Source organism: Artemia sp. Qi Xiang Cuo, chromosome 16 (assembly GCF_049724085.1).
Source record: "Artemia sp. Qi Xiang Cuo chromosome 16, ASM4972408v1, whole genome shotgun sequence".
Classification (NCBI taxonomy): domain Eukaryota; kingdom Metazoa; phylum Arthropoda; class Branchiopoda; order Anostraca; family Artemiidae; genus Artemia; species Artemia sp. Qi Xiang Cuo.
In genome coordinates, this window is record NC_142809.1 from 9,046,699 (window position 1) to 9,190,877 (window position 144,179).

Below are 144,179 nucleotides of genomic sequence, written 5' to 3' on the forward strand. Positions count from 1 at the left end.
TTAAAAATAAATCAAATATAGTTCTAATATAATAAAAAAAAGAGCTACTGAAAAATACAAAATACTAGTTGCTGCAAAACAATATATTTTGTTTTGTGAGACAACACCAAAATTCTAACAACATCAATATAGTTCTTACAGAATAAAAAATACTTGGTGCAAAATACCAAATACTTGCTTCAAGACACTAAATTTTTAACAACACCCCAAATAATTCTTATAGCATACAAAAAATTCAAGCTTATTCCAAAAATAATTCTTACAACGCAGAAACAATTCTTTCAAAATACGAAAAGTTATAAGAAAGTCGAAAATAGTTCTTAAACAACAAAAAATATTCTTGAAAATAGAAAAAATCATTTACAGAAATCAAAAATGGTTCTAACAGAATTAAAAATACCTTCTGCAAAATATGAAATACTTGTTAAAAAGTACGAATATTCTAACAACACCGAAAGTAGCTCTTAGAGAATACAAAAAGTTCAAACAAAATCCAAAAATAGTTCTTAAAAAACAAAAATCATTCTTACGAAATACAAAAATTTTTTAGACAAACCCAAATTAGTACTAACAGAATAAAAAATAGTTGTTGCAAAATTCGAAATACTTGTTACAAAACAAAATAATTTCTAACAACATCAAAAATAGTTCTTACAGAATATAAAAAGTTCAAACGAAATCTAAATTGTTCTTACGAAACAGAAATAATTCTTACAAAATACAAAAAGTTTTATAACAATATCCAAAATAGTTTTTACAAAACAAAAATTATTCATAGTAAATACAAAAAATACTTTACACAAATCCACAATACTTTACTTACTTACTTAAAGCTCTTGCTCGGCAGCGTCGCCAGCGTAGAGGGAACCAGTCGTCAGCGCCGTCAGTCTTCTCCAGAGTGGTCGGTTCAGGGCGAGGGTTGTCGCTTCAGCCGGGTTGATGTTTCTGGAGGCGAGCCGATCACGGATGACGTCCACCGATCTGGTACCTGGTCTTCCCCTAGGACGCCTCCAGCCATTTGCAGCTGGGTCGAAATCGAAGATAAGCCGGGCAGGTGTTTGGGCAGACAGACGGAGCAGATGACCATACCAACGCAGCGAGCGAGACTCAAGCTGCTCGGACAGGGGTGGGAGTTTGAAGGACCTGAGGATTTCTGAATTTCATACCCTGTCGGGCCATCGGGAGCGTTCTATTTTTCGGAGGTGTTTCGTTTGGATGGCATCTACCTTCAGCGTCTGTGTCTGAGTCAGCGACCAAGTCTCAGCAGAATAGAGCATGATGCTGGCAACCGAAGCAGAGTATATTCGTGCTTTGGTGAGACGGCTGATCTAGGGTTTATGGAAGACTGTTTTTAGAAGGCGACCGAAGACAGAGTTTGCTTTTGCCGCTCTTGCTGATTTTTCGGCATCTAGGCTTCCGTTCGAGCAGACAATTGAACCAAGGTAGGTAAACTGCTTGACTACCTCTACAGTCTGGCCACAAATTTCCACAGATGACAGGGGGTTGGACGGCGTTTTCTCAACGGGCATTATCTTGGTCTTCGACCAATTTATTTTCAGACCAAATTTCTCAGTGGCAGAGGCCAGTGTTTCCAGTGTAGTTTTGAGGTCACTAATGTTTTCGCATATTAGCGCCACGTCGTCGGCAAAGTCGACGTCTGAAAGAACTCTTCCAGCAAATCCTATGCCAAACGGCTGCACCTTCTGTGTTTTATTCAGGATGTAGTCTATTACACAGTTAAAGAGCTCAGGTGCAGCGGCACATCCTTGCCGGACACCATTTTTAATTTTGAAATATCCAGAGGGCCGTCCATTTACAATCACCGCACTTTCAGTGTTATTTTACAGCTCTTTGAGGAGACGGACGATTTTCGTGGGTACGCCAGCAGACTGGAGGATTAACCATAGTGACTGCCTATCGACAGTGTCGAAGGCAGATCAAAAATCGACAAAGGCAATGTACGCCTTCCTCTTATATTCAAGAGTTTTCTCTACTAGCTGTCTAATCGTATGGATTTGCTCGGTGGTGGACCTGCCTGGCATGAAGCCAGCTTGCTGGGGGCGACGCAGGGCATGGAGGTAAAATCCACAATAGTTCTAACAGAATAAAAAATACTTGGTACAAAATACCAAATACTTGCTCCAAGACACTAAATTTCTAACAACGTCCCAGAACAGGGTGTCTCAAAAAAATGTACTCATACTTAGAATAACGAGAAATCCTTTATTTATTAACATACAGTGAAATGAAATAGCTTCGAATATAGAAGACAAATGTGATTAAGGAATTATGTTCGCAACTGTCCGAATTTAGGGCCAGTATTGTCCGGACAGCACGGATAAGGTGCACCAAGAGATTCGCAAACATCACTAAACAGGTCATTAGGAACATTGCAATATTGTCTTTCAATTTCCATTTTCAAAGCTTCATTTTTTCTTGGTTTGGTGCGATAAACTTCGTCTTTGAGATATCCTCACAGAAAGAAGTCCAAGGGCGTGAGGTCCACCATCTTGCTGAAAGTAAATTTCACCGTCATCACCAGACATCTCAGGAATTTGTGGACCAACAAACTCCCGAAGCAAGTTAAGGTAGCTCTCATCAGTAACCGCTCCATTAATAAAAAATGGCCCTATGATGCCCAGTGCAGATATCCCACACCACACTGTTGCTCCTGGCAAGTAGAAATGGTGTTTAAGTGTTACATGACGATTTACAGGACCCCAGTACGTGCAATTATGGCGATTAATGGTGCCATTTAATTTAAAGGTTGCCTCATAGCTCCAAACAATTTTGTGTGGAAACCCTGCACATTTCGCCAGGTACCATTCACAGAATTCAACTCGCCGGTCAGGATCGTCTTCGTTTAGGGCATAAATTGGTGTTGGAATTTAGCATTTCCAGTGCAGACGCTTGAACAGAGTCCTTAATCACATTAATGAATCACGTCTTAATGAACATGATTCCTAATCATATTTGTCTTCTATATTCGAAGCTATTCCATTTTGCTGTATATTCATAAACAAAGGATTTCTCGCTATTCTAAGTGTGAGTATATTTTTTTTAAACACCCTGTAGTTATTATAGCATACAAAAATTCAAACATATTCCAAAAATAATTCTAACAAATCAGAAACAATTCTTGCGAAATACAAAAAGTTATAAGAAAATCGAAAATAGTTCTTAAACAGCAAAAACTATTCTTCAAAATAGAAAAAATCCTTTACATAAATCCAAAATAGTTCTAATAGAATTAAGAATAGCTTCTGCAAAATATGAAATACTTGTCACAAAGCACTAAAATTCTAACAACACCGAAAGTAGTTCTTACAGAATACAAAAGGTTCTAACAAAATCCGAAAATAGTTCTTAAAAAACAAAAATTATTCTTACGAAATACAACAATATTTTAGACAAATCCAAAATAGTAATAACAGAATAAGAAATAGTTGTTGCAAAATTCGAAATGCTTGTTACAAAACAAAAAGATTTCTAACAACATCAAAAATAGTTCTTACAGAATATAAAAAGTTCAAACAAAATCTAAATTGTTCTTACGAAACCGAAATAATTCTTAAAAAATTAAAAAATTTCTAAGAAATCCAAAATATTTCTTACAAAACAATAAATTATTCTTAAAAAATACAAAAATACTTACCACAAATCCAAAATAGTTCTAACAGAGTAAAAAATACTTGTCGATTAAAATATTCAAATCAAGAAAATATAAAATTAAAGATGAAAAGATATTGAAATAGATCAAATATTTTGCTAAAACAAAGGAATGATGTTAAAACTTAACTGTCATCTAAAATGCAAAGAGGGGGTTGCCCTCTTTTTAGAAGGTAATCTCTGTATGTTTTAAAAGTTTTAATTTTACAGTGGGAAATATATAAAACCATTTCAAAATGACCCCCCAACTATAATAAACTAGGTACTGTCAATGACCAGCCATAGATTGCTACAAGGACAGCTGCATAATAAATTCTGGAACTGATGTAAATTGGAACTGGTTTGGTGGAATCGGAACGGTGGTATCAGGGAGCAGAAGTGGCGCAACCGAAACTAAGAGGACCAGAATCACTGAAACTGGGATTGGGACTGGAGCCTGGGTTGGTGCCAGCAGATTCAGAACTGGAATCACTTTAAGTGGAGCCAAAAGCGGGGGAGTGGATTCGGGTATTATTTTATTACAAAAAATATTTTAAAATACCGTGGGGAGTGTAACATGATTGGTTGTAAAAAACACTAAGCAATGGACTTAACAGCAAATAACATGGGAATTCCTATACATGCAAGCAAATAACAAGGGAATTCCTATACACGCAAGCAAATAACTTGGGAATTCCTATACATGTAAGCAAATAACAAGGGAATTCCTATATACGCAAGCAAATAACATGGGAATTCCTATACACGCAAGCAAATAACATAGGAATTCCTATACATGCAAGCAAATAACATAGGAATTCCTATACATGCAAATAAATAACATGGGAATTCCTATTCATGCAAGCAAATAACAAGGGAATTCCTATGCATGCAGGCAAATAACATGGGAATTCCTATACACGCAAGCAAATAACATGGGAATTCCTATACATGCAAGCAAATAACATGGGAATTCCTATACATGCAAGTAAATAACATGGGAATTCCTATACATGCAAGCAAATAACAAGGGAATACCTATACCTGCAAGCAAATAACCTGGGAATTCCTATACACGCAAGCAAATAACATAACCATTTCTTTTATTCAAATCCCAACCACAAATCAAGTTATCGTATATTGAACAACCTCTGATTGACTCATAAAAAATGCCCACGTCAAACGATACATTCATTGTGCAATTCTTATCAAAAACAAAAAAGCTTTATACCCCTTTTTTCCAATGAGAGTTAGCTTTAGCAACGACACGCTCCTAACAAACTATTCTTGACTAAAGCCAATTGTCCAAAAAATCAATCACACTAGGACCGGTATTGCATACTCGTTCCTCTTTGAAAGATGTATTGACCTCTAGATTAGAATTACCTACCAGAAAAACCGGAAGGTCATTGTAATAGGCAAATGACCCTGGTAACCCAATTACTTGAAAACTTACACACATATCTATGCCTCAGGTGTAAGTTTGAATGTAAGTTTTTAAACTTTATACGACTTACTACTATCATAACGATAAAATTGTTACCTGTAAGAAAAATTTGGTGTTCTTGACAGAAAACAGATAACTTGTTATCACTGACGAAAAATTGTTACTTCTATGTGAAATTTGTTAAGTTAGGTTAGATAACGTTTAAGTTAGGATCATCTAACTTAGGTTAACATGAGCTTTTATGTTAACCTAAGTTAGATGAACCTAACTTAAATTTAGAGAAAATTGTTAATTCTATGAATAATGTTATAGTGTTATATTACTTCGAAGAAAAAATTGTTGGTGTTAAGGGAAACTTGCTACTTCTGGCAGAACACTTGTTATCATAACGAAAAATTGTTACTTCTAAGAAAAATTTGGTATGTTTGACGGAGAACTTATTACTTGTAACAGATAACTTGTTATCACTGACGAATAATTATTACTTCCATGAAAAATTTGCTATCTTTGACGGTACCTTTCCCCCCTAAACCCCCCAAAAATATGAGTTTTAGAATTTTGGACATTATGACGGATTTTGTCGATGTCCTGACGTGTCGATGTTATGACTGTCGATGAAGTGACTTGTCTGTGTCCTGACGATAGTGGTCCTGACGTGTCGATGTCCTGACGCCTTCCCATTTTGCACACATATTTTTGACAACCAGCACACATATAGTGTGTCTTAATTTTGCTCACCATTCTTTAAACGTTTTCTGAAAGTGGTAACAAACAAAAGTAGTTGGAGTCACAAGTAGTTATAGACTCAGTCATGAGCAGTCGCATTTGCAAAATGGTCGTACTCATAGTTGCAAGTAGTTTAAACACCTTTTAATAATATGGATGCACGTAGTATATTTTGATTTAGTTCAAAATATCCCTCAATATGGTCTTTTCATTTAGTCCAAAATATCCCTCAATATTTCCTGAAATTTCACCTTATTACCCTTGGTCTTTTTGGACCAAATTTCGTCCATTTTCCCAATGATAAATCTTGTATGTAAGAAATGGACATCTTACATAATTTACATTCCTTGTCTTGAGGGCTATGGGGGCATGGTCTCCCCGCAGAAAAAATTGTAGACTTTCTGACTATTTTGAACAAAATGTTTTTAATTTTTTTTAGGTGGGCATCTAAAATAAAAAGAAGGGGCTGGTCACCCTCCAATCATTCATCCACATCACACTCACACCGCCCTGAAAGTTTCGGGTAAGGTTTATTTTAACAGACTAATCAGATAGATAAAAAAAAACATACCAAGGGCATCAGAGTTTCATCCTGAGTCCAAATATGACACTCATTTCTGACACAAATTATTTTCAAAACTATATCTAAGCCTCTTTAAGTTTCTTCAATTTTCATGTTTTTTCATAGAAACGTCATGGCGGCGATTCAATTTGAAAAATATTAAGTTTTGCTTAAAGCTGTGATTTGAATTGAAATATACTAAATATTGTTGAGGGGTTTCCCAATAACCAATACTGTACATAAACAATGGGCAAAGTTCATAACTTTTAGCCCTTCCCCCGGGGACTCTGGGGGATTAAGTCTTCCTCGAAGACATAGTTATCAAATTTTTCGACTATGCTGAACAAAATGGCTATCTCAATATTTTGATCGGCTGACTTTGGGAAAAATGAACGTGGGAGGGGGCCTAGTTGTCCTCAAATTTTATTGGTTACTTAAAACAGGCACTATAACTGTTTAATTTCTGTTCAAATGAGTGCTGTCGCGATATTCTAGGACCACTGACAATCACCCCTGGAAAAATAAATAATAAAATAAATGCGTATCCGTGATCTTTTTTCTGGCAAAAAAAATACAAAATTCCACATTTTTGCAGATAGGACCTTGAAATCTGTACAGTAAGGTTGTCTTATTTGTTGCATCTGATGGTGTTTTCATTAAGATTCTATGACTAAGTTTGATGGGTAAGATTAAACGTGATGAAACTTATATATTTGAAATCAGCATAAAAAACCGATTCTGTCGATGTTCTATGGGTACCAAATTTCAGTTATTTAGAGTTTTGATTACTAATGAGCCGGGTTGCTCCTTACCTACAGTTTGTTACCACGAAATGTTTGAAACTGAATGCTCATAGTGCCAGTTTGTGCCACACACGCCGCGTGTGGTGTGCCTGCAGCGTTGCAACACTTCAGCGGCAGCACTGTGATTGGGTGATTTTGGGGGATTGTGGGAACCAAACTTTTTTTGCGCCGGCGGCATTGCCACACTTCGGTGGCAGTCAACCGGGCCTTTTATTGGCGGCGTTCAGTCGATTTGCCAGCGTGGCGCCAGGGTCTAATCCAAATATATACCATTAAATAAATTAGGTCACTTTAAAGTGACCTAATTTCAGAATTTAAACCTATTTTCATAACTTAACCTAGTTTTGGGTGAAGCTGTACAAAATAGGTGGAAATGGTGGAAAATATGTGAAATGCAGCAAGAGCTATGTCATCCCAAAGACCGAAAAGAGAAAATGTTGCAGCTATTCAGTATCCGATAGAAAAGGGAGTTTCTTGCATCAGGTCAGGATAAAGCCTCAGCAAATTCTGATATTTATAGATCACTTTCTGTCGGATCATTGGGACCATCAAATGGTTATTGAGGAACTCCAGATAAGTAAAAAAAGAAGCATTGACTGGAGTTCTTTTTGCTCAGAAGTTCTGATGGCCTGGAAAGGAAACCAGGAACCTATAGAGGGCAGGGTGTTGAAGTTGAAATCGATGAAACTTTAACGGCAAGAAGAAAGTACAACAGGGGAAGGATTTAACGGCAAGTTTGGGTGTTTGGTGGAATAGAGAGAGAGAGAGCAAAAGAAAAATTATTGTACCCCTGACTGAGGGCCAAAAAGGCCTCCAACGAAACAAGGAAACTTTAATTCCTATTATTAAAAAATGTATTAACCCTGGAAGCGCTATTTACAGTGATAAATGTGGAGCTTATAGTACATTGTCCAGCCATGGATATACTCATTACCAAATCAATCATTCAGCCAATTTTGTTGATCCACATGACTGTTCCATTCATACTCAAAATACACAAAGTCTGTGGAGACACTTAAAAAAGCACTCTAAAAGACCAGGGATGCAAACAGCATACACAGAGCAGTATGTGTTGCGCTTCTTATTTCTGCAAAACTTCGAAAGAAAAGACCGACTTCATAATTTTTTTATTGAAGCTGCTAAGCTGTATCCCCCTGGAATCAATAGGGCCCATAGAGCACCAGACAGTGACACTCCTAGTGCATCAGAAAGGGATGATGAAGAGTTAGATATGAGTAATTAGTTTGTTTACATTAAGTGATATTTATCTGATATTTATAAAACTGTATATGTAGCTGCCATAAAGTGTTTGTTTGGATGAAAGAAGTTTTGCTGTTTTTAAAGAAGCTTAAAAGCAATTTTGAAAATAATTTGCAACAGAAATGAATGTCATGTTTAGATTCAGGATGAAATTCTGAAGCTAGTGGTGAATTTTTCCCCAAAAAATCAATAATTCAAACTATTTAGCATTTCTCAAATCAAATCAACGCTCAACAAGATTTAGTGTTTTTCATATCAAATCACCGCTCAACAAGATTTAGTATATTTCAATTCATATACAAGCTTTCAGCAAAATTTATTGTGTTTCAAATTGAATCGCCACCATGACGTTTCTGTGAATATTAAATAAAAAAACAAGTTTTTTAAACTGAAAGTAAGGAGCGACATTAAAACTTAAAACGAACAGAAATTATTCTGTATATGACAGAGACTGTCCCCTCCTCAACGCCTCGCTCTTTACGATAAAGTTTTTTATTTTTTAAAAAAATAAAGTTGTGAGACAGAGTCAAACTTTAGCGCAAAGAGCGAGGCGTTGAGGAGGGGACAGTCTCTTTCATATACAGAATAATTTCTGTTCGTTTTAAGTTTTAATGTCGCTCCTTACTTTCAGTTTAAAAAACTTGTTTTTTTTATTTAATTTTTGAACGTTTTTGAATAAATGCAGGTTTGGATCTTGGCTCACCGTACATGGATAATTAAAAACAAAATTTTCATATTAATTTACTTTTATTTAGTTAAATGGCTTTCTCGAAACTTGTTTAATTTTATTTACGAACGTTTTTATTAGTAATAAATATACGTAACTTACGAATTAACTTACGTAACGAACTTCGATATTCATATATTTTTAATACGTTTATTAGGGGGTTTGCCCCCTAGTCAATACCTTGCTCTTTAAGTGAAAGTTCAAATTTTGTTCCAATTCTTTAGAAATGACCGCTTAATCACAAAAGCCGTTAATTAGAATAAATAGCTCTTATGAAAGTACTAAAAAATCTTTGGCTTAAAGAGCGAGGCATTGACTACGGGGTGAACCCAATTATATATGTAATATTTTCTGTTCGTTTAAAGTTTCGATATTGCTGCTGTTGCAGTTGAAATACTTGTTTTTTTATATTAAATTTATGATCTTTTTTAAATAATGCTGGGAAGTCCGGCGTCCCCTTCTTAGCAATGTCCCTTCCCCCATGAAAACTTACTTCATGGAAAGATCCTCCCACATAACCCCTGACCCACCCCCCCCCACCTCCACTACCAGGAAAAATCTCCCCTGAAAATGTCTGTATATTTCCAAATAACGAATACGATATGTTAACATTTAAAAAAGTTCATAACTTTCAGTCCTCCCCCCAGGAAATTGAAAGGATTAAATCATCCTAAAAGACATACTTATAACATTTTTGAACATGTTGAATAGTATGGCTATCTCAAAATTTTGACCAGGTGACTTTGGGAAAAAAATGAACGTGGGAGGGGGCCTAGTTGCCCTCCATTTTTTGGTCACTTAAAAAGGGCGCTAGAACTTTCAATTTCCATTCCAATGAGCCCTCCCACGATATTCTAGAACAACTGGTTCGATACGATCACCCCTGGGAAAAAAAAACAACAAATAAACACGCACCCGTGATCTTTCTTCTGGCAAAAAATGCGAAATTCCACATTTTTGTAGATGGGAGCTTGAAACCTCGTAGGGTTTTCTGATACGCGGAATATGATTGTGTGATTTTCATTAAGGTTCTATAACTTTTAGGGGGTCTTTCCCCCTTAGTTCGAAAATCAGCCAATTTTTCTCATGCATGTAACTTTTGATGGGTAGGATTAAACTTGATGAAACTTGTATATTAGAAATCATCAATAAAATGTGATTCTTTTGATGTATCTATTTGTATCAAAATGCCGTTTTTTAGAGTTTCGGTTACCATTGAGCCGGGTCGCTGCTTACTTACAGTTCGTTACCACGAACTGTTTGAAAGCAGGAAAATTGAAGAAACTTAAAGAGGCTCAGAAGTAATTTTGAAAATAATTTGCGACAGAAATGAGTGTTATATTTGGACTCAGGATGAACAATGCTAGTGGTATGTTTTTTTATCTATCTGATTAATCTGTTATTATAAGCCTTACCCAAAGTTTCAACTTAATGTTCCCGGTAGTTGTTCATATATTGTTTCACCTTACCCAAAGGTTTTACGGGGACCCAGGATCTGACTTCTTTCAAAAAAAAAATATGTAAGTAATGGAAAACCTTAAAAACTTACAGCCCATGCCCCACGGGCTCTGGGGGAGGGGGGAATGTTTTATCTTGGAGACACAGCTATTAGACATTTTGACTACTTTAAACAAATTGTTCTTTTTTTCCGAATTTATATCCCTATTAGCGGTAAGGCTGTACCTAAAACGGAGAGGGGGTTTAACCACCATCTGATCAACCTTCAGCATCACCTGGAAGGTTTAATTAATGAACTCAGTTTTTCCTTGCATTTTGCTTATAAGCCCGTTTGACAAACAGCATGCGTATATTTTGTTGATTTTATTTGACATCCCTCAAAATATTTCCTTAAAGCTTCATCTTAATACCAAAGGCTATATTGGAGATATCAAATATGACCCCTTTTCTCACTGAAAACCTTAGATGTAAATAGTGGAGAAATTGCTGAACTTACAGCCCTTGCCCCAGGGGGCTATGTCAAAATAAGAATCAAACAATTGATAAGAAACTGAAGTCTTATGGATCTCTAATACAGGCTACGCCATTTCAAATATATAATACCTTATCAAAGATAAAATATTTTTATCAAATCCGTATCTAGGGTCGGGGGTTTGACCCCCCCCCTTCCAGAAATTTGTATTGCACTCGTAATAATGTAAAAAAAAAAACATATAGGCAATATTTGATTTTTTTTTTAAGTTTTTTTAGTCCCACCCCTGAACCGAAGTTCTGGATACTCTTGATTATCAGCAGCAGGATTTTGGACCTTTCATGACAGTAGATGCCGCTTGAATCTTCTTAATTATTATATATTTAAACTAATAGTTTTTCAATACCAGTGATCGAACGCAGATGCAGAACTTTGTTTTGAGGGAAGGGAGAGGGATGTTGAATTGTCTAAAGCGAGTAAGTTAAATAGAAAAGGCTGAAAATTTAGCAAAACCTTTAGATTTTAGCAGAGCGCTGGCCTGAAGTTTTTGTCTTGGCGTTTAAAATGTACCTGCCTAAGTAAAAAATAATTCAAACTTACCAACCTTATAAAGCAGTTGTCCAACCTTAAGTGTTCAACCTTATAAAGCAGGTTATACAGAATAATCAAACTAATACAGTAACAACTGGCAAATCACTTTAGGTAAGTTAATTAGAAGTTGGAATATGCTGAATCAGATTAACCTATTTATATTTTGGATTATCTAATTCATCATGACATTTTGCTTTGTTAATTTGATGGCAAAATTGATTGAAATAAATTAGGGAAGTTAAAGAGTAACCTACTTTTGCAAATAGTGTATCAGAACAAATCGATTCAAAGTATGAAATCGGCCAAGAATACACAAAAAAATTTGCTTGCAACATTGAAAGAATTTTAAAGGCATTTTCTTGCATTTTATAATCTATATAAAACGAGATATTGCCCTCCGCTTGTCTCAGATACGAGGTCATTCTGGATCAAACCTTAATTTTTGCTTATATTAGCCATGGTTGTACATAGTTCCAACCCTTAATGGTGAGCATTAGAATGTCGCCTGGAGGTTGGTCCGACGGACAAATTTTCCAGAAAAGCTATCTCTCCCATTTTATGCGCATTAATTAAAAAAAATTCTAAGAAACAGACTTTTCAAAGAAAAGTAAAGAACTTCATTTAACCAAAAATGAGGAGAAATAAAGTTAAATAATCTACCAAGCGGAAAATTACCACATATCTCCATCAATAAATGAATGAAACCCAAAACGAACAGAAATTACAATAAATACCCGAGTCAAAATCGTCAGATTAGGTAAGTGAAGAGGTTTTTTAACTTATACCCAATAGAGGCATAACATACACCCAAAAACAGAAAACTAATTTATTAAAAAAAAGTTATGACTCAAAACTTTTTGTTCCCTTTACTTGCTTAAAATTTCATGCATAAGAGTGTGACAGTGTTTTGTTCTTTTTAATGACAAAAATTTAGAGACTAAATAACTTTTACTACAAAATTTGTTATAAAAATAACAAGTCAACATTCAGGAATTTTGGGCTTCCCTTTAGTAATATTTACTTAAGGAATAATGTGAATTACTAAAAAAAATTGTTTCGTTGGGTGATTCAGCTGTACGTGCATCTAGAAGAAATTCTCGTTTACCATCCTCTTATGGATATTATCCTTCAAAGGGTACTTTGAACGTTTTGGTGCCAAAATACATCTTATAACGTTTCTAAACTTCTCCATACATGAAAATCTTCAATTTTTCCACAAAAGTGTGACAACGCCATTGCAATACTGATGTATATAAAAACGAATTCACCCACATTATTTTTTTTCCTTCAAAATTAAGGCTCTTAACGAATTTTCTCAAACTTCTTACCTATCTAGATCGTTTTCTTAGCCCATAATTTCAGAGGATACAAATTTTCCCCAAACAAATATGGAGCCGTTTCAAGAAAAAACAAATGCATGCATACATAAGTACAAAATTATTCCTCATTTATAAAGATAGTATTTATAACTTAGTCAAAGTTACCCCCCCCCCCCGCCAATTAAAAAATTAGGAAAAATAGGGACTATCGTGCACTTTATATGCAAAAATTAACGAAATTGTGTTGAGTCAACATCCATTGCACTCCATTCTAGGGATTTTCCCCCTATAATGGGGATTTTTGAAGTCAACCATAACAGATGTACCAAAGACGCAAAATAATTATTTTAAATCCGTTTTTTCTATCTATTAAACCGCAAACAGCAAAACTAGAAACATGAGACAGAGTGAATTCCAATTGTTGAATGAAACATGAGATTGAGTCAAACAGTAAATTGTTTTAACGGATACGCTTTTCAACAGCTTAGTTATAACGCTTCAACAAAGCTGTTGGACCGTCCTGACTTGCAGCACACACCATATGAAATACAAACAAAACTGCCATTTCTGTATGAAAACAAAGCAAAGGCAACAGAGAAAATCAGAAACTGAATAGAATTGGACATATTGACCAAATACAAACTAATTATGAGCACTAGCAACAGTGCACCCTGAACCTGCAGAACTGGTAAATTCAAAATAAGGTTTAAGTTTAATTTACTAAATTTGTCTTTGGATTGCAATGAGAATAAAGAGTAAATGGAAACTAAAAACAAATTTACATTAAAAATAAAAGTAGAAATGTAAATAAAAGCAGTTTTTTACAATTGCGAACTTTTTGCATTCAACGCAAATTAAAGCAAAACTAAACAAAACAGATAAGTAAAACTAATGCTTTTATTAGGTTTATTTAATTATGTTTAGGATTTTGCTGTGTAAGTTATATGATAGTGTTTCCATTTTTCTTTTATTCTCTGAAATAAGCTTGAGTATCCTGTCTTTATTTTTGCAACTAATTGGACCAGCAAGAAACAATAGCGATTTTTATAAATAATTATAATCAAGCAATACACAAAAAAATATCTGAGAAAAAAGAGACAGAGTAAATTTATGTGGGAAACTATTTCCTCACCCAGAAATAATAATATCTGGGAAAACTATTTGTCTCTTATTAAAAATACACTTTTGATTTTGGAAGCTTAAAACATTCCCTAGATGATAAATCAAGAAGTACCAATAATTCTCTGTTGACGTATATATTAGAGCTATTGACTTTTGTCTGATTCAACATGATTCTATTGATTTAAAAGACAACAGCCGTGTTATTCACCTACTTTGATCGACAGAGAAACACAAATAACAGTTTCTTTTAGTTTCGCAAGGAAAATAACCAGTATGTATCATAAGGCAATTTAACTTAATTTAGCTATTAATATAGTTTAATTCACTTACATGATGCTGGATCCCTTTCAACGAATACTTCAACGAATTTCAACGAATATTGAATTTCAACGAATACTAAAATTCTGACAAAGACCACACAGTCTTTCCATCATACAAAAGAATAGAAGGTAGCGAGGAAATTGTTATAACTTCATATAATATTTGTGATTGGCTAGGATGTATTTATGTTTTGTAAAAATTATTTTTTTTTCTTTGTAAGATGTATTTTTTTGTAGAAAGTATTTTGTATTTTGTAAGAACAATATCTGATTTCTTAGGATGTATTTTATTTTGTAAGAATTTTTTTTGTAAGAATTATTTTGTATTTTTTAAGAACAGTTTTTGATTGTTTAGAATGCATAATAGGTCTCTGAATAGTCTATGCAAAATCAGATTTATTGAAACCAACTTTACTAAGACCTTACCAATATTTTCCAAAAACCAACAAAGTAATGCAAGAAAATTTTTTGTTGAAATAACAACATGTATAATCTTAAAATAAAATCTTACATACTCTACTATACATTATTCATATCATTAAACAACTTTGGATATTTTGAAATGAATCTGTTCCATAAGATAATTCATACTGTTTTCTCTTGATAGTTTTACTTTTTAGTATTGTAACAAGAATTACAAGAATTGCTTTTTTGTTTTGTAATAAGTATCTTGTATTTTGTAACAACAGTTTGTGATTGTTTAGGATGTATTTTCGTTTTGTAAGAATTATTTTTGTTTTGTAAGAAGTATTTTGTATTTTGCGAGAAGAATTTGCGATCTCTTAGAATGTATTTCTGTTTTGAAAGAATTACTTTTCTTTTGTTTTGTAAGAAGTATTTTTTTTAAAAGTATAAAGTATTTTGTAAGAATAGATTGTAATTATTTAGGATATATTTTCATTTTGTAAGAATTACTTTGGTTTCTTAAAAAGTATTTTGTAATAAGAATTTTTCATTTCTTAGGATGTATTTTTGTTTTGTAAGAATTACTTTCTCTTTTTAAGAAGTTTTTTTTTTGTAAGAAGTATTTTGTACTTTGTAAGAACAATGTTTTTTTAGGATGTATTTTGGTTTTGCAAGAAATATTTTTTGTTTTGTAAAAGTATTTAAATTTTTTATGAAGAATTTGTGATTTCTTATGATGTACATTTATTTTGTAAGAATTATTTGTTTGCTTTGTAAGAAGTATTTTTTGCGTTGTAAGAAGTATTTTGTATTGTGTAAGAACAATCTCGGATTCTTTAGGATATTTTTAGCTTTGTAAGAACTATTTTTTGTTTTGTAACGTGTATTTTGTATTTTGTAAGAATAGTTCCGAATTGTATAGGATGTATTTTCGTTTTATAAGAATTATATTTGCGTCTTATTTGGTATTCTGTATTTTGCAATAAGAATTTGTAATTTTGTAGAATGTATTTTTGTTTCGTTAGAATCATTTATTTTTTAAGACTTATTTTTTGCTTTTTAAGAAGTATTTTTGTATTTTTTAAAAACAATCTCTAATATTTTAGGGTTTATTTTTGTTTTGTAAGAACTATTTTTTTTTGTAGGAAGTATTTTGTATTTTGCAACTATTATTTTATATTTTGTAAGAAGTATTTTTTGTTTTGTAACAAGTATATTGTAAGTTACAAGAATTATGTCCGATTGTTTAAGATGTATTTTCGTTTTATATGAATTATTTTTGTTTTGTAAGAAGAATTTTGTATTTTGTAAGAAGAATTTGTGATTTCTTAGGATGTATTTTTGTTTTTTTAAGAATTATTAAGTTTTGTCTTGTTAGAGGTATTTTTTGTTTTTTAACATGTATTTTGTATTTTCTAAGAACAGTTTGTAAAGGTTTAGGATGTATTTTAGTTTTGTATTAATTATGTTTTTTCGTAATAAGTATTTTATATTTTCTAATAAGAATTTGTGATTTCTTAGGACGTAATTTTTATTTTAAGAATCATTTTTGCTTTGTAGGAAGTATTTTTTGAAAGAAGTATTTGGTACTTTGTAAGGACAATCTCTGATTTCTTAGGATGTAGTTTTGTTTGGTAACATTTTTTTTTCGTATCAAGTATTTTGCATTTTGTAAGAAGATTTTGCCATGGGCTCGGATGTATTTATGTTTTGTAAAAACTATTTTTTGCTTTGTAAAAAGTATTTTTTGTAGAAAGTATTTTGTATTTTGTGAGAACAATATCTGATTTCTTAGGATGTACTTTTGTTTTGTAAGAATAGTTTTCTTATAAAAACTATTTTTTACTTTGTAAAAATTATTTTTGTAGAAAGTATTTTGTATTTTGTGAGAACAATATCTGATTTCTTAGGATGTACTGTTGATTTCTAAGAATAGTTTTTTTTTCTTTTGTAAGAAGTATTTTGTATATTTTAAGAACAGTGATTTGTTAGGATGCATAATAGGTTTCTGAAGAGTCTATGCAAAATCATATTTATTGAAACCAACTTTACTAAGACCTTACCAATATTTTCCAAAAACCAACAAAGTAATGCATAAAATATTTTTATTGAAATATCAACATGTAAAATCTTAAAATAAAAATATCTTCCATACATTACTACACATTATTAATATCATTAAACAACTTTGGATATTTTAAAATGAATCTGTTCCATAAAATAATCATCCTTTTCTCTCTTGATAGTGTAGGTATTCTCTTCTCTTAATTCGTAGCCAGTAGAATAGTCGTTAATCCATTTTGAGTCATTCACAATTTTTACTGTCGTGTCAGCTACAGGTTCGATATGCGTTTTATCTTTGGTATTATTGGGTTCATTGACTATATTTGTTGGCATACAATTAATGGTAGTAATAATGTTCACATGTGTCTTGTTCTCCATCAATTCATCTTTATACCCCGTTGTTATATTGTGTGCCAATGCCCTTTTATTTCTGCTTTTGATTTAACTGTCTATTACCACGTTATTGTTACACAGGTAACAGTTCTGGCACGTAGACAAGACGTGGCTTATGATATAAGCGCAGCAGTAAGCCTCTATTTTCCCCTTTGCTTTCATTTGAATACTAATACCAAAACAACGGTAGTAGTATCTATCAACAGGTAACTTGTTGCAAGAACCATGAGTAAGAATTTGACCTTCAATGTTAACTTAGTTTTATGTTTGCATTCTCTTTGAGCATTATCATCTCTGGATATCTCACCCTTGAATATCCAAAATCAGTTTATAGCCCAAGTTCTGAGAATTTTTATTATATTATTTTAATATTTTTCGTTGTTTTCCCTGGGTTTAATAAATCCAAGACTTACAAAATTCAAACATGAGGGCTGAATGGTACTGCGACGCTGTTTTAACACACGCCTAGGGGTAATCTTGACTAAGGATATGCTAGCACCTGTCGTTTTTCAACAATAATTTACCTTATTTCAATATTTGTATCGTACTTTTAATATTTTTTAGAGCTTAAAGGGCCAATATTTCGACAGTTTTAAGATATTATATTAAAGTTATTCGTTATTTCCCTTGGCTTTAACAGATCCAAGGCTTACAAAATTCAAACATGAGAGAGGAATGGCACAGTGACGCCGTTTTCTCGCACATCTGATGGCAATTTTGATTAAGCACTTGTGGATTTTCAACAATTATTCATGATATTTTAGGAGTTGGAATAAGCACATTAAAAATGTATGGAGCTAGAATCAAATTGATTATAAGTTATAAATCTAGTTAAAAGAACCTTTAAAACAGGACTCAGAAGTTTGAGTTTTACTGCCCCCCCTAGAAATCGCTTGCAGAGGGCAAGGATGATATTAGATGCTAATTTTTTGGCATTGTTGAGGTATTTTTGAGAACCCTTAACGAAAATACAGCGTTTCTTTCAGTGCAAGTTAGATTTTCACCCTTCCCTCACCCTCCATGTTTTGGACCATTAGCACATTTTCAACCGTTTCACTCCGAAATTAAGCTAGTGAATCTAAATTAAACAGTATGTTTTTGAACAGCGAGAAGTCGCCATTTCTTTGCTAGAGCATGATATTCCAACCAATCTACGCTACAGTACCCCACTAATATTGCTCTGTGGCACTCTCTGACATCACATCATCATTCCTAAGACATTTTTCAGACATTTCTTGTTATAATGTATGCTTCAACCCATTCATTCTTGTTTTTCGCAACCAAAGCCATTCATGATGCTCTAAAAAAGACATCACACCACCATGGTATTACGCGGCCGGCCCAAACCGGGAAATTTTGACTATGGATATACAAGAATTTAAGGATTTAAGCAATTATCTTCAATATTTTAACATTTACTTCATATATTTAATATTTTCTAGTGCTTATGGTTCCAAGGTTTGAGAATTTTAAGATAGTATTTACCATATTTTATTATTTTTTACGTGTTTTTCACTATTTTCCTGGGGTTTAACATATCCAGGGCATGAAAACATTCAGCTTCGAAAGACACGCATGACTTAGGGTACTTTTATACTATTGTGTAGTGGTTTTTCGTATCAGAGTTATCTTCGTTGATGTTTCAAAGTGCATTTGAAAGCTTTCTCGTTTGAATCATATGACTCAGGATGTATTTATAGTGTTGTGTCTACACCCCGGCGCCGCACCGATGAGGGAAGACCGGCACCGGCGGGACCAAAAACAGCGCATCCGGTAAGATGTCGGTGGCGTGCCGCCGGTGTAATCAATGTTGACCGCAAACATTAATGTTTTCATCAGTTTTCTCAAATCACAGTTTAAATTTACAACAGATTTGAGCCTATTCATGAGTTCAAAAATTGTCGCTGGCTGGAAACTGGTCTTCTTCGTTATTCATCAAGAGAAGTAGAAATCTGATAGAAACGAAATGGTTGTGGCGTTTCAGAACCCTTGTATAATACGAGTAGTTGAAGTATCTATTAGCTATGTATTCTTAACATAAATAATTATCAAAATTATTAGTTTTTTTCATCGAGCATTACTGCATACAAAACATCAAATACCGTATATCAAAAATCGTCAGTTATCTGGGTAAAAACTTTGAATATAACTTTGAACTTAGAAGCTAAATTTTTCATAATACCCTTTGCCTATATCTGTTTTGTCACCTTTAAAACAGTTAAAATGGGCGACTTTGATATTGATTTTTTTTTTGCTCTTTCGGATTCCTAAAAAGCCTTTTTGTGTTAAAAACTGGTTTTTAATAACAATTCTTTAAAAAATGCATTTTAAAGTTTTTCTGGCTTCTTTATAGAATATATGTCATATAGGCTAAGGCTGAACTGCTGCTTTTTTATTGCTTTTAGCTGCTCTTTTGGATATTGTTCATTTTTTCTTTTGAGGATTCATTTCAAATTTTAAACTGATTAATACCTAAAATCAGTCAAATTATAAACTGCATCTAAAATGAGTAAATTTATCAAATTGAAAAATACATGATGAACACTTCACATGAGAACACTTCAATTACAATGAAACAAAAAACACTTAGTAGTTTATTCGGTATGAAGAAAAATGAAGTGCCAGCTATTTTCTTAGGTAAAAAATGAAAAGCTCATCCGTTTTAAATGTAATTAAATGAAATAATATGCAGACTGAAGTAGTTCCAGGAAGATGTTGATATTTTCTTCCTAGTTCGTCACTTTTAATCCAAGCAAAATGTTAGGACACTTAGTATCAGTTATTGAGTTTAAGCTTTGATTTCCAAATGCTCACAAAAATTACCAAATTTAAGAAAGTCGGCACAATAAGTCAGCTGTGGTCAAAATACTCAAAGACTCCTTCTTGATCCTCACCCAGGCTCAAACCTTCTGCTATGGTCATTTCCATGGAAATCTCTAAATAGTTTCTTTTTAAATAGCTTTCAAGCATAGTTAGGGGTATTTAGCCTTTTTTGCTTTTCTTCAAATCTTTGAAAAAAGTTTTAATATTCCAAATTTTACATTTCTTATAATTGTCCCTATTTTTGGCCATCATTTGTGGGGTGATTAAATTTTTTAAACCACCGTAGATTCTTAAGAGCGTTGCAAGATCTAGTACCCTGAGGTCATAAGACTGTCAAAGACTCCTCCTTGAACCTCCCAAATTGAAAGATTTATTACGACCTGGCCTTTTAATGTAACTTGGACACTGGACCAAGAGCGCCATTGTAACTCGAGCGCAACGTTAGGTGTGGATGTCGATATTGCTTTCGTTATACCAATTCGTTTTAGTATGAATCTGCCTGGTACTTATGAATGAATGTTTTCAAAGTAAACCCTTTTCATCAATAATAAAAAATGGATTTGACGCATGTGTCCCTTTCCCTTTGGACGATAAAACCATGCAAGTGCTGTATCAAGTATAACTCACCAAAATCTTGTTAATTTTTGTCAACTTTTCAACTTTTTGGCATCCCTGCTTTCAATAAAAAAATCAAGGTACTATCACTTAAATATAATAACTCCCTATGCCCCCCTCTGGATACCATCTTGATAGGATACCGTCTCTGCTTTAAATAAAAAAAATTAACTTATTGGCACCCCTGCTTTAAAAAAAAATCGAGGTATTGTCGTTTAAATATGATAGCTAACTACCCCCCCCACCCCTCTAGATACCACTTTGATAGGATGCCGTCTCTGCTTTAAATTTAAGAAAAAATAACTTTTTGGGGATCCCTGATTTCAATAAAACAAATTTCGAGATATTATTATTTAAATGTAATACCTCCCTACCCTCCCCTCCTCTGGATACCACCTTGATAGGATAACGTCTCAACTTTAATTAGAAAAATAATTTACTTAATAGTTAAATAGGTCACTATATGGTTCAAACAAACACGCAAAATAACGTTAAACAGCTTAGTGTTCCTTGAAAAAAATGAGGGTATGAGTAAAGCGGTACAAACACAACAACAAAAATGTCGAAATTATTCAGATATACCTCAATATTGGAAAACTGAGTCATAGATTCGCCGTGGCATTCAATAAGATCCAAAGAATCTAATTAAAGGGGAGCACACACAAAAGCCGAATTAGGCTAGTAGCCCATGAGAAATCGCAAAATACCCAAGACAATGAACAAGTCCTAATGGGGGGGGCTTGGGTCTATCAAAATATTTCAATGGTTTCCCAGGGAATTTTATATTATTTTCTTCTGTCTCCACTTTAAATAAATAAAAAATATCTTTTTGGCATCCCTGCTTTCAATAAAGAAATAAGGCATTATCATTTTAAAATGATAGCCCCCTATCCCCTCCCTATAGGCAATAATTTAAAATTTATTTATGAATCTTATTTTTGGGGTAACTTCCGGTTCAATATTTAATTCACTGACCTTATAAATAGCTTAGTCTATAGCTAAATTTTGTCTCAATAGAAGTTTTTTTTTGGGGGTGGGGGTAAAATTTTTTCAGACAGAAAATTGTTTTTTCTTTAATCTATCAGGCGTTCAACAATTGAGTATTAAACATTAAGAAAATCTTATCTAGAACCAGCAAAAAACAAAAAATCTGCAAACGTACAATTCAGCTGTGGAAGCAATCGGTCGGCTGTCAATTTCAAAATTCAACTGAAGGCTGAAGCTGTATAGTAGTGAATGTGTTCTATAATTCTATTCAACTTGAAAATATGATTATTGACTATGAATGATGTAAGAAATAGCGATTGGGAAACTGCATTCGAAATGATTTAAACTCATTTCATAAAGACGATACTTTTTTGTCAACATATGAAGAACTGTGTATATTGCAATATTTGCAATTGCATATTCCATCTGTCTGGTTTTTATGCAAAGTAGCAAAAGAGACGAAACTTAATGAACAAGAAAGTAGTGAAGAATTATGGTAGGCAAAGTAATATTTGGCAGGGAAAGTCACTGGTGATAAATCGCTAGGTTTGGCACCGTAATTGCGTGATTTTCGGTGATTCGGGGAACTTATTTTTTTTGGGGTGTCACAAAAATCCCATGTTAATCTGCTATGGACCTATTTAAAGACAAAGGGTGTCGTGAGGTCAGAGGACTTTCGTGAAAATCCTATGGAAAAAAATGAAGTGCATGTCGTAGAAAAAGGGAATGTTGCATAAATCCCATGTTAATCTTATATAGGCATTGCAGAAAGCCGTGATCAGATACTTGTTATTTCACAATTTCGAAAAAAAACTGTGTAAATTTTGATGACAGGGTGGGGCTTGGTTGAGTTTAATAGTTCCATTAGCCTTTTATCCGGCTCTGTTTACTTGTTCAAGTGAAGCCGTTTGTCAAATAAAATTGTAAAGAAGAGATTATAGGCCATTTGCTTTCGTTGTTGCATTTTGATGGGGACAAGGGTCCACGATGGACAAGGATCCTTACACGCTTACTGTGAAATTATAATCTTTTCCATATTCTTGCTTTTCTTATATCTCCATGCTAATTGTCTTTTTTTAATTTGTATACGCCCATGTGTTTTTGAGACGTTGTATTTTCAACAAAATACTTTCATTAGTACGTGTATGCATTGATTCATTCGTTTCCGAGCTTGTCCTGTGTAGAATAGGTATCTAATAAATAAATTTCATTTAATTTCATTCTGTTTGTATGCTACTTTCTTTTCGTAGTAAATTAATTAAGAAAAGGTGTAATAGTCTTCTTATTTACTTAGCAGGATTATACTGAGGAGCGCAAAAACACATATACGGGAAAGTGAAAAAAACGTGAAAACAAAACACACTTTAATGTTTTCATTTTTTGACTTTAATAAATAAAGAAGTAATAAGACTGTAAGGAATAAATATCACAATATGTATATCAAATTGACAACAAACGATTATTGTTTTTTTAGTAAAGTGCAAATTATGTTCTGGTCTTGAAAAGGCTTGGGTCAAATTTTTCAGGAGGGAATTTTTTTTAATTAGAATGATATTTTAAAAAATACAAAAAAGGGATGATACAGATGTCACTCATGATTTTTCTATTAAAAAAATAATGTTTGTAGTGACTTTTTTTTACTTTTTTATTTAACTAAAAATTTTCTAATTTTTTCCATGTCTTAAAATCATTAAGCATACATATAACAAAAAATTACTTGTGCTATTTTTAAAAATAGTCTTAATACGTCTTTGACAGAAAACTTGTAGCTATTAGAAATATTTTTAATATTCAGAAAAACCCTGTTACCTCCAAGGGAAATTTGAAAATATTAAGCAAAAATTGTTAGTACGTATTAAAGAAAAAGTGGTTACTTCGAAGAGAAAATTTGTTAGTGTCAAGAGAAACTTGCTACTTCTAACAGAGAACTTGGTAGCATTAACAGAAATATTATTACTTCTAAGAGAAGTTTGTTATCTTTGACGGAAAACTTACTGCTATTAGAAAAAAATTATTACTATTAAAAAAAAGCTGTTACCTCCATGATAAATTTGATCGTATTAAGTAAAAATGTGTTAGTATTAAGGAAACAATTTGTTACTTCGAAGAAAAAATTTGTTTATGTTAAAAAAAAGCTGCTACTTCTAATAGAAAACTTGGTATCATTAACAAAAAATTGTAACTTCTAAGAGAAATTTGTTATCTTTAGCGGAAAACCTTCTCCTATTAAAAAAATTTTGTTACTATCAAGGAAAAAAATTGTTCATTCGAAGAGGAAATTTGTTCAAGAATGACTGGTAGGGAGAGGTGTTTTTTAAAAAAAACTAATGATTATATACGATCTACAAACATATAAAAATTAGTAAATGCTCTCTTTCTTAGATTTGATATTGTTCGGCACCATCCCCGAAAGGTCCAGGTTCAAAATATTCCGCGGACTGAATTCAATAGCTCAATAAAGGAGAGTAGGGAGGGATGATACAATTTGATATCATTTTATTGGTCGTTTTATTAGCCAAAACTGTATAAGGAACAGTCCCTATACACTAAGCATATAACAAAAATGTATATCACAAACTTCTTGTTTATTAAAGTCCTCGTCGAAAATCCTTTTATTAAACATGTTGCTAGATAAAGCTCACTTTATCTGATTAAAATAACATGGACGGTCTTTCTCTTATATCAGAATAATTGGTTTACGTAATACTATGGGCCCGCTTGTATTCGTGGCGATGTTATAGAAGAATTTTCTTTATAAACCGGAAGTTGCGATAACATCCTATGTGTGCGCTTGGAATGACAGGATATGGGCCCCATTAAAGTAATGGCATTGTTTAAGAAAGAATATATCGTTTCAAGAGAAATTGTAGGTCTCATAGTGGAATTACAGCTCCAATAGCATATTGGGATATGTATGTATTTGGATCCAAAGAGCCTATAGGACGGGTTAGTAGCTCCAAAAGTTCATCGGGGTATGTGTGTATTGAGTCCCAAAGGGCCTATACTACTCTCGTTATGAGTTTGACTAAGTTATATTTTGTAATTTATGTTTGTTTTGAGTTTCATTTATTTATTAAGAATGATTTGTGAAAGTTTTACGCTTGAAAGATGTGAAAAACAAAATTGTAGAATTTGACGACAATTTTGTTCGTAAAAACTTAAACAATAAGAATTTTCTGGTACCCAAAACCAACTCTCCTTTCAAAGGAAAGCTAAACCCTCTTAAACTTTTTGGTGCCATATATTTTTAGCCTAATTTTGATAATTATTCGCCTACATTTTGTGTGTGTGTTTTTTTTTTTGTTTTTTTTTACTTGGCTCTCGTTACTGCCAAAAATTACAGAAGTTCATATGGAAGTATTTTTGAAACAAGACAAATCAACGAATATATCCGCTAACACAAAAATACCAATTATAGTAAGATAAATATATTTGAGTAGGTTCTACGAAAATTTAACACTAACGTTTACATTTTGCTGATATTAGACAATAGCAAAAATCGGCAATATTGAGGATTTTGTCTCTGACACTTTTAATTAATTCCTCCTTAAAAATTAGCACTTGAGAGCTAGTAGGTGTAGCATTTCTCATCCAGTGACAGAAACACTTGCTCTTCCAGCAAGTTAGTCCAGTGTGCCAGTTAAGCCAGTTGGGAGCCAGAAGCGATCTAAATTTTGGATTTTCTTGTCTATGTTTGTCACTTTCAACATTTACTGACGAAGGTCTTGCGTCACAACGGTCTTTGGCCTCAACAATTTCTTCTACCACTTGTGATATACTTTCTGAGCTCTGGAATGGAATAACAAATCATTTATAAACCTTAAGAAGATTACTTGTTTTAAAACTGTACAATTCATATAGCATTTGTTTTGAATATCGCCAGAAGTATTAAGAAAACTTTTTTTTTTTTTTTTTTTTTTTTTTTTTAGGAAATGACTTTTTAAGCAAAGGCCTAAAAAGGTGACAAAAAAGTATTTCAGTAAATAACTACTGTATTTCTGAACCAAAACCATGCATTTACGAGTATTCCATGAAAGCAACAGGACATCAAATTCGACCAACTACTCGAACTAGTGAGCATTTGAAACAGTTGAAACTTTCCCTCTTTGAGAAGTATTTTAAGATTTCCTCAGTCATCGAGCACTGAAAATCATTCACATAGCAGTCTTCACATAGCAGGTCCTACTATCTCTGTTGCTAGCCTACGGAGAAACACAACCCAAAGATTTCAAAGCTTTGGAATTTTTCCAAAATTCCATAAAAAGAAAAATTAAATTCAAAACAAGAGTTATTAATCTTTGGTATCCTAATACCCAGTTTTAGGACATAAGTATTACTTTATGAAGGTATAAGACTTCATTTTTTCTTCTTCAACAATTAAGTTGGTATAACTATATAACTAAGAGGTCTTCTACTTCTGTTTTGAAATTAGCCAAAAAAAAAATTAATCAAATTTTGCTGTTGAACTGAGCATGAATAAGATGCTTTTCTAGAATAGAATTGATCTTTTTTTATATAACAGTTTTGTTTTAAATGTGTTTCTTTGTTTTCACTTACTAAGGGGGCCAAAAGGGCAGTACTGAAGAAGGGGAATTGTATTGTCACAGTTCGGTGCTTAGCCCCTATCGGTCTTCCTATTGTGCGTTCGCCTCATGATCAAAAATGGAAAATATAGAATCAATGTAAAAATCGTGCTGATTCACGTTGATACACCATATCAATCTGCCCCCCTCACCTGGCTTATCAACTTTTCCCATGCTATTATGTATCGTTTAATCCAAATAAACAAATAAACTATATGAAGTAATATGAAATTTTTCTTTTTCAACAAAAATGGATTTGTGTTTTTTCTAAGTTTTTAAAATACTTATGATGTGTAAATTCCTCTTTTTCCCTTTCCATAGCACACCTCAACAAGACTAAAAAACAAATTTGTAATAATACTCTCAAATTTGGAAAACCTTCATTTTCACCGGGGAGAAGGGGAGGAAACGCCTAGAACCGTGTATGCAGTTGCAAAAGGGTGCATTAGCAATACCTTGTGAACCGCTGTATCATGTTGTAACTTTCAGGTATCTTGATAGGGAGGACGTTGAACTACTCAAAAGGCACTATGTACATACTGCTAATACTACTTCTACTGCTACAAAAACTACCCCCTTTTTGTGGCCCCTTCCTATATTTAACAGGTAAAAGTTCAGATTGGCTACACCCTCCCAATTATTAACATGCCAGTTCAAGATGTTACTATTTTACTGTCTGGCTTCAATTTCTACATAATAGCATTGATAAATGTTTTCCATTTCAAATTTCCAATGTCCTGGAAATATGTGTAGGTCAAATTAAACTAATTTGCTGTGCTAGTCTTGCTGTTTCGTGTCAAAAGTCCCGAGTATATACTAGTTAGCGCAGAAGTATCGGTAATTTTGGAAGATTACTTCTTTCTAAACTTAACACAAAAAAAAAGAGTAATTGCCGACTACTCTCTTCCAACAAAGCACTCATTCCAATTATAATAATTGCTATCGTGATGATTGTGTACTGGCCTACAGCCCTCTTCTAAAGTCTGAATATAGCTCTAGGCAGGCAAGTAGACATATTTTATTTCCCAGATGGGCTAGGCATCGAAGTCCCTCCATGTGCACGTCCCTAACCCCGGACAATACACAAAGGTTTACAAATATAAAATCTAAACATGCAGAAGTTCAGTCTAAATGTATTTGATAACCCTCTTAATTTATCCTAAAACACTTACTGCAATACAGTTTTCCATTTTGACTTCTTTTTCTGGTTAAAAGCTCTTCAGATATGTTGCATGTTGCGTACCACTACCAAATCTTAATTGAATCAATGCCAATCATAGTTTTTCCACTTGTCTAGTTCTAGAATCCTCAGTTTTAATTACTCAAAAGTAACCCAAGGGACTTATGTTTCATCACAAAGTCACATAATGTCATTAGCATTTTGATGCTCCACAAATTTTCTATTCAAATGACCCAATAATTTCCTATTTCCGGGACACAGCTGGTCACGGGTTAGAAGCCTGCATGAGTTTTTTTTCCGTTCTATAAATAATTAAATGAAGAAAAATAATTTTTCTTCAACTGAAAGTAAGGAGCAACATTAAAACTTAAAACGAACAGAAATTATTACGTATACGAGGGAAATTGCTCATACTCAACACCCCGCTCTTTACGCTAAAGTTTTTTAGTAGAAAGAAAAGCTTCTTATTGTTCTAATTAAAAGAACAAAGTGTTTCAGGAGTCAGTCTTAAAGAATTGGGAAAAAATTCAAACTTTAGCGTAAAAAGTGTTTCGTTTCAAGTTCGTTTTAAGTTTTAATGTTGCTCCTTACTTTCTGTTGGAAAAACTTTTTTTTTTAATTTATGATTGTTTTTTAAATAATGCTAATAAATCAGGCTAAACCTCCGTGGAAAAATCCCTCCTCCTGACATGATTTATTTTCTAGACCATTGGTTCTCAAATTGTGGTACGTTACCCCTTGGGGGTGCACAAAAATTTTTAGGGGGTACACAGCCAGCCAACAAAAAAATAAACAACCCTTTAACTCTAGGACAGGTAATTTTATTTATATTTTAGCTATAGTGTACTTAGTAGGCTATTTGATAATTGAGAAGGGGTACCTAAAATGTTTTGTGGGTAAAAAGGCGTACAGTGTGTAAATATATTTAAGAACCAATGCGCTAGACAATTCAATCCTGGTGACAATTTATCCCGGACACTTGAACTTAACATCTCCACGTGTAAAATTGAATCGACAAGGAGAAAGCAAGACATAAGAAAAATCTCGTATAGAAATTCTGTGAAATTTTTACCAGTGTAAAATTTCCCCTGAAACTTCCCTCTCCACGACAAATTGTCCCCGTGGAAAATCCTCCCTGTAGAAAATTCTCTCCCCTCACACAAAAAAATGTATGCATACTTCTCAATAGCAAATACTTTTAATTTCCGTTCGAATGACCCCTCTCGATATTCTAAGACTACTGGGTTGATACAATCACCCCTGGAAAAAAAATAGCTAATAAACACGCATCCATGACCTTTCTTATGGCATAAAATACAAAATTCCACATTTTTACAGATAGGAGCTTTAAACCTCTGTAGTTGGGTTCTCTGATACGCTGAATTTGATGGCGTGATTTTCATGAAGATTCTAGAACTTTTTGGGGATTTTCCTTATTTTTCGAAAATCAGATACATTTCTTCAGGCTCGTAACCTTTGATGGGTAAGACTAAATTTAATGAAACTTACATATTTGGAATCAACATAAAAATCTAAATCTTTTGATATATCTATTGGTATCAAAATTCCAATTTTTAGAGTTTCGATTGCTATTGAGCCGGGTCGCTTCTAACTTACAGTTCGTTACCACAAAATGTTTGAGAAATGTTTCTCTCTACCTTTGTCTTTGAAAACAAAACAAATATCATTGGTATATTGCAGGAAAGACTAAAGGAAAATACTCTGTCTGAATCAAGTTCTGCAAAAACTGCTACTAAGCGTCGGTACTGTTTTCTTTTTTTTAATTAAGGGGTAAGAGCAAGCCGGAAAAACGGGGGGAGGCAGCAAGAAGAAGAAAAGGTTAACAGCCAAGAGGGAGGAATAATTGGTTGTTTCTGTTCTTATGGGGACAAAAAAGAAACAACTATGCTAAATACATAAATTTAGTTTTTGTTATTTAGCTATCTATTTGGGAAAAAATATGGTTTTCAAAATGATTAATTACAATACTAAACAAACCCTTTCGTGAAATAAGAATAGATGAATCATCCCACAAATATATTCAGGAATAAAATAATAAACAATTTTCCAGTGAATACAATAATTGGCAGCCTTTCAGCAGGAGCTCCAAAGGCTCCTTTCAGCAGCCTTTCAAAAGACTATTTCAGCAGCCTGAAAGGCTCCTTTCAGCAGCCTTTCAAAAGACTATTTCAGCAGCCTGAAAGGCTCCTTTCAGCAGCCTTTCAAAAGACTATTCGATCCCTAGATTTTAAAAAAAATGGCTTTCTTTATAACAGTTTGATTAGAAATAACTTTATTATAGTTCCATTGAAAAAAAAACATCAAAATTCCAATCCCCCTAGATTTTGAAAAAATATATTTTACCCTCAATCCTCCTCTACATTTTCGTGAGTTGGATTCCCTACATTTCAAAACTCAAGAGAAAAGAGAAATTGTTTGAAACATTTTTGTCACTGAATTTGTAATTTCATACTTACTGGACAATTCTCATCGATCTCGACAACTAAATAAATACTAATTATAGGTGAAAAGTGGCCCAGACATTCTTGGGGTGGGAGGAGTATTTGTTGAAATGTGCTTGAATACTTAGCCCAAACATCCATGTATACCACAATCTGTGGATTCCAGAAACTGGTTTGCTCTGTGTCCATGTCAGCCCAGGGGGGGGGGGGTAGGGGGAATTCTTCCGTAAAAGAAAATATTGCACAAACAAGAAAAACGAATAAAAAGCCAGATACTACGGAATGCAACCTGGTTCTATTTTAAAAATACCAAACCCCCTCAAGTTAGTAATATCCTCTTCCCCCCTCCCTTAATTTTTAGTAATGATGCTTGAGATGGCGATTGAGGTCCAGATAAAGGGCTTAAGTATATTAGGAGTATTACTCCTTGTTCTTTACGCAAAAATCTTAAAGTGCTTCAAGAGTCCTTCTTATTAAAATTCAACAGCCCTTGTGCGTGAGATGTCTTTCATAAAGAAGTGCGATGAAAAGGCAAGTTTAAGCGTTAAGAGTAAGGTTTGGGGAATGACAAGCCTCCTCTCATATGAAACAATTTCAGATTAATACTGAAAAATCTCTTACTTGAAGCTGAAAAAAACAAGTCTTTTCTGTTCAATTTCTGACTGTTTTTGTCAAATCATGCCATGAAATTTCCTCCCCTTCCTCCACAGAAAGTTCCCCCAAAAAAATTCCGCATACTTTCAAATAAAATAAACTTAGTACATTTTATATATTTGTGATTAGCATTACAGTAAAGCATCCATCTCTAAAAAAAGAAACGAAAAATTTAAGAAATGGGGCCAAGGGACAATAAATATAGAAAGGGCTACTAATAGAATAATTCATTAAAAAAAAAAAAAAAAAACTGATTGCGTAGCTCGAAAAGTAGCAGATTCATGTATTTGGATTTTTCAGGAGTTCAGTTTTTATTTGTGGCCAATGCAATTTTCCCTATGCTAGAAAAGAATAAGAGATTGCCTCGTTACGTAAATAACCGATAAGTAAGGAGCGACGCAGTTCAAAAGAAACTGAAACTCTAAAAACCTGAGTTTTGTCATCAGTAGATATATCAAAAGGATTTGATTATTACGCTTATTTCAAATATATAATATTCATTAGGTTTAGCGTTACTCATCAAAGGGTACGAGCCTGAGAAAATTAGCCATATTTTTGGAAAAAATCTTAATGATTTTTCTTTAAAGAACTTTCTTGAAAATCAAACAGTTTGTGGTAACAAACTTTAAGTAAGGAGCGACTCGGCTCAATAGTAACCAAAAATCAAAAAGCAGGAATTTTGATACCAATAGATATATCAATAGAATTAGAATTTTATGCTGATTTAAATATATAGGTTTTATTAAGTTTAGTTTTACCTATCAAAAGTTACGCGCCTAAGAAAATTTGCCTTATTTTAGAAAAAAGGGGGAAAACCCCGAAAAAGTCATAGAACTTTACACCATCGGATTCAGCGTATCAGAAAACCCCACTGCGGAAGTTTCAAGCTCCTATCTGCAAAAATGTGGAATTTTGTATTTTTTGTCAGAAGAAAGATCACGGATGTGCTCTTTCTTCCTTGATCTGATTTTTTTTTTCCGGGGGTGATTTTATCGATCCAGTAGTCCTAGAATATCGTAAGAGGGCTCATTTGAACGGAAATTGAAAGTTCTAGTGCCCTTTTTAAGTGACCAAAAAAATTGGAAGGCAACTTGGCGCCCTCCCACGCTCATTTTTTCCCAAAGTCACCCAATCAAAATTTTGCAATAGCCATTTTGTTCAGCATAGTAAAAAATCTAATATATATGTCTTTGAGGATGTCTTAATCCCCCAGAGTTCCCAGGGGAAGGGCTGGAAGTTATGAACTTTGCCCATCGTTTACATATGGTATTGGTTAATGGGAAGTATAAAGACGTTTCAGGAGGGATTTTTTCTGATGGGGGGGGGGGGTTGGAGGAGGGGGTTACGGGGGAGGATCCTTTCATGGAGGATTTATCCTTGGGAGAAGGGACATTTCTGTGAAGGTGGCGCCGGATTTCCCAGCATTATTTAAAAAACGATCAAAAATTAAACAAAAAAACTAGTTTTTTCAACTGAAAGTAAGGAGTAACATTAAAACTTAAAACAAACAGAAATTATTACGTATATGAGGGGGTTCGCCCCCTAGTCAATACCTCGCCCTTTTCACTATTAAATAAAAAAACAATTTTTTTTAACTGAAATTAAGGAGTGACATTAAAACTTAAAAAGAATATGACTTATTCTTTATATTAAAGGGACTAGACCCTACTTAAATCCTCACTATTAATGATAAATTTTTTCATTGTTTAAAAAAACAGATTTTTTGGAATTTAAAACTTTAACTTAAAGAGTAAGTCGTTGAGGAGGGAACAATCCCTTTCATATAAGGAATAATTTCTGTTCGTTTTAAGTTTTAATGTCGTTCATTACTTTCAGTTAAAAAAACTTGTTTTTTTTATTTAATTTCTGAACATTTTTTTTGAATCAATGCAGGTTTGGATTTTGGCTCACCGTACATGAATAATTAAAAAGAAATTTGCATATTAATTTTACTTTTATTTGCTTAAATGGCTTTCTCGAAAGTTGTTTAATTTTATTTACGAACGTTTCTATAAGTACGTTACTACATAACGTTACTTACATAACGTTACTTACATACGTTATTTACATACGTTACTTACATAACGAACTTCTATATTCATAGATTTTTAATACGTATATTAGGGGGGTCGCTCCCTAGTCAATACCTTGCTCTTTAAGCTAAAGTTCGAATTTTGTTCCAGTTCTTTAAAAATGACCTCTTAATCACAAAGGCCGTTAATTAGAATAAATAGCTCTTATGAAATTATTAAAAAATCTTTAGCTTAAAGAGCGAGGTATTGACTAGGGATTGAACCCAATCATATACGTAATATTTTCTGTTCGTTTTAAGTTTTGATGTTGCTCCTTACTTTTAGTTGAAAAACTTGTTTTTTTTATTTAATTTCTGTTTTTTTTCTTTAATAATGATGGGAAATCCGGCGCCCTCTTCATAGCAATTTCCCTTTCCAAATGAAAACTTCCTTCATGGAAAGCTCCTCATCTATAACCCCCGACCCATCCACCCCCCACCTACCATAAAAAATCCCCCCTGAAAACGTCTGTATACTTCCCAATAACCAATACTATATGTTAACATTGGGTAAAGTTCATAACTTTCAGCCCTCCTCCCGGGGACTTCGAGGGATTGAGTAATCCTAAAAGACATAGTTATCATATTTTTGACCATGCTGAACAAAATGGCTATCTCAAAATTTTGATCGAGTGACTTGAGGAAAAAAATGAGCGTGGGAAGGGACCTAGTTGCCCTCCATTTTTTTGGTCACTTAAAAAGGGCACTTGAACCTTTAATTTCCGTTCCAATGAGCCCTCGCACGATATTATAGGACCACTGGGTCGATACGATCACCCCTGGGAAAAAAAAACAAATAAACACGCATCCATGATCTTTCTTCTGGCAAAAAAATGCAAAATTCCACATTTTTGTAGAAAGGAACTTCAAACCTCTACAGTAGGGGTCACTAATAAGCTGAATATGATAGTGTGACTTTCATTGATGTTCTATAACTCGTAGAGGGTCTTTTACCCTATTTTTTTTTAAAATCAGCCAAATTTTCTCAGGCGCGTAACTCTTGATAGGTAAGACCAAACTTGATGGAACTTATATATTTGAAATCAGGATTAAAATCTGATTCTTTTGATGTATCTATTGGTATCAAAATTTCATTTTTTTAGAGTTTCGGTTACTATTGAGCCGGGTTGCTCCTTACTTACAGTTAGTTACCACGAAATGTTTGAAAGTTTTTTTTAGTAGTTTTAAAAAAAGCTATCTATTCTAATTAACCTTTGTGATTCAGGGGTTTGCGATTCGAACTTTAGCGTAAAGAGTAAGGTATCGACTAGGGGGCAAACTCCCTAATATACGTATACAACATACGAATACGAACATACAACATACAACATACGAATATACGTAAAAACATACGAATATAGAAGTTCGTTACGTAGGTCAATTTGTAGGTTACGTCAGAACAAAATTTCGAGAAAGCCATTTAGCCATAAAAGCAAAATTAATATGCAAATTTCGTTTTAATTATTCATGTACGGTGAGCCAAAATCATAGCTGCATTAATTCAAAAACTTGCATAAATTAAATGAAAAAAAAACAAGCTTTTAACTGAAAGTAAGGAGCGACATTAATACTTATAGCGAACAGAAATAATTCCGCAGATGAATGGGGCTGTCCCCTCCTCAATATCTCGATCTTTACGCTAAAGTTTAAATCCGTCAGACAACTTAATTTTTTAAAAGAATAAAAAACTTTAGCGTAAAGAGCGAGGTATTGAGGAGGGGACAGCACCTTTCATATACGGAATAATTTCTGTTCGTTTTAAGTTTTAATGTCGCTCCTTACTTTCCGTTAAAAAAAAACTCGTTTTTTTTTATTTAATCACACAATAAGATTCAACTTATAAGGGAACCATCTCCTTGAAGAGGAGGAACCACGCATGGAACCATCCCATGGCAACCATGGGATGGGAACCATGGGATTACAAACATGTAATGGGAACCATCCCATTACAGAGTTTGCAATCTTCTATTTGTATTAATGTGGAATTTTGTATTTTTTGCAAGAAGGATGGTCACTTATGTGTGTTTTTTTGTTTGTTTTTCCCATGGGCTATTGTACTGAGCCAATCGTCTTAGAATATTGTGAGAGGGCTAATTCGAACGGAAATTAAAAGTTCTAGTGTCCTTTTTAAGTAATCAAAAAGATTTAAGGGCAAATAGTTCTCCTCCAACAACATCGAGAAAGCCATTTTGTTCAGTATAGTTAAAATGTAAAATAGCTATGTCTTTAAAGATGAAGTGGCTCTCCAGAACCACAGGGGAAAGGGACACAAGTTACAAAATTTTCCCATAATTTAAATACAGTGGTTGTTATAGGGAAGTACATCGACATTTTTCATGTTATGGGGGATTTTTTGAGGATGTATTTTCTATGGAGAAAATTTCCTATTGGGATAAAAGTTTCCGGGGGAAATTTTACGCGGCGGGAATTTGCCAGAATTCGTATGCGATTTTTTTCATATTTATGTTACTTTCTTGTTCGTGACCCCATTTTACATTTGGAGCTTTGGGGGAATTTTCTTAGCAATTTGCTGTTGAGTTGGAATTCTCTAGGGGATTTTTGCATGGGGATTAGGGGTTTCCCATGTGGAGAAATTCTCTAAGGGAGAATTATCACTAGGAGAAATTCTCCACACAGAATCGTGTTTTTATGTTCCATGAAAAGGGAAGATTCCAGGGGATGAACTTTTCAGAGGAATTTTACTGTTGGGGAGTTTGCCAGAACATCATACGAAATTTCTTTATATGTCTTGCTTTCTCTTTACCAATTCAATTTTACTCGTGGACATGTTAAGGATAATTGTCCGGGGTAATCTTCACCAGGCTTGAATTGTCCAGAGGATATTTGCGTAGATGTGGGATTATTCCGTGGACGACGACTCTACCAGAATTTGACATATCATGGTATCTTTAGTGATACTAAGTTTGGTTTCCGCAAAAGCCACTCAACTACACATGCGGCGCTACACTTATGTGATTTTGTGAATCAGTGTCTTGATAGTGGAAAAATACCTCTCAGTGTTCTTATAGATTTTAAAAAAGCATTTGATACGATTGATTTTAGTATTTTATTAAATAGATTAAAGCTTTTAGGGGTTAAAGGAGCTTGTTTGAATTGGTTTAATTCGTTTTTAAAGGGAAGGTCAATAAAGGTTGTAATTGATAGTGTAACCTCTAGTCCATATATTTTGAATTGTGGTTTCCGCAGGGTTCTGTGCTGGGTCCGCTTTTATTTTTAGTTAATGGTGTTACTATGAGATTTTACCTTCGTGATTCTTGTCTTACTTCTTCAGCAGATGACACTGCTATTTCTTGGATGAGTTAACTAATAATGTAAATATAGTATTAACTTATTTAAGTGTGTTTACTTCCTTAAGTATGTTGTCGGTTAATGTAAAAAAGACAAGTTTTATGGTTTTTAGTCGAATTGGTAAGCCCATTGATCTCGGTGGGCGAATATTATTTTCGGGTAATTTTCTAGAACAGGTTTAAGGAATGAGGTATCTAGGTTTTTATCTAGACTGCAATATGTCTTGGAAACGTCACAGTGATCTTGTGGCATCAAAAGTTGCAAGAGGTCTTGGAATTATACGTCGACTGAAGCACTTCGTGCCTGGTTGGGGGGGGATGTTGCTTCTTTATCATGCGATTATTAGCCCCTATATATCGTACGGCTGTATGTACTGGGTTAACACTTTTTTTGGTAATTTTAGGCGTGTACAGGTAATACAGAATAAGGCAGTCCGTTTGATAGGGGGTAAGTTAAAGAAACTGATAATACAGTTGCTTGTTTTAGGAAATTAAAGATGATAGATGTGGGACAGGTTAGTGACTACCAGGCTGCAGTTTTTACTTACCAGTGTTTTCATGAAATGTGTCCATCGGTGTTTTTAGATATTTTTTCGACAAAATTGTGATTTGCATGATTATTACACAAGGAATGCGAATAATCTGGTAACAGAGTATAGGAGTGGAAGTCGTACTGGATTTCAACGCCTCGCTCTTTACGCTAAAGTTTTTTATTGTTTTAAAAAATAAAGTTGTGAGACAGAGTCAAACTTTAGCGTAAAGAGCGAGGCGTTGAGGAGGGGACAGCCCCTTTCATATACGGAATAATTTTTGTTCGTTTTAAGTTTTAATGTCGCTCCTTACTTTCAGTTTAAAAAAGTTGTTTTTTTTTATTTAATTTCTGATCGTTTTTTAGTTAATGCAGCTTTTATTTGCATAAAAATTTTACTTTTCTTTTGCTAAATGGATGTCTTTACAAATTAACTTACGTAACTAACTTCTATGTTCGTAGCGTATATTTTTCTTCTGGCAAAAAATACAAAGTTGCAGATTTTTGCAGATATGAGCTTCAAACCTATGTAATAGGGTTTTCTGATACGCTGAATCTGACGGTGTGATTTTCATTAAAATTCTTTCACTTGTAGGGGATTTCCCCCCCTCTTTAAAAAATCGAGTAAATTTTCTCAGGCTCGTAGCCTTTGATGAGTAATACTAAACTTAATAAAATTTATATATTTAGAATCAGCATTATAAACACATTCTTTTGATACATTTATTGACATCGAAATTTCGTTTTTAAAAGTTTTGATTACTATTGAGCCGTATCGCTTGTTTTTTTATTGTTATTTTTATTACGTATATGTTATTACTTATATGAAGGGGTTCTCCCCTTAGTCAATACCACGCTCTTTACGTTAAAAGAAAAAAAAATTTTGATTCACAAAGCCCTGAATCACAAAGGTCATTAATTAAAATAGATAGCTCTTTTGAAAGCACTAAAAAATACTGTAGCGTAAAGAGCGAGGTATTGACTTGGGGGAGAACCCCCTCACATACGTTATAATTCCTGTTCGTTTTAAGTTCTAATAGTCCTTTTTACATTTCAGTTGAAAAAACTTTTTTTTATTTAATTTCTGCTCGTTTTTTAAATAATGATTGGAAATCCGGCTCCCCCTTCATCGAAATATCCCTTACCCCACAGAAACATCCTCTACGGAAAGATTCTCTAGAGCAGCCCCCTCCTCTAGCCCACCCTCCAGAAAAAATCCTTCCTGAAAATGTTTGTATACTTCCCAATAACCAATAAATAATGCTGGCAAGTCCGGCGCCCCCTTCATGGCAATTTCCCTTCCCCCATGAAAGCTTCCTTCATGAACAGATCCTCTAACATAACCACCGACCCACCCTTCCCTCCCACTACCAGAAAAAAAAGCTCATAAAAACTTCTGTATACTTCCCAATAACCAATACTATATGTTAACATTGGGTAAAGTTAATAACTTTTAGCCCTCCCTCTGGGATCTTCGGGGGATTAAGTCACCCTAAAAGACATATTTATCATATTTTTGACCATGCCGAACAAAATGGCAATCTCAAAATTTTTATTGAGGGAGTTTTGGAAAAAAATGAGCGCAAGTGGGGGGTTACGTGCCCTTTATTTTTTGGTCACCTTATAAGAGAAACATAACTTATAATTTGAATTCCATTGATCCCTCTTACAATATATTAGGACCACTGGTTTGAGAAAATAATCCCTGGGAAAAGAAAAACAAACAAACAAACAAACAAATAAACACGCATCTGGGATCTTTCTCACGGCAAAAAATGGAAAATTCTACATTTTTGTCGATAGGAGCTTCAAACCTCTACAGTAGGGTTTTCTGATACGCTGACTATGATGGTGTGATTATCATTAAGGTTCTATAATTTTTAGGGGGCTTTTCCCCTTTTTTTGAAAATCAGCCAAATTTTCTCAGTCGTGTAACTTTTGATGGGTAGCATTAAACTTGATGAAAGTTATATATTTGAAATCAGCATTGAAATCTGATTCTTTTGATATATCTATTGGTATCAAAAACCCGTTTTGTAGAGTTTCGGTTACCATTGAGCCGGGTCGCTCCTTACTTACAGTTCGTTACCACGAACTGTTTGATAAATCTAATCTGCAAAGAGTGAAGAAGACTTAAAACATTAGAAAAAAAACATAAAAACTCAAAATTTTCAAAATTCTAGGCAATCTTGTAAAATGCCGATCATCATTTTCAAAGTTTATCAGTGTTTGAAATGCTGAAGAGGGTTCGGCAGTTAAGAAGACCTCTTAGATCAGACGAAATTTTTATACAGCTTTTTACTGACAAATAATTTAATATGAATAATATTTAATTTGAAACCTTTATGTTGGATATATAAGTAGAAGGCTATCTTATACTCCGATCACTCACCCCTGCTGCCACCTATAACTTTTTTTACATAATTTATGTCAGTGAGAATGAAAAAACAGGAATTTTGTCACATTTATGTCTGTTTTCATGGATGGTTATGTTTGTTGGGCGATTTATTTGATGTTTTCATGGATGTTTTATGGTTTTTGTCAGTGAGAATTTGAAAAACAGGAATTTGTCACATTTATGGATGTTTTTATGGTTTTTGTCAGTGAGAATTTGAAAAAACAGGAACTTTCTCATATTTTTGTCTGTTTTTATGGATTTTGTAGTGAGAATTTGAAAAAACAAATTTTCTCACATTTATGGATGGATGGATGGATTTTTGTCAGTGAGAATTTGAAAAACAGGAATTTTGTCACTTTTATGGATTATTGAGTCATTAACCAAATCGTTTCCGGGCAAAGTTAATGACATTTCCTTCTTGTTGTTGTTCGAGGCAAAGTTAATGCCACTTCCTTCCTGTTGTTGTTCGAGGCAGATGTTATGAGTTTCCGGGAAACAGTATTTGTTGTTGTTGTTCGAGCCAAATGTTATGAGTTTCCGGGAAACAGCTAGATCGCATGTTTCCTTCTCAGCCAATCAGAGGGCTTTGTTTACATATTAGCGGCGGAGGGAATATAAGGAAAGGATTTTTGCTATAGTTTTATTAGTCTGTGAATAGAATTCACTAAGTTTTTAGTTAGCAGTGTAATAACATGAGTGAACAAGTTGAGTTAGAAATATCCTTTTATTGCAACTGTTCTATTTGTAAAGGAAATTTTCATGATTTTGAACATTCTCATGAACCTACTGAATGTTCAGGCTGCATAGAGGCAGAGACAGATGAGAAGAATCTGGAGGAAAGGAGAAGAAAAATTATATGTGACATGGAGAGAAATTTATACCGATTGCAAGTAAGCTCAGATAAAAGAAGGATTGATATGATAGAAAAGGAAGATCAAAAGAAGAGACTGGTAAAAGAGGGCTTTCTCTATAGTGTAAAAGACAGCAGTGAAAACCCAAAGAAAAATGTATTTAGTGCAAGATATAACTCGGATTATTATGATGATTATGCTCTAAGAGAAGAGAAAAAGTGGGCCTTTAAGAGACAACATAAGAGGTCATTCTACGAAAAGGATTTTAAACAACGGAAACCATGGTGGAAGAGTTCTCATATATGATTTACCGTTAAATCTAATTATTAAAATGTATAATGAGTTTTATATTGTAATCATACAATAAATGTGTTTGTACTATTTTAATTTTCATATACTAGATATATATAGAGTGCAGATACCAGCAGAGACTTCTGTACATGAATAGTTCAGTTTGATTAAATCACCCCATAGAGTATTATCAGTCCACAACCAAGTTTTCTATCAAAGATAACAAAAAATAATTCATTCTTTCTAATCTTTATTCTATTGAAATATCGATATTTATAACAGTTTTTAAATACATAATTTCAGGTTCAATTATTTCTACGACACTATCACGATCTTCCAGCATTGCTATACTACAATGAGGGGATGGTATAGATCCAGCATTCGGTTTAAGTAATTGAACCCCATCTTCATCATTCATTGATGTATCAATCAATGGAGTGAATCTGTATTTAAATAAATTGCCACGTACTCCTTTTGAAGGCAAAGTAGGAGCCCACCGCTCGTCATCCTCTATGCAAACACGACTTGAAGGACCCCGCCGTACCAGATCTTCTGACTTATACGACAGACCATCTTCCGTATAATGTACTTCTAGCACATCATCACTACCTTCGAAGGTTGTAGTATTACAAAGAAGGACCTCCTCATCAAGTGAGAGATCCCAACCATGCCATACATCCTAAAAGATTGATAACGCTATGATCAAAAACTAGAGTTTCCTGCGGAAAACCTATATTAGTTCAGATTTTACGGGGATAGTTTATTTTCGAACCAATATATCTACCAAAGGTTCAATACCTGAGTTAAACTAAGAGGTTTCAACTTCAGGAAAAAATTACATTTTGACAACATTTGACAATTTACTAAATTTAAAGTTTTGTTTAGTTTCAAAAATGTTTTCTGTCACTCATCATCTTTTAATCATTCACAAACAATACTAAAGAAAAACTTTCCACGGTTTATTGATTTTAAATTATTAAGAAGGATATTATTTCTTTGAAATATGCATTTTACTTTTCAAATTTTCATGCTTTTGATAAGTATCTTGTCCTTTTGGTGTAAATTGCAGCTGAAGGCTTATCGCAAAATCACAGTTTCAAGTTTTTTCATATACTACAATTAAAGGAAGCTAGAAAATGTGAAAAATTCTTTTTACCCGAATATTCTTCAGAGCCCAACCTAACTGCGATCTGAAAACAATAATATAACTTATAGTTCAACAAATTTTTTTTAATATCTCTTTTCTGACATCATTTGGAACTTGCAAATTATTATAAGTAGTAACTAATTATTTAATTTTTAATGAACTTATAATTAATTGAACCAACAATCCAAATTTTTTGATACCACAACAATAAATGGCAAACGAAAAAGAATATAAAAAACTACAACATTTTAAAAAGTACAGAGTTTGGCTCATGAAATTGAATAGAACAACGGACTATGACAAATAGCTTCAGAATCAAAATCTAACCGAGTCAAATAAAGGTCCATCCGCTATTTTTGGTTATCCATCCCCCTCCCACCAAACAAGCAGTGCAGTTAAAACCTACTTAGAATCTATACTTAGACCGTGAAACTAGAAGAAACTAAATTTTCTGTAAAGTTATGTCTAGCGATAGACTTATTAGAGTGACAGAAACTTTTTTTCCACAACCCACAAGAGGATATTTTTCAAGTAAAAAGTAAAGAGCTGCTACACTAAATCAGAGATGAACAGAAATAATGTCGAATAATTTGTCAAACGTAAACCTATATCCAATGATATATTTAATAGAGTGACAAAAACTTTTTCCACAAGAGGTTATTTTTCAATTAAAAGTAAAGAGCTGCTACACTAAATCAAAGATCAACAGAAATAATGTCGAATAATTGTTCAAACGTAAACTTATGCCTAATGATATATTTAATAGAGTAGTAAGTCTAGCTTTGACAAGTGTGTTAGAACATCTAGAAAGAAGGTATCATATCTAAAAATTAGTATTTTTTTATTACTATAGAAAATAAAATTATACCTAATAAAAAAAAAAAAAAAAAAACTCGATAGGCAAGCGTCCAGCGGGCTTGAACCCTTACACAAATTTGAAGAATTTCCACATCCTGTTGTACAACATATTTTGCTGCTTCCACGCAATTAATCTCTTCAATTTTGTAAAGTTTGACTCCTGATAAAATATGATGTGTGCCCTTGCGGGCAAATATATCCCTTAACAAAAAAATACGCATGTATCTACACAAAGAGACAGTTTTACTTTTATGGATATGATTCAATACTCACTACAAATCAAATGGGCTCTTAGTCTCCTTTCAAATGAATAGGAGTTCAGCTTCTGAGCGATAAAAAAATTATTTGATATAATTGGTAAGTGCTCGTATTGCCTAGGCAATTACTTGAGGTTATACAGCGGGTAGCTAAACCCAGTATTCCTCAAGAGCACCTGATCACCATAAGAGATCATACCCTGTTTTGTCTCACGGCTGGGGGATCAGATTGAAACTTTCAGGAAAGTTTTGTTTTGGACGGGATTAAGGGGACTTAGGGTGAGGGGATGTTTTGCGTTTTGGGGGGGGGGGGCTAAAAAATTTCTTCAGTTAGTACTAAAGAGGTTGCGGGAAGGTTTATTCTTTTTTTTTCATGTCGGTTGACAGATAGACTATCTGGCATTAAAAATAAGGGGGTAGAAAGAGCTCTGTCTTATAATGTGCAATCGTTTATTATAACTGGTAAATATTACTAATAAGGATCCTTTCATTTTGGAGACAACGCGAAGAAGACGAATAGTCTTACAACCCAAGCCTTGTAAGCTCGTGGCAACCAACCGATACAGATTGTCTTTTCGACAGTATTTTGTGTCTCATTTTAATAAATAAGTGACAAAGAAGAGTGATTATTTAAATTATATTGTCTCTTAATTTAACTGTTAATTTAATTCTTGTTATTTGGTATAATAAATTCATATCGTATCGCACCCTATCGAATAGCACAAATTACGCTCAAGCAGACATTGTTGTATTTTTCTTATTCATCTTCGGATTGAAGTGATAGTCGATTGCAGGTTCTTCGCAACTATTGAATAAGAAGTAGATAAAGCCGAGGTATTTTTTAATCATCTTAAATCTACTAGTAAGAAGGTTAATAAGGATACATACACAGAGACATTAATGGGGGGGGGGATTTTGAAAATACTTATTGACTGCATTCTGCTTGAAAAATAACTTTTTGGTATTTTCATCGAAAAAATTCTAAATTGCCCATTGTCCCCCTAAGTTTTAAGAAATATATCTGACCCTCCCCTCTAACTTTTCCTGAATTGATACCACTGCTTATACGTAAATCAAAACAAGACGAAATCTGATCTGGAAGCTTCAAGCTATGGAATCCATAAGACAATTATTAAACCAAGTAAGACAGGGCTTTAAAGATTTTAAACAGTAAGTCTTTAAAAAGCTGAATGATCATTGAGAACAACACTATTAATAAGAAAAGATGCAGAAAATGTAGTGTAAGATAAGCGCTGATAATTTCAAACACCCAGCGTAGGAAAGGAGTTTAAAGAAATATAGGAACGTCATGGGAGTCAGTAAATAGTGAAACCTTTATCATATTAGGGCAAAGGACAAGCGTGTGCAGTTGTGTTGCCCTTTGCAGCTTGGTGTTTCCCTTTGGAGCTGTAAGTAGTTGTATTTATAAAGGTCTACAAAAGAAGTAGGCCTATGTTCAATCTCTCCTTTGAGAAATATAGAACTGCTTTGACACTCCTGGTCATTGGTGAACAGTTCTAGATAATCAGTTTATATACTGAAATCAGTCGAAGTTTCGTAGCATAGGTCCATAGCCTCTGACGTAAGTCTTTATGATCATTGGTGAAATTATGATAACAGCTAATGTGGTCTATTTGTCTGTGTTGCACAAAGAAATTACACAACTCAATTAAAAACATGCATTCGTTTAGGTTCCTATTTGTATTTTTTTTACTAAGGAAGCTTCAACTAATTTATTATTTCCTAGAACTCTAATGAGGAGGTCATATAAAGCACAAGGGTTACAAGTATATTAAAAGTTAATGAGTGTTTGCTAATGAAGAATTCACTGTCGCTGGGGCTCAAATTTACAAGGATTCTGTGATATCGTTCTTTTTCCTTTTAATTTAGCAATATATTTGTTAATTTAAGTTATGAACACAGTGCTGAGGGGAACACAAGGCCCCTACCCCCCAGACTCCCATTTTGCCTGTCTATGTGAGAACTTTTTATTCAAACTATCCAATAGATTTTTTATTCCCTTCCCCGAAAAGAAACATTTTGCATATGTGTCTCATCTTTTTTTTTATACTGGGTTCAGTCTTTAGGTTTACTTTAACCTGTAGCACGCATATTAATGGTACAATTCAGTAGCTTTACAAACATTGTCAATCAATACAGAAAGATCGTTAACTATTAAAAGTTCATAACTGCAAAAATGTTAAATAACTTAAATGATTATGGATGACCGAGCTACGATAGTTCTTAACCTTTGCATAATTATAATTAAAAAGGAAGCATATAAAAAAGCATTAAGCCCTTAAAATACTTTTCTGTAAGAAGCAAATGAACGGAAAGCATAGAGACATCACTTACAGCGTGCAAATTGGTCGTTCCCCATTGATCAAGAGGTCTCTTCCTAATTGGAGCATGACGGTCAGCATACCTTTCCCATGACCCATGTAAATCATAGGTCACGTACTAGCTACCACAGCCCCAGAAGGGCTGAATTCAAATTTTAGAGACAAAAAGCCCAAACAAAAATCAAATAAAATAGAAATTTAAAAACTCCCTTCCCCCCCCCCCCCAAACTCAAATTTCTGGGGGGGGGGGACATATTTTCATTGTATAATCCCCCCCCCCTAAAGTTGAAGTCTAGTCTAAACTAGCATAACCACAAAATTACACAATATTGCATAGAAATACCAAAACCATAGGTTAGGCTATGTCAGGTTAGGTTAGAAGTTAGCTTTCTCCACGTTTAAGTTAGGTTAGATTAGGTTAGCGTTTCATGTGCGCTCATGTTAAGCTAACCTAATCTAACCTAACTTAAACGTGGTGAAACCTAACGTCTAACCTAACCTGACATAGCCTAACCTATGGTTTTGGTATTTCTATGCAATATTGTGTAATTTTGTAGTTATGCTAGTTTAGACTAGACTTCAACTTTAGGGGTGGGGGATTTAAAGAGCAAGGGTTGACGTGATGGGCAGCCCTACTCCTAAAGACTTTTCTTTCTAGTCTTGCATATCATGGTTAAAAACCATAGTTTTCACGCCCCTCTTCTGTGAATTGGTCACTATCCAGTTTAATTTCCAATGAATGAGCCCTTTCAACGTTTTTGCGATGACTCCTTCTATACGAAGTGCCCTGGTTATGATGAAAAAAACCAAAAACAACATATTGTACCCACATAGTTCTTTACTTAGGTAGCACTAGCGCTTCGGTAAGCAGGTTTTCCAACGAAAATAATTAAATATGATGAAGATATGTTCCTAGAAATTTTTTTTTTGGGGGGGGGGATTTAAAATCCTCTGGAAAATTTGAGTTTTGGGGGGGCCGGGGGGGGGGGGATTTCAAGAGCGAGGGTTGAGGTGAGGTGCAGCTCCACTCCTAAAGACCTTTCTTTCTAGTCTTGCATATCGTAGTTAAAAACCATAGTTTTCATGCCCCCTCCTGTGAATTGGGCATTATCCACTTTAATTTCCAATTAAATGAGCTGACTATATGATGTATGAAGTATTGTTTTGAACCTGTTCCCCGTGAGTGATAGATAGTGAGGTAATTATTGTTCAAATAGCGTGACCTAGTACGATTTTCGCAAATAGGTAACCGTTAAGCGAGTATATTTCGGGGTTTTGAAGTTTTTGAAAACAGTATAGTCTGAAATATAGAACAATATATACAAATAATGGATAGTTCTTCAAATGTAAGCCCTCTAACGTTTGATGTAAGTTCAAATAATATGACCTTTCGGTGTGTTTTCCAATCAAAAATATGTAAAATACAAAGAACTATGTTCCATTGATTATAAAGACATGGCTAAAAAGGAATTGTCAGTGAAAAACTCACAATTGAGCCATTCTATTGCGAAAACACACAAAAGTTAGAAAAATGCAAAATACGATGAAATTACGTTCCCATGGTTCTAATTCGTTTCCTTTAATTAGGGAGGTCAAGGCTTGGCAAAAAAAAAAGGAATTTTCAGTGAAAAACTCAAAAGTATATCTATTAATATTGATTTTCATTTTTTTTTCCAACAAAAATACTCAAAAAACGATGAAAATACGTTGACAGGGTTCTACTTCCTATCTTTCAATTAGTGTGGTCAAGGATTTCCTAAAAAAAAAAGGAATTGTATTTTAAAAAATCAAATAAATATCAATTAATGTAGCTTTTAATTGTTTTTTCTAAAGATAATAAGAAAAATAAGACGAAAATACGTTCCCATGGTTCTAATACATATCCTTTAATTATGGAAGGTCAAGGTTTAGCAAGAAAAAGGAATTTTCATTGAAAAACTCACAAATATAGCTCTTAATTTTGCTTTTCGGTGTTTTTTCCAAAGGAAAATATTCAAAATAAAATGAAAATATTTCCCCCCCCCCCAGAAATTTGAGTTTGGGGGGGGAAGGGAGATTTTAAATTGCTATTGTATTTGCTTTTTGTGTGTGCTTTTTGTCTAAAATGTGAATACAACCCTTCTGGGTCTGTAGTAGCTAGTACATGACCTATGATTTACATGGGTCATGGGACAGGTATGCTGACCGTCATGCTCCAATTAGGAAGAGACCTCTTGATCAATGGGGAACGACCAATTTGCATGCTGTAAGTGATGTCTCTATGCTTTCCGTTCATTTGCTTCTTACTGAAAAGTATTTTAAGGGCTTAATGCTTTTTTATATGCTTCCTTTTTAATTATAATTATGCAAAGGTTAAGAACTATCTTAGCTCGGCCATCCATAATCATTTAAGTTATTTAACATTTTTGCAGTTATGAACTTTTAATAGTTAACGATCTTTCTGTATTGATTGACAATGTTTGTAAAGCTACTGAATTGTACCATTAATATGTGTGCTACAGGTTAAAGTAAGCTTAAAGACTGGACCCAGTGTAAAAAAAGATTAGACCCATATGCAAAATGTTTATTTTCGGGGAAGGGAATAAAAAATCTATTGGATAGTTTGAATAAAAAGTACCCGAAAATTCAGGAAAAATGGGATTTTGGGGGGGGGTCTGGGCCTTGAGGTCCCCTCCTCTCTGTGTGCATCACTGATATTGACCATTATACTTTGAAATTCATAGGAACAAGGAAGATATCACTAAATCCTTGTGAATTTGAGCCCCAACGACAGCAAATTCTTCATTAGCAAACACTCATTACCTTTTAATATACTTGTAACCCTTTTGCTTTATATGGCCTCCTCATCAGAGTTCTCGGAAATAACAAATTAGTTGAAGCTTCCTTAGTAAAAAATATAAATAGGAACCTAAACGAATGCATGTTTTTAATTGTGTTGAGTAATTTCTTTGTGCAACACAGACAAATAGACCACATTAGCTGTTATCATAATTTCACCAATGATCATAATGACTTACGTCAGAGGCTATGGACCTATGCTACAAAACTTCGACTGATTTCAGTATATAAACTGATTATCTAGAACTGTTCACCAATGACCAGGAGTGTCAAAGCAGTTCTATATTTTTCAAAGGGGAGATTGGACATAGGCCTACTTCTTTTGTAGACCTTTATAAATACAACTACTTACAGCTCCAAAGGGAAAAATCCAGCTGCAAAGGGCAACACAGCTGCACACGCTTGTCCTTTGCCCTAATATGATAAAAGTTTCACTATTTACTGACTCCCATGACATTCCTATATTTCTCTAAACTCCTTTCCTACACTGGGTGTTTGAAATTATCAGCGCTTATCTTACACTACATTTTCTGCATCTTTTTTTATTAATAGTGTTGTTCTCAGTGATCATTCAGCTTTTTAAAGACTTACTGTTTAAAATCTTTAAAGCCCTGTCTTACTTGGTTTAATAATTGTCTTATGGATTCTATAGCTTGAAGCTTCCAGATCAGATTTCATCTTGTTTTGATTTACGTATAAGCAGTGGTAGCAATTCAGGAAAATTTAGAGTGGAGGGTCAGATATATTTCTTAAAACTTAGGGGGACAATTGACAATTTGAATTTTTTCGATGAAAATACCAAAAAGTTATTTTTCAAGCAGAATGCAGTCAATAAGTATTTTCAAAATCTCCTCCCCATTAATGTCTCTGTGTATATATCCTTATTAACCTTCTTACTAGTAGATTTAAGATGATTAGAAAATACCTCGGCTTTATCTACTTCTTATTCAATAGCTGCTAAGAACCTGTAATCGAGTATCGCTTCAATACGAAGAGGAATAAGAAAAATACAACAATTTCTGCTTAAGCGTTATTAGTGATATTCGATACGGTGCGATACGATACGAATTTATTATGCCAAATAACAGGAATTAAATTAACAGTTAAATTAAGAGACAATATAATTTAAATAATCACTCTTCTTTGTCACTTATTTACTAAAATGAGACACAAAATACTGTCGAAAAGACAATCTATATCGGTTGGTAGCCGCGGGCTTACAAGGCTTGGGTTGTAAGACTATTCGTCTTGTTCGCGTTATCTCCAAAATGAAAGGATCCTTACCAGTAATATTTACCAGTTATAATAAACGATTGCACCTTATAAGACAGAGCTCTTTCTACCCCCTTCTTTGTAATGACAGATAGTCTATCCGTCAACCGACATGAAAAAAAAAGAATAAACCTTAGCGCATCCTCTTTGGTAATAACTGAAGAAATTTTTTAGCCCCCCCCCCCCCCAAAGACAAAACACCCCCTCACCCTAAGTCCCCGTAATCCCGTCCAAACAAAACTTTCCTGACAGTTTCACTCTGATCCCCACTCTATGAGAAAACACATGGTATGATCTCTGATCGCGATCAGGTGCTCTTGAGGACTAATGGGTTTAGATACCCACTGTATAACATCAAGTAATTGCCTAGGCACTACGAGAACTTACCAATTTTACCAAATAATTTTTTTATCGCTCAGAAGCTGAACTCCTATTCATTTGAAAGGAGACTAAGAGCCCATTTGATTTGTAGTGAGTATTGAATCATATCCATAAAAGTAAAACTGTCTCTTTGTGTAGACACATGCGTATTTTTTTGTTAAGGGATATATTTGCCCGCAAGGGCACACATCATATTTTATCAGGAGCCAAACTTTACAAAATTGAAGAGATTAATTGCGTGGAAGCAGCAAAATATGTTGTACAAGAGGATGTGGAAATTCTTCAAATTTGTGTAAGGGTTCAAGCCCGCTGGACGCTTGCCTATCGAGTTTTTTTTTTTTATTAGGAATAATTTTATTTGCTATAGTAATAAAAAAATACTAATTTTTAGATATTATACCTTCTTTCTAGATGTTCTAACACACTTGTCAAAGCTAGACTTACTACTGTATTAAATATATCATCATGCATAAGTTTACGTTTGAACAATTATTCGACATTATTTCTGTTCATCTTTGATTTAGTGTAGCAGCTCTTTACTTTTAATTGAAAAATAACCTGTTGTGGAAAAAGTTTTTGTCACTCTATTAAATATATAATTGGATATAGGTTTACGTTTGACAAATTATTCGACATTATTTCTGTTCATCTTTGATTTAGTGTAGCAGCTCTTTACTTTTTACTTGAAAAATATCCTCTTGTGGGTTGTGGAAAAAAAGTTTCTGTCACTCTAATAAGTCTATCGCTAGACATAACTTTACAGAAAATTTAATTTCTTCTAGTTTCACGGTTAAAGTATAGATTCTAAGTAGGTTTTAACTGCACTGCTTGTTTGGTGGGGGGATGAATAACGAAAAATAGCGGATGGACCTTTATTTGACTCGGTTAGATTTTGATTCTGAAGCTATTTGTCATAGTCCGTTGTTCTATTCAATATCAGGAGTCAAACTCTGTACTTTTTAAAATTTTGTAGTTTTTTCTATTCTTTTTCGTTTGCCATTTATTCTTGTGGTATCAAAAAATTTGGATTGTTGGTTCAATTAATTATAAGTTCATTAAAAATTAAGTAATTCGTTACTATTTATAATAATTTGCAAGTTCCAAATGATGTCAGAAAAGAGATATTTAAAAAAAATTTGTTCAACTATAAGTTATATTATTGTTTTCAGATCGTAGTTAGGTTGGGCTCTGAAGAATATTCGGGTAAAAAGAATTTTTCACATTTTCTAGCTTCCTTCAATTTTAGTATATGAAAAAACTTGAAACTGTGATTTTGCGATAAGCCTTCAGCTTCAATTTACACCAAAAGGGCAAGATACATATCAAAAGCAAGAAAATAAGAAAAGTAAAATGCATATTTCAAAGAAATAATATCCTTCTTAATAATTTAAAATCGATAAACCGTGGAAAATGGTTTTTTTAGCATTGTTTGTGAATGATAAAAAGATGATGAATGAACTAAAACATTTTTGAAACTAAACAAAACTTTAAATTTAGTAAATTGTCAAATTTTGTCAAAATGCAATTTTTTACTGAGGTTGAAACCTCTTAGTTTAACTCAGGTATTGAACCCTTGGTAGATACATTGGTTCGAAAATAAACTATTCCCGCAAAATCTGAACTAATATAGGTTTTCCGCAGGAAACTCTAGCTTTTGATCATAGCGTTATCAATCTTTTAGGATGTATGGCATGGTTGGGATCTCTCACTTGATGAGGAGGTCCTTCTTTGTAGTATTACAACCTTCGAAGGTAGTGATGATCTGCTAGAAGTACATTACACGGAAGATGGTCTGTCGTATACGTCAGAAGATCTGGTACGGCGGGGTCCTTCAGGTCGTCTTTGCATAGAGGATGACGAGCGGTTGGCTCCTACTTTGCCTACAAAAGGAGTACGCGGCGATTTATTTGAATACTGGCCCACCCCATTGAATGATATATCAATAAATGATGAAGATGGTGTTCAATTACTTAATCCGGAGGTTGAATGTATACCACCCCCTCATTGTAATATAGCAATGCTGGAAGATAGTGATAGCGTCGTAGAAATAATTGAACCTAACATTATGTATTTAAAAACTGTTATAAATATCGATATTTCAATAGAATAAAGATTAGAAAGAATGAATTATTTTTTGTTATCTTTGATAGAAAACTTGGTTGTGGACTGATAATAATCTATGGGGTGATTTAATCAAACTGAACTATTCATGTACAGAAGTCTCTGCTGGTATTCTCACTCTATATATATCTAGTATATGAAAATTAAAATAGTACAAACAAATTTATTGTATGATTACAATATAAAACTCATTATACCTATTAATAATTAGATTTAACGGTAAATAATATATGAGAACTCTTCCATTAGGGTTTCTGTTGTTTAAAATCCTTTTCGTAGAATGACCTCTTATGTTGTCTCTTAAAGGCCCACTTTTTCTCTTCTCTTAGAGCATAATCATCATAATAATCCGAGTTATATCTTGCACTAAATACATTTTTCTTTGGGTTTTCACTGCTGTCTTTTACACTATAGAGAAAGCCCTCTTTTACTAGTCTTTTCTTTTGATCTTCCTTTTCTATCATATCAATCCTTCTTTTATCTGAGCTTACTTGCAATCAGTATAAATTTCTCTCCATGTCACATATAATTTTTCTTCTCGTTTCCTCCAGATTCTTCTCATCTGTCTCTGCCTCTTTGCAGTCTAAACATTCAGTAGGTTCATGAGAATGTTTAAAATCGTGAAAATGTCCTTTACAAACAGAACAGTTGCAATAAAAGGATATTTCTAACTCAACTTGTTCACTCATGTTATTACACTGCTAACTAAAAACTTAGTGAATTCTATTCACAGACTGATAAAACTATAGCAAAAATCCTTTCCTTATATTCGCTCTGCCGCTAATATGTAAACAAAGACCTCTGATTGGCTGAGAAGGAAACACGTGATCTAGCTGTTTCCCGGAAACTCATAACATTTGCCTTGAGCGACAACAACAAATACTGTTTCCCGGAAACTCATAACATCTGCCTCGAACAACAACAGGAAGGAAGTGTCATTAACTTTGCCTCAAACAACAACAAGAAGGAAATGTCATTAACTTTGCCCGGAAACGATTTGGTTAATGACTCAATAATCCATGAAAGTGACAAAATTCCTGTTTTTCAAATTCTCACTGACAAAATCCATCCATCCATCCATAAATGTGAGAAAATTTGTTTTTTCAAATTCTCACTGACAAAATCCATAAAAACAGACATAAATATGACAAAGTTCCTGTTTTTTCAAATTCTCACTGACAAAAAACATAAAAACATACAAAAATGTGACAAAGTTCCTGTTTTTCAAATTCTCACTGACAAAAACCATAAAACATCCATGAAAAACATCAAATAAATCGACCAACACACATAACCATCCATGAAAACAGACATAAATGTGACAAAATTCCTGTTTTTTTCATTCTCAATGACAACAAACAGACATAAATTATGTAAAAAAAGTTATAGGTGGCAGCAGGGGTGAGTGATCGGAGTATAAGATAGCCTTCTACTTATATAAGGCTAGCCTATTCGTTTTGCACGAATCAAATCGATATTTTTCATTTGAATAGTTTCCTGTTCTTAAATTCTAATTTTTTAATCATATCTTTTTTTTACTGCTGATTGACGTAATTAATAAGCACTTTATTTTATGCAACCTGTATACACAGCTTCTATTGTTGAATATTAACGTTTTTGGATAAATCTTCAAAATTCAAGAATTTTTTGGGATACAACCTGAAATGGAATTTCGTTGCTACAATCTGGGAGCCCAAATTGGTTTAAGATTTGTTTATCGGCCCCAGCAAGACGTAAATCCATGTAGTGAATCAAACATTTTACATAATATGTTCTAGGGTAGTAGTCGTGGGTTTTGGCCATTTAAAACCGAACCTTTCCATCAAATATCCTCCCCCCTAAAAAAATAACCCTTGGAAGAACCCGCTAAACCCCTAGAAGGTTTAGCTTTCCTTTTGAAGGATAGTAGCTTTGGTAAACAAACAATTTTTATAGTTTAAGTTTTTACGGACGAAACCTTGTTAATGTCTCCGAGTTTGCTTGTCTTATCTTCCATTTGTAAAACTACAACAAATCGCTATTGATAAATAAATGAAACCAGAAAAGAAAGAAATTACAATAGATAACCTAGTCAAACTCAAAATGAGCAAAAATTAAAAATAGTAAGCCTGACAACGGACAACCCCTATGTCTTCTACAACTGGGAATTTATTTGAATATATTTTTACTCATAAAACGAACAGAAATTATTATGTATATGAAAGGGGTTGCCCTATCTTTAAGACCTCACTCTTTATATTAAAGTTTTCTTTTAAGATTTTAAGACACATCTTATTATTCTATTTAAACGGACATTGTGTTTCAGGAATCGTTCTTAAGGAATAGGGACAAAGAGTCAAGTCTCTAGCGTAAAGAGCAATGTTTTTCGGAGGGGACAACTTCTTTCATAGACATAATGATATTTGTTTGGTTTAAGTTTTGATGTTGCTCCCTACTTTCAGTTGAAAAAACTTGTTTCTTTAAATTTTATTTCTGATCATTTTAAAATAATACCAGAAAATACACCTCTCTCTCTCCATGAAAAATTCTGGTACTTGTCTATTATACACCATTCACTCAAGTTTACGCTATGTAAAACTAGAGAACAAACCATTTTCTCTGTTAGTTTCTTCGTTACTTTAGAAACAATTTCAGGCTATAAATTTGCATATTAGGGGGAGGGTACTATCTTTTTATTTTGTTTGTCCCAAAGGTGATCATATCGACCCTAATAGTCCTAAAACATCGTAAGAGGGCTCATTCGAACGGAAATTAAAAGTTCCAGCTCCCTTTCTAAATGACCAAAAACATTGGAGGGCAACTAGGCCCCCTCCCAATCGTTTTATTCCAAAATTGTCCGATCAAAATTTTAAGAAAGCCATTTTATTCGTCATAGTTGAAAGACTCAATAACAATGCCTTTGGATACAACATGAACCCCCCACAGCCACAAGGCAAAGGTCTTTCAGTTATAAAATTTGCCCAATTGTTTATGCATATTATCAGGACCGTATCCAGGATGTTTGGTCGGGGGGGGGGGGTACTCGATTTTTTCCCGTGGGCTTTGTCTAACATCCTCGAACAACATTACGTTAGTTCGAGACCGTTAGTCCGCCCCTTGCGAACGAGGACGCGTCCACTAGGCATACTTTCGTATCTTTAAGGGTTTTTTTTTTTTTTTTTTTTTTTTTTTTTTTTTTTTAGAAACACAAAAAGGAGACAAGTATTTACATACAGTTAAATACTATAAGCTAAAAATATTTTTTTTTTGAGACAGCGAAAACAGAACGCAAAAAGAAGCCAAATGGTAGAAGTAGTCTATATATTTTTTTTTTTTTTTTTTTTTAGCTAAAAGTAAGGGTGAATATCTATAAAACGAAGTCCAGGCGACGATTTTTCTTCCCTGCAAAAATTTTGATGACCTTGTCTGGGCAGATGTAAATGTCCCTATGGACTGCAAGGAAGGCTAAGCCACTCAATTGTTCTTCTCCTGTTGAATTTCTCAGCCAGGTTTTGAGCCTTCTGAGCGTTGAGAAACTTCTTTCCGGAGTAGCAGTGCTAACAGGTAACGTCGCAAGAACAGCCAGAAGAAGAAAAACATTTGGAAAAAAGGTGGCGTCGGATGCCTGAAGCGAAGACACAGCACAAGTAGTATTGGTAAACAAACAATTTTTATAGTTTAAGTTTTTACGGACGAAACCTTGTTAATGTCTGATACCGGAACATTCTCCCACTTGATGCGCCATAGCTCAATTTCTTGCTTCAGACGGTCTGGCTTGGGAAGAATATCGCCATACAATTCAACCAATGACTCCAGGTTTAATGCCTTCAGATCAACAGAGACAATTTTGGCAGGAGAAAGGACGCTGAGATTTGACAGCAGTTTCTTGTGAAGCACAAATCGTTGTTCCAGCTCGGAAGTGAAGTGGTCCAGGAAAGGAATAAAAAGCTAGGTTCTATAGTGGTTGAGAAGGTCTGGATCGTCTGCATGCATACTCCGGCCACCTCTCGTCTTTGAACGAGTCATCTCCAGTCCTAAGTCGCTGGCAAAACGCTGAGCTTCGTCGAAAATAAGCGTGAAAGCAGTAGCAGCATTTCCTCGCATTTCCTTTGTTTTTGAAAGGACAGTTTCCATGTGCTTGCATGCAGCTGCCAAATCACAGTCAACTGACTGAAGAGTCTTGCACAGTGGAAGCGTAAGGCAGAAAAACTCTTTGACCACATGGAGACATACAACAAATTGCGACTGGTTTATCCTGTCCATTAACTGTGCCGCTTTTGCAGAAGTTTCTGCATTTCCATTCTCTTTAAGAGCTTCCAGGGATCGCAGGGTTGGTCAGTACAGCTCAAGAAAACGCACGACTGAATCGTGGCGCTCCACCCATCTTGTTTCGCAGAGTCGGGTTATAGCATGTTTCCTCGAATCCGGTAGTATTTCATTGATCTTCTCTTTTAAATTATGTGTCCTGAGTGGGTAAGTATGGTAAAAACTGCAGACTTGTGACAAGACTCCGAAGAAATGCTTAAACGCCAGAATATAGCATACAGAAGAGATGACCAAGTTGAGACTGTTCGCACTACAATGGACGTAAAGCGCGTTCGGATACTTTTCACGTATAACAGCCTGGACACCCCTAAGATGCCCACTCATCGCTGCTGCACAGTCATATCCCTGACCACCCATCTTGTTCAGATTAAGACCAAGGCTTTTGAGAAATCACAGGATTGATGAAGCCAGACCTTGCCCAGTCAAATCAGAAACTGGGTTAAAACTAAGGAAGTCCTCATGCAGGTTCCCTTTGAATGTGTAGCAGACGCAAACAGACAGGTGCTCCGTGTTCGAAAAGTCCACCGTTTCATCGGCAAGCACTGAAAAGCATGGACTTGCGTTTACTCTTTCCACAATAGACTGCTGAAGAAGCTCCCCGGATGCGGCGATAATACCATTCTGGATGATGGGAGAAAGATATGTGGCATTTCCGGCCGCAGAAAGAAGACGGTTCTTCAGAACATCGTCACCATGTCTCACCCTCAGCCGCAATAGTGCTCGGAAGTTACCATCATTGTGGGAAGGTTCTGGATCTGAGACCAAAATGGGGCCGGAATCGTTAGTACCACAAAGAGCAAGCTGTTGCCGCCCAAAAAATATCACCGTCTCAACAATTGGTCGCAACTTCTGGTGATTTTCTTGAACCTTCCTTGCCGCGTCTAGTTGGTGCGCTTTCCTTGCCTTGTCTAGTTGGTGCGCGATTTTGTCCTGCCTTTCTTCGAGACAGAAATAAACTTTTCAGCCGATACGATGCAGTTTCTATGAAACTCTGCTTGTTGGTGAGCTGTGAAGCACTGTATCGCATCCTTCCAGTTCCTGAATGGTGTGGTGACTAGATTGCCCAAGCGCTGGTGGCAGCCTTTGCCAGCTGTCTCAGACGAGAACAGAACGCAAAATCTGCAAAAAGCAGCGTCCTCAGACGGAGAGTAGGACAACCAGCTGAAACGAGCGAGCCATATTAACTGAAATTTCAGCTTCCGTTTGTTGGATACTTGAAAAATGTAAGAGATATCTGGAGTCCAAGGGCTCTTCAGCAAACGAAGTTTAGAGTTTGCATCGAGAGATGATTTTTTGACAAATGACCGATGTCATTTGCAAACAACGACAGAGACTGGGTTGGTGCAGGTTTGTTGGGTCGTGGTTGGTTCCAGGGTCTGTGATTCAGAAGCTTCAACGATGGCTCCAATTGAAAATCGGTCTTCTCTTATCCAAGTCCGACGAATATTTTGTTGTTTTTTTATGGGGAGGGGAATTTTCAGGGTGTGAACTTTTCAGGGTAAATTATACACTGGGAGAATTTGTCAGAATTGCTATACAAAATTGGTTTTATGTGTTTTGCTTTCTCTTTTCCTGTCCCAATTTTACACATGGAGTTGTTACGGTTAATCATCCGGGGTAAACCGTGATTGAATTGTCTAGAGAAAATTTTGTTGGGGAGGGGGATTTATCCGTGTTTTTAGGTCCAGATTTCCTGGCCTTATTGAAAAATGATCATAAATCAAATAAAAAAAAGAACAAGTTTTTTTGTGTTTTGGTATGGCCTGTAAACATGTTTTGAAAGAGACTGCCTTGTGAAAAAAATGCCATCTGACACTGAATCAGGAACGATAACTATTGTTTTGGTTAATCTTAAAAGTAAAATTTTATTGCGAAAAGAAATTTATGGTGATTTCGAAACAGAGACTGAAAAGAGTTAAAAAAAACTTCTTTTTTTTTATTTAATTCCTTGTATAGTTTCATACCCAATTGCTGGAATAAATGCCTCGTTTTTGGGCTTAAAAAACAAAGCAATAAAGTTAATACAATATAAAAGCTAAAGTAACAGAATATCAGAGAATTTTTCATTGTTTTTTTTTTTTTTTTTTGTTATTTGAAAAAAAATTTGAATTTTTTCAAAAAAATATAGTATTGTGTATGATGAATTTGTTGGGAGACTGGGTATATCCTTGAAAAAACAGCAAATAATGATGGATGCTATAAGGCTCGTAATTTAATTAACAACATATAAAACAGACCTCTAGTGAACCTGGAACGGAGAGTCGTAAAATATAAAAGTTATTTACACAGAAATGGAATTGATGAGGCCAGCAAGAAATTAAAAAAAGGATTATTTGCAAAGAGTCCAGAAGAAATAAAATATTAGAAAAAAAGCTGAAAAACTCAAAATTTTCAAAATTCTAGGCAACTATGTAAAATGTCAATCATCATTTTCAAAGTTTATCAGTGTTTGAAATCTAGCTAATTCATATTCTTTACTATTAATTAATTCTTTTTGCTTTAATTATAGGTCAAGTTAGCCCAGTGATCAAATAATTGGGATGTCTTATTTGCATGGTTTTTATAAAAGAATAGGTTTTTAAGTCAGTTTATTAGGAACAAAGTTGTCAGTCAAGTGCTATCTTTATTAAAGAATACTCAAAATATGTTCATTAGTTTAATCAAAGGACTTTTTGGCCTAGACATTGAGGAAGGCCAAACTAATATACCGAAAAACACTGTTGAAAACAATAGAGATGTCTACTATTAATTATGTAATGATATTATATCTTTAATTGTATAATTATATTATATCTTAATTATAACTTTTTTTTACTGCTGATTGACGTCATTTATAAGCACTTTATTTTATGCAACCTGTGTACAGAGCTTCTACTGTTTACTATTAACACTTTTGGACAAATCATCAAAATCCAAGAATTTTTGGTGAACAACCTGAAATGGAATCTCGTTGCTAAAATCTGGGAAAACCAAATTGGTTAAAGATTTGTTTATAGGCTCCAGCAAGACGTAGATCCACGTAGTGAATCAAATATTTTACATATTATGTTATAGGGTAGTCCCATTCCCGGCCAATGTTCCCAAATTGGAATTTGTTGCTGTTGCTGTTGAGATTGGTGTTAAATTAAATTTTTATAAAGGTCTTTCAGTTATAAAATTTGCCCAATTGTTTATGTATATTATCAGGACCGTATTCAGGATTTTTGTTCGGGGGGGGGGGGGTTACCCGATTTTTTGCCGTGGACTTTGTCTAACATCCTCGAGAAACATTAAGTTAGCTCGAGACCGTTAGTCCGCCCCTTGCGAACGAGGACGCGTCCACTAGGCATACTTTCGTATCTTTAAGGGTTTGTTTGTTTGTTTGTTTTTTTTTTTTTTTTTTTTTTTTTTTTTTTTTAGAAACGCAAAAACAAAACAAGTATTTACATACAGTTAAATACTAAAAGCTAATTTTTTTTTTTTTTTTGAGACAGCGAAAACAGAACGCAAAAAGAAGCCAAATAGTTGAAGTAGTCTATATATTTTTTATTTTATTTTTTTTTGCTAAAAGTAAGGGATAATATCTATCAGTAAGGCAAAGTAAAAGTAAGGGCGAAGTTTATCAATGTTTGAAATCTAGCTAATTCATATGCTTTACTATTAATTAATTCTTTTTGTTTGAATTATGGGCCAAGTTAGTGCAGTGACCTAATAATTGGGATGTCTTATTTGCATGATTGTTATCAGGAATGGGTTTATAAGTCAGTTTAGTAGGAACTAAGTAGTTAGTCACTATATAGTAAGCCAAGTGATAACTTTATTAAAGAATACTGAAAATATGTTCATTAGTTTAATCAAAGGACTTTTTGGCCTAGACATTGAGGAAGGCCAAACTAATATACCGAAAGACACTGTTGAAAACAATATAGATGCGTACCCATTAGTGCACAGTGAGAATATGACAGGAGAATCCTCTCGAAATATTTATATTAGTTTACTTATAGGACTTTTTAGCTTAAATATTAGGAGAGGTGAAAGTGAAACCGCTGTACTGAAAGATCCTAACGAAAACAAAAAACAAGCGGGCCCTTTAACGCATAGTGAGCAAAGTGGAAACGAGACAAAACAATATTTTTCAAATGTTCATATTAGCAAACCTATAAACATTTTATATAGGTCTTCTTATAGGCATTGGAAGGCCAGACAACTATGCGAGTGGCCCGTGTAACTTATTGTCAGCTCAGCAATTATGCTTAAGAGAGTTCGGTAGTTATGAAGAGATTTTAGATTAGACCAGACGAAGTTTACAACTGATTTTTATATTTTTATACAGCTTTTTACAGACAAATAGTTTTAATATGAATGGAATTTAATTTGATCTAATTTTTTAATCATATATTTTTTTACTGCTGATTGACGTCATTCATAAACACTTTATTTTATGCAACCTGTGTACAGAGCTTCTACTGTTGACTATTAACACTTTTGGACAAATCTTCAAAATTCTTTGGGGGGAACAACCTAAAATGGAATTTCGTTGCTGAAATCTGGGAAACCAAATTGGTTTAAGATTTGCTTTCAGGCTCCAGCAGGACGTAGATCCATGTAGTGAATGAAACATTTTAAAAAATATGTTCTAGGGTAGTAGTCCTGGATTCTAGTCATTTACCACAAACCCCCGCGGAAAATACCCCCCCCTCCTAAAAGAAAATATCCCCTTGGAGAAACCTTCCATGGCCCTCCTCCCAGAAAATTGAAAATTAGATTTGAGTCTTTATTAGAAAAAAAACAGAAAAAATCAATATTTTCAAAATTCTAGGCAATCTTGTCAAATGCCAATCATCATTTTCAAAGTTTATCAGTGTTTGAAATACTGAAGAAGGAAGAGGGTATTTTTTTACTGCTGATTGACGTAATTCATAAGCACTTTATTTTATGCAACCTGTATACAGAGCTTCTACTGTTGAATATTAACGTTTTTGAACAAATCTTCAAAATGCAAGAATTTTTTGGGAAACAACCTGAAATGGAATTTCGTTGCTACAATCTGGGAGCCCAAATTGGTTTAAGATTTGTTTATCGGCCCCAGCAAGACGTAAATCCATGTAGTGAATCGAAAATTTTACATAATATGTTCTAGGGTGGCAGTCGTGGGTTTTGGCCATTTAAAACCGAACCTTTGCATCAAATATCCTTCCCCCTAAAAAAAATAACCCTTGGAAGAACCCGCTAAACCCCTAGAAGGTTTAGCTTTCCTTTTAAAGGATAGTTGGCTTTGGGAAACAACCAATTTTTATAGTTTAAGTTTTTACGGACGAAACCTTGTTAATGTCTACGAGTTTGCTTGTCTTATCTTCCATTTGTAAAACTACAACAAATCACTATTAATAAATAAATGAAACCAGAAAAGAAAGAAATTACAATGGATAACCCAGTCAAACTCAAAATGAGCAAAAATTAAAAATAGTAAGCCTGACAACGGACAACCCCTGTGTCTTCTACAACTGGGAATTTATTTGAATACATTTCTACTCATAAAACGAACAGAAATTATTATGTATATGAAAGGAGTTGCCCTATCTTCAAGACCTCACTCTTTATATTAAAGTTTTCTTATAGGATTTTAAGACACATCTTATTATTCTATTTAAACGGACATTTTGTTTCAGGAATCGTTCTTAAGGAATATGGACAAAGAGTCAAGACTCTAGCGTAAAGAGCAATGTTTTTGGAGGGGAAAACTCCTTTCATAGACATATTGATATTTGTTTGGTTTAAGTTTTGATGTTGCTCCCTACTTTCAGTTGAAAAAACTTGTTTCTTTAAATTTTATTTCTGATCATTTTAAAATAATACCAGAAAATACATCTCTCTCTCTCCATGAAAAATTCTGGTACTTGTCTATTATACACCATTCACTCAAGTTTACGCTATGTAAAACTAGAGAACAAATCATTTTCTTTGTTAGGTTCTTCGTTACTTTAGAAACAATTTCAGGCCATAAATTTGCACATTAGGGGGAGGGTACTATCTTTTTATTTTGTTTGTCCCAAAGGTGATCATATCGACCCTAATAGTCCTAAAACATCGTAAGAGGGCTCATTCGAACGGAAATTAAAAGTTCCAGCTCCCTTTCTAAATGACCAAAAACATTGGAGGGCAACTAGGCCCCCTCCCAATCGTTTTATTCCAAAATTGTCCGATCAAAATTTTAAAATAGCCATTTTATTCGTCATAGTTGAAAGACTCAATAACAATGCCTTTGGATACAACATGAACCCCCCACAGCCACAAGGCAAAGGTCTTTCAGTTATAAAATTTGCCCAATTGTTTATGCATATTATCAGGACCGTATCCAGGATGTTTGGTCGGGTGGGGGGGAGGGGGCTACCCGATTTTTTCCCGTGGACTTTGTCTAACATCCTCGAGCAACATTACGTTAGTTCGAGACCGTTAGTCCGCCCCTTGCGAACGAGGACGCGTCCACTAGGCATACTTTCGTATCTTTAAGGTTTCTTTTTTTTTTTTTTTAGAAACACAAAAACGAGACAAGTATTTACATACAGTTAAATACTACAAGCTAATTTTTTTTGTTGAGAAAGCAAAAACAGAACGCAAAAAGAAGCCAAATGGTAGAAGTAGTCTATATATATTTTTTTTTTTTTTTTTTTTAGCTAAAAGTAAGGGTGAATATCTATAAAACGAATTCCAGGCGACGATTTTTCTTCCCTGCAAAAATTTTGATGACCTTGTCTGGGCAGATGTAATGTCCCTACGGACTGCAAGGAAGGCTTCCAACTCTTGCATTTCAACGAAATAAATTCAAAATGAACATTTAAAAAACTAATAACTTGAATTTGGACAAGTTAAACCACAACCAAACACTACTGAATTAGTCCAACTCTTGCATTTGAACGAAAGAAATTCAAAATGAACTTTTAAAAAACAATAAATTGGAACTTTGACTATTTAAAACATAACCAAACACTAGTGATATATTCAAAATCTTGCATTTCAACTAAATAAATTCAAATGAACTTTAAAAAATCAAGAAAATGTAACTGTGACAAGGTAAACCATAAGCAAACACTACTGAAATATTCCAACTCTTGCTTTTCAAAAAAAGAAATTCAAAATGATCTCTGAAAAATCAAAAAAATATAACTGTGACAAGGTAAACCACAACAAAACACTACTGAAATAGTCCAACTCTTGTATTTCAACGAAAGAAATTCAAAATGAACTTTTAAAAATCACGAATATGTAACTGTGACAAGGTATACCACGAGCAAACACTACTGAAATATTCCAACTCTTGCATTTCAACGAAAGAAATTCAAAATGAACTTTGAAAAATCAAGAAAATGTAACTGTGACAAGGTAAACCACAACCAAACACTTCAGAAATATTCCAACTCTTGCATTTCAATAAAAGAAATTCAAAATGAACTTTGAAAAATCAAGAAAATGTAACTGTGACAAGGTAAACCATAACCAGACACTACTGAAATATTCCAGCTCTTGCATTTCAACGAAATAAACTAAATTGAGATTTGAAAAATCAAGAGAATGCAACTGTGACAGGGTAGACCATAACCAAACGCTACTGAAATATTCCAACTTTTGCATTTCCATGAAAGAAATTCAAAAATGAAAATTGACATATAAAGAGAATTTAAATGTGACAAGGTAAACCACAAACAAACACTAATGAAATATTACAACTCTTTCATAACAACGAAAGAAATTCAAAATGAATTTTTAAAATTAAAGAAAATGTAACTTTTACAATTTAAACAACAACAATACACAAATGAAATATTACAAATCTTGAATTTAAACGAAAGAAGTTCAAAATTAACTTTGAAAAATAATGAAAATGTAAATGTGACAAGTTAAACCATAACCAAACGCTACTGAAATATTCCAACTCTTGCATTTCAATGAAAGAAATTCAAAATGAACTTTGAAAAATCAAGAAAATGTAACTGTGACAAGGTAAACCACAACCAAACACTGCTGAAATATTCCAACTCTTGCATTTCAACGAAAGAAATTCAAAATGAACTTTTAAAAATCATGAAAATGTAACTGTGACACGTTAAACCATAACAAATCGCTACTGAAATATTACTACTATTGCATTTAAACGAAAGAAATTCGAAATGAACTTTGAAAAATAAAGAAAATGTAACTGTGACAAGGTAAACCACAACCAAACACTTCTGAAATATTCCAACTCTTGCATTTCAACGAAAGAAATTCAATATGAACTTTGAAAAATCATGAAAATGTAACTGTGGCAAGGTAAACCACAACCAAACACTACTGAAATATTCCAACTCTTGCATTTCAACGAAAGAAATTCAAAATGAACTTTGAAAAATCAGGAAAATATAACTGTGACAAGGTAAACCACAAGCAAACACTACTGAAATATTCCAACTCTTGCTTTTCAAGGAAAGAAATTCAAAATGAACTTTGAAAAATCAAGAAAATGTAACTGTGACAAGGTAAACCACAACCAAACACTACTGAAATATTCCAACTCTTGCACTTCAACGATAGAAATTCAAAATGAACTTTGAAAAATCAAGAAAATGTAACTGTGACAAGGTAAACCACAACCAAACACTGCTGAAATATTCCAACTCTTGCATTTCAACGAAAGAAATTCAATACGAACTTTGAAAAATCATGAAAATGTAACTGTGGCAAGGTAAACCACAACCAAACACTACTGAAATATTCCAACTCTATCATTTCAAAGAATGAAATTCAAAATTAAATTTGAAAAATTAAGAAAATGCAACTGAGAAAAGGTAAACAATAACCAGACACTACTGAAATACTCCAACTCTTGCATTTCAACGAAAGAAATTCGCAATGAACATTGAAAAATAAAGAAAATGTAACTATGACAATGTAAACCACAAGCAAACACTACTGAAATATTCCAACTCTTGCTTTTCAAGGAAAGAAATTCAAAATGAACTTTGAAAAATCAAGAAAGTGTAACTGTGACAAGGTAAACCACAACCAAACACTACTGAAATATTCCAACTCTTGCATTTCAACGAAAGAAATTCAAAATAAACTTGTAAAAATCAATAATATTTAACTTTGACAATGTAAACAACAACCAAACACTACTTAAATATTCCAACTCTTGCATTTCAACGAAAGAAATTCAAAATGAACATTGAAAAATCAAGAAAATTTAACTGTGACAATGTATACCATAAACATACAATATTGTAATATTCCAACTCTTGCATTTCAACGAAAGAAATTCAAAATAAAATTAGAAAAAACGGGAAAATGTAACTGTGACAAGTTCATCCACACCAAAACGCTCCTGAAATATTTAAAAACATACATTTCAAGGAAAGAAATTGAAAATGAACTTTGAAAAATCAAGAAAATGTAACTGTGACAAGGTAAACCACAACCAAACACTACTGAAATATTCCAACTCTTGCATTTCAATGAAAGAAATTCAAAATAAAATTTGAAAAAATCAAGAAAATGTAACTTTGACAAGGTAAATCATAACCATACACTACTGAAATATTCCAACTCTTGCATTTCAACGAAAGAAATTCAAAATGAACATTGAAGAATCAAGAAAATGTAACTGTGACAAGGTAAGCCACAACCAAACACTATTGAAATATTCCAACTCTTGCATTTCAATGAAAGAAATTCAAAATGAACTTTGAAAAATCAAGAAAATGTAACTGTGACAAGGTAAACCACAACCAAACAATACTGAAATATTCCAACTCTTGCATTTCAGTGAAAGAAATTCAAAATAAACTTTGAAAAATCATGAAAATGTAACTGTGACAAGTTAAACCACAACCAAACACTACTGAAATATTCCAACTCTTGCATTTCAACGAAAGAAATTCAAAATGAACTTTGAAAAATCAGGAAAATGTAACTGTGACATGGTAAACCACAACCAAACACTACTGAAATATTCCAACTCTTGCATTTCAACGATAGAAATTCAAAATGAATTATGAAAAATCAAGAAAATGTAACTGTGACAAGGTAAACCACAACCAAACACTACTGAAATATTCCAACTCTTGCATTTCAACGAAAAAAATTCACAATGAACTTTGAAAAATCAAGAAAATGTAACTGTGACAAGGTAAACCACAACCAAACACTACTGAAATATTCCAACTCTTGCATTTCAACGAAAGAAATGCAAAATGAAGTTTGAAAAATCAATAATATGTAAATGTGACAAGGTAAACCCCAACCAAACACTTCTGAAATATTCAAACTCTTGCATTTCAACGGTATAAATTCAAATTTACTTTGAAAAATCAATAAAATGTAACTTTGAGAAGGTAAACAAAAAACAAACACCACTTAAATAGTCCAAATCTTGCATTTAAATGAAAGAAATTCAAAATGAACTTTGAAAAATCAAGAAAATGTAACTGTGACAAGGTAAACCACAACCAAACACTACTGAAATATTCCAACTCTTGCATTTCAACGAAAAAAATTCAACATGAACTTTGAAAAATCAAGAAAATGTAACTGTGACAAGGTAAACAACACCGACACACTACTGAAATATTCCAACTCTTGCATTTCAATGAAAGAAATTCAAAATGAACTTTGAAAAATCAGGAAAATGTAACTGTGACAAGGTAAACCACAACTAAACACTACTGAAATATTCCAACTCTTGCATTTCAACGAAAGAAATTCGAAATGAACTTTGAAAATCAAGAAAATGTAACTGTGACAAGGTAAACCACAACCAAACACTACTGAAATATTCCAACTGTTGCATTTCAACGAAAGAAATTCAAAATGAACTTTGAAAAATCAAGAAAATGTAACTGTGACAACGTAAACCACAACAAAACACTACTGAAATATTCCAACTCTTGCATTTCAATGAAAGAAATACAAAATAAACTATGAAAAATCATGAGAATGTAACTGAGACAAGGTAAACCAACAATAAAACACAACTGAAATATTCCAGCTCTTGCATTTCAACGAAAGAAATTCTAAATGAACTTTGAAAAATCAAGAAAATGTAACTGTGACACAGTAAACCACAACCAAACACTACTGAAATATTCCAACTCTTGCATTTCAACGAAGGGAATTCAAAATGAACTTTGAAAAATCCAGAAAATGTAACTGTGACAAGGTAAACCACAACCAAACACTACTGAAATATTCCAACTCTTGCATTTAAACGAAAGAAATTCAAAATGAACTTTGAAAAATCAAGAAAATGTAACTGTGATACGGTAAACCACAACCCACTACTGAAATATTCCAACTCTTGCATTTCAACAAAAGAAATTCAAAATGAACTTTGAAAAATCCAGAAAATGTAACTGTGACAAGGTAAACCACAACAACACACTATTGAAATATTCCAACTCTTGCATTTCAACAAAAGAAATTCAAAATGAACTTTGAAAAATCAAGAAAATGTAACTGTGACAAGGTAAACTACAACAACACACTACTGAAATATTCCAACTCTTGCATTTCAATGAAAGAAATTCAAAATGAACTTTGAAAAATCAAGAGAATGTAACTCTGACGAGGTAAACCAAACACTACTAAAATATGCCAACTCTTGCATTTCAATGAAAGAAATTCAAAATGAACTTAGAAAAATCAAGGAAATGTAACTGTGACAAGGTAAACTACAAGCAAACACTAATGAAATATTCCAAATCTTGCATTTCAACGAAATAAATTCAAAATGAACTTTGGAAAATCAATAAAATGTAACTGTGCCAAGTTAAACCACAACCAAACACTACTGAAACATTCCAACTCTTGCATTTCAACGAAGGAAATTCGAAATGAACTTTGAAAAATCAAGAAAATGTAACTGTAGCAAGGTAAATCACAACCAAACACTACTGAAATAATCCAACTCTTGCATTTCAAGGAAAGAAATTCAAAATGAACTTTGAAAAATTAAGAAAATGTAACTGTGACAAGGTAAACCACAACCAAACACTACTGAAACATTCCAACTCTTGCATTTCAATGAAGGAAATTCAAAATGAACTTTGAAAAATCAGACCTTTGGAGGGGGAGGGGCCGGGGGGAGGGGGTCGTTCTGTGTCTCAATGCACAAAAAAAGTATAAAAAAATGGGGGAGGGAAGGGGAGGGGAGGAGGGGGAGGAGGAAGAGGAGGGGAGAGGAGGAGGGGAGGTGAGGAGGAGGAGGGGAGGGGGAGGAGGGGAAGGGGCCCTTTGGGCCCAAGGGGGGGGGGGGTCTGGGGGAACCTTGAGGGCCGGTGGGCCCTTTGGGAGCCCAGAGAACCTTTGCGGACCGGTGGCCTCCTTCGGGGTTGGGGTAGGGGGATCGGAACCTTTGGGGTTGGGGTAGAGGACCTCACAACACTGTTCAAATGAAACTTGTGTATTATATCGACCACACTCAAAACCTCTTCCAAAACCTTTCCTAAAATCTTCTTTCAAAATGTCTCTATCTGTTTCGCCGAAATAGTTCCATAACCTGTCTAAAACAGTTTCGCCCAATTAATCCCTAAACGTAATTCAGCGTGTTCCTTTTGTTTTTGGCATCTCTGCGCTAATGCATTTCAAATTAAGAAGAAACCTGATTCCCGCGCTAAAACAATTCATCGTTAAGATGTTTCTTGGAAAATTGTTTCCATGGCGTTTGGTTATTAAGATCCTTTGAAGTTCGACCAAAAGAGTTGTTTCCGAGGCAAAGACATTAATGACTTGGATCTATTCCTGGAGAATCGTTTCTATGCGAAAATTTTTAAAGTCTGAAAGATGATGTCATTTGTTGATTGATCTGTCAAGAAAGGGGAATTAATTTGTTGTTTCTAAGGGGATTTTTTGATTCACGATAGGTGAATTGAGGTCGACAGCACAGGTGTTCCAAGGTCGATGTTGTTGTTGTTGTAAGTGCACGCTCTCAGCAAATGTCAAGGTCAATGTTGTTGTTGTTGACACACTTGGAAAAAGAGGTCATTGACCCCATTAACCACGTGTTCTCCCTAATGACTCTATGCCCATATATGGTGTACGTACGGGACCTTTAGGGTCACTTCTACTCCTTGGAATAATTCGCTACACCCCTAGAAGGTTTAGCTATCTTTTTAAAGGATAGGTAAACAAACAATTTTTATAGTTTAAGTTTTTACGGACGAAACCTTGTTAATGTCTACGAGTTTGCTTGTCTTATCTTCCATTTGTAAAACTACAACAAATCGCTATTGATAAATAAATGAAACCAGAAAAGAAAGAAATTACAATAGATAACCTAGTCAAACTCAAAATGAGCAAAAATTAAAAATAGTAAGCCTGACAACGGACAACCCCTATGTGTTCTACAACTGGGAATTTATTTGAATTTATTTCTACTCATAAAACGAACAGAAATTATTATGTATATGAAAGGAGCTGCCCTATCTTCAAGACCTCAGTCTTTATACTAAAGTTTTCTTATAGGATTTTAAGACACAGCTTATTATTCTATTTAAACGGACATTTTGTTTCAGGAATTGTTCTTAAAGAATATGGACAAAGAGTCAAGACTCTAGCGTAAAGAGCAATGTTTTTGGAGGGGGCAACTCCTTTCATAGACATAATAATATTTGTTTGGTTTATGTTTTGATGTTGCTCCCTACTTTCAGTTGAAAAAACTTGTTTCTTTAAATTTTATCTCTGATCATTTTAAAATAATACCAGAAAATACACCTCTCTCCATGAAAAATTCTGGTACTTGTCTATTATACACCATTCACTCAAGTTTACGCTATGTAAAACTAGAGAACAAACCATTTTCTCTGTTAGTTTCTTCGTTACTTTAGAAGCAAATTCTGGCTATATATTTGTACATTAGGGAGAGGGTGCTATCTTTTTGTTTTGTTTGTCCCAAAGGTGATCGTATCGATCCCAATAGTCCGAAAACATGGTGAGAGGGCTCATTCGCACGGAAATTAAAAGTTCCAGTTCCCTTTCTAAATGACCAAAAATATTGGAGGGCAACTAGGCTCCTCCTAGTTTTATTCCAAAATTATCCGACCAAAATTTTAAGATAGCCATTTTATTCGTCATAGTTGAAAGATTCAATAACTATGCCTTTGCATATTTAACATGAACCCCCCATAGCCACAAAGCAAAGGTCTTTCAGTTATAAAATTTGCCAAATTGTTTAGTTTTCAGTTATAAAATTTGCCCAATTGCAAGTGAGTCTTCTGCTGGGGGCTTGTATTTAGAATAATACAAAATTCTACATTAATTTAGATAGTAGCTTGAAACCCCTACAGTAGGATTCTCCGAGATGCTGAATTTAATGGTTAGGTTTTCAATTAGAGCATTTGCCTTTTTGGATGTGTTTTCCGGTATGTTTCACGATCAGAGACATTTTTTGGGGGGGCTCGCAGCTTTTGATGGGTAGCTTTAATGTTATTGAAAATTACATATTTGGAATAAACATACAAAACAAATTTATTATCGATTTCTCCTTTTACCTTTTCAGTTACAACTGGTCTGATTCGCTCCTTGCTTCATTTACCCCAAACTGTTTGAGAGTGATTTAATGAAAAACTATATTTGCAAAATTTACTAAAGGCTAAGTAAATCCTTACAAAGATATCAATCAGTTTCACAGACATTACCAATCAATCGAGCAGGGCTACAATTAACTACAAACCCCAGAAAAGACTCATATTACCTTTTTAGTTTGAAAGTTTAAAATATATAATGTACTTGGTACACTAATCCGGCTGTATAATTGTTCATTTCATTGTTCTAGTCGATCTGACCCTTAAATATGCATGACTTCACTCTTAGCTTGACATGATTGTTCATTGTTTCTGTACAATTTTACTTTTAAAACAAGATTATGTTCTTTTCCTTTTTGAGTATTATACCAAGTTCAAGGAAAACGAAACCAAATTCACTGCTGAATGGGTTAGATTTAACCCCCACTCTTACACTTTTCTTTCTTTTTTAGTTTATATTAGTTTCTTCGGACAACTAAATTTAAACTACAATCACTTGAAAATTGTTTCTGTAGAATACATATTTCGATTTGAGAAAAATAAATAAAGAAAAATAAAGGAAAAATAATAAATAAGAAAAATAAATAAAAATAAAGAAAACTGCTTCTGTAGAATACATATCTCGATTAGAGATAGAATAGTTCATTTCCAAAACTTCGAGTAGTACTCGTTTATACTCTTTAAGGGGCTATCGTTGTCCACGTGCAGTAAGCATACAACTCAACTTTGATAATAGATGGATTCAGAAATAAACAGGTTTTAAAAGGAATGACGTACATTTTATTGAGGCAGTGTTTTCATGTCTTTCTGTTAGGGGTCGTTACTTTGCGGATTTATTTCCGGGTTACCGATTCTGAATTTTTGCCAGAAAATATAAAGCATAAAGATTACTTAATCTAGTGGCAAGAATCTGTAACATTTTAGCAGGAATCTAATATTTAGCGAACTCTTACAGGTGACTAGTTGTCATGAAGAATTTGTGATTTGACTAGCAATAAGGGAGCAAGAATTGGTTGAAGTTTTTAAATGAATGTATTGAAGCGAATTTTCCTATGCAAAATGCCTTGTATCTTGGAAATAAAAAAGAGGAAAATAATAAGAATGAGTCACAGGTGATTTTAAATAGATTAGTAATTTTACGAAATGAGGTTATTTTAATTGACGAAAATTGTATACGCGGGCAGGAAACTTGAATTTGTTCGCTTATGAAAAACAGGCAAAGGATAGATTCAAGCTCACCTTATTGTTTTTACGTGGTTTGGTGAAAATGTCTTTGCCGCTTATTATCTGTCTTGAGGTAAGAGATCTCTGAAATTTAGGAGCTGGTTCTTAATTGTCTTCAAACTGTTCGAGAGACACATCCAAACTATTGTCTTTACCCTGAAAGTTACTCATGATAATCGCGCAAGCACAAAGTAAGGGAAGGAACCAAGGAAACTCGATTTAATTATGATTGCACAAAATTAACGGCCATTATTTAATGATTGAAACTCGTCCGTTGACGAATTGAAAAATGAATAGATTAAAAAATTGCGCCTGCTTTCAAATCAAAATGTTTTATGCAAATGTTTCACAACTAAGATATCAGTTGGATATGATACGGAAGGAAATTTTAAAATGAAATTGGCAGTTTTGCATGTTTTGCAGATATACCACACTCTTTGAAAACAACAGTCTACTAGTGATTGTCTAGGTATCAACTTAGGAACTTCCTAATATGATCTGATGATCCCCCAACGCCAAATCAAAGTAGGTACGCAGCCGTCATATGGTACACATATATGATGTTTTTTGGTATGTATCTGTAAAGAGCCAAGAGATTTCATTTATAATGAAATCACTGCTTGCCTTTTTGTGAAAATTAGGAAATAACTGACGATTAAGTAGTTATCCCTTTCCGAGGTGTTTCAAACAACCTTTGTAAAAGGGGATTGGTTTGAGATTAGTGGTTGGAAGAGAATTACGGACACTTACTAATTATATTTAGTAAAACAGGGAATTATCGTTTCACTGAAAATTAAGTAGACGTCTTAGTGCCAAGGACACAATTATATGGCAATAGTTATGTGGTCTTCAGACCTTTAAATGACTTATCCGTGAAATAATTTAGAGAAAAACACATTGTCTATTCTCTTTAGCTGAAGAATTGCTATCTTATCCAATTTCACTATACTGTATAGCCATCAAAAATTCTGTTTTGAAATCAATTCTGGATAAAATGAGAGTTCAGTCCCTTTATTGGCCAAAAGTAAATAATAAGACATAAACTCAAACCTATAGAAAAAAATTAATGAACTAAATATGAATTAAATGAGCAAGAATTGAATCAAAGATAACATGGCACAGGATAAATTTTAGAGATAGCTAAAGAAAGACTTTCAATTATTCCACTAAGGGCCGTCACGTATGGGGGCAGGGGGTATGGACGCCCCCCCCCCCAATGTTTTTTGTTAGTCGGTAATAAAAAAAATCGGTAAAATCGTGGTGTAATATTCGGTAAATTTTAACGCCGTTAAAATTCTTTGTTCATCAAGGAGGCACACTTGTGCCTCTATAAAGAGGCGACCCACCACAATGTTAAGCGATTTCCGGTCCTAGCGGTCGCAGAGAGACAGCGGTGATCGCATTTTGTAGCCCAAGCTCCAACTAAGAAACGTGCAAAATTTCACCCCCTCCGACTTTATCTTCATGGGTAAAAGTGGGCCGGAAGTTTCAACCCTCCGACCACAGCCCCCCTTAACGTTGTCCGATTGGGCTGAAATTTAGAGGTTGAGCTTTTATAGGGCCCGGGAGCTTATCCTCAAAATTTCAGCTCAATCCGATCACTCCTTCCCTGTTAAAAAAACAAAAAAAAAACAAATATCAAGTTTTGTGGGTATTTGCTTGCGTCAAAAATTCATCGCACAGAATAAAAGTAATGTAACGTTTCTTTGGTACATTGGTCACTACTCCTGACTGTCAGGTAGAAGACCCGGGTTCGATTCCCCGTCAGGGAAATTTTTGTACATATTGAATTTAAAGTTTCAAAAAGAAACTCAGTTTCTTTTTTAAATCCAATCTAATCAATCCTTCGGCTCAACAGGCGTCTCCAGAAGATCTCTTTAAAAAGGCAAAAGTGTGCCTCCTTAATCTTAAAGAGCAGGGGGTTTGGGGGGCGGCCGCCCCCCAACTTTAAATCCTGGCAGGATCAGCTAATAGTGAGTCGCTCAAAAATAAGTAAAAAAAATTAAAAAAAAGTGCAGTAATTTTTTGAAAAAAGCTACAGCTTATAAAGAGTTAAAGAGGCTGAGTCAAAAGTTCGAACCTTAGAACGTACAGGGATTTGGAGACACAGTTGGGGGCTTGCCGCCCCCCCAAACCCCCCGCTTTCGCAGCCTTTAAATAAAAAAAAATTTTAAACTGAAAGTAAGGAGTGACATTAAAACTTAAAACGAACAGAAATTATTCCGTATATGAAAGGGGCTGTACCCTCCTCAACGCCTCGCTCTTTACGCTAAAGTTTGACTTTCTTACAACTCTTTTTTTTGAAACAATAAAAAATTTAGCGTAAAGAGCGAGGCGTTTAGGAGGGCACAGCCCCTTTCATATACGGAATAATTTCTGTTCGTTTTAAGTTTTAATGTCGCACCTTACTTTCAGTTTAAAATTTTTTTTTATTTAATGGCTGCGAAGGCGGGGGGTTTGGGGGGGCGGCAAGCCCCCAACTGTACCTCCTAATCCCTGTACGTTCTAAGGTTCGAACTTTTGACTCAGCCTCTTTAACTCTTTAGAAAACGTAGTTTTTTTCAAATAATTTCAATAAAGACCTCGAAAATACTGGCATGTCATTTACGAAAATAAACTTGGTCGGTAAACGCAGCAGTTTTACCGACTCCTGTCGTGATTTTATAGATGGCGTCACAACTTTCCGTTTGGTTAAATAAAAAACATTAAAATAGTGAAATGATATGTACCGAAATATAAATCTCGGTTGGTAAATGCAGCGGTTTTACCGACTCGTGCATTGATTTTACGCATTGTATTCGAAACGGACATCATGCTAATTATTAACAAAAAAAGTCGGTAAAAATTACCTGCCAGTTGGTAAATATCATGCTCAACCACCCCCACCCCGCCACCCCCCAAACATTTTGGCTAGTAACGACACTGATTCCACTGTCTTTTATACTTTGCATCTGGATATACAATCAGAATTCAACTACGGGCTTTAGTTTCTATATATTAATCATTTAGAGATAGTTTTGTTAAATCAATTAAATTCAGATAGAAAAAAAGGTTTTTCTAAATTTGGGTATGGGCAAAGTGCCAGGAGATTGCCCTTTTGCTTTAAATGGTCCTATCTTTAACGATTTTAGTAAATTTTTGCGTGAAATTTACGGTTTACGATGACTTCTATAATTTAAGTAATTCATATCTGAGCTATATCATTATCTTTGAGCTGAAGCCCTCTACCGATTACTCAGACAGGACCTTAGTTAACTTTATTCGAATCGAAACCCCTGTCCCTGATATTTCTATTATTTTTCCTTGAAATTTTGAAATTTTTTTCTCATCTATCCCAGTGAAGTGAACGAGCAATTTATTGTCAAGAAGTTTCATGAGAACAGAAATGAGAAGTTTCATGAGAACAGGGGGTTCTGAGTAAAGTTATCTTTTGTCGCCCTTGGTAGGTAGTCCTTTATATCTAGACAAAAAATATGCTTGCTAGCTTCATAGACCAAAGGCAGGGTAGTAGCTAATTAGTCCTAGTCATAGGCAACGTAATAACACTACCTAAGTAAAGAACGATGTTGGCACAATACATTTTTTTTCTTCTAACGAATTTTGTATGGAAGTTGTTGTAGAAAATTCGAAAGAAGCTCATTTGATTCTAGTACCCTTTTTAATATTCAAAAGTGATTGGAGGGCAACCAGCCCTCCAACCAATACTGATAATTTCCTTAAATACATCGAATCAAAATTTTGAGATAGCCATTTTTTGCAGCGTAGTTGGAGGCTAAGAACTCCTCCATAGCTCTCAGGATAAAGGCTATACGCTATAATTGTTATCGACTATTAACATATGAGGTTTTTATGGAATGAATTGTTGTATAAATTTTGGAAGAGGCTCATTCGATAGGAAATCATAAGTTTCCAGTGCCCTTTTTGAGGGTTGAAATTCATTGGAGGGCAACTAGCTCCCCCACGTCCTCTTTTCCCTAAATACATTCAATAGAAGTTTTGAAACAGCCATTCATTTCAAAATAGTCCAAGGATAATACAACGAGGCTTCCGAGGTTGAAACAAACCTACATGGATTTTCTAAAAGCCCGGTTTATAAGCTTTCTATGGAAGGAAAGGTCGTATTAATTTTAGAGGAGGTTAGTTTTGTTGGGAACTAAAATTTTTATTTTTATTTTAAGAGTCAGAAGTGATGAAGGGCAAGTAGCCCCCCCCCCCGATACCCTCTTTTCCCCAAAAACAAATGATTAGAATTGTGAGATAGCCATTTTGTTCAAAACAGTCTGAAGAACATATAACACTGTGAAAACTTTCAGGTTTCCCAAAACCACCAGAGCCCTGTCGCAAGTGCTATAAATTATGTCCTGGAAGTATATAAGGTTTTTATGGAATGGGCGGTGGCATACACTTCAGATGGGCTTATTTGATTAGAAATTGGAAGTCATACTGCCCTTTTTAGGATTAAAAAGTAATTTGAGGTCATATTACCTTTCAAATTTTTTAAGAAGAAATAATGTTAATACAGATTTAACTCTTGTCTCTGTAATACAATAACAACAAAGAACTTGATAAAAAGCAAATATTAACGAAATAAGAAACTGAACCAAACTTAAAATTACTTGAAACATGACAGAAGGCACTAGTCCCATACCAGGCTCTTTTTTAAGGGGAGGGGGAAGGCTCTAAATACCTTTATGTCTTAGAAACCAAACTCTTTTCGTCTTCTATTCTAATCAGCTACATTTGTCTCGTTACTAAAATTCGTTTAATTTTCATGGAAAATTTTATTGTCAATAACACTCTCATTTCATAAGAATTAGATTTTGAATTCATTTCTGAAATATTCACCCCTTTAGGGTATGTGATTCAGAGTAATTTTCACGATTGAGTGGATCCTTAGGCAAATCTGTGCAGGGGATCTTCCAAATCTACCTATCTTGATGGTAGATCAAGGGTTGACCATGTACCTATCATCATATTCTATTGATATTTTGGCATAAAGCCAAAATAGATACTAAATCATCCGACTTCAACAAATACAACCTACTCAACTTCGGAATCGGTTTCTTCAGCCCTGGCGATTTTTGCATATTTGGCTTCCTCAATTATTTACAGTTTTTCTATTTCTATTTCCTTATGTAATATTTGCTCCTACAAACGGGACAAGAAGTCACCTTCATTTAAATGCAGGATAGAAAGATAATTATATTGTATTAAAAGGAAGAAATAATAGAAGTAAAGTACAACACGCTATAGGCTGAAAAGCCTAAACTTATCGAAGGAGTCTATGGTTACAAAACAAGCTCCACATAAGACTTGACAAGGGACACTATATCCAATGATAGAAGATAGACTTTGTCTTAAGGAGCACAGGAAAGGCAATTGGAGAACAAGAAGTCAAATGGGAAGGAAAATTTCCTGACATATATGTATGCTGATGATTTAAGCATCCTAGATGAAATTGAGAGGAAAATAATTGAATTGTTATAGATTTCGGGAGTTCAGGGTTCTAGAATAGGTTTTAAAATTAATGTTACGAAAGCTAATTCACTAAGGCTAGGACTAAATGAATCTGAAACAGGGACGTTAGGTAACGAAAAGATCCATCAAGGGGACAGCTTCACGTATCTTGGTAATATTAATAGTAAAGACAGTGGGAGCTGGGAAGATATTAAAAGTAGAATATCTAAGGCTCAGGGTGTTTTTTCACAGTTGAAAATTTTTTGTAAGAATAAAAAGATAAATCTGTGAATCAAGATTAGACTATTGGAAGCACAGTTTATAGAATTATCCAGTAAGTTTATCGCAGATCATTTCTGGTCTTCATTTTCGGTACGAACAAAAAGCTCCTCCCACTTATTTCTACATTAGCGGGTTAGTCTGTTTCCGTCAATCAATGAGAAATGGTTACAAAGTGCATTATTCGTAATAGCGGGTGTCCACTTGTTTCGTGTCCAAGAGAAATCTGACTTGTTTATCCGTGAAAAGATCTAATGCCACTTATGTTTATATCTGCAAAAACGTTCTCTGGAGCACTCGCACCTTGGTCCAGGTTTTTATAATGGGTGAGATAGGGTATGATCATACTGCTAATTCTATAAACTGTGATTGGAAGCTACAGTGATGACGGTGGTCAAATATGGGTCTGAAGCATAGGTACTCCGAAAAAATGGAGGAAGATCTGCTAGATGTTTTCCATAGAAATTGCCTTCAGATTGTTTTGGATACCTGGCTGACTGACCGTATTTCAAACATTAGGCTGTACGAAAAATATGGTTCAAACCCGATCTCTAGGGCTATGATGAGAGAAATATTGAGATAGCTAGGGCAGGCTCTGCGGTTGAAGGATGATAGATTGCCAAAGATTATCCTTTCCGGGGAACTGTTTTGGGCTAAACAGAAAGCAGGGCGTCTGCGGCTGGGGTGGAGGGATGTCATAAAGAAAGATTTAAGGGAAATGTGAGCTTCCAGGGAAGGCGGTAAAGAGGGAGGCTTTGAATATCCTAGATTGGGATGGAGGAGGAGAGTGCGTAGCTGTGTTAGCCTCAGGCAGTTTGGTGCTGTGGTGAGTTGTTAGTAGTAGTAGCAGAACTATTAGTAATAATAGCAGCATTAATAGTAGTATAGTCATTATTAAATGTGATACATAGTCTACAGTCTATATAGCCTAAATGGAGAAGCTAGAACGGATTGAACCTAGGTCATGTACATAAACATTTCAAGGAAACATTTTAAAGGATGCAGAAGACCCTGTAACATTCAAATCAAAAATTGAAATTAATTCTTAAAATTAATTTATTTTAAAAAGCAAAATTTTTCCTACGGAAGTAAAGAGCGAAGTTGATACTTAAAACGAACAAAAATTATTACTTTTTAAAACAGCATGGTTGTTTAAACAAGGCGATTTTGGCTTATAATCTGGCCAAATGAACTAAGCGCACATCAACAATGTTCTTGGAATAGCTTACTGTGTCAAGATGAAACTTCCGGGGAATAATGAAAGTGATGTTCAACCGACCAAAAGGCAATATGCACATGCTGCTACCGCTACTACTACCTACTACTAATACAACGCCAACACTACAACTACTTTTACTACCACGTAAAACTACTGTGATAATAGTACTTTAAGGCTAAGTCTATAAAGGTTAAATTTGAGAGAATATTAATGGTAAATTCGAACTAACAAAGAAGATTATATGCAGTTAGATTGTCAAAATAGCATATCTTAAGACTTGATTTGTGTATTAAGTTAGAACTCTCAAAGAATGCTTAAAGGGGAAGATACATTGACCAAAAGAGAATATGTTCACGCTCCTACCAATACTTCTACCATTGCAGCCCTTTCTAACTTTTCTTCAACTATTACTCTTGTTCCAACTACTACTTCTATTGCAACTACATGTAAGGTTCAGAGAGTTAAGGTGATTATTTCAAGAAGTATATGAACATACAGGTTATCAAAAGGGCATACCGACAACGTCATAGCAATGGCTAATTGTTTCTGAGTTGAGTAGTAATACAACTGCTATGACTGCTATTTCAGCTATACCTACGGGTACGAAGGTAAAACTTTCAGAGAATATTTTTGAAATTTTCTGTTATACGGATGACAACCTGCCATCCGTATACAGGTTGTCAAAAAAGCCTATCCGAAATATCTTAGGAATAGTTTCTTGTGTGAAATTAAAACTTACAAAGCTTGTTTTGGGGGATGTTGAACTAACCAAAAGACAATATTTGCATCATAATAATACTACTTGCACTCTTACAGCTAATAATAACGCTACTGTTATTATTACTGCTACTACTGCTACTGCTACTAAAGCTAAGACTACTACTATTAACTCTACACCTACTGCTGCTACTGCTACTATTATAACTACTAGGGCTACTACTACTGCTAATAAACCTAAGGATATTAAGGTGAAAATTTTGGGCAATATTGTAACTGTATTGAACCAAATCGAAACACACTATGTATGTTTCGATTAGTTGTCACATAGGTTGTCAAGAGGACGTATCAGCAATGCTTCAGGACGGGTTGATGGTACTAAGTGGAAAATTTCATCATGTGTTGAAGGGGATTTAAAAAAAAAACAAGGCTATTATGTGCATCAAGGAGGCACACTTGTGCCTCTTTAAAGAGGCGACCCACCACAATGCTAAGCGATTTCCGGTCCTAGCGGTCGCAGAGAGACGGCGGTGATCGCATTTTGTAGCCTAAGCTCAAACTAAGACACATGTAAAATCTAACCCCCTTCCGACTTTATCTTCATGGGGGAAAGTGGGCCGGAAGTTTCGACCGTCCCACGACAGCCCCCCGTTAACGTTGTCCGATGAGGCTGAAATTTAGAGGATAAGCTTTCCTAGGACCTGGGAGCTTATCCTCAAAATTTTTGCTCAATCCGATCACTTCTTCCCTGTTTTCCAAAAACCAAATATAGCCACTTAATGTTCATCAATTTTTTTTTGTTAGCCACGCCTACAGGCCACAGTTGGCAACGGATCCGGGTGAATGAGGACTCATTCGAAGCGGAGTTTAACCTGTTAGGAAGCTGGAGATTTTCAGACCTAAAAAATTATCCCCCTAATTTACGTTTACGAAAAACCTCGTTTTCCTATAAGAGCCCATGTTAATTTTTCCCACCACATTCCCCCCCTTTAACGTTGTCCAATCTGGCTGAAATTTAGAGGATAATTTTTCCTAAGGCCTGGGAGCTTGTCCGAAATTTCAGCTCAATCCGATCACTCCTTCCTTCCAAAGTTCTGTTTTCCAAAAAAAAACCCAACTTTTATTTATCCACGCCTACAGGCCACAGTTGGAAACGGATCCGGGTGAATGAGGACTCATTCGAGGCGAAATTCGACCTGCTAGGGCCCTTTGATATTTTCAGACCGAAAAAACTATCCCCCGAACTTACATTTACGAAAAACCTCGTTTTCCTATAAGAGCACATGTTAATTTTTGAAATTCCTAAAAGCATAGTATTTAATTATTAAATTAGATCAAAATAGTCCTCTTAATCTGACAAGACCGACTGCAAGCTTTCAAAAATTCCAGCTCTTTCCCAAAAGTTTTTTTTGTCGAAAAACGAAAATTTTACTTTGTAGTTGCTTGCGTCGAAAATAGATGTCATAGACTAAAAATAATTTAACAACAGTCTCTGATGGTCCAGTGGTTACTATTCCTGTCTTTCGTGTGTAAGACCTGAGTTCGATTCCCACCTAGAGTAAATTTTTATATATTGAATTTAAAGTAGTATCTCTTAAATTTTAAGATTTAAATCCAATCTATTAAATCCTTCGGCTCAACAGGCGTCTCCAGAAGAATATCACAGTCGGCCTTCATCTTACAGGTAAGCCTTCACTAATTTGATAACATGCCGTATACCCGCATGCTCGAAGAAAAGTTGAAAAAAGAAAATCTTACTGTGGATTTGATTTGAGTATTCAGGAATTAAAAGCCTTAACAAAAGAATCTCCAAAAGTGGGGGGTCTGGGGGGTGGCAGCCCCCCAACTTTAACTCCTGACAAGATCAGCTAGCAGTTAGTCAAGCAATAACAAGTAATAAACTGTACAAAAATGTTCAGAAATTATTTGAAAAAACTACATTTTCTAAAGAGTTAAAAAGGCTGAGTCACAAGTTCGAACCTTAAAACGTACAGGGATTAGATGGTACAGTTGGGGGGCTGCCGCCGCCCAAACCCCCCGCTTTTGCAGCCTCTTTTGTTAAGACTTTTATTTTGGGGTTCTGCCGCCCCCCTCAACCCCCGCTTTTTCCCTTGCAAAGAAATGTTTTGCAACTCGAACGAAGTCTGCTTGAATTTTTTACCGTAAGAACATCCTTTTGCATCTCTTTGATTAGCAGTACTGAGCCTGTTTGCTGGATTTTTTACAGGAGATTTTTCCCTAACCGATAACAAGCTATAATGTGATGAACTTGGTACGACCAACTGATTGCATGCTACAGGACTTAAAAAACCTTAACAAAAGAGGCTGCAAAAGCGGGGGGTTTGGGGGGCAATCCCTGTACGTTTTAAGGTTCAAACTTGTGACTCAGCCTCTTTAACTCTTTAGAAAACGTAGTTTTTTTTCAACTAATACTGCTAATAATGCTACTACTGCAACTACAGCTATTGCTGCTACTGGTATTAACGTGAAGCTTTCAAGGAATATTTAGGCGGATGTTGAACTAAATCAAAACGAACTATGATCATGTGACAAAGAAATTTCAAAATAACTGCTTACATTATTCAGTTAGACCTTTCAGGGCAAGTTTTGCCAAATTTTGACCTAGCCAGAAAAGCTAAAAACCCCTATGCCTTCCCAAGGCCAGAACATAATTGGCACTTTGCTGAAAAAAAAATACAAATGAACGTGCATTGTCAGTTTAATGTACATATACTGATATCTATTCCTTAAAATGTTAATAATATTTTATCTATTAAAATTATAAAAGTTAAAATATAAAAAAACAATCATTAAAGTGCAAATTATGTTCTGACTGAGTTATTTATTGTAATTTCTGTTCGTTTTGGGTTTCATTTATTTATCTATGCTGATTTGTGGTAGTTTTACGCTTGGTAGATTATTTAATTCTATTTCTGCTCATTTATGGTTTAATGGAGTTCTTTCTCTGAAATAAATAAAAAAACTAGTTTTTCAACTGAAAGTAAGGAGCAACATTAGAACTTAAACGAACAGAAATTATTACGTATATGAGAGGGTTCGCCCCTCGTCAATACCCTACTCTTTACGCTAAAGTTCGAACTTTGGTTTCAATTCTTCAAGAATGACACCTGAATCACAAAGGCCGTTTAATTAGAATAAATAGCTATTTTGAAAGTACTAAAACAACTTTAGTATAAAGAGCAAGATTTGAGTAGGGGGTGAGCCCCTCATATACATTTAAAAATTTCTTTTCGTTCTAAGTTTTAATGTTGCTCCTTTCTTTCAGTTGAAAAAACTTGTTATTTTTATTTAATTTTTGATCGTTTTTTAAATAATACTTTCATCAAAAAGTCCCTTCCCCATGAAAAATTCCTCCATGGACAGATCCTCCCATGTAACCCCTTCGTCCAACCTCTCCCACCAGAAACAATTCCCCCTGAAAACGTCTGTATACTTCCCCAAAAAAAGCACTTTATGTAAACAATTAGCAAAGTTCATAACTTGCAGCCCTTCCGGCGGGGACTGTGGGGGATTAAGCCATCCTCAAAGACATAGTTATTAGATTTTTTGACTATGCTGAACAAATACTTACCACAAAATTTTATTCGGGAGACTTTGAGAAAAAAAATTAGCGTGGGAAGAAGCCTAGTTGACCTCCAATTTTTTTATCATTTAAAAAGGGCACTAGAGCTTTTATTTTCCTTTCGAATGAGCCTTCTCGCAATATTCTAGGACCACTGGGTCGATACGATCACTCTCGGGGAAAAAAAAGACAACAAACAAACACGCATGTGTGATCTTTCCTCTGGTAAAAAAAAATAATACAAAATTCCACATTTTTGAAGATACAGCTTGAAATTTCTACAGTAGGGTTCTCTGATACACTAAATCTAATGGCGTGATTTTCATTAGGATTTTACGACTTTTAGGGGTTGTTTCCTTGTTTTTGAAAATGAGACAAGTTTTCTCAGGCTCGTAACTTTTGATGGGCAAGGCTAAAATTGATGAAGCTTATATATTTGACATCATTTTCTCAGGATCGTACCTTTTGATGGGTAACATTAAATTTGATGAATTTTGCATGTTTTGAATGAGCATAAAATCTGATTCTTTTGATTTATCTATGGCTATCAAAATTCCGTTTTTTAGAATTTCGATTACTAGTGAGCCGGGTTACTCCTTACGTACAGTTCGTTACCATGAACTGTTTGAAAACTTATTTTGTTGAATTTTTTTTTATTAATTATAACAAATAACCGAGTCTAACTCAAAACAAGTAGAAATTAATATGAGTAGGACTACCAACCCCCCTGCCTTCTCAAGGCCAGAGCACAAAATGCACGTTACTGAAAAAAAAATGAATTTGTATTGTCAATTTAATATACATATACTTATGCATATAGTTATTCCTTAAGGTCTTAATATTTTTGATTTATTAAAGCTAAAAAAGTAAAAATATTTGAAATCTATTTTTAATTTTTCAGTTAAGTTTAAAGCTATGTTCTTGCTGCCTTTAGAAGGCATTGGGGCTGTGAACCCTACTGGTGTTAATTTTTGCTTGTTTTGAGTTTGACTCGGTTATTTGTTGTTATTTCTGTACGTTTTCGGTTTCATTTATTTACTGGTAAATGAAACCGATATATTTTTCCGCGTCATATTTTTACGCTTGGTAGATTATTTAATTGTATTTCCGCTCATTTTTGATTTAATGGGGTTCTTTACTTTTTCTTTGAAAAACTTATTTTTAATTCTTACCGTACAACACCGGCAGCCTTTTTTATGGTCTTTTTTAAACATCAACAGCGGCAGCCTTTTTTATGGTCTTAAATAATCACTTATGGAGAAATTACATTTTGGGCCCTTAAAGTACTAAAGGGGCTAAAAATAGTCCATAGTAACTAAAAAAGGATTGCGTTTTGCAGTTGATTCAGAAATAATAATAATGATTTTCATTAGTTGAAATAGTGAAATGTTATTATGAAAACAAGTTTACTGAAATTTTGAAAAGAAATAGGAACCGCTCAAAAATAACCTCAGTTTTACCGACGGCGCTCTTGAGGGGTTGCAGGCTCTTTTTTTAAATTCCTGCAAATTTGTTTTCAAAATAACATTGTACTACTAAGACTAAGGGGAGTCATAATTACTATTCCTAAGTCACCTACAAATGGATATGTTTTTTCACTAAACATTTTTTTAAAGTGTGTTTTTAAGCTTTTGGTTATTATGGACTGCTTAACGTTTTCAAACTTAAAACCGTTCAAGTTAAAACTGTTTAACATTTTAACAGCTGAAAATATAATTTCCTTGAAGTGATTATTGACTTATGAAAGGGGCTTAAAAAATGACATTAATTTATGTATTCACTCTTAACATTTTTAGGTTCCCTAGAATGTTCGGTACCAAAACTAGGAACAAAATTAAGTTTACTAACATTCATCGTCACTGACGATTCTTGGTTTTGGTCAAGTTTCAGAGGTCAATTCTTATGACCTTTGAGGTAATTGCCGAAAGTCTGTTGATGGGAGAGGCAGTAGAAGATGGGGTGGTGAAGTGGTGGTGGTGTAGGATGGTGGCCTCTTTTGATTAATATTATGATGTGGATCAATCTAAAATGCGGTAAGCCAAATTAAACTATATAAGCCTCCACATATGAACGGGGCCACCCCTTTCCCCTAATCATATGCTCTTGACCCTTAAATATTGCAAGTGATTTGCTGAAATTTACTTAAAAAACATTTCCAACTGAAAATAAGGATTAACATTAAAACTCAAAACGAATAAAAATAATGTCGGTACTGTTGTATTAGCTGGGAAACCCGTGAGATATTGCATAGCAAACATGATAAAAGAAACTAGTCAAGCAGGTTTTTTCAACGTAGAATTCCTATCGCAAGCATTGCAAATAGTAGTTTCTCATTCCGTTTACAATATTTAAACTTTAGTTTTTTTGGGGTTTAGGGGGGGGGGGAAGTACCTAGCATAGGTTACGTATTTAATATAAGCTATGCTTTGCCTTCATCCTCCATATGTGCAAATACATAGCCGAAATTTGTTTCTAAACTATTATTTATTTATCCTATTTTCTTTTATTTCGTTAGCATTAACCAAACTTCACTTCTCGCGGTTTTCCCAGTTAATTGAACAGTACCATAATTTTCATATACAGAATAATTTCTTTTCATTTTTTTTTTTTTAATAATCTTATGATCGTTTTTTTTAATAGATTTATGATCGTTTTTTTATATAATACCGGTAAATCTGGCTCACCCTCCATAGAAAATTCCCTCCTGTCACGGGACACCCTCCTGCAGAAAGCTTCTCTAACTTAGAATAGACCTCCTCCCGGTAAAAATTCTTTTGGACTGCTCCATCCTTGCTGAAAGTCCCCCATCTGTAATTCTCTTAAATTCTCTTTACCATAGTTCCATTTAAAAAATGATAACGTTAATCCCATCGCTCCGGATATCCCGCCGGTACTTATCTCTTATACCCACCACACTCAAGAAGTAAAGTTAAGAAGTGTTCATTAGGTTAATGCTGATGAAATATACCTAAGTATGATAAAAGCTATTAGTAACAAAATTATGTAAACTACAAGAGAGAATTATGGAAATCAGGCCGCCCAGAACGCATTAAATTAAATAGTTTCTAACCTAACCAAAATACTAACTAAAATAGTTAATTAATATATATCTACAATGTGGTGCAAAACACTATCTCCTGCTAAGCTGCAAGAAACTACGAGAGAAGCCTGTTCTGTCAGACCAAAAATTTGAGTGTAGTGGATATAAAAGATAAGTTCCATCCCGCCTCCTGTAGTAGTATTTTTCCGGAAATACAAACATGCTATAAATTTTCCTCGAACTATTCCCCCAGAACATCTCAAAATGCAAAACTGAGTCGGCAAAGAGACAGTAAGACAAATAAAAAGAATGTCGCATCGGAATTTTGTCAAATCCCCTTTGTGTAAAATTTCCTCTCAAAAGTTCACCCCTGGAAATTGCCCTTCCCACAAAAACTTATCACCATAGAAACCAACCTCATGCACTGCCACCATAAGCTTTAACAACGCCTTTATACTTCCCAATAACAAAAACTATACGTGAACAATGGGCAAACCTTATAACATTAAGACCTATTCCCAGGGCTCTAGGGTTTTATGTTATCTCTGAAGATACAGCTTTGGAACCTTTCAACTATGTCAAACAAAATGGTTATCTCAAAATTTTTCTCGGACGACTTTGGGGAGAAAATGGGCGTGGGAGAGGGGCTAATTGTCCTTCAAATCTTTTGATCACTTAAAAAGACTAGAAGTTTTAATTCCCGTTAAAATGAGCCGTCTCATGATGTTCTAGGACCATTTATTCAATATGATTACCCTTAAAAAAAATAAAATAAGCTTGTAGTCTTTTATAAGTAAACTAAGCTTAATGAATCAGTATAATAATATTAATAATAATAATTATATATTAGGAATCAGTATAATAAATCGATTCTTTTGATACTTCTATGTATATCAAATGTCCGTTTTTTTAGAGTTTTGCTCACTATTGAGCCATCCCTCTCCTTATTTACAGTTCGTTACCACGAACTTTTGCTAAAATCGTCAATCCACCAATTATACGGTTGATTATAGTAAATACTTTAACAGCTGTTACCATTATATTTGGACAAAATATTAAATAGAGTAGCCCTGTTATGAAGCCTAACCCAAAAACCGATACAAATACAACTTACTTAATAACCGAGATGCTCCCCGCCTAATGTTTGCTTCATAAGAACAGGAATCAGACTATTACATTATAAGTCTGAACAAAAAGAAGAAGGAAAAGAAAGACTCGTTTAACCTGGTATTTAAAAAATAAATGCTTTTATTTCATGCTTTAATCTTCCTACCGACCTTTTTTGTGGAAAAAAGTCTGTCTTTTAGGTTTGTATTCCTGTTGCTATGTTAACTGACTAAATTTAAATTGGCAAGATTTCAAACTATGTATGTTTATATTTTCCAACCGTTGAAGCATGCGTTTGTGTATAAGCATAGAACTGGGGGTATTGGCAAGGAAAAATGTTAAGTACTTCACGATGTACAAAATGAATGTACTTAACACATTTTGACTGCAGTTCCACTACATTCTATCCCCAAGCCCCCTAACATGCAAATTTATAGCCCAAATTATACATTCCCCAAGGATTTTGCCACGAGTCACTCCTGTTAGCCCGTGTACCTGTAAACTAAATCAACGGTGACGAAATAAAAAAAAAACAGAAAAAAACATGAGAAATATGTCCCATTCCATTTGAGGCCGATCTGTTTTTCGTTTGGCCCTCAATACAAGGCCGAAAAGGAATATTTTCGGCAATCTGTCATCCTTCATCCGTAGAGCGTAGCCTACCAATCTCAACCTTTCTCTCATTCTAGCCCTAGAAAGTAGAATAGAACTATATATTTCTTAGATCTTCCTGTTTTAGATACGGTGAGTCGGGTATCCAAAACAATCCGTGTAATACCAATAACATCACTCCTATGCAGGGCCGTCACGTATGGGGGTGCCCCCCCAATGTTTTTGGTCATTCGGTAAAAAAAGAAGTCGGTAAAATCGTAGCGCTTCGAGCCACAATTTTTCCGAAACCACTAAAATTCTTTGTTCGGTTAAAAAAAAGACCACGAAAATACTGACATGTCATCTATAGAAAGTTTGAACTTGGTCGGTAAACGCAGCAGTTTAACAGACTCCTGTCGTGATTTTACAGATGGTACCAAGATTTTCCATTTGGTTAAATAAACAGCATTAAAATAGTGACATGACATGTAGCCTACTGAAATCTGAATCTCGGTTGGTAAATGCAGCGGTTTTACTGACTCGTGCAGTGATGTTGTGCATTGTATTCGAAACGGACATTATGAGACCAATTTTTGACAAAAACAATTTTTTTTTAATTGAAAAACAGTTTTTTTTAAATTTTGAGGTAACCATTTTGTTAAAAATAGTTCAAAGATCATATAGCAAAACTTTGGGGTCGACACAACCCCCCAGGGCCCGGGGGCAGGCGTTGTAAGTTATGCCCTGTGGGCAAATATGGTTCTTATAGAAGGGATGCTCGTATAAACTTCAGATAGGGCTCATTTGATTGGAAGTTAAAAGTTCTAGTTTATTTTTTCAGAGTCAAAATTCATCGAAGGGCAACTAGCCTTTCCCCTCTCTATGCCCTTTTTTCTCAAATAAATCCGATAAAATTTTCAGATAGCTATGTTGTTAAATATAGTTCAAAGATCGTATAACTAAAAGTCCGGTGTCGACACAATCCCCCAGGGCTCGGGAGCAGGCGTTGTAAGTTACACCCTGGGAGCATATAAGGTTTCTATGTAAGTATGCTCGTATAAACTTCAGAAAGGGCTCATTTGATTGGAAATTGAAAGTTTTAGTTCACTTTTTCAGAGTTAAAAGTGATTGGAGGGCAACTAGCCCTCCCCCTCACTACGCCTTTTTTCCTCAAATGCATTAGTTACAAATTTTGAAATAGACATTTTGTTAATTACAGTTCAAAGGTGAGATAACAAAAACTCTGGTGTCAACAAAACCACCCAGGCCTAGGGGCAGGGGTTGTAAGTTATGCCCTGGGGGCATATATGATGCTTATGGAAGGGTTCGTCGTACCAAACTTCAAAGTGGGCTCATTCGATTGGAAATTGACAGTTCAAGTGCACTTTTTAAGAGCCAAAGTGATTGGGGGGCACCTAGCCCCTTCCCACGTATTTCTTTTCTAAATACATCCGATAAAAATTTTGAGGTAGCCATTTTGTTAAAAACAGTTCAAAGATCATATAACAAAAACTTCGAGGTCGACACAACATCCCAGGGCCCAGGGACTGGTGTTGTACTTTATGCCCTGGGGGCAAATATGGTTCTTATAGAAGGGATGCTCGTATAAACTTCAGAGGGTTCATTTGATTGGAAAGTCAAAGTTCTAGTTCACTTTTTCATAATCAAAATTAATCGGAGGGTAACTAGTCCCCTCCCCCCCTCTACGCCCTTTTTCCCCAAATAAATCCGATAAAATTTTCAGATAGTAATTTTGTTAAAAAATGTTGTCCACCCCAGGGCCCGGGGCAGTTGTTGTAAGTTGTGCCCTGGGGGCAAATATGGTTCTTATGGAAGGGTTGCTTGTATAAACTTCTGAGAGGGCTCATTTGATTGGAAATTAACAGTTCTAGTTCATTTTTCCAGAGTCAAATGAGATCTGAGGGCAGATAGCCCCCCCCCCTCCCATGCCCTTTTTCCCCAAATACATCAGATAAAAATTTGAGGTAGCCATTTTGTTAAAAATAGTTCAAAGGTCAGTAACAAAAACTCCGCGGTCGACACAACGCCCCAGGGCCAGGGGACAGGCGGTGTAAGTTATACCCTGGAGGCATATAAGGTTCCTATGTACGTGATGCTCGTATAGACTTCAGAGAGGACTCATTTGATTGGAAATTGAAAGTTTTAGTTCACTTTTTCAGAATCAAAAGTGATTAGAGGGTAACTAGCCCTCCCCCCTCACCACGTCACTTTTCCTCAAATGCATCAGAAAAAATTTTTGAGATAAACATTTTGTTAATAACAGTTCAAAGGTGATATGACAAAAACTCTGTTGTCAACAAAACCCCCCAGGGCAGAGGGCAGGCGTTGTAAGTTAACCCCTGGGGGTATATATGGTTCTAATGGAAGGGGTCGTCGTAAAAACTTCAAAGGGGCTCATTCAATTGAAAACCGAGACTTCTAGTGCCCCTTTCAAGAGCCAAAAATAATCTTAGGGCAACTAGCCCCGCCCCCCGCCCTCTTTCCCCAAATTACATCCGATAAAAATTTTCAGGTATTTGTTCTGTTTAAAATAGTTCAAAGATTACATAACAAAAACTCCAGGGTCAACGCAACTCCCCAGAGCCCGGGGGTGGGCGTTGTAAGTTATCCTCTAGAGGCATATGTGGGTCTTATAGAAGGGATGCTCGTATAAACTTCAGAGAGGGCTTATTTGATTGGAAATTAAAAGTTCTAGTTCACTTTTTCAGAGTCAAAGGTAACTAGTCCTCTCCCCCCCCTCTACGCCCTTTTTCCCCAAATAAATCCGATAAAATTTTCAGATAGTAATTTTGTTAAAAAATGTTGTCCACCCCAGGGCCCGGGGCAGTTGTTGTAAGTTGTGCCCTGGGGGCAAATATGGTTCTTATGGAAGGGTTGCTTGTATAAACTTCTGAGAGGGCTCATTTGATTGGAAATTAACAGTTCTAGTTCATTTTTCCAGAGTCAAATGAGATCTGAGGGCAGATAGCCCCCCCCCCCTCCCATGCCCTTTTTCCCCAAATACATCAGATAAAAATTTGAGGTAGCCATTTTGTTAAAAATAGTTCAAAGGTCAGTAACAAAAACTCCGCGGTCGACACAACGCCCCAGGGCCAGGGGACAGGCGGTGTAAGTTATACCCTGGAGGCATATAAGGTTCCTATGTACGTGATGCTCGTATAGACTTCAGAGAGGACTCATTTGATTGGAAATTGAAAGTTTTAGTTCACTTTTTCAGAATCAAAAGTGATTAGAGGGTAACTAGCCCTCCCCCCTCACCACGTCACTTTTCCTCAAATGCATCAGAAAAAAATTTTGAGATAAACATTTTGTTAATAACAGTTCAAAGGTGATATGACAAAAACTCGGTTGTCAACAAAACCCCCCAGGGCAGAGGGCAGGCGTTGTAAGTTAACCCCTGGGGGTATATATGGTTCTAATGGAAGGGGTCGTCGTAAAAACTTCAAAGGGGCTCATTCAATTGAAAACCGAGACTTCTAGTGCCCCTTTCAAGAGCCAAAAATAATCTTAGGGCAACTAGCCCCGCCCCCCGCCCTCTTTCCCCAAATTACATCCGATAAAAATTTTCAGGTATTTGTTCTGTTTAAAATAGTTCAAAGATTACATAACAAAAACTCCAGGGTCAACGCAACTCCCCAGAGCCCGGGGGTGGGCGTTGTAAGTTATCCTCTAGAGGCATATGTGGGTCTTATAGAAGGGATGCTCGTATAAACTTCAGAGAGGGCTTATTTGATTGGAAATTAAAAGTTCTAGTTCACTTTTTCAGAGTCAAAGGAGATCGAAGGGCAACTTGCCCCCCCCCCCACTCGCTTTTTCCCCAAATGCATCAGATAAAAGTTTTGAGATAGCCATTTTGTTAAAAAATAGTTTAAAGGTCAGATAAAAAAATTCTGTGTCGGCAAAACCTCCCAGGGTCCGGAGGCAGGTGTTGTAACCTTTGCCCTGGAGGCATATACGGTTCTAATGAAAGGGATGTTCGTATAAACTTTAGAGAGGGCTCACTTGATCGGAAATTGAAAGTTCTAGTTCACTTTTTAAGATTCAAAAGAGATCGGAGGGCAGCTAGTCACCCCTCCACGCCTTTTTTCCTCAGATGCATCCGACAAAAATTTTGAGATAGCCATTTAGTTAAACATAGTTCAAAGGTCAGATAACAAATTCCCTGGTGTCAACACAGCCCCCACAGCCCGGGGGCAGGCGTTCGAAAGTTATTCACAGAGGGCATATATTCTTCTTATGGAAGGGATGCTCGTATAAACTTCAGACAGGGATCATTTGATTGGAAATTGAAAGTTGTATTTAACTTTTAAAGATTCAAAAGGGATCAGAGGGTAGATAGCCTCTCCCCTCTACACACCCTTTTCCCCCAAATGTATCAGATAAAAATTTGAGATAGCTGTTTTGCTAAAAATAGTTCAAGGGTCAGATAACAAAATTTTTTGTGTCGACAAAACCATCCAGGGCCCGGGGGAAGGCGTTTTAAGATATGTCCTGGGGGTAAATATGGTTCTTATGGAAAGGATGGTTGTATAAACTTCGGAGAGGGGTCATTTGTTTGGAAGGTTAACCTTCTAGTTCACATTTTAAGAGTCAAAAGAGATCGGAGGGCAACTAGCCCACCCCCTACACGTCTTTTTCCCCCAAACCCATCTGATAAAAATTTCCAGATGACCATTTTTTTAGGGTGGGGGGATAGCCCCCCTCCTTCAAACCCTTTTTTTCAAATTCATCAGATAAAACTTTTGAGATAGCCATTTTGTTAAAAATAGTTAAAAAGTTAGATAACAAAAACCCTGGTGTCAACTCAACCCCCCACCAGGACAGGGGCAGGCGTTGAAAGTTATGCCCTGGCGTACAAATTGTTTTTATGGAAGGGATGCTCGTATGTACTTCAGAGAGGGCTAATTTCTTTGGAAAGTGAAAGTTCTTGATCACTTTTTAAGACTCAAGAGATATCGGAGTGCAAATTGCCCTCCCCCCCCATGCCCTTTTTTTCAAATGTATCAGATTAAAATTTTCAGATATCTATTTTTTTTTTAATAGTTAATAGGTCAGATAACAAAAACTCTGGTGTCGACACAACCCTCCCCCAGGTCCCGGAAAGTTCTAGTTCACTTTTTAAGAGTCAAAAGAGATCCAAGGGCAACTAGCCCCCTCCCCCCACCATACCCTTTTTCCCCAAACCCATCCGACAAAAATTTTGAAATAGCCATTTTCTTAACAAAATTGTTCAACATCAGATAACAAAACTCCGGTGCCGACAAACCCCCCAGGGCCTGGGGAGAGGCGTTTTAAGTTATGCCCTATGGGCATATATGGTTCTTATGGAAGGGAGGTTTTTATAAACTTCAGAGAGGGCTCACTTGATTGGAAATTGAAAGTTTTAGTTCCCTTTCTGAGACTCAAAAGTGATCGGAGGGCAGTTAGCCTCCTGTCCCCAAGCTCTTTTTTCCCAAAATGAATCAGATAAATCTTTTGAGGTAGCCATTTTGTCAAAAAAAATTTCAAAGGTCAGGTAACGTAAAATCAGGTGTCGACAAAACCCCCGGGACCCGTTGGCAGGCGTTGTAAGTTATGCCCTGGGGACAAATATGGTTCTTATTGAAGGGATGCGCCTATAAAGTTCTTTGAGGGCTCATTTGATCAGACATTAAAAGTTCTAGTTCATTTTTTCAGAGTCAAAAGAGATCGGAGGGCAACTAGTCCCACCCCTCTCCACGCATTTCTTTCCCAATTCCATCCGATAAAAATTTTGAGATGACCATATTGCTAAAGATAGTTCGAATATCATTATATTAAAACTTCGGGTCGACATAACCCCCTATGACCTGGGGACAGGTGTTGTAAGTTGTGCCCTGGGGGCATATATGGCTCTTATAGAAACAATCAAATATTGCAATAAAAAACGAACAAAAATTAATTTAAAAAAAAAAAAAACTTTCCGAAAAAGAAGTTCTGCAAAGAAAAGTAAGGGTCATTTTAATCTTGAGATCAGCACAAACAAATACCTGTTAAGATTCAAACTCAAAACAACCAGAAATTACTATTAAAGAATAAATGAAACCCAAAACGAACAGAAATTAAATAAGCAATCATAGCAAAAAACCAGTAATATTATAAATCAATACATAAATCTTAAAGCGAGTAATGTTTAAGTTGAACATGCAAATCAAGCTTAAAACGAAAAAAAATATTTTGCTATTGAAGCATAATTGAAACCCAAAACGAACAGAAATTAAATAAACAATCTATGCACACAAACATACAATAGATACTAATATAAATGAATAAATAGATCTTAAAACGAGTGAAACTAAAATTGAATATGCAAATCAAGCGTGAAACGAACAAAAATCACTACAAATAAGAGTTTGGATATCCCCTCCTTCTCTCACTGTAAAAGTATAAAACCTACTGCGTCATTGGCGCTTAACTGAAAACGAAGTATATTACAAATATTTTGTTTTGCGCTTAATATTGAAAATAAACATTAAAATTGCAGTAAAATTTTGAACTTATGAGCTTTCACTAATTAATATCATTATACATCAAATATTCAGTTTAATTTATTAGTTCTTTCTAAAATTGTTCAACACGAATATAGTTTCACTACCAATAAGAGTTTGGATACTGCCGCTTCCTTAACTGTGAAAACCTAAAGCCTACTGCGTCATTGGCGCTTCACTGAAAACGAATTATATTCCAAATATTTTCTGTTCCAATTCTTAGAGCATTAAAAATGAAAATAAAATTACAGTGAAATAACTTCTTGAACTAATGGATCTTGCAACATTTAATATGATTATATAGTAAATATTCAGTTTGAATTTGTTTATAGACTGTTCAAGACACATATAGTTCAGTAAAGCGCCAATGACGCAGCAGGTCTTAGGCTATTGTAGTGAGAGAAGGAGGCGATACCCAAACTCTTGTTTGTAGTGATTTTTGTTCGTTTCAAGCTTAATTTTCACATTCACTTTTATTTTAGCTAGTTTCAAGAACCTTGCATTTATTTATATTATTTCTTGCTTCATTTTTGTTTGCATAGATTGTTTAGTTATTTTTTTCTTGTTTTTGGGTTTCAATTGTGCTTAAATATTATAATTATTTTCGTTTTAAGATTGTATTTAATATTTAATTTAATCATTACTCGCTTTAAGATTTATGCATTCATTTATATTATTACTTGTTGTATGTTTTTTTGCTATGGTTGTGTATTTAATTTCTGTTCGTTTTGAGTTTCATTTATTCTTTAATAGTAATTTCTGATCGTTTTGAGTTTGAATTTTAACAGTTATTGGTGTCTGCTGATTTTAAATTTAAAATGACCTTTACTTTTCTTTGAACAACCTCTTTTTGGGAAAGTTTTTTTAATCAATATAATAGAATAATCAATAAGGTCAACTATTATACAATAATGTGAATAATATATTATCTTATGTGTTATTTTATGAACAAATATAGTGTTACTTGTAACTAGATTATCATAGCTGCAAAATTGCGTTTACACCCCCCCCCCCGTCTGGCAATTACCACCCCCAAGAAACGCCCCCTTCTCGTAAAATACCCCCGTGGAAAATACCCCCGCGGAAAACATCCCACCGGAAAATACCCCCCGGAAAATACCCTCCGTGGAAAGTATCCCCGCCCCCCACAGAAAATACCCCCCCTGAAAATACCGTGAAAAATAAGGCCTTCCAAATTTGAGTATTTTGTTTGAGTTTTTTTTTTTTTTTTTGTAGGGGGACGCTGTGTAAAATTCGAAAACACACTGGTTTTTTCGTTAGTATCTTCGTTACTTTAGAAATAAATTTTGGCAATAGATTTGCAAATTAGGGGGGGGGTTAGAGTATAGCGGGTCTGCTGGCAAAATGTGTTTGGTACAATTATTGTGCATATTAGATAGATTGATAGATACGTGTATTTTAAAGTCAAATATACGGCAATGAACACAGTAAAATAACATCAATGAAAGGCACAAATAACATCAAATAACTTGGTTGAGCAATCATCAAAAAACACCTAAATGAAACATTACATTAACATAATAATAGTAATTAATACTTGAAAAATCGGTCATTGAAAAAAAAAGAACTCTTAAAACTTGGAAAAAACACTTAAATGAAACATTACATTTATTTTATACTGGTTTTTTTTTCAGTTAACAAAATTTCCGGATACCACTCTCTATCCGGATTCCGGATTCTACTGTAATTTTTTATTGGCCATATACCTAGAAAGAATCGTTTTCTGGATTCAAACCGTCCAAATCCTTATCCTCCCCTCTTATGTGCAAATATATAGCCCAAATTATAAACTTCCCATATATTCTGTCACTTTTCTTTGTCTTGTCTCTCGCTAAGCTGAAAAAAAAACTAACGAAGAAACAAGTTTTTCTCAAGCTTTACACAGCGCAAATTTGAGTGAGTGGCCCATAATACGCAAGTATCAAAACTCCTTCCCCCTACAGAAATTAAAAAAGTAAAACTCAAATAAAATTCTTAAATTTGGAAACCCTCCTTTTCCAGGGGGGTATTTTCGGGGGGAGGGGGGTATTTTACGGGGGGGGTATGTTTCCCGGAGGTATTTTCCAGGGGTTAATCGACGGGGGTAAAAGCCGCCACCATGTTATTTGTTTCTTTTTTTTGCAGACCAGGTCACCGTATAAAAGGAGTTGTCGTAGAAACTTCAAAAGTGGATCCTTTGATTGGAAATGGGAAGTTCTATTACCCTTTTTACTAGTTGATAGTGATTGGTGGGCAACAAGCACCTCTCTCCGGTCCATCATTGCCCCAAAAACATCCATTCAAAATTTTGAGATAACTATTTTGTCGAGCGACTATTTTGTTTGAGATAACTATTTAGTTGAAAGACGCAGTAATTATACCTTTGAGGCGTAAAGTATTTTTTTTTATACAAATGTAACATATACAACGTTTTTGTGATTTATACATGTAACATATACACACAGTATATGTTATTGAGAAAAGTGTGCATGTTTGAACTTTACTTTCCAAGAAAACAAAGAATGCTTAAAACTTTATTTAGTACTACTACTACTTCTATTCATACTATTGTAAGGCTAATAGCACTGAGAGGGAAACTCGATAACACACAGGTTATTAAAAGGACATATCAGCAAGACATGGGTGCCCATAAGGGGTGGGGACAAGGGGGGAAGTAACCCCCCTGGCTGAATGACTCTTTCATATATTTGTATTAATTTAAAAACTTTTTCCACAGAATAAGATTTCAAAGAAAAGTAAAGAGCTCTATTAAGGCAAAAATGGGCAGAAATAAAGTCAAAAAATCTTCCAAGCGTAAAACTGCCAATTAAATGAAACTCAAAACAAACAGAAATTATAATAAATGGCCGAGTCAAACTCAAAACGAGCAAAAATTAACATTACTGAGGTAATGCTAGGGTAATCGACAACCCCCATGCCTTTTCAAGACCAGAATATAACTTAGGCTTTAGTGGAAAAAAATGACCGTGAATTGTCAGCTTAATCTACCTATACTGATATTTATTCCTTAAAATAAAAAAAAGAATTAAAAAAAGTTTTTTACCTATTTAAGTAAAAAAAGTAAAAATTTTTAAACATATTTTGTTTTCAGTAAAGCGCAAATTATGTTCTGGTCTTGAGAAGGGAGTTATCAGCCCTACCAATGTTAATTTTTGCTCGTTTTGAATTTGACTCGGCTATTTATTCTAATTTCTGTTCATTTTCAGTCTCATTTATTTATTGATAGTAATTTGTGGTAGTTTTACACTTGGGTGATTACTTGACTTCATTTCTACCCATTTTTGGCTTAATGGAACTCTTTACTTTTCTTTGAAAAATTTCTTTTGTGGAAAAAGTTTTCTTAGATTAATTTTTGTTCGTTTTTTATTGACAGTTATTTTAATTAAAAAATAATGTTTTGTATCTTTTCGTTTTTTTTGTATAAGAATCCATAGTTTGGTTTGGCTTGCATAGTTTGGCTTGCTAGCTGGGAGAAACTTTTTCAACAATTTTTAATCCTGACACAAATAGTATTTTTTAATTTTATTTTATACCTCCTCAAGTTGACCTGAAAAAATAAAACTTAATATCATTCCCAAAAGATTCTATCTATGCTCTTTGACAACCTAGATACACTCACAACTATATTTATTTATTTAAAATTTAAGAGCAGAAGTAGTAATAGTAGTCACCCCAAAAGCTTCAATTTAATAGGGTTCCGGTGATTCCCCCTCCCCCCAGAAAATTCTCCCCCGGAGATTTCCCCCCGGTAATTCCCCCCCCCTGGAAATTTCCCCCGTAGGAGATTTTCCCCCCGGTGATTCCCCCTTAGGAGACCCCCCCCCCTAGGAGATGTCCACCCGTCATTTCCCCCTGGTGAAATTCCCCCCCCTCGAAAATGATTGCCACCGGAGATTACCCTTGCTTCAGATTTATTTGCATTGGATGTTACCCATGGCTCGAAAATTGTTGAAAAATTCTTCTGTTTCTTGGTGGCCTAAAATATAAGAGCGATTGGAGTACACTTTTTAATGGCCAAGTAAATAGTTGGTTATACATGGTAATACATGCACGGTTAAAACGGTACATTTTAAAACTAATATTACTCTCAATAAGCCTCAGGTACTCCAGCATCACGGCGTTCCCGTAGATTTTTATCTGTCGTAGAATTCTGGCATTTAAATCCACATACTTATTCTTAGCTGGATTCTCCCGCATTTGATTGAATCACAACCGCCCTGCTAAGTGCCTGTTCACGCTTGCGGATGTCCAAGAACTTCAAAAGGCTAGGGTGATGAGCCGAAACTGAAGACTGCAGTCTTCTATGATAACCCTCAACATTGTTGTTTGTCCTGGGGAGTTCATCTTTCGCTCTGTCGAACATATTCCAGACATGGGGCGGAAAGTTGCAAGGTACTCTCCTACTTCCATGCATTCTACGGATGCAGTTATCTTCAAAGTAGGTGATGATTGGCCCAAACACATTGTCCGTAAGCTTTCCTACGACAGCTGTGAATTCAGAATGTACTTCCGGAATGGGCACTATTGCAAGAGCAGCTAGCATTTGGACGGAAACTGCAAATTCATCATCGTCTCTATACCTCGTCTGAAGGCCAAGGTTTTGTACTTTCCTGTAGATACTCTGGCTTAAGTGGAAAAAAACAGCCCTTCACTTCAGTGGCTGGAAAGCCTTTGCTGAAGGAATTCTGCACGCCCAACTTGAAATCAGACAATACAGATCTTGGACCTCCATTCGTCAAATGAGAATTTAGTCTCATTTGACGGGGGGAAATTTCAAGGGGGAGAAATCTCCTACGGGGGAAAATTTCCGGGGAATGATCTACTACGGAGGGAAATTTCCGGGAGGAAAATCTCCTACGAGGGAAAATTTCCGGGGGAAAATTACCGGGGAGAAATCTCTGGAGGGAATTTTCTCGGGGGGAAATCTCCTAGACCCAACTTAATACTCCCAGTCGTTCTTGATACATTGCTGAAGTGTCTTTTTGGCAACCGCAAACACAATGCATTTTGATTTAGGTATAAAGTAGCATTTAGTTACATAGCATAATGGGGCAATTGCACAATTGTGGGGATTTGACATGCCCAATCCCTAACAACATAGTTGCTGGACCGTTCTACTATGCTGAACAAAATAGTTGTCTCAAAATGTTGACTAGATGTGTTTGGGAAATAAATCGACTTGAGAGACGGGCTGATTGCCCCCCCCCCATTCTCTTTTTACTCTTAGAAAGGACCCTAGAACTTTTAATTTTTAATCGAATTAGCTTCTTTAAGTGTTTTAATGATATTTCTAGCTATTATAGGGTGGTGCTGCCTATGATATTGCTTATAAGCCTTTTTGAAAATCTGCATGTATACAGTTTTTTTGTTTAATTCGAACGCCCCCTAAACACTTCCTATAAGTTTCACCTTAATACTCTTAGCGTCATTAGTTACAGTAATTGTAGTTGTAGTACTAAAAGTACACACATAGTGGCTTCTGGCTAGTTAAAAATCCCCCACAACTTACTCTTAAAGATCTAACTTAATAATATAAGTCGTACTTGAGATATTGCTTTGTCACCTTTTTGAAAGTCCACATGCTCATAGTTTGTTTTGATTTACTTTAACGTCCGCCTAAATATTTATCACCTTTGATTACTGAAGACATTGTTATATTCTCTTTGGACTATTGGCTACAAAATGACTATCTCACAATTTTGATCGAATGTGTTTGGGGAAAGGAAGATATCAGGGGGGGGCTATTTTCTCTCCATAACGCTTGACTCTTAAAATGGAACTAGAGCTATGCATTTCCAATCAAATGAGCCTTCTCTAAAGTTTATAAGACCACCTCTTCATAAAAACCTTACTTCCCCCGGGGCATAACTTAGAACCCTTACCCCCATACTCCGGGGGGTACTGTCAACCCCAAAAGCAATGTTATGAGATTTTTTGAATATTTTTGAACAAATGGCTATCTTAAAATTTCTATCGGATGCATTTGGGGAATATATGACGTGGAAGGGTATAGCTGCCCTCCCATAAATTTGATTCTTCAAAATGGCTCGTCAACTTCTGATTTCCGATTGAATGAGCCCCCTACAAAGTATATATGACACACCTTTCCCATAAAAACCTTAAATGTCATCCGGGCATACCTTACAACCAGCCCTGAAGACTGTGAGGGGGTTCTCATCCTCAATGACATAATTTCTGGACTTTTAAAATACGTCAAACAAAATAAATATCTCGAAATTTTGACTGGAAGGGTTTGGGGAAATTATGGGTGTGTGGGGGGGGGTGGTTGCCCTCCGAGTACTTTTGACTATTAAAGAGGGCACTGGCCCTTTCAATTACCAGCCGACTGAGCCCTTTCCGAAGTTTCTATGACAACAAATGGTCATCTTAAAATTTCTATCAGATACATCTCGGGAAAATACGACGTGTGTCTGTTTGTGTGTGGTGGTGGGGGGGGGATATTTGCCTTCTGATCACTTTGACTCTTAAAAAGAACACTATAAATTCTGATTACCAATCCAATGAGCTCTCTTTGAAGCTACGTTACGCCAGGGCGTAACTTACAACCCTTGTCCTGAGGGCTATATGGGGGGGGGGAGTTATCCTCAAAGACATAATTTCTGGACCTTTTAACTAAACTGAACAAAATGGCTATCTCAAAAATTTTGATTGAATGTGTTTGGGAAAATGATTGGTGTAAAGGGGGGGGGTCTGGCTGACCTCCAATCACTTTTGACTGTTAAAAAGGCCAGTAGAACTTCTGATTACCAATCAAATGAGCCCCCCTCTGAGGTTTATATGACCATCCTTTCTATAAACACCTTATATCCCCCTAGGGCACAACTTACAACCCTTGCTCTGAGGGTTGTGGGGGGAGGATGTTGTCATTCTCAAAGTTATAATTTCCGGACGTTTAAACTACGCTGAACAAAATGGTTATCTCAAAATTTTATCTGGTGTGTTTGGGGAAGTGATTGACGTGGGGGATGGGGAGCTGGTTGCCCTCTATGAGCTCTTTTCTGAAGTTCCTATGACATTTGTTTCTATAAGAAGTGCCCTGGTCTAAGAAACAAAACAATATATTGTGCCCACATCGCTCTTTACTTAGGCAGGGCTATCGTGCTGCCTATGATATTTTGTCTTGAGATTTCAATTATATAGCACTGGAAGTGCCTCTTAGACCAGGTAGCCCCCCCCCTTAAAATTCAGCCTATGGGCGCCCATGCAGCAAGGTCATAGCCACGGCTAATTGTATTAAATACCAAAAGTATTCAGGGAATCAGGAGGAAATAGAGATCAATTTCAGAAATGAATTTGCCAGCATGGTTCTTGAAGTGGAACGCTTAATACATAGTTATTTCGGTAAATTTAAATGTATTTACTATTTCAGAGCTCTCATTTGATGGTATTATGAACAAGGGCTTGAAGCCTCTGGGATAGATGTTTTTTTGTGCTGAATTCGTTTGCGTAATTTTCATCAAAACCACTCACCTTTTTGAACTGATACCCCTATTTTCGAAAATAGGGTTCAAAAATAGAAGAAATGAGGGTAGGGGCAGTAAAGTGTGTTTTTCCAAATCTAAAGGTATAGTTTTTCTTCTTTCTTTTTTTTGTTTAAGGCAAATTTTGATATGAAAAAGTTTATTATTTTAGTATTTCTAATAGGGTTTTATCATAAAGCCTTCTTTACCATTATTTCACCTTTTAAAAGGGGGTGCGTCACACCTGACCCTTTTCACTCGTATATAACATTAAAAAGTAACCTTTGATGAATTTCAGTTGTGTAAAAAAAAAAGTTGGTACTTATCTGTTATAGCGACTCCACTCAAGTTCTTTATCTAAATAGAACCGTTTTTTTTCTGACTATGTATTCATTTAGTTTGCAATCTGTATTGATAAAGAATAGTGTCTCACCATGGGTGTTAAAATGAAGATTTGGGGTTTCTCAAGGACTACAGAAGAGATAATTAGACTTTCCAGGATATGGTGTTGTTGCCACAAGAGGCAGAGGTCCTTTAAACGTGATTCTTAATGACATCTATACGTTCTGGGTGGCCTGCATTCTATAAGTTTCTTCTGTAGTTTCATTAATTTTTTTTAATAAAGTACTGCATTGTCATTATATTTTATTATATTCCATTAGTGTTAATCTAACTTCATTTCTGAGTTTGGTCACTATAACGGATAAGCACCAAAATTTAAGTATATTTTTAGCCTTCCAAAATTGGGATTTGATTCCCAATATTGTAGTAAATAATGAAGTTTAACTATAAAAGACTAAAACTTAAAACAAGTAGAAACTATTTCGTATACAAAGGGGGACTGCCTCCTCTTCAATAGGCTTACCTTGCTCTTCACCCCAAAATTTGTAGTACTCTAAAAAAGCTTCTTATTCTAACTAAACGGCCCTATTGTTTAAGGAGTTGTTCTTAAGGAATTAGGACAAAAAGTTAAACTTTATTGCAAAGAGCAAGGTATTGAAGAGGGTACAGCCCCCCTTTATATACAGAATTGTTTATGTTGATTATTATTGGTCCTTACTTTCGGTTGAAAAAACTTGTTTTGTAAATTCATTTTCCGATAATTTCTCAAATAATGCTGAGAACATGAAAAATTCCTGCATGGAAAGTTCCTCCCGCACAAAATTCAACCAGGCAGTTTCATCCTTGCTGAAAATTCCCCATGAAAATTTGGGAAAAGTACTCTGTGTAAAATTCCCCCTTGAACGTTCACCTCAAGGAATTCCCTCACTCCCCGTGAAAAAATGCTCCCAGCCCAGGAAATTTTTGTATACTTCCCATTAACAAATACTTTACGTAAATAATGAGCAAATTGCGTAACTTACAGCCCTTTCCCGAGAGCCTTTAGAAGAATCATGTCATCCCCAGAGGGATAGCTATTGGATCTTTTAAATATGCTGAACAAAATACCTATCTCAAACATTTTGATTGGATTACTTGGGGGGGGGGAAGGGTCAAGGGAGGAGGGCTAGTTGATCTCCAATTTCTTCAGCCATTCAAAAAGTGTACTAAGACTTTTAGTTTACGTTTGAATAAACCCTTTCCCAATCTTCTAGGACCATTGGTTAAATACAATTATCCCTGGGAAAAAAGAAGAAAAGACACATTTGGGATCTTTCTTTTAGAAAAAACACAAAATTCCAAGCTTTTGCAGATGGGAGCTTGAGAAAGATCCAGTTATTTTTTTTTTTTTTTATTTATTGCACTGAATTTGATGGTGCAATTTTTATTAAGATTGCTTGTCTTTCTGGAGGTGTTTCTCCCCCTTTTTTTGAAAACCGGTAAATTTTCTCAGGTCTGTAGTTTTTGATGGGTAACTTTAAACTTGATGAATTTTATGCAAGTCTCATATGTAACTGGTTCATTTTTTAAGCCTAAGAGTTATATCTACAGACTACATTCCAGAACAATTGTAAATAGAAAACAATAGATATATGCAAGACTCGCTAAATACTCCCAAAAGACAATTTTCGAAAGTCTTTAAGTTGAATGTAATTTAAAAAATTTTGCACTGACAATAATCCCTTAAAAATGAAAAATATTGCTAGTTTTTGTTCAGTTTTACAGGGACATTCGCTTTTGCCTTCTTTTTGCAGACGCTGGATAGGATGGCTGGCAGTTTTTAATTTTCAAATTTGTCATCAATTATACCGCTTTTTTTCTTCAGTCTTGTATGTTCCTTGGTTAGTCACTCTGATTTTATATGATTTTCTTATTTATTTTGGCTTTGGTAATTCAGAAGACATCATTGTCAAATCTTCTGTCAGGTTGACATTCATAAGATCATTTTCATGGATTCAACATGCCTGATTGATCTGACTTATCTGGTTTCTTGTATCTTGTATCTAACCCCACCTTCAATCCTGTTCCAAAGCCAAAGTACATTGGCAACTTATAAGGGTGAGAACTGCTGCTATAGTTTAAATAACACCAGTGCCATCTTAAAACTTGTCGTTTCTTGGCATTTTCTCAAGCTTCGTAATTTTCTTCTGAAACTTAGATCGGACACTTATTACTACATTAGTTTCACAAACACACTAATTTTGCCTTATTATTACACTGAAAAAATGCCAAGAAGCGTCAAACGTTAGATGGCGCTGGTGATTTTTTTTTTTACAAGTGAAATTTTCGCTCTTGTAAGTTATGAAATAAAAAAAAAAAAAATTTTAACTGAAAGTAAGGAACGACGTTAAAACTTAAAACGAACAGAAATTATTCCGTATATGAAAGGGGCTGTCCCCTCCTCAACGCCTCGCTCCTTGCGCTAAAGTTTTTATTGTTTAAAAAAAATAGAGCTGTGAGAAAGTCCAACTTTATCGTAAAGAGTGAGGCGTTGAGGAGGGGACAGCCCCTTTCATATGCGGAATAATTTCTGTTTGTTTTAAGTTTTAACGTCGTTCCTTACTTTCAGTTAAAAAAAACTTGTTTTTTTTATTTACTTTTTGAACGCTTTTGAATTAATGCAGGTTTTGATTTTAACTCACCATACATGAATAATTAAAACAAAATTTGCATATTAATTTTACTTTTATTTGGTTAAATGGCTCTCTCAAAACTTGTTTAATTTTATTTACGAACGTTTTTATTAGTAATAAATATAGGTAACTTACGAATTAACTTACGTAACGAACTTCTATTTTCATAGGTTTTAATACGTATATTAGGGGGTTTGCCCCCTAGTCAATACCTTGCTCTTTAAGCTAAAGTTCAAGCTTTGTTCCAATTCTTTAAAAATGACCCCTTTATCACAAAGGCCGTTAATTAGAATAAATAGCTCTTATGAAAGTACTAGAAAATCTTTGGCTTAAAGAGTGAGGAATCGACTAGGGGGTAAGCTCAATCACATACATATTTTTTTCTGTTCGTTTTAATTTTTAATCTTCTTCCTCATTTTCAGTTAAAACACATGTTTTTTTTATTAATTTCTGATCTCTTTCTTTTACAACGCAGGTAAATCCTTCACCCCGTTCATAGCCCTGTCTTGTCCCGCACGAACACTTCCTTCATGGAAAGATCCTGCCATATAACCCCCGACCCCTCCCCCCACCTACCAGAAAAAATCCCCCCTGAAAACGTCTGTATACTTCCCAATAACGAATACTATATGTTAAAATTGGGTAAAGTTCATAACTTTCAGCCCTCCCCCGGGGACTTCGGGGAATTATGTCATCCTAATAGACATAGTTATCATATTTTCGACCATGCTGAACAAAATGGCTATCTCAAAAATTTTGATCGGGTGACTTTGGAAAAAAATGAGCGTGGGAGGGGGCCTAGCAGCCCTCCATTTTTTGGTCACTTAAAAAGGGCACTAGAACTTTTAATTTCCGTTCCAATGAGCCCTTCCACGATTTGTAAAAACCTGTTTTGTATTTGGTAAGAGCTATTTTCTATTTTGCAGGAACAATTTGGTATTTCGTAAGATTTGGTTTTTAAACACTTTTTTTAAACTTTTTAAGAAGTATCTTGTGTTTAGTTAAAGCTATTTTGTATAAAGATAATATTTTTTATAGTTTCTAAGAACTATTTTATGTTCTGTAATAGCATTTTGGGTTTTTTAGGAAATATTTTGTTTACATAAAATTTTTGTATTATTGTATATTTTATATATTGTGTATTATTTTTGTATTTTTTGTATTTTGTTAAAACTATTTTGTATTTTATAATAATATTGAATGTCTTAGGTACTATTTGTGTTTTATAAAGATTATCTTTCTTTGTGAGAACTATTTTGTAGGAATTACTTTGTGTTCTTTTTAAAGTATATTCGATTTTGTAGGTAATATTTTTTAATTTGTAAGAACTATTTTGTATTTGTATGACCTATATTTTATTTAATGTAAACCATTTTATATGAACTATATTAGACTTTGTAAGATATTTTTATATTTTTTAAGAATTATATTGAATTTTGCTACAATTGTTTTGCATTTTGTAAGAACTTTGCTGTTTTGTAAGAAGTACTTTGCATTTTGTAAGTAATATTTTATATTTTCTGAGAATCATTTTGCATTTTTTGTAACTGTCTTGTATTTTATAAGAACCATTTATGTTCAATAAGTTCATTATTTGACTTTTGTATGAGATATTTCGTAATTGTCAGAACTATTTTGTTTTATATAATAGCTATTTTTGTTTTGTAAGAACTGTTTTGGATGTTTGTAGGTCTTTTATATATTCTGTAAGAGCTATATCTACTTTTTTACGTACTATTTGGATTTCTAAGAACCATTTTGCATTTTTTGTTATTATTTTGTATTTTTTAAGAGCTATTTTATTTTCATTAAGAGTAATATTTGAATTATATATGAGGTATATTATAATTATAAGAACTATTTTGTATTTTTTAATTTTTATTTTGTTGTGTAATAATTAGTTTGTATGTTGTTAGATCTTTTATATATTCTGTAAGAGCAAGATTTACTTTTGTTAGTAATAATTGTATTTTATATGAATTTTTGCTTGTTTTGTAAAAACTGTTTTGTATTTTGTATGAACTATTTTTTATTTTGTGGATTAACTTTGTGTTTATTACGTTAATTTTAAACTTGTGCAGAAGAGAGCTTGAGCCAGCAGGAATAGCCTTATTGGTACTAGCCGACCATCAGGCCAGGTCGGGAACAGGCATCTCGAGTACTTGCACTTTCCACAAGCCAATTAAATTAAGTATTTTGTCTTGAATTGTATGTGAATTGTTTTATTGTGTATTTTGTAGAATATATTCTGAATATAAACATCTGTGTTTGGTAGCCAAAAGAAGCCTGTTCAAGAATCCACTTTCATTTTCTTAAAAAAGAAGGTGTAGTAAATACCAAAGTAAATACCAAAGTAAAGACATTCAATATAGTTATAAAATACAAACTAGTTCCAAAATACAAAAAGTTCTATTAAAATATAGAAAAGTTGTAAAAATACAAAATATTTCTTACAAAATCCAAAAGGCTATTACAGAACATAAAATAGTTCTTAGAACATACAAAATATGATAAATACACAAAATAACTTTAACAAAAAAGTAATTGTTACAAAGTTTCAAAATAGTGTCTAGAAACCAGTTGTTATGAAATACAAAATTGTTCCTATAAAATAGAAATTAGCTCTTGCCAAATACAAAATAGTTTATACAAAATACAAACTTTCAAACAGTTCGTGGTAACGAACTCTAAGTAAGGAGCGACCCGGCTCAATGGTAACCGAAACTCTAGAAAACGGGTTTTTGATACCTATAGATCCATCAAAAGAATCAGATTTCAATGCTGATTTCAAATATATAACTTTCATCAAGTTGATATACCAATAGATATATCAAAAGAATCAAGTTTTAATTCTGATTTCAGATATATAAGTTTCATCAAGTTTAATTTTACCCATCAAAAGTTACGCGCCTGAGAAAATTTGGCTGGTTTTCAAAAAAAGGGGGAAAGACCCACTAAAAGTTATAGAACCTTAATGAAAATCACACCATTAGATTCAGCGTACCAGAAAACTCAACTGTAGAGGTTCCAAGCACTTATCTGCGAAAACGTGGAATTTTGTATTTTTTGCAAGATGAAAAGATCACGGATGCGTGTTCATTTGTTTTTTTGTTGTTTTTTTCCCCCAGGGGTGATCGTATCGACCCAGTGGTCCTAGAATATCGTGGGAGGGCTCATTGGAACGGAAATTAAAAGTTCTAGTGCCCTTGTTAAGTGACAAAACAGTGGAGGGCAACTAGGCCCCCTCCTACGCTCATTTTTTTCCCAAAGCCACCCGATCAAAATTTTGAGATAGCCATTTCGTTCAGCATGGTCGAAAATATGATAACTATGTCTTTTAGGATGAATTAATCCCCCCAAATCCCCGGGGGGAGGGCTAAAAGTTAAGAACTTTACCCAATGTTAACATATAGTATTGGTTATTGGAAAGTATACAGAAGTTTTGAGGAGGTTTTTTTTCTGGTAGTGGGGGGGGTGGGTCGGGGGTTATGTTGGAGGATCTGTCCATGAAGGAAGTTTTTCATGGGGGAAGGGAAATTGCCATGAAGGGTGCGCCGGACTTGCCAACATTATTTATTGGTTATTGGGAAATATACAGACATTTTCAGGAAGGATTTTTTTCTGGAGGGTGGGGCTGGAGGAGGGGGTTACTCGGGAGAATCTCTCAGTGGGGGATATTTCTTTGGGGTAAGGGACATTTCTATGAAGGGGGTGCCGGATTTCCAAGCATTATTTAAAAAACGTTCAAAAATTAAATTAAAAAAAAACAAGTTTTTTTCAACTGAAAATAAGAAGCAACATTAGAACTTAAAACGAACAGAAATTATAACGTATATGAGGGGGTTCTCCCCCAAGTCAATACCCCGCTCCTTACGCTACATTTTTTTTTTAGTGCTTTAAAAATAGATATATATTCTAATTAAACGGACTTTGTGATTCAGGGGTTTGTGAATAAAAATTTTTTTTAACTTTTAACGTAAAGAGCGTGGTATTGACTAAGGGGAGAACCCCCTCATATACGTAATAACATATACGTAATAAAAAAAAACAAATTTACCTGATTTTTTAAAGAGGGAGGAAACATCCCCTACAAGTGAATGAATTTTAATGAAAATCACACCGTCAGATTCAGCGTATCAGAAAACCCTATTAAATAGGTTTCAAGCTCATATCTGCAAATATCTGCAACTTTGTATTTTTTGCCAGAAGAAAAATATACGAATATAGAAGTTAGTTAAGTAAGTTAATTTGTAAATTACGTCATAAACAAATTTAGAGACATCCATTTAGCAAAAGAAAAGAAAATTTTTATGCAAATTTCGTTTACTTATTCAATGACGGTGGGCCAAAATAAAAGCTGCATTAACTAAAAAACGATCAGAAATAAATAAAAAAACAAGTTTTTTTAAACTGAAAGTAAGGAGCAACATTAAAACTTAAAACGAAATGAAATTATTCCGTATATAAAAGGGGCTGTCCCCTCCTCAACACCTCGCTCTTTACGCTAAAATTTGACTCTGTCTCACAACTTTATTTTTTAAAACAATAAAAAACTTTAGCGTAAAGAGCGAAGCGTTGAGAAGGGGACAGCCCCTTTCATATACGGAATAATTTCTGTTCGTTTTAAGTTTTAATGTCGCTCCTTACTTTCAGTTTAAAAAACTTGTTTTTTTATTTAATTTTTTCTTTCAAAACCCAAAATGGTTCTTGTGAAATCAAAAATTATTCTTAAAAAATATACAATAAAGCTCATATAAATTATTAAAGACCACATTGCCTTTCCATCATAAGCACAAACAAAAGGTAGAATATATATATATATGTACATATATATATATATATATATATATATATATATATATATATATATATATATATAAAAATATATATATATATATATATATATATATATATATATATATATATATATATATATATATATATATATATATATATATATATATATATATATATATATATATATATATATATATATATATATATATATATATACATACATATATATATAAAAGCTTTCTGAACCCATTCGGCTCTTCAAAGGAGTTCGGCAAGGATCTGCTCTAAGCCCTATCATCTTTAATTCTGCGATTTACTCTGTAACTAGATTCGTTCGTGGGACCTTCTTTTTGGAGGGCTTGGATCTAAGTTTCATTTCTTATGCAGATGACCTGTTGCTCCTAAGCAGCACGCTGAGGGGTCTACAGGAGAATCTTCATCTCTTAGTGACCCTATACAGAAGAATAGGTCTACGAGTCAACATAGAGAAAACCGAATTTATTGTTTTTAGCGGCACCAACTCAACCAATTCCAAACTTGTCCTTGACGGTATCGGAATCCAGCAGTCCCATTCCCTAAAATACCTTAGTATCACGCACGGTCAGACGTCTAGGTCAACTAGAGGCTTGTATACCGAATCAGTCTTTAAATCTATCCGCTCAGCATATGGAAAAGCCGTCAAATGCAAGTGGTCATTTAATCGATTTTATTAAGTCAAGACTATTCAATGCCGTCGTCTCTCCTGCCATCTGGTACATATCACCCTTGTGGGAAATGTTGTCCCTCACCGAGCGTCGAAAAATACGAACCACGTACTACAGATTTGCAAAATTTTTGCTGAGACTTCCACTGAGATTTTCTAACACGGAGATCTCATCCATATATGGAATCCTTGATCCGTCAACCAAGGTGATTGATCTAGAACGGAGAGCCTCAAGACGATCCCTCAGTAAACTCTACGACTCACCGCTGACTCAACTGTTTCAGTGAATGAAATACCTGTATTTAATTTTTAGTGTTGAACATGTTTTTCTTCTTTTTTTGTTTCATTTTGTACTCCGCTTTTTTTTCTCCATTTCTCCATTGTAAGGGGGCATAAATAAATATATATATATATATATATATATATATATATATATATATATATATATATATATATATATATATATATATATATATATATATATATATATATATATATATATATATATATATATATATATATATATATATATATATATATATATATATATATATGTACTTGCACTTTCCACAAGAAAATCAAATTATTTATTTTGTCTTGAATTATATGTGAATGTTTTATTGTGTATTTTGTACAATATATTCTGAATGTGAAAAAGTGCGTTCGGTAGCCAAAAGAAGCTTGTTTAAGAATCTATTTTCATTTTCTTAAGAAAGAAGATGTAGCCTTAGTGGATGTATTTTTATAATACTAAAGTAGTAAGGCATCAATATATATCACGAGTGATTGCGTAATATGCCTTACCAGGGTCATTCATCTATTACTAGGAACGGTACATTGGCTTAGCAGACGGGTTTCTGCAATGTGTTATGGGCTTCCTTGAAAAAAATACCAGTTTAAAAAAAAAAAATAAATAAATAAACATGTATCCATGATCTTTCTTCTGGCAAAAAATACAAATTCCAATCAAAACTGGTCAAACGTGTTAATAAGCAGTAGGTTATAGCTACCTGATAACTCGTTCAGTATCGCATGTATTATTTGTGGTATCAATGGTATTTCATTTGCGTAAAGCTATCTCGATTTGCCAAAACTTTTATCGTTCACATTAAACTAACTCAATTTGCAAAAATGATATTCCATTTGTGTAACTCTGCTCTGAATGTCCTTAATGAGGAAATAAATAATGTAAAATGACATTGTGACTTGACCTAGCTTTACCTCTTCGATGTGGTCTGTATAATACACAAGTAACGTTTGAAAAGTATTGTCATACAGGGGTTTAGTTAAAGAGGTCTCACTTGCACGAGGGTTCAGATACATGGGGGTTCACTTGCTTGGGGTTCAGTTACACGGGGATTCAGTTACAATGGAACAAACACAAAAACAATGGGGGCACACACAAAAGACAAATTAGCCCAGTGGCCTATGAGAAATCATGGGTTGCATGGAGGGTTGAGTTGCATGATGGTTCAGGTACCGGGGGGACAGTTACACGGGGGGTTAATTAAATTGGGTTGAGGTGCACGAGGGTTCAGTAGCACGAGAGTTCATTAGCACGGGGGTTCAGTTGTATAGGGTTCCGGTTATACAAGTGTTCAGTTACATGGATGGTATAGTGACAATTTAAAAGATGATTTAAAAGGTGATTTTAGAAGAGAATTTGAAGGTGAAACTCTGTGGTCGTTATAATACACAAGTTCCATTTGATCAGTGTTGTGAGGTCTCCTACCACAACCCCAAAGGGTTCCGATCCCCCCACCCCAACCCCGAAGGAAGTCCCCGGTCCTCAAAGTTTCTCTGGGCTCCCAAAGGGCCCCCGGCACCCCAAAGGCTCCTGAGCCCCCATTATAATACTTTTTAAGGCTTTATTATATCTTTTCAGAACAAATTATTATTTTAGGGAATTATTTCGGTGAAACAGTTAGAGACATTTTAAAAGATGATTTAAAAGATGATTTTAGAAGAGGATTTGAGGGTGAAACTCTGTGGTCGTTATAATAGACAAGTTCCATTTGAACAGTGTTGTGAGGTCCCCTACCTCAACCCCAAAGGGCTCAGATCCCCCACCCCAACCCCGAACGAAGTCCCCCGTCCACAAAGGTTCTCCCGGCTCCCAAAAGGCCCCCGGCACCCCAAAGGCTCCAGAGCCCCCATTATAATACTTTTTAAGGCTTTATTATATCTTTTCAGAACAAATTATTATTTTAGGGAATTATTTCGGTGAAAGAGTTAGAGACATTTTAAAAGATGATTTAAAAGAGGATTTTAGAAGAGGATTTGAGGGTGAAACTCTGTGGTCGTTATAATAGACAAGTTACATTTGAACAGTGTTGTGAGGTCCCCTACCTCAACCCCAAAGGGCTCAGATCCCCCCACCCCAACCCCGAAGGGACCCCCAACCCCAAAGGGTTCCGACCCCCCTACCCCAACCCAGAAGGAAGCCCTTGGTCCTCAAAGGTCCCCGAAGCTCCCAAAGCACCACCCAGCCCTCCTGGGCCCTCGCAGACCCACAAAGACTCTCCCCGGGCTCCTGTCTGTTGTAGGTGACTGTTGTCTGAAACTCATGTTTTAGGGTGTATGGGTTGCTATTTTTGACTTTTCGGAGTTGGATTTTTTGGTCTTTCATAGGTGGAGGTTGCCCGAAATCCACAATTTGGGATGTGTGGTATGCTATTTTGAATGTTCTGAGCTGACTCTTATACCCTTTAATAGCTGTATATTATCAGAAGATTATGATTTGTGAGGTGTAATTTACTATTTAAGCATTTTAGAGATAGGATTTTTCAGTCTTTCATTGATGTGTGGTTTCTGAAACCTATGATTTGGGATGTGTGGGTTGCTATTTTTTACTTTTCTGAGCTGGATTTCTTAGCTTAAATTTTTTCATCTCTTTGAGAAAAATCTGAACTGAAGTGGAAAATTTTGATATTATTTTGGGAAAATAGAATTGATCAATAACTTATTTCATTTTCATTAAGAAAATTCAAAATCGAAGTTGAACTTTTCTTCTTCCGGGAAAATATTTGGAACAGAACTTTAAATTTTTTCATCTCTTTGAAAAAAATATGAATCGAAATCTAGAATTTTATATTATTTTAGACAAATAGAGTTGATCAATAACTGATTTCATTTACATTGAGAAAATTCAGAATCGAAGTTGAAATTTTCTTTTCTGGAAAAATATTCGGAATAAAACTTTAAATTTTTTAATCTCTTTGAGAAAGGTCGGAATTGAATTTAAGAAAATTTAGAATTATATCAAAGTATAACTTTTTCTATCTTCTATGAAAAATTTGAAACAATATTTTAAATTTTGTAATCTCTTTGAGAAAAATCTGAATTGTAGTGGAAAATTTTATATTATTTTATGAAAATAGAGTTGATCAATAACTTATTTCATTTTTCATTGAGAAAATTCAGAATCGAAGTTGAACTTTTCTTTTCCGGGAAAATATTTGGAACAGAACTTTAAATTTTTTCATCTCCTTGAGAATGAATTTAAAACTGATAGGTCCGAAAATTCAGAATCGAAGTTGAACTTTTCTTCTTCCGGGAAAATATTTGGAACAGAACTGTAAATTTTTTCATCTCTTTGAGAAAAATCTGAATTGAAGTGGAAAATTTTATATTATTTTAGGAAAATAGACTTGATCAATAACTTATTTCATTTTCATTGATAAAATTCGGAATCGAAGTTCAACTTTTCTTTTCCTGTAAAGTATTTGGAATAAAACTTTAAATTTTTTCATTTCTTTGAGAAAGGTCGGAATTGAATTTAAGAAAATTTAGAATTATATCAAAGTATAACTTTTTCTGTCTTATATGAAAAATTTGGAACAATATTTTAAATTTTGTCATCTCTTTGAGAACAATACCATCTGATGTAGTCACGACTATGTTTGATCAAGAAAATATCTGAATGCATTTAAGGTATAGTATGAATGTCTTGCAAAAAACACGAAAATACTACTAATAGTAACAACTCACTGCACTACAAAACCATCTTATGTAGTCACGGCTATGTTTGATCAAGAAAATATCTGAATGCATTTAAGGCATAGTATGAATGGCTTTCAAAAAAACACGAAAATAATACTACTAGTAACAACTCACTTAACTACAAAACCATCTGATGTGATCACGACTATGTCAAAAAACACGAAAATACTAATACTAGTAACAACTCACTGCACTACAAAACCATCTGATGTAGTCACAGCTATGTTTTATCAAGAACATATCTGAATGCATTTAAGGTATAGCATGAATGGGTTGCAAAAAACACGAAAATACTACTACTAGTAACAACTCACTGCACTACAAAACCATCTGATGTAGTCACGTTTATGTTTGATCAAGTATTTAAGGTATAGTATAAATGGGTTGCAAAAAACAGGAAAATACTACTACTAGTAACAACTCACTGCACTACAAAACCATCTGATGTAGTCACGGCTATGTTTTATCAAGCAAATATCTGAATGAATTTAAGGTGTAGTATGAATGGCTTGCAAAAAACACGAAAATACCACTACTAGTAATAACTCACTGCACTACAAAACCATCTGATGTAGTCACGGCTATGTTTTATCAAGAAAATATCGGAATGCATTTAAGGTATAGTATGAATGGCTTGCAAAAAACACGAAAATACTACTACTAGTAACAACTCACTGCACTACAAAACCATCTGATGTATTCACTGCTATGTTTTATCAAGAAAATATCATACACACCTATGAAACGCTAAGAAATTCAGCACAGAAAAGTAAAAAAATAGCAACCCACACATCCCAAATCATAGATTTCAGACAACACACTTCAACGAAAGACTAAGAAATCTGGCTCTGAAAAGTCCAACTAGCAAACTAAACATCCCAAATCATAATTTTCTGACAACACACACCTATGAAAGGGTAAGAAATCCAGCTCAGAAAAGTCGAAAATAGCAAACCACTCATCCAAAATCAAAGGTTTCAGACAACACATACCTATGAAAGACTAAGAAATCCAACTCCGAAAAGTCAAAAAAAAAAAACCATCTGATGTAGTCACGGCTATGTTTTATCAAGAAAATTTCTGAATGCATTTAAGGTATAGTATGAATGGCTTGCAAAAAACATGAAAATACTATTACTAGTAACAACTCAATGCACAAAAAAACAATCTGATGTAGTCACGGCTATATTTTATCAAGAAAATATCTGAATGCATTTAAGGTATAGTATGAATGGCTTGCAAAAAACAAGAAAATACTACTACTAGTAACAACTCACTGCACTATAAAACCGTCTGATGTAGTCACTGCTATGTTTTATCAAGAAAATATACACACCTATGAAAGGCTAAGAAATCCAGCTCAGAAAAGTAAAAAAATAGCAACCCACACATCCCAAATCATAGATTTCAGACAACACACACCAACGAAAGACTAAGAAATCTAGCTCTGAAAAGTCCAACTAGCAAACTGCACATCCCAAATCATAATTTTCTGACAATACACACCTATGAAAGGGTAAGAAATTCAGCTCAGAAAAGTCAAAAATAGCAAACCACCCATCCCAAATCATAGGTTTCAGACAACACATACCTATGAAAGACCAAGAAATCCAACTCCGAAAAGTCAAAAATAGCAACCCATACACCCTAAAACATAAGTTTCAGACAACATTCACCTACGAAAGACGGGAGCCCGGGGAGGGCCTTTGAGGGTCTGAGGGGGCCCATGAGGGCTGGGTGGTCCTTTGGGAGCTTTGGGGACCTTTGAGGACCGGTGGCTTCCTTCCGGGTTGGGGTTGGGGGATCGGAACCCTTTGGGGTTGGGGGTTCCTTCGGGGTTGCAATGGGGGGATCGGAGCCCTTTGGGGTTTAGGTAGGGGACCTCACAACACTGTTCAAATGGAACTTGTCTATTATAACGACCACAGAGTTTCACCCTCAAATCCTCTTCTAAAATCCTTTTTAAATCATCTTTTAAAGTGTCTCTAACTGTTTCACTGAAATAATTCCCTAAAATAATAATTTGTTCTGAAAAGATATAATAAAGCCTTAAAAAGTATTATAATGGGGGCTCCGGAGCCTGTGGGGTGCGGGGGGCCTTTTGGGAGCCCGTAGAACCTTTGTGGACCGGGGGCTTCCTTCGGGGTTGGGGTGGGGGGATCGGAGCCCTTTGGGGTTGAGGTAGGCGACCTCACAACACTGTTCAATTGGAACTTGTCTATTATAACGACCACAGAGTTTCACCCTCAAATCCTCTTCTAAAATCATCTTTTAAATCATCTTTTAAAATGTCTCTAACTGTTTCACCGAAATAATTCCCTAAAATAATAATTTGTTCTGAAAATATATAATAAAGCCTTAAAAAGTATAAAAAGGGGGGCGCAGGTGCGAGTGGGGCGCCGGGGGGCCCTTGGGGAGCCCGGAGAACCTTTGAGGCCCGGGGGCTTCCTTGGGGGTTGGGGTGGGGGGATCGGAACCCTTTGGGGTTGTGGTAGGAGACCTCACAACACTGATCAAATGGAACTTGTGTATTATAACGACCACAGAGTTTCACCTTCAAATCCTCTTCTAAAATCATCTTTTAAAATGTCACTATACCCTCCATGTAACTGAACCCTTATATAACCAAAACCCTATACAACTGAACCCCCGTGCTACTGAACTCTCGTGCTACTGAACCCTCGTGCAACTCAACCCAATTTAACTAAACCCCCGTGTAACTGTACCCCCTTCAACTGAACCCTCATGCAACTCAACCCTCCATGCAACCCATGATTTCTCATAGGCCACTGGGCTAATTTGGCTTTTGTGTGTGCCCCCATTGTTTTTGTGTTGGTTCCATTGTAACTGAATCCCCGTGTAACTGAACCCCAAGCAAGTGAACCCCCATGTATCTGAACCCTCGTGCAAGTGAGACCTCTTAAACTAAACCCCTGTATGACAATACTTTTCAAACGTTACTTGTGTATTATACAGACCACATCGAAGAGGTAAAGCTAGGTCAAGTCACAATGTCATTCTATATTATTTATATCCTCATTAAGGACATTCAGAGCAGAGTTACACAAATGGAATATCATTTTTGCAAATTGAGTTAGTTTTATGTGAACGATAAAAGTTTTGGCAAATCGAGATAGCTTTACGCAAATGAAATACCATTGATACCACAAATAATAAATGCGACACTGAACGAGTTATCAGATAGCTATAACTTACAGGTTATTAACACGTTTGACCAGTTTTGATTGGATTTTTTATTTTTTGCCAGAAGAAAGATCATGGATACATGTTTATTTATTTATTTTTTTTTTTTTTTTTAAACTGGTATTTTTTCAAGGAAGCCCATAACACATTGCAGAAACCCGTCTGCTAAGCCAATGTACCGTTCCAGGTAATAGATGAATGACCCTGGTAAGGCATATTACGCAATCACTCGTGATATATATTGATGCCTTTCTACTGACTTATTTTGTATGAACACTTCTGTAAAAACATTTGTGTTTTTTAAGAAGTATTTTATTTGTTTTAAAAGCCTTTCCTGATTTTTAAGAATTATTTTCTATTTTGTAAGGACACAAACATGCATTCTCATCAATCATCAATGAAGATCATGCAATCAGCATTATAGGTATAACAAACATACCTGTATACCTTTCAAGCTATATTAAGCACAACGTTTAGGATACAAATACTAACATGAATTGTTGCTAACAATGCTAATTTTTATTACTTCTAAATGGGGTTTTGATGTATGCTTAGTGGATGATACCATGAGCGCCCATAAGCTGAATTTCAGGAGGGGGGCCTACCTGGTCTAATTGTAGCTTCCAATGCTGAATACTAAAAATCTCATATCAAAACTATAAAATATAAGGCAGCATCATTCAGCAAGGGGGATTTGAGCCACCCTCTGCATCCTATATGAGCGCCCATGGATGATACCCAATGCTCTGTTAGTGAGCAGGACTTTTAATATACATTCAAAAATCTTACTGCTATAAGGCTCAAAATATTTTGGTATATATTACGGATCCGCCATTTAAAATATCTAAAACATTTCGAACACTGGAATGTCTTACTAAAATTACACTGATTGTAACGTGTTTTATTTAAATTATTTTAGAAATAAACCTGCCCCTTAAAGTTACTTCATATGGGGAAACTCAGGCTCTGGGAAATTTAGCGGAAGATACTCGATACTTTTTCAAAATGTATATTAAATTTGAGTAAATATAATTAATAAAAATCAAAGAGAGGATTAGTGGCTCTAGTAGACAATTAGTAAGTTGGCTACTAGTTTCTCACTTGCTTGCACTATTTACAAGTAATTTTTGACTAATCTCAACGAGTAAAAGCAACTGCCGAAACCTCTAAAAAAAAACCTACCTAAATCTCTACCTCTTAGATGGTATGGAAAAGAGGTTTTTTTTTAATATAATACACAATATATGTGAATTTTATAAATGTGAACCACGGGCTCTAAAGGACGCTTAGTGGACCATACTAAATATTTTTTTTAAATACCCATTCATTAAACTTGGCTTAGTAAGAACTTGTTTTATTTTAATTTTCATTAACAACAATTTCTTAAATTTTCCATAATTGTTTTGAATGAAGATTAATCAGAGGATTTGTGGCTTATGGCGATACCTCTATAAAAAGAACGCACCTTGACCTCTACCTCCTGGGTGGTGTGAAAAAGAGGTCGTGTGAAAAAATGATTTTCTTTGAAATTTTTTTTAGTTAGAAGAAATACTGCCAAAAAAAAGGCTGAAAAAGAGAATAAGGAGGTTGTCTAAAAAAGAAAAGCGAATCGGAAGAGCTGGAACCAATCAGGAATCAAGTTGCACTATACTTCATCCTTTCAAAGACATAGGAAGAAACCGAAGACGACGGTGACAGCAACGTTCTACTGTTCCAAAGGCAAAATCGCGGTGAAATTTCCTACGTTACCGCACTTCCCAGAAAGTCATTGTCTATTCCTGTGACTAGTCTGACCGCAAAAAGACTATTTTTGGTGGTAGGCCTAATAGTGACTATTATAGTGACTTAGAAGAGAAATGGCCTCAGTCCACAGAGAGTGGATAAGTTGATTTTCATTCACGATAACTATAGCCACATCCCGCAGTTCTAATATACTTCTGAAGTTTGACCAAAGGAGTTTATTCAAAGTTTTGTATATAGTAGTTTTCGAAGAATAAAAATAATACTAATTTTGATTATTAATTCTGTTAGAAAAACATAGCTCTTAGACATTTCAACTATTCTGCAAGGATTCTGAAATGCCACAACCATTTCATTTTTACCAGATTTCTACTTCTCTTAATGAATAATGAAGAAGACCAGCGTCGAGCCAGCGACTCGCAAAGTTTCTACCTCGTGAGTAGGTAGAATATCTTGTAAATAAAAATTGGATTTGAGGAAGACTAAAATCTATTCTATAAATTATATACAACAACTTTCTAAACCTTATATGAACCCAGGGCATAACTTAAAACCCTTGCACTGAGGAATTTACGAGGGATTTTCATCCTAAAAGACCCAATTTCCAGAACTTTTGACTAAGTTGAACCAAATGGGTATCTCAATATTTTGATTGGATGTGTTTGGGAATGTTGTGAGCGTGAGAGGGGCGTAAGTCGCTATCCAATCACTTTCAACTATTAAAAAAGGCACGAGCCCTTTCAATTTCCAATTGAATGAGCCCTTTTGAAGTTTCTACGACAACGCTTTCAATAAAAACTTTATATGTCCCCAGGGCATAACTTACAACCCTTGCAATGAGGGCTCTGAGGGGGTTATCATCCTAAAAGACAAAATTTCCAGAACTTTCAAATACGTTGAACAAAATGTATATCTCAAAATTTTAATTTGATATGTTTGGGAAAATGGTGGGCATGAGAGGGGCATTTGTCGCTATCCAATCACTTTCAACTATTAAAAAAGGCTCTAGCACTTTCAATTTCCAATTGAATGAGCCCTTTTGAAGTTTCTACGACAAGGCTTTCAATAAAAAAAATTATATGCCCCCAGGGCATAACTTACAACCCTTGCCCTGAGTGCTGTGGGGGGAGGGGTTTTAATCCTTAGAGACCTAATTTCCAAAACTTTCAACTACGTTGAATAAAATGGCTGTCTAAAAATTTTGTTTGGATGTGTTTTGGGGGAATGATGGCCGTGGGTGGGGGGGGCTAGTTGCCCTCCTATCACTTTTGACTATTAAAAGGGAAAATAGCCCTTTTTATTTCCAATCGAATGAGCCCCTTTTGAAGTTTCTACGACAACGCCTTCTATAAAAACCTTATATGCCCCCAGGCCATAACTTAAAGCCCTTGCCCTGAGGAATGTGGGGGAGTGTCCTCCTCAAAAACATATTTTCTTTCTGGAAATCAACTACGCTCAACAAAATGGCTATCTCAAAATTATTTTGGGATCTGTTTGGAGAAATGATGGGCGTGGGGGGGGCTATTTGCCCTCCAATCACTTTCGACTATTAAAAAGGGCACTTGCCCTTTGAATTTCCAATCGAATGAGCCTTTTTTGAACGTTTCTACGACAACGCCTTCTATAAAAACCTTATATGTCCCCAGGGCATAACTTAAAACTCTTGCCCTGAGGGTTTTGGGGGAATCTCCTGCTCAAAATGATGATTTGTATCTGGAAATCAAGTACGCTGAGCAATATGGCTATCTCAAAATTTTGATTTGATGTGTTTGGAAGAATGATGGGTGTGGGGGGGGGGGGGGGGCTAGTTGCCCTCCTAAGGAATATTAGTTTATCTTTGACACTAAAGACCAGAGAAGCCATATTTAAAAATGGAATCCCCTCATGATACATTGGAATTCCCCCTCGATTATGCAATCATTTTCCCAGAAATCTTGTCTGATCATGTCCCCTTCGTGGATCAATACCATTGTCCCGTTAGTATTCAGTGCGCATGTGCATTTTCCCCGCATTATTTCCTTGGTCCCTGATTGACCTTGATAAAGGTACTTTTAAAGTACTAAATAGTACCTTTCTTATCTGGCAATAGGGTATACTTCGCCCTGTAGGTTCTGATAGGTTCCTACTAATTATGGGCGTGGGGGGGGCTAGTTGCCCTCCAATCACTTTCGACTATTAAAAAAGCCACTATCCCTTTGAATTTCCAATCAAATGAGCCTTTTTTGAACGTTTCTACGACAACGCCTTCTATAAAAACCTTATATGCCCCCAGGGCATAACTTAAAACCCTTGCCCTGAGGGTTGTGGGCGAGTGTCCTCTATCTATCTGGAAATCTATTTTCTATCTATCTATCTATTTTCTATCTGGAAATCAACTACGCTGAACAAAATGGCTATCTCAAAATTTTAATGGAATGTGTTTGGGGGATTGATGGGCGGGGGGCTAGTTTCCCTCCAATCACTTTCGACTATCAAAAGGGCACTAGTCACTCCAGTTTCCTATCGAACGAGCCCTTTTCGAAGTTTCTACGACAACTACTTCGATACGAAGTGCCAGGGTATGGAGTAAAAAAATTATATATTGATTGGATGTGTTTGGAGAAAAGATGGGCGTGAGAGGGGGGGGGGTAGTTGTCTTCAATCACTTTCGACAATCAAAAAGGGTAATAGCCCTTTGAATTCCAATCGATTGAGCCTGTTTTGAAGTTTCTACAACAACGCCTTCTATAAAAACCTTATATGCCCCCAGGCCATAACTTAAAACCTTTGCCCCGAGGGTTTTAGGGCATGTCCTCCTCAAAAACATATTTTCTATCTGGAAATCAACTACGTGGAACAAAATGGCTATCTAAAATACTGATTGGGTGTGTTTGGAGAAAAGATGGTCGTGAGAGGGGGATTAGTTGCCTTCAAATCACTTTCGACTATTAAAAAGGGCACTGGCCCTTTGAATTTCTAAGCGAATGAGCCCTTTTTCAAGTTTCTACGACAAATATTTCAATAATAACCTTAAATTACCCCAGGGCATAACTTATAACCCTTGCCCTGAAGACTGTGGAGGGAGTGTCCTGCTCAAAGGTATAATTTTCTGAACTATAAACTGCGTGGATCGTAATTGCTACCGCGAAATTTTGATTGGATGTGTCTTAGAATATGGTGAGCGTGGAAGGGGTGTTAGTTGCTTTCCAATCAATTTCGACTATTAAAAAGGGCACTAGCCATTTCAATTTTCAATCAAATGAGACCTCTTTAAAGTTTCTACGACAACGCGTTATATAAAAACCTTATATGCCCCCTGAGCATAATTTAAAACTCTTGCCCTGAGGGCTGCAGGGGGGGTTGTCATAATCAAAGACCTAATTTCCAGAACTCAAAACTAAGTTGAATAAAATGGCTATCTCAAAGTTTTGATTAGATGTGTTTGGGGAAACGGTGGGCGTGAGAGGCGGGTTAGTTGCCCTCTAATCACTTTCGACTATTTAAAAATGCACTAGCCCTTTGAATTTCCAATCGAATGAGCCTTTTTTTTAAGTTTCTACGACAACACCTTCTGTAAAACACCTTATATGGAGTATATAGAGTAAATCATCCTGAAATATCCCCTGAAGTCTTATACATGCACACTACTAAAGTTTTATATTGTTTTAAAAAATACAGTTGTGAGAAAGAGTCAAACTTTAGCGTAAAGAGCGAGGCATTGAGGATTGGACAGCCCCTTTCATATACGGAATAATTTCTGTTCGTTTTAAGTTTTAATGTCACTTCTTACTTTCAGTTAAAAAAAACTTGTCTTTTTATTTAATTTATGAACTTTTTTGAATTAGTGCAGGTTTTGATTTTTGCTTACCGTACATGAATAATTAAAACGAAATTTGCATATTAATTTTACTTTTTTTTGGTTAAATGGCTTTCTCGAAAGTTGTTTAATTTTATTTATGAACGTTTTTATTATTAATAAATATCCGTAACTTACGAATTAACTTACGTAATGAACTACTATATTCGTAAATTTTCATTACGTATATTAGGGATTCGCCCTCTAGTAAATAGCTCACTCTTTACGCTAAAGTTCAAATTGTGTTCCAATTCTTTAAGAATGATTCCTTAATCACAAAAGCCGTTAATTAGAATAAATAGCTCTTATAAAAGTACTAAAAAAACTTTAGCGTAAAGAGCGAGGTATTGACTAGGGGGCTAACCTAATCATATACGTAATAATTTCTGTTCGCTTTAAGTTTTGATGTTGCACCTCACTTTCATTTGAAAAACTTGTTTTTTTTTTATTTATTTAATTTCTGATTGTTTTTTAAATGATGTTCGGATATCGGGTGCCCCTTCATAGCAGTGTCCCTTCTCCCATGAAAACTTCCTCCATGGAAAGATCCTCCCATATAACCCCCGAATCATTTTTTTTTTTTTTTTTTTTTTTAATTTCTGATGGTTTTTTTTAAATAATGCTGGGATATCCGGTGTCCCCTTCATAGAAATGTCCCTTCTCCAATGAAAACTTCCTCCGTGGAAAGATCCTCCCATGTAACCTCCGAACCACCCATCCTCCCTCCCCCTACCAGAAAAAAATCCACCCTGAAAACGTCTGTATACTTCCCAATAACCAATACTATATATAAACATTGGCCAAAGTTAATAACTTGCAGCCCTTTCCCCGGGGACTGTGGGGGATTAATCATCCTCAAAGACATATTTATTATATTTGTCGATCATGCTGAACAAAATGGCTATCTCAAAATTTTGATAGGGTGACTTTGGGAGAACAATAAGCATGGGAGGGGGCCTAGTTGCCCTCTATTTTTTGGTCGCTTAAAAAGGGCACTAGAACTTTTAATTTCCGTTCGAGTGAGCTCTCCTGTGATACTCTAGGACCACTGGGTCGATACGATCACCCCTGGGGGAAAGAAAAAACAAAAAAAAACAAATAAACACACATTCGTGATCTTTCTTCTGGCAAAAATACAAAATTCCAGATGTTTACAGATAGGAAGTAGAACCTCTACTGCAGGCTTAATACGCTGAACCTGATGGTGTGATTTTCATTAAGGTTATATGACTTGTTGGGGGTGTTTCCCCCTCTTTTCAAAAATAAGGCAAATTTTTCAGGCTCGTAACTTTTGATGGGCAATATTAAACTTGATGAAACTTATATATTTGAAATCAGCATAAAAATTTGATTCTTGTGATGTATCTGTTGGTATCAAAATTCTGTTTTTTAGAGTTTCGGTTACTATTAAGCCGGGTTGCTCCTTACTTACAGCTCGTTACCACGAACTGTTTGATATAGTTCTACGGCTAGAACAAGAGAAAGGTTGAAATGGCTAGGATGAGTTTTGAGGATAAAGGATGACAGATTATTGAAGATCATGTTTTTCGGCCAATCATCCAGGACCAAACAAAAGCAGGTCGTCCTCAAGTGGGCTGGGACAAGTTTCTCACGTGTTTTTCTGTTTCTTGATTTCGTCCCCGTTGAATCAATTTACGGGTACACGGGTTGAAACAAAAGTGACTCATGGCAAAAGGCCATAGGACTATATAATTATGGCTATATATTTGCAGGATATGGTCCTTGGGGGTAGAACATAGTGGAACAACAGTCAAAATGTGTTAACTACAATTGTTTGCATATCATAAGGTAAGAATTGTTTTCATATCATTTTTTGCAATCAACAGCCTCAGTTCTAGGATTATAACCATATCCATGCTTGCATGTCCAGGAAATATAAACCTACTTAGTTTAAAATCGTGCCAATTTAAATGTAATCAGTTAACATAGTAACAGGATAACGAAAGACAAATTCTTTTGCTTAAAAAAAAGTTTCTGTGAAGATTAAAGCATGAAATAAAAGAATGCATTTTTGTAAGACCAGGTTAAACGAATTTGAATGGAAGAGGTTTTCTTTTTTTCTTTAGACTTATAATTTGCTAGTCTGATTCGAGTTCTTGTGAAGCAAACATTAGGTAGAGAGGATTCCGTTTATTTAGTAAGTTGCATTTATATAAATTTCTGGGTTAAGATGTAACAGGGGAGAAATTACGTAGGAAAAAAATAATACCTTCCCCGTTAAATTTAATTATTTGGTCATCTAAAGAATTACAACTTAAATTTGACCTTAAAACTTGAAAGATCAATGCATAGTTTTCCGATAAATATAAATCAATTGGCTATCTCAAAAATCTCACAAGCGACATTTTGTAATCGATAAATATAAATCAATAAATAATCCAATAAATATAAATCGATTGGCAGTCTCAAAAATCACACAAGCTAGATCAAGTACTATAGTCAAATTGGATCCTTCAGAGGAAGTAAAAGTCGTAATATGGTTTCCGTAGGTGAACCCGCGGAAGGATTATTAGCGTTTGATAAGCGAGAAGGAGACTCTTGGCCCCTGTGGTCAGTAGCTTTTCTAATCATTGTTATTGATACACATACCAGTGTTTGGTGTTTGATGTGCACAAGTAGGTTGCTGCGTGTGATACACGGGGGCCATTCGTTGAACAAAGGAAAGGAGTGCTATACGGATCACTCCGTTGCTCATCTGACAGAGCTGATATTGAGACTTAGTTGAAATGAAGGAATATGAGTGCTTCATTCCTACCCCTCTCCCTATAGTAATCAGAAACTAATGAGTCAGACAATTTTAGCTATTTGAGGTATTCACTACTAAATCTAAATAAAAAAAATGTCAATTATTTTATCGAGGAATTCTTTTTACGGCCAGAATTGCCAGAACTCCTATACAATTTTTTTTTCTTACTTTCTCTTTTCCGTGTCAATTTTACGCGTGGAGTTGTTAAGGGAGATTTTCTTGGGTAAATTTAATATAATATTTAATAAATTCAATAAAATATTTGATGCAAGAATGGTAACACCGTTGCTCTAGCGGTAATTATGTGCTACACCAATACCAACACTATTGTCACTTGACTGGGATTGTATCTAACCCATGTCCGCCACTTCCATCACACACGCTCAGTTTTTCTTTTCTATAGTGACCCCCTCATATAAGGTGTGGGGATATTACACCATATCCCCCATTGGCAATTGAAACTATTTTATGAGTTTTTGGACTAATTTATTAGTTACGAGAATAAACAATGCATCTTGAAACTGGTAGTTACAAGGTTTTTTCTTACCCCCATTGGTCCCCTCTCTCAAACATTTTGGCTAGTGATACCTCTACTCCGGACTGAAAATTATATCCTAATGGCATTAAAAAACACTCAGCGTTGTTTTTTTAATATAAAATTATATATTAAAAAAAAAAAATAACACAGTGTAATTCACTTACATTGTAGTAATCCCATGCATTGTAACCCTTTTTCTTCAGACAACACTACACAGGGGCAGATCCAGTATTTTTTTACGGGGGGGGGGGCTCAAAACAGGTTGATCCGATAAACTTGCGTTAATCCGCCACTGACATTACATTTTTTCTTCACCTTCATACTACACTATGTTTTACGTTTTTTAAGAGTAATAGGCCTACAATTGTTTTATTTGTTTTTTTTTTAAATAAGTTTAAGGTTATAACTTTCATCAAAGTTTTTCTTTCTGCTGAATCAAATACCGTTTTAAAACTTATAACCTAGGAATAAAGATAGTCTTATTGACTTTATTGCTAGCAGTAATGTAATCACAATTTACTTACATCCAAATTGATGAAACTTTTTTGTGTGACATGACTAAAAAAAAAACAAATAAAACAATTGTAATACTCGTAAAAAATGTGAAAATAATTAAGAATTAGTTGGAAGAGGAGGATATTGAATAAAATATGGCCTTCAAAAATATGACCCTTGAATATCTGCAAAAATTTGTTTTCCTTTTTCAAATTGACTTTATTTGGCCTTTACTATAGGACAAATAAATGGCCTATAGTAAAATTTTTTTACTATAGGGTTGCTGAAAGTTATATTCTTGAATTATATTAAAAAAACAAATAAAACAATTGTAATACTCGTAGAAAACGGGAAAGATAATGTAGCATGAAGGTGATCACCATCTGCATTGAATTATTCTGGTCTCGAAGCAATTTTTTTCAATAAATTTATTTTAATGGAGACTTGTGTTCCTTTTTAGATATAATTTTTTTACCTTTAATGCTCAATAAGGATTTGCGCTGCCCCTGAGAGAGGAGTATTCGACACGATTAATCAATTATTTTCAATTGGTTAGGTGTTTTTAAGCTAGTTTAGATTATATTTAGATCAAGTTTAACGTGTTCGGAGTGATTAACCAACAGGGGTAAAAAACAAATATACCTGATTTTTTGGGGCGGCGTGTCAAGTTCTTTGATTTAACAGGCAAATAGCGGGCCAATAGAAAGGAGGGGCATTTACCCCCCTCTAAGTTTTAAAAATTACCTTTTTAGGCTATTTTATTTATAAAATAACACAATTCCGCTCCCCTAGATTTTAGGAGGGGGATTTCCAATGCTCATTAAAAAAGTTGAAAAAAACGCTTTGCCCGCTCTAGTATTTTTCCTTAACTACTACCACTTTTGGAGGGGGGGGTATTGAGAAAGTATGGGGACTCCAACCCTGCTCATGTTAATTTCTGCTCGTTTTGAGTTGATTTATTGTAATTTGGCCTAGAATAATTTTATTATGTTAAATTTGTTATTTTATTATAATAATTTTGAAGAAAATTGCCTTTACTACCTAGTCTCTCTTCCATCATCTTCCAAATAGTACCTATCCATTGCCAAAGATCGGCTTCGCATTCTGTGCAAATTTCAACTTTTTCACAAATTTTTAAAGTCTTGGGTCACTTGCCCAAGACTCTGAGCAAGTGGGCGCCCAAAAAAGTGTCCAAAATTCCTCTCTCTCTTCAGCACCTGTGTACGGATGATTCCTATATCAATTGATTCAATTTTAAAAGGTGACCGAATTACTTTGGCTCAAGAAAACATTAATGCTCAATATTGCCGCTATTGTTACTTATTGTTACTTTATTGTTACATTGCCGTTATTGTTATTTTCTTGTTAGACGATGAATGCAATCTAAATTTTTTATGCATAAATTTAACCTACTATCTTCCTTGTTACTTTTGAAAACTATAGCATTTTCAGAAATAAGCCGTTTAAAGTTACAAAGATTTTGTTTAGCGCAAAATCAATAGTATTTTGGTAATAGTTGGCACACATAGACAAAAATGTCTATATTCTAATGTCTAAAGATCTAAGGATGAAATAAAGTATAAAGATAAAAAAAAGTCTCTGAATTCTTTAGGTCTAACTATTTATTTTTATTTTTTTTGAATTATCAAACGGTTTTTTGGCAAGGAACAGTATGGCGGGTGAACTATGGCTCAAAATTAACCGACACTCTAAAAAACGAAGTCTTGATAATAATAGACATATAAAAAGAATTGCATTTTTAAGTTGATTCATAATAAATAAAATTCATCAAGTTTAATGTTATCCAAGGCAAGTGGGTTATAAGAACATCAAAGAGTAATTTTAAATGCCTTCCTAGAAATCTATTTCACATATTTACGTTTTTTTTATAAATTCCATAATGATACATGCAACTGCAAGTGCCATATAATGAAAAAACATCACTTTTGTGTCATTTGCTTTGGGGTTGGGCTTTATAGTTTCCTTTGAGTATCATCCTATTTAACCTTAGTATCTCTTCAATCATCTTCCAGATAGTACCTATCCATATGGGCACATTAGGGCCTTGCAGGACCCTTCAATAATTGGTTGAACTATCACATTATCAATATATAAGGACCCCGAATTGAAACCTCTGTTTTAAAATATCGGATTGTGAATCCGGGATAACTTTATTGTTACTTTGGTATGACGGTTGATGAGGTTGAAGCTCTGTAGTATGTAAAGCTAGGTCCCTAGGTCAGCGAAAATTACCTCAGTAATTCAAAATTGGCTGCTTGCCCAATCAGTTGATCAGCTTAGGTACTACGGACGTAATTTTCTACGCTAAACGGTATGTTACGTTACGTTCAGAACAACTTCATATTTTAACGAATCCTTTTAAACTAGGCTTATTTAACAATCTATAAAACCATCATAATCGTTAATAGGATAATCGCAATTATCATAAGCAAACTATTCAAAAACTAAAAACGCTGAGTGAAGATGGAGGTTCAAGCTCTGATTAAGCATGGAAGATCTCCTAGAAAAAGTTTGTTTTTTTATTTTAGAATTTATTTTTTATTTAAAATAAATATATTTAGAATAAATATAGATGTTTATTATTTATTTATTTATTATTTATTTATCCAGAAATTTAATTTTATTGTGCTGCGTTGAAGATTTCTAACACGATTTCTAAGAAGATGACGTAACATGAATTACTTACCTTAAAATTCTAACTTGAGCTCAAGTCCAATTAGCACTGTCTAAGGCTTAGCCAGTGCTATTTGTCACAAATCCTCTAATAGTCACAATTGAATACAGGACAACATGGGGCAAACGTAGCTGTGGAACACCCCCCCCCTCTGCCGATTTACGCCACTTGACCAACCAATGAATTTGGTTTAGCTCAACGAGGGGACTGCCAATTTCAATTTAACCAAAAATGTCACTTAATACCTTTTGAATTTGTATAGATCCTGGTATCGATGGTGACAGAAAAAGCGTGTTTTACTGAGAAAATCTATTGTTAACCAAACCTGATCGTTTTTTATGAGTAATTTTAACGATAAAGCAATTAACGTCAAAATAATTAAACAGTATAATTTCGTTAACTAATTTATTTGGATCTTAGTATTGGAGTTTAAGATGAATACAATAGTGTCTGTAATAATAACTAAGGAGTCTTTGCATTATACCTTTAACAATTAATTTTAAAAAAAAGGTAAATAATACGGCATTGGACTTTATGGTCCCTACCGGCGGTGCTGATCTCTGTTTCTTGGCCCTTCAGCCAGGAAGTGCAAAAGGGGATTGGGAGCCAACCATCCTGTGCTTTCGCACACGCTTCCTGTTTTACTTCACTAGACTTATCCAGCTCTCCATTTACACCTTGGTTGACTCAGACTGAGCCTTCAGATTAACGCCACTGACCCTCGTCCCAAACCAAATAATTGGGTACACTAGGATTCGAACCCTCGCCCTCTCGGAAAAAGAATCCTAAACTCAGCGCACCAATTCCTGAACTAATTAAGTTTAAATTAAGCTTAAAAAATATGTTGTTTTTTATGTAATGGTTTAAAATATATATTTATTTTGGTGTCATATGTATGTGCTGCAGATACAGATATTCAGATTTCATGAGCTATGCATCACTAGAAAGTGTATTCTTTTTTTTTTCGATTGAATGGATAAAAATTTTCTTTCTAAAGTTCAGGAAAGGGTAGCCCCAAAAAATGTTCTAGTACACCTGCATGGAAAAAATAAAAAATCAGCCCAAAGAAAATATTATTGAATAATTTTACAGCTTCGGAAGTTCCCTGTTGTGCTAATCGTTTTGATGTAAAAACTTCCGAACACAGGATGCATATCCTATGTATATTACCATAAATGTCCGAAATCTGGTTGATGTCGAAATTTAGTGGTGAATGTCCGAAATTCCGTTTTCTCTGCTTAGATTCAATTAGCTTTGCGAGTCAGTTTTCAGTCTTACGCAAGCAATGATGGTAAAAGTTAAAGTAAGGTTATATTAGTTTAGGTTAGGCCAGGTTAAATTTGGTTATAAATGTCGGAAATGAGTTGAAAACCTAAGTTAACCTAACCAAACCTAATCTAACCTAACCTGTCATCATCAAACCTTGCATTAAATTGAAAAGTTGACTGGCAACGCTGACTAAAGCCAAGGAGAAAAATAGTTATTTCGGACATTCACAAGTGAATATCAACATTTACCAATTTCGGGACATTCACGTAACATATACATTGAATGGACAGTTTTCTAAAAATTCAGTCTATAAAATAATACGACAAAATTGAATGTATGAGGGGTTGGTAAATATCCAGAGTTTTTACGAACAACAAGGTAAAAAGCAGAAAGTAGTTCTGAAATGAAATTGGTGGTGTGGAGGGCCGAAGGATCATGAGTCGCCCAAGTGATGGATATGTAACATCATGGTAACAACCGTGAAAGGTGTTTACCCAACTGCGGCTGTGATAATAAGAGGAATTCGAAAATATCTCTGAAGTATGGTATAGCCGACCCGCTTGTAGCTGTACTGAATTGCCGTGCTCGATTTGCAAAGGCATTTGAACCCAGCCACTTTTCGTTATACGTCGCAATAACTTAAATTTGTCAATTTTTTTGTCGTAGTAATGTTCTTAATCTTGTTTTTCTGTAGTTGAGTTTTCTTTGGATATTTGGTTGTGATTTTTTTTTTTTTTATTCTCTTGTACTGCATTTACAACATTTTGCATATTAATAATGGGTAATAAAATAATAATAATTAAAATGCCTTTTGGTCGAAAAAGCCATGGCTTTGGTCATTTTAATTAAAATTGGGCTTTGGTAATTTTGGGCATTTGGGCTTTGGTAATTAAAATGGCTTTGGTCATTTATACTTTTGGTCAAAAATGAGTTAATTATGTGTCGTGGGTAAACTCATCAGGAGGAATTCAATAGTGCAGTCGGAATTGTCTTATCTCTTACCGTTACGAAGATAAAAATAGACATACGCCAATTTTGACAGAAGAGGTTTATCTTCTGGAGCCATAACATAGAGACCTGAAATTTTTCTCCTTTTTTATCAAGGAAAAAGGAGACATACACCATTAAATGGATTAGTTTTGAATCCGGTCAAAATACTTTCGCCTTTTTTGGGAAGAAAAAAGGAGACATACGTCATAAAATAGATTAGTTCTGAATCTGCTCAAAATACTTTCTCTATTTTTGGGAAGGAAAAAGGAGGTATACGTCATGAAACGTATTAGTTTTGAATCCGCTCAAAATGCTTTCTCCTTTTTTGGGAAGGAAAAAGGAAACACATGCCATAAAATGGATTAGTTTTGAACCCACTCAAAATACTTTCTCCTTTTTTGGGAAGGAAAAAGGAGGTATACGTCATGAAACGTATTAGTTTTGAATCCGCTCAAAATACTTTCTCCTTTTTTGGGAAGGAAAAAGGAAACACATGCCATAAAATGGATTAGTTTTGAACCCACTCAAAATACTTTCTCCATTTTTGGGATGGAAAAAGGAGGTATACGTCATGAAACGTATTAGTTTTGAATCCGCTCAAAATAATTTCTCCTTTTTTGGGAAGGAAAAAGGAAACATATGCCATAAAATGGATTAGTTTTGAATCCACTCAAAATACTTTCTCCTTTTTTGGGAAGGGAAAAATTTGGTGGTCTTGCCATAACGTGTATAGCTTTTATAAGAGATCTGAATAAACAACAGAAAACTAAAAGCCGACACCTAGTTTCCCAGATATATAAGAAAAAACATTTAACTTCTGTTTCGTGCTGGATATAGAAATATTCAGATTTCTTGAAACTTACATAATTAAAAGGAGTATATTTTGTTTTTTTATTGAATGGATCAGATTTTTCTTTTTAAAGTTCAGGAAAGAGTAGTCCCTAAAAATGTTCTAGCATACCTAATTGGAAAAAATTAAAAATGAGTCCAAAAAAGTATCAGTGAATAGTTTCGCAGCTTTGTGAGTTCCCTGTTGTGCTAACCCTTTTAGTGTGAATTATTTCCGAACACAGGATGTATATTGTCTATGCTGTATATACATTGAACAGACAGCGGTTTTCTTAAAAATTAGTAAGATATTATACGTTTTCTTTGTTTTAAATTTTCGTCTCGTTAACTTTTCTAACTGTTTGGCACAATTAAGATCCCCTGTCAATTTTTAACAAAGTCTCTTTGGAAGTTCCCCGTGGTGCAGAGAGCATTTGTCATAGACTGTCAGCCGACGCTGAGACTCTCAAATGATTTTAGGATATAGAATCTTCTTAACATGGTACTTATACAAATGAAATGACTTTTGTAAATTGCCATACGTAGAAGTCATTGCCATAATGGGTAAAAAAAAAAAACATAAAATCGTGAAGAAAGGAAGAAAACGAGGACAATTAACAGCCAGTGAAACAATTGAAAAATTATGCAAATATTTCGGTCATGACCTCCGCTTGACCGTCCTCAGTGCAGAATAAAACTGATAAAAATATAAAAACCAAACCTTAAAATAAAAACACCAAATTAGTAGAGATGCCTCAGGAGGTCCAGGACGACACCCCTGCTGCCACCTACAACCTTTTTTACATAATTTATGTCTGTTTGTTGTCAGTGAGAATGATAAAACAGGAATTTTGTCACATTGATGTCTGTTTTCTTGGATGGTTATGTGTGTAGGTCAATTTATTTGATGTTTTTCATGGATGTCAACAGTAATTTATGGATGTTTTTATGGTTTTTATCAGTGAGAATGAAAAAACAGGAACTTTCTCACATTGATGGTTGTTTCATGGAAGGTTATGTGTGTTGGTCAATTTATTTGATGTTTTTCATGGATTTCAACAGTAATTTATGGATGTTTTTATGGTTTTTATTAGTGAGAATGGAAAAACATGAACTTTCTCACTTGAAAAAACAGGAATTTTCTCAAAGTTTTGACTTTTTTTCGGAGTTTGTCAGCGACAATGGAATCAAAGGGAATTTCACACTGTGATGGACATTTTTATTGCTTTTGTCAGTGAGATTTAAAATAAAGAAACTTTCACATATCTTATACTGTTTTATGTCGTTTTTCATTGAGACTGAAAAAAACAGGAACTTTCTCACTTTAATGGATGTTTTATGGTTTTTGTCAGTGAGAATTTGAAAAACAGGAATTTTCTCACTTTTATGGATGTTTTTTATGGTTTTTGTCAGTGAGAATTTGAAAAACAGTAACTTTCTCACTTTTACGTCTGTTTTGTGGTTTTTTTCAGTGATAATTTGAAAAACTGGAGCTTTCTCACATTTATGGATTATTGAGTCTAATGGGGACAGGGTCAATGACACTTCCTTCATGTTGTTGTTGTTGCTCGAGGCAAATGTTTTGAGTTTCCAGGAAACAGTTAGATCTCACGTGACAGATGATGTCATGATTGATTGATTTGACACGAAGGGAATTAATTTGTTGTTTCTAAAGAGAATTGTTTCCGAGCGAATGTTTATTAATGTCTTTGGAGTTCCACCAAGAGAATGTTTCCGGGGCAAAGTTTAGATCACACATTACAGATGATGTCATGATTGATTGATTTGACACGAAAGGGAATTAATTTGTTGTTTCTAAAGAGAATTGTTTCCGGGCGAATTTCTATTAATGTCTTTGGAGTTCTACCAAGAGAATTGTTTCCGAGTGAATGTTTCGATCTTAGCAATGAAGAGATTGATTCATGAAAGGGTTTCCAAATAATTTGAGATGTATCAGCGCCGAGATGCCAAACAAAGGAACACGGTGAAATTACGTTTAGGGATTATTTGGGCGAAGCCGTTTTAGCCATTTTATGGAATTATTTCGGTGAAACAGTTAGAGACAATTTAAAAGATGATTTAAAAGATGATTTTAGAAGAGAATTTAAGGGTGAAATTCTGTGGTCGTTATAATACACAAGTTGTATTTTAACAGTGTCGTGAGGTCCCCTACCCCAACCCAAAGGGTTCCAATCCCCCGACCCCAACCCCAAAGGGTTCCAATCCTCCTACCCAAACCCCGAAGGAAGCCCCCGGTCCTCAAAGGTCCCCCAAGCTCCCAAGTGCCCCCCAGACCCCCAAAAACCCACCCCAGACCCCCAAAAGCCCTCCCCCGGCCCCCAAAGGCCCCCCCCCAGTCCCCAAAAGTCCACAGGGCGCCCCAACGACCACCCAGCCCTCAAGGGCCCCCGGATCCCCAAACACCCTCCCGGGTCCCCAAAGAGCCCCATCCATATTTTGTTAATACTTTTTCTGTGCATTTGAGACACAGAAGGATCCCCACATTTCAAAAGGCTTTATTATATCTTTTCAGTACAAGTTCTTTTCTTAATATCCTTCTTAAACCAATTTTACAAATTCTAAATTTTTCCTTTGTAGATAGAAAAAGCTATATCATAGTTGCGAATATTTTCTCGGAAGATAAGCAGTTCTATTTCAATTTTAAATTTTATCAATGAAGTTAAGAAAAGTTAAAGTTCTCTTCTGAATTTTCTCAATGAAAAAAGAAATTAGTTATTAATCAATTCTATTTTTCCAAATAATATGAAGATTTTTTACTTTGGATCAAATTTTTCTCAAAGAGATTAAAAAATTTTAAATACTGTTCCTAATTTTTCACGGAAGATAGAAAAGTTCAAGTTCTCTTCTGAACTTTGCTAAAGAACACACTCCAATTGTAATTTCTACAGAGAAAATAAAAATCTTCCACTTCAGTTTTAAGTTCACCAAAGACATAAAGAAATTTAAAGTTCTATTCTAAATTTTTCCGTAGTAGAGAGAAAAAGCTATAGCATACTTGTGAATATTTTCCCAGAAGATAAAAAGTTCTACTTCAATTTTTAATTTTCTCAACGAAGTAAAGAAAAGTTCAAGTTCTATTCTGAATTTTTTCAATGAAAAAGAAATTAGTTATTGATCATTTATATTTTTCCAAATAATATAAATATTTTCCAACTTCAAAATGGGCACACACAAAAACTTAAACACACACACACACACACAAACTTACACACACACACACACAAAAAAACTTACACACACACACACAAAAACTTACACACACACACACAAAAAAAAGCTTACACACACACACACACACACACACACACACACACACAAAAACTTACACACACAAAAACTTACACGCACACAAAAACTTACACACGCACACAAAAACTTACACACACACAAAAAACTTACAAAAAAAAAACTTACACACACACAAAAACTTACACATTCAAAAAAAAACTTACACACACACACACAAAAATTTACGCACACAAAAATTTACACACACAAAAACTTACACAGACAAAAAAACTTAAACACACAAAAAAAATTACACACACAAAAACTTACACCCAAACACAAAAACTTACACACACACACACAAAAAAACTCACACATACAAAAAAACTTACAAACATACACACCAAAACTTACTCACACACACAAAAACTTACACACACACTTCAAAACTTACACACACACAAAAACTTACACACACACACACAAAAACTTACACACGCGCACAAAAACTTACACACACACAAAAACTTACACACTCGCACAAAAACTTACACACACAAACAAAAACTTACACACACACACAAAAACTTAAAAACACACAAAAACTTAAACATATACAAAAACATACACACACACAAAAAAAAAAAAACACACAAAAAATTACATAAAAAAACAAACAAAAACAAACACACACACTAAAACACACAAACAAAAACTAACACACACACACAAAAACTAACACACACAAAAAAAACTAACACACACACACACAAACTTAAACACACACACACACACAAAAACTTACACACACACAGAAAAACTTACACGCACATATACAAACAAAAACTTACACACAAAAACAAAAACTTACACACACAAAAACTTACACACACACACAAAAACTCACACACACACAAAAACTTACACACACACACAAAAACTTACATAAACACAAAAATTTACACACACACAAAAACTTACAAACACACAAAAACTTACCCACACACACAAAAAACACACACACATACACACAAAGACACACACACACACACACAAAAACACACACACACACACAAAAACACACACAAAAACACACACAAACACACACACACATAAAAAAACACACACAAACACACAAAAAAAAAAACACACACACACAAACACACAAAAAAAATTTACACAAACAAACACACACACAAAAATTTACACTCACACAAAAAGTTACACACACACATAAAAACTTACCCACACACACAAAAACTTACAAACACACACAAACAAAAATTTACACACACACAAAAAATTAAACACACACACAAAAACATACACACACGACGGCTAAGTATGTTAAAGGCTAGCTATTTTCTTGCCAAAACACAAAAAATCAGAAAAAATGCTCATTGTTCCTTTAGTAGCCACGCAAGTAGACTAAAAATTACGATATTTATGCACAGTTTCAACTAACTACGGCTAAGTATGTTAAAGGCGAGCGATTTTCTTGCGAGAACACAACAATCAGAACACACACACAAAAACTTACACACAAACAAAGACTTACACACACACAAAACTTAAAAACAAACACAAACACTTACACACACACACAAAAACTTACACACACACAAAAACTTACCCACACACACAAAAACTAACACAAAAAAAAACTTACACACACACAAAAACTTGCACACACGAACACACATACACACACACAAAAACTTACACACACACACAAAAAACTTACACACACACACACACAAACACAAAAACTAACACACACACACACACACACACACACAAAAATTTACACACACACAAAAACTTACAAACACACACACACAAAAACTTACACACACAGCGGCTAAGTATGTTAAAGGCGAGCTATTTTCTTGCGAAAACATAAAAAATCAGAAAAATGCTTATTGTTCCTTTAGTAGCCACACAATTACACTAAAAATTATGATATTTATGCACAGTTTCAACTAACTACGGCTAAGTATGTTAAAGGCGACCCATTTTCTTGCGAGAACACAAAAATCAGAACACACACACACAAAAACTTACACACACACAAAAACTTACACTCACACAAAAACTTACACACACACAAAAATTTACACACAAACAAAAACTTACACACACACACAAAAACTTACACAAACACAAAAAAAACTTACACACACACAAAAACTAACAAACACAAAAAAACTTACCCACACACACAAAAAACTTACACACACAAACAAATAAACACACACAAACACACACAAACAAATAAACACACACAAAAACAAAAAAAAACACACACAAACACACACACACACAAAAAAAAACTTACACAGACACACACAAACACAAAAACTTACACACACACACACACACACACAAAAATTTACACACACACAAAAACTTACACACACACACACAAAAACTTACACACACAACGGCTAAGTATGTTAAAGGCTAGCTATTTTCATGCGAAAACACAAAAAATCAGAAAAAATGCTCATTGTTCCTTTAGTAGCCACACAATTAGACTAAAAATTACCATATTTATACACATTTTCAACTAACTACGGCTAAGTATCTTAAAAGGCGAGATATTTTTCTTGCGAGAACACAAAAAATCATTAAGTGGTATTAATGAAAATGATGATACATCAACCGAAAATCATCAATGTGAACTCCGATTAACCATCACCAAAGAGTCACAATACCGTCAGTGTGTCAACATCCCTCGGAAAATAGGGGGGGTAAAGGTCAACTGCGAAGATATTTAGCCTACAGAAAAAAATCGGTCATTGTTCCTTTAGTAGCCACGCAATTAGACTAAAAATTACGATATTTATGCAGAGTTTCAACTAACTACGGCGAAGTATGTTAAAGGCGAGCCATTTTCATGCGAGAACACAAAAATCAGAACACACACACACAAAAACTTACACACACACAAAAACTTACACACACACAAAAACTTACACACACACAAAAATTTACACACACACAAAAAATTACACACACACACAAAAAATTACACACACACAAAAACTTACCCACACACACAAAAACTCACACACACACACACAAAAAACTTACACACACAAAAACTTAGACACACACAAAAACTTACACACACACAAAAAATTACACACACACAAAAGTTTACACACACACACACACACACAATTAGACAAAAAATTACGATATTTATGCACAGTTTCAACTAACTACGGCTAAGTATCTTAAAAGGCGAGGTATTTTTCTTGCGAGAACACAAAAAATCATTAAGTGGTATTAATGAAAATGATGATAATCAACCGAAAACCGTCAACGAGAACACCGATTAACCATCACCAAAGTGTCACAATGCCGTCAGTGTGTCAAAACCCCTCGGAAAATATGGGGGTAAAGGTCAACTGCGAAGATATTTAGCCTAATAAACTAGAATATGACATTACAACCCTTCGCTAATAACTAGTGAAAACCAAGAACTCAAACGCAGATGAACTACTGTTCGCTATTTACTACATTGCAATTACCGTTGCAACATGATAACTTAATAATCATTTCTAATTTTAACAATTCCTTGCATACATCCTTCAAACATAATAAACTCAGCCTTGGAGAGATTTGAGATTGAACACTAAATTAAACAAATGAAAGAATTCACATTTTAGAGTTAAAAAGTGCCCACAGAAAAAAAGCAAATATAATAGTCGTTTAAAATCTCCCTCCCCCCCCCCACCCAAACTAAAAAATTTCTGGGGGAACGTATTTTCAAGGTTTTATTCTAAGTGAACGATCTTACCTTTTCAGGAGTGAGGAGTCGTTCACATTGGATTGGGAATAAAAGTCAAACTTATGCGCCAAGAGCGAGAAGTTTTAGTGTTGCTTCTTACTTCCAACTGAAAACTTATTTTTAATTTGATGTTTTACCATTTTTTCAAATCATGCCATAAATATCCGTTTGAATAGACCCTAACTTATCAGTTTAACTCGATTAAAGTACCTGTTCGATTCGAACAGCAAACATTCTTTCTAATCTTTAGACTTTTCAAGCATAATAAACTTGATTACGGTATGTAATTTGTAGGACCGGCTGTCTTTTCCTTCAAAAACTTTCCCATACAGCTAACCGTTGATGTGAAACTATAAAACTGATTCATTTTAAATATTTGCAATTGGAATTCAATGACCCAATTACCAAAAAAACAATTACCAATTCTATTTTTTTCAAAAGTTAGCTTAATATCTACAGTTTTAAAACTAAATCAGTTCAAATTTGTCTGTTGAGGTAACACTATTAATAAATGGATCCCTCTATGTTACAAACTTCAAATGATATGGGGGGTGCTGCAGGGTTCGGTGGTTCAGCAGGCACGGGCTCACAAGCAAGAGGCTTAGCATCACTTGGCGGAAATAGAACAGGTTCTATGATGTCACCGGCTGGTGTCTTACCTTCATTCCCGACTGGTGTGGATCCTTTAAATGGAACATTTCCAGTATTTTGTCTGCAGTTTGCGTTCCCCCAAGATTTATCAGGGTTAGGAGACAGTAGAAAAGGAGGAAAAAGAGATTTTTCTTAAACAAATTGAAAATAAACTTTCACACTTGCAGCTCGGTGAGTCCTTAGTTATTTGTTTAAACTTTTCTATTATCCGCTATAGGTAGCCTCCTCAGGGGAGTAGCTTGTTCGCATATTTATTGCATCAAGATTTAAAATACCCCCCCCCTTCAAGAAGCTTAAAAAATTAAGAAGCCCTGATTCTTGTTGATCTTTCGATACCATGACCATAATATGGTCACATCTTTACAAAAACAGCTGATTCTTACGATGTTCCAGCAATGATTTGCTCTCTAATTATACTATGCTTTTGTATTTTTAACCAAATTCCTGTTGCCAAAGGTAAATTGCTTTTCCTAAATAACTCCAACTTTTTTCAATTTCCAAAGAAAATTCCACATTATTTCTTGACTTGGATGGCAAATAAAAAATTTTATGTTTGAAAGTTGAACAACGTAAAGATTTATTGGAAATAGAAAATTCCTGATATGGTGTAAAGAGGATATATTTGTATAGATTGGGACGGAGGAGGAGCGTGGGTTGCTGTGTTCACCTTAAGTGTGTCGTTGCTGCAGCGAGTCTATAGTTGTAGTACTAGGATCTTCCCAGTTTAATCATGACGGCAAAGAAAGTTTAAGACAAATAAAAAATCTTGGATGGGGATTCTGGCAAACTCATTGTCCCCATCTGGAAACCTCTCTCCCTGCTGAATATTCTCCCCTTGAAGAATTCATCTTTTTTCTCACTGAAAAGTATCAATATACTTCCAAATAACAAACAAGCAAATACTCTAAGTAAACAACGGGAAAATGTCATGACTTACACAAGTTTCTTATGGGGGGGGTCTTGGTATCCTCAAAGGCATAGTTACTGGGATTTTCCATTCTGCTGAACAAAATGGTTATCTAAAAAAATATTATTGGGCACTTAGAGGAAATGCGGGAGTGAAAGGGGGACTCCAACCTTTTTGTTACTTGAAAAAGGTATAAATTTTGGATCAACATAGTAAAACAATTCTTTTGATATGCATTCGGTATCTAAATTCCTTTTTAGAGTTTTGGTTACTATTGCCGCTTCGCTCCTTGCTTACAGTTTGTTTCCACGAACTGTTTGATATAACATTGCTTATATAAATTTGTAAGGTAATTTGATTTTTAAGACCATTCTTATAGAATAACCTAACTGTAAATGTTTGTACTTTTTGAATTCCAAGAATTGTAAGTTCTAGTAAATTGTAATTGTTACAACGATTTGTTTTTTGCCGTTACAGTTACTGCCTTTAACTTTATTTTCATTTCCTTTGCCATTTGATTTTTCATTTCACTTTTTTTTTAGATGAAAATACTTGCAGTAGGTTACTGATACTCGCTCCCATAGCAGTTGACCCTAACCACGTCAGGAAGCTCTTTGACGTAATACCTGGTTTAAAGTCCTTTCATAAGACGTCAGATTCCTTTAAATCTTCATGTGTAAGTATTCTTTATTATATTAAATTTTTTTATGTAAAATCAAAATATGCAAGTCTGTAAATAGTGCTAAGTTCTAAATGGCATTTAGCTCTTCTCTTACTTTCTTGTTAGGAAACTGACCGCATTTTTCTAAGTGAACTTCTGTCGCATAATCTTGTGATCAGTCTGTCCTAGAATATAGAATCAATCAGAAACATTGTTTATATATATATATATATATATATATATATATATATATATATATATATATATATATATATATATATATATATATATATATATATATATATATATATATATATATATATATATATATATATATATATATATATATATATATATATATATTTGTGTGTAAATTTGTGTGTGTGTGTAAGTTTTTGTGTGTGTGTAAGTTTTTGTGTGTGTGTGTTCTGATTTTTGTGTTCTCGCAAGAAAATGGCTCGCCTTTAAAATAATTAGCCGTAGTTAGTTGAAACTGAGCATAAATATCGTAATTTTTAGTCTAATTGCGTGGCTACTAAAGGAACAATGAGCATTTTTTCTGATTTTTTGTGTTTTCGCTAGAAAATAGCTAGCCTTTAACATACTTAGCCGTCGTGTGTGTAAGTTTTTGTGTGTGTGTGTAATTTTTTTGTGTGTGTAAATTTTTTTGTGTGTGTGTTTGTAAGTTTTTGTGTGTGTGTGTAAGTTTTTATGTGTGTGTGTAACTTTTTTTGTTTGTGTTTTTTTGTTTGTTTGGTTGTGTGTGTTTGTTTGTTTTTTTTTTTTTTTGTTTTTTTGTGTTTTTTAGTGTTTGTTTTTTTTTGTTTGTTTGTGTTTTTTTTTGTGTGTTTTTTTGTGTGTGTTTGTGTTTGTGTCAGTTTGTGTGTACGTTTGTATGTTTGTGTGTGTGTGTGTGTGTGTGTGTGTGTGTGTGTGTGTGTGTGTGTGTGTGTGTGTGTGTGTGTGTGTGTGTGTGTGTGTGTGTGTGTGTGTGTGTGTGTGTGTGTGTGTGTGTGTGTGTGTGTGTGTGTGTGTGTGTGTGTGTGTGTGTGTGTGTGTGTGTGTGTGTGTGTGTGTGTGTGTGTGTGTGTGTGTGTGTGTGTGTGTGTGTGTGTGTGTGTGTGTGTGTGTGTGTGTGTGTGTGTGTGTGTGTGTGTGTGTGTGTGTGTGTGTGTGTGTGTGTGTGTGTGTGTGTGTGTGTGTGTGTGTGTGTGTGTGTGTGTGTGTGTGTGTGTGTGTGTGTGTGTGTGTGTGTGTGTGTGTGTGTGTGTGTGTGTGTGTGTGTGTGTGTGTGTGTGTGTGTGTGTGTGTGTGTGTGTGTGTGTGTGTGTGTGTGTGTGTGTGTGTGTGTGTGTGTGTGTGTGTGTGTGTGTGTGTGTGTGTGTGTGTGTGTGTGTGTGTGTGTGTGTGTGTGTGTGTGTGTGTGTGTGTGTGTGTGTGTGTGTGTGTGTGTGTGTGTGTGTGTGTGTGTGTGTGTGTGTGTGTGTGTGTGTGTGTGTGTGTGTGTGTGTGTGTGTGTGTGTGTGTGTGTGTGTGTGTGTGTGTGTGTGTGTGTGTGTGTGTGTGTGTGTGTGTGTGTGTGTGTGTGTGTGTGTGTGTGTGTGTGTGTGTGTGTGTGTGTGTGTGTGTGTGTGTGTGTGTGTGTGTGTGTGTGTGTGTGTGTGTGTGTGTGTGTGTGTGTGTGTGTGTGTGTGTGTGTGTGTGTGTGTGTGTGTGTGTGTGTGTGTGTGTGTGTGTGTGTGTGTGTGTGTGTGTGTGTGTGTGTGTGTGTGTGTGTGTGTGTGTGTGTGTGTGTGTGTGTGTGTGTGTGTGTGTGTGTGTGTGTGTGTGTGTGTGTGTGTGTGTGTGTGTGTGTGTGTGTGTGTGTGTGTGTGTGTGTGTGTGTGTGTGTGTGTGTGTGTGTGTGTGTGTGTGTGTGTGTGTGTGTGTGTGTGTGTGTGTGTGTGTGTGTGTGTGTGTGTGTGTGTGTGTGTGTGTGTGTGTGTGTGTGTGTGTGTGTGTGTGTGTGTGTGTGTGTGTGTGTGTGTGTGTGTGTGTGTGTGTGTGTGTGTGTGTGTGTGTGTGTGTGTGTGTGTGTGTGTGTGTGTGTGTGTGTGTGTGTGTGTGTGTGTGTGTGTGTGTGTGTGTGTGTGTGTGTGTGTGTGTGTGTGTGTGTGTGTGTGTGTGTGTGTGTGTGTGTGTGTGTGTGTGTGTGTGTGTGTGTGTGTGTGTGTGTGTGTGTGTGTGTGTGTGTGTGTGTGTGTGTGTGTGTGTGTGTGTGTGTGTGTGTGTGTGTGTGTGTGTGTGTGTGTGTGTGTGTGTGTGTGTGTGTGTGTGTGTGTGTGTGTGTGTGTGTGTGTGTGTGTGTGTGTGTGTGTGTGTGTGTGTGTGTGTGTGTGTGTGTGTGTGTGTGTGTGTGTGTGTGTGTGTGTGTGTGTGTGTGTGTGTGTGTGTGTGTGTGTGTGTGTGTGTGTGTGTGTGTGTGTGTGTGTGTGTGTGTGTGTGTGTGTGTGTGTGTGTGTGTGTGTGTGTGTGTGTGTGTGTGTGTGTGTGTGTGTGTGTGTGTGTGTGTGTGTGTGTGTGTGTGTGTGTGTGTGTGTGTGTGTGTGTGTGTGTGTGTGTGTGTGTGTGTGTGTGTGTGTGTGTGTGTGTGTGTGTGTGTGTGTGTGTGTGTGTGTGTGTGTGTGTG

General features: G+C 34.8%; 2 protein-coding genes across 4 annotated transcripts in view; one reads left to right on the forward strand and one right to left on the reverse strand.

Annotated features, from left to right (window-relative positions):
- Positions 1 to 25,173: 25,173 nt before the first annotated feature.
- On the reverse strand, positions 25,174 to 71,486 carry LOC148942542 (uncharacterized). Of its 3 annotated transcripts, none has more exons than XR_016143057.1 (2): positions 71,361 to 71,486; positions 25,174 to 25,531 (listed from the first exon to the last, which is right to left on the reverse strand). XR_016143057.1 is itself a non-coding variant. In XM_089102156.1 (2 exons), the coding sequence occupies exons 1-2, from the start codon at positions 27,513 to 27,515 to the stop codon at positions 25,202 to 25,204; spliced, it is 348 nt and encodes a 115-aa protein (XP_088958282.1). In that variant the 5' UTR covers positions 27,516 to 27,599; the 3' UTR covers positions 25,174 to 25,201. The 3 variants fall into 3 exon arrangements, 1 of the variants encoding a protein (XP_088958282.1); XR_016143056.1 differs by lacking the exon at positions 71,361 to 71,486 and adding an exon at positions 70,292 to 70,588; XM_089102156.1 differs by lacking the exon at positions 71,361 to 71,486 and adding an exon at positions 27,498 to 27,599.
- Positions 71,487 to 111,348: 39,862 nt separating this feature from the next.
- The window catches only part of LOC148942543 (glucose-6-phosphate isomerase-like), a 50,540-nt gene continuing 17,709 nt past the window's right edge, over positions 111,349 to 144,179 (forward strand). Inside the window, exons 1-3 of the mRNA XM_089102299.1 lie at positions 111,349 to 111,357; positions 124,802 to 124,820; positions 141,393 to 141,526. Of these exons, the coding sequence (XP_088958425.1) occupies positions 111,349 to 111,357; positions 124,802 to 124,820; positions 141,393 to 141,526 (162 nt within the window). The remainder of the gene's footprint in view (positions 111,358 to 124,801; positions 124,821 to 141,392; positions 141,527 to 144,179) is intronic.